The sequence below is a fragment of the Passer montanus genome, unplaced genomic scaffold (genome assembly GCF_014805655.1).
Source record: "Passer montanus isolate IOZ18808 unplaced genomic scaffold, ASM1480565v1 scaffold134, whole genome shotgun sequence".
Classification (NCBI taxonomy): Eukaryota; Metazoa; Chordata; class Aves; order Passeriformes; family Passeridae; genus Passer; species Passer montanus.
This window is the reverse complement of record NW_024360277.1, coordinates 1,013,948-1,152,360: the sequence shown is the minus strand read 5'-3', so window position 1 is coordinate 1,152,360 and position 138,413 is coordinate 1,013,948. Positions and strand designations below refer to the sequence as shown.

Below are 138,413 nucleotides of genomic sequence, written 5' to 3'. Positions count from 1 at the left end.
ACACTAACCCGAGTCCTAATTGTATCAACGTTTTATCAGTAACAACATGTATAGAGGATGGTAAAACACATTGGCTGTTTGAAAATATAGGAAATTTTAAACAGAAATTGTTGGGGGAATGCCCTATAAAAGAGAACTGGGTCTGTTCTGCAAAGAAACCTATTGAAGAGCAAGTAAGAGATGAGAATTATGAACCTGATCTGATAAAAGAAAAACAAAAATAAACGGAGTGATTAAAATGGGACTGAAAATCTCAACTCTGGGAGGGAAACTAGTAAAATAATTTACTAAAAGGTGATTAGTAGAATAAAGTATTGATTGTTTTAAACGATGCTCTAATAATTATCATTTTTCTTCCCTGTATGATCACATGCCTCATCTGGGTCGTTACAAAAACCGTGATCAACTCCCTCGAGCTCACCCTCAAAAGGAGAGAAAAACAAAGATACTTTTACAAAAACAAGGAGTGGAACCCAACCCGATGGCAGAGACGGATGAGTCCGCAGCAGAAACATATAGAATATACCAGAAATTAAGAAAATTATATACCATAGAAGAAGAAACTGTTTTTGCTTTTTTGAAAGAACCCAGCGTGCTCCTCACACGCTGCTTCTGAACTTTTGAGCTGTTGTAGAAGACCTGGGCTTATCCTGGGTCTTCAGTTCTCCCTGGCTTATTTTTTTTAATAAATGAGAGCCTGTTTCAATTTCTGCTCTGGAATCTGGCCTCGTTCGAATTTTTAACAGTGGTGCGCTGCGACAGGCTCCGGGTCAACTGGGAAGGCCTCCGGCAGGCAGATGGTCCAGCACCACACAAGCAGCACTGGCTATTACAGCCTCTGGGCAGCAGGTCTTGCCAAATGCTGGGGCTGAGGGAGAGGCACAGTGTTGTGGTGCGCTTTTATTTGTAATTGGTTTGATCCATTCCCCCCCTTGGTTTAAAATGGTTCAGCCTGGAATTCCCCTTCTTCCCCGGTCTGCCCCTCCCCAGCATAAGAGAGCTGACAATCTTTTGTCTCCTCCCCTGTTACCCCGGTTAGCCCCTATTACCCCCTCCCTGAGCTCCTGCCCATCACTCACTGGCCTCTCCTCTCTTTCCAGAAAATTATTCCTTTGCCAGTGGGTGATTGGATAAGGAACAAGGGTCCCTCCCTTTTATCATCCCTATTCGTTCGATGAGCTGCCTGTTATAAGTTTATCCCCTCCTATGATTTCCCTGATTGGTTGCTTTGTCATCCTCCCCGAGTGTTCCACCCCCTTTATAAACTGTGTTCCCACTTTCCTCCTGGTCTCTTTCCGGAGAATTCTCTGGAGACAATAAAGACTCTGAACTGTGCCTCCGAGAAGAGTCCCTCTTTTCCTTATTTACACTTTGTCTACCTGCTGGTCGCTGCTACCTCCTGCCGAGGCGGTTCCCGGACGCCCCTGGCGCATCTGGGAAGTGCCCCACCGCTGTCAGCTGCTGTGCCACAGCTCAGCCGGCGTGATCTCCTCCCCAACTCGGGGGAGTAGAGAGGGATTTGAGGACAGCAGCGTGACAGCACGGGACATGTGGCGTACAGTAGCCCCCTCTCAGGTTTCAAGTTCCCTACTGATGGGATGCTGGAACCCAGGACGTCTCTCTGACTGTCCTGGATGGCATGAGCCCCTGACAGGGAGCTCTAAAACCCTGGCATACAGCTGAAGGCACCTGTGACTTTGATTTTGGCACATGGAACAGATGACCAACTTTGTATGAAGAATTACAAGTCACAGAAGTTTAAGTAGCATAATAGTAGTTGTCAAAGGCTGAAAAGTAGAATTTTGGGATTTTTAGAATGGAGTCCCAAGATGGAGGAATTTGGGCATTCCCTCTCCTTCTTTCTAGCTTCCATCTTCCAGATGATGGTGGCATTTTTACATTGGTTTAGAATAAAAGTGGACAGTCTAACATAGGTGATAGGTATTGGAAAGTAATTGTTAATAAAGTACATGTAATTCTTAGTTTAAAGAGATAGATTGCCTCAGAGGAGTGCAGTGTGTGCCTTTGGCAGACCTGCAGATCAGACATCTGCGGGTATGAGAGAAAGTATTCTAGATAATAACCTTGTGAACCAGAGCTGAAGAATCTCGACTCTTTCTTTGGCCGCTGGGCTGGGAAAAAGGGACTCTCGGGTCATCTTGACAGCAGGAAACCCCAGAGTCCCTTTTTCTCAGTTGATGATTTGGACCCAAATTGTGATTCAAAAACTTTTCATTGGGCCAAGTCAAAGCAAATCGCTGTATCTCTTTCCTCAGGCTGCAGCAGCCAAAGCTCTAGGTGAACTGGGCCACCTAGACTGCTAGTAGTCAAACAGGCAAACTTGACATCCACAGCCATCAGCTTCCTCCTAGAAGACAAGGAGATTACCAGGCAGGCCACACTGGAAAATCATGCTGCCATAGACTTTCTCCTGCCGCTCCATGGACATGAGTGCCAGCAATTTGAAGTACTTTGCTGCTTGAACTTAACATTGAAAGCACCCAGCATCCACACAGCTCTCCAAGAAGTGAAAAGCCTCATCGGACAAGTCAAGCAAGAATTCGAGGACTGGTTCAGCTGACTGTTCAAGGACTGGGGACACTCAGGGTCGTGGGCCTCCATAATTAAAATAATTCTGGTGTTTTTCTAATCATGTTAGTGTTCGGAATTCTATGTAGTATACTTTTAAAAGCTATCAATGGTTTAATCTTCACAACCTCAGAAGTCAACCACACAGAGTTTGTGGACCTAAAGCAAACTGACAGGCCTACAAATCAGGAGTGGTGAACAAATTATAATCTGGATCAGATTGGGTCCAACACTTTCTTTTGATGTTTTAACAGAAAAGGGGGGAGGTGCTGTTTTACACTGAATAGCTCATTTAGTTGTTGCTTTGCACTAGCTGTTTGGTAATTCGCACTGATCACATGGCTTGTCCCATTCTTACCCCCGCCAAGCCCCGGTGGTAATGGTCTGTCCCAGGTTTACTCATCCCCTCGCCTCTTCCTCACTTTTATCCCATTGGCTGTGGCCCCATTCCTCTTCCCTCCCTTCCCCTGAGCTTAAAATCTCCCAGGAGGAGACCCCCATGCCTGTTTTTTCCCCCTGGGATGTCAAGTAGATCCTAAGGTAACTCCTATCAAGGAATAAAATAGGTCTTTTGTCCTAAGGAGAGGAGCGTCTCCAGTCCTTTGCTTTTGTCCTTGTAAAAGCGGCAAGGGGCCAAGGGTCCAGAGCTAGCCGGATCAGACCTGAACAGCCCAGAGACATCAGCCTTTACATAGTGTAGGAGCAGCAGGGAGCGGGACAGTCAGGACAGACAGAGACGAGAGATCTCTGAAGCCAGGTCTTGGAACTTGCAGTTTATTGCAAAGGGTGTGGGTGCAGGGGCCCTGCTTGGAGCTGCCAGCCGTGGCTTGGAGCAGGCCCGAGAGAGAGCTGAAGAGAGTGGTAGGGAGAGAGAATGAGAGAGCGAGGAAGAGTAAAGAGAATGAATGCAAAAGCATGGTAAACAGAGAATGAACCAATGGTTCACGTTACAATACAATAAATCTTCCTCTGTGTTTAATATTCTAATTCTTACTAACCAATCGAATACAAGATACAAATCCTGTAGCATTTACATACAGGCTGTAAGAATCATTACCATGCTGTTGTTATAAGTTTGGTTTTTGATAAAGTTGGGGGTTACTTGTTGTGGAGGAAGGGAAGTGTCCAGGACTTGGTGGGGGCTGGAGGTGGATGGTGATTGGACCAGGGCACTGCCCATTCGACACCCTGGGGAAATGATTGGTCCAGAATGACCATCGGTAAGGACCAATCAAAGCGCCCAAATTCAACTGATCGGTGCGCGGATCCAAAACCCACCAATCCTGGACCAGGGACTGTTATAAAAAGGGGGGCTTTCAGTTACTCGAGGTTCTTTCGAGTTTGTTTGTGTTGGTGTCAGTTATTTTTGAAAGAACCCAGCGTGTGAGGAGCACGTTGTTTTTGGATCTTTTGAGCTGTTGTACGGGGACCTGGGCTTATCCTGGGTTCTCTATTCCTTTTGGCTTGTTTTAATAAACGAGAGCTTTTTTTCTGACTGCTTTTGAGATCTAGCCTCATTCGATTTTTAACACTGTGTTACATTTTAAACCCTAAAAACTACTCTTTGGACCCCTTCTGCCAAGCTAGTATGGTCTGCTCTGACCCTTGGACCTGTCTGCAAGCAGAGGGCATTGTTTCAGCAAAAGGGGATTACATTCAGCCAGCCATACCATTTTTTTCCCCCCAGTTCTTCAGTAACTATGGTATCTCAAAGCTTGCTTTCATTTCAATCTTGCTTATAGTTTCCATATTCTCAACATCTTTTGACAGGCATTCGTGTTTATGAGACTTTCCTGTTTCATCTTCCCCAGCAATACAGAACAGAGTTTTACTCGTGTGCAGAGTGGCAGCAGCAGAAGCGGCTCTGTGCCATGGAGTGCAATGCAACAGTGCAAGAGGGGCTGCAGTGCAGCAACGCCTGATTCATGGCGTCCATGAACAAGATCTTGGACCAGTATAATCATCCCTTTCAAGACGACCTGCTTGTTTACATAGATTCCCTCACTTATGATACATCAGACCTAGCAAAACAAGGGCAGCAAGTGTCAAGAAAAGATGACAAAAAATGGAAGAAAAAATAATTTAGGCATAATAAAGACTGTGGCATTAGCCAGCTCCACCTTGAAATTTGGTATCATGCTGGCAGCACAAAGGCAGAAGAGAAAGAGAAGTGGGGGGAGAAGGAGCCCAGCTGTGAAGTCCCCAGCTGATGATTTCAACCATCCTAAGGGCAGCAGAGCCCCAGATTTTAACCCTTTCTTAGGCACAGAAAACTTTGCAAAACATTAATCCTTCCTGATCTGAGAGAGAAGAGAGACAGCTGTCTCCGTCTCGTCAGGGGTGCCTCCCAGTGAACCCTGGCCAGCCTCAGATCAGCAGACAATGGGGGGGGCAGCCCTGAAGCAGTTGATAGTAGGGGGACACTCTCTGGTGCCCTGAGGGTACTGACAGTAGCTAGGCTAAGTCACCTTTGCATCAGAGGAGACATCAGTAGAGGATAAAGGCCTGACTCTCTGCAGGGGACCAGTCCAAGGTTTATTCGGAGCTCCTGAGGGAGCCCCACACCTCAGTGGTGTGCCTTGCTCAGAGTAAAACAAAAAGGAGGAGGAGGAAACTGAAGGTAGATACATTTGCTGACCAACGAAGACCCTTCACGGATGAAACCTTAGGGATGGACATTTGGGATAGCGTATAAAATAATACTTAGGGGGCTGACCCCTGGCCTCGGACTAATCACTGGATGACTTGGACCAGAAGTTCTAGACAAAGGGGATGGGATGCTGAGTTTTAACAGAGAGCCAGGGTAGGGATTTGGGGATGATCTCAACACAGGAGAATGATTACACAGGTAGAGGAAGGTGGTACAAAAAGGGGTGTATCATTTGGGGAAAATAAGGGCATATAAAACCAAAACTATTACAAAGTATTACAAAGTATAAAAGCACACTACAACAGACAACCTGGGACCTCAGATGTCAGAAGATGGGAAACAATCCTAGGTGGGAAGAGATGATGGAGTGGCCTTTAGCTGGACTTTTACTTGTAAAGCCATAAGCTGAACCAATTTTCCTGTAACACAGACTGCATTTAGGGGGATGCAGTGGTTTGAGCCTGGAGAGTGACCTGCTGTATTGATTGCTTGTGCAGGAATGAGCGTGACCTGCTGCAGTGATGCCATATGCAGGAGTGAACAAAAAAAGATGAGGAGGGTGTGGTGTACCCTCTGTCTTCAGGGAAGAAGGTCTCAGTTCTCGAGACCCTCAGCCCCAGGGAAAGTAAAAATGGACTGTTGTCCCAAAATGAGAAACTGTTGTTTCTTGGTACTTGGCAAAGCATCCCTAGAAGGAACCCTGTAAGCAGTTTTGGCCCATGGGTGGTGGTGAGAGCATTGTATATTGAAGGAGGATGTCCCAATGGCAGATTTTCTTCGGGCAGTGCCACGTGTCACATGGAAACCTAAGAGGTTTCAACTGTGTTTCCTGTGGAAGACTATGATACAAGAGAGATTCCTCTCTCCCTTGATGAACTGAGAATTGATTTTCTGACAGGTGGATTCTCAGAAAATTTCTTTGGATTCTCATTCTTGAATGAGAATCCAAAATCTTGTTTCACTGTGCTCTGGTGGAAATTAGATGAGGGGAGGACAAATGTTTTGGAAGGTTTACATTCTGAATGTTACGTGTTCCTTGTATTATAGTGTAGATTAATAAAGTTTCTTTTCTTCTAAGCTTGAGTCTGCTCTGCTCTGTTTCTGGTCACATCTCACAGATTTGAGGGAAATATCTCTTCATGGGTGCAGTGGCACTACACCAGCATTAACCCATAACAATGAAATTCACACAACATAGAACGAAGAGTTTTACTTGTGTGCAGAGTGGCAGCAGCGGAAGCGGCTCTGTGCCATGGAGTGCAATGAAATGGTGCAGGAGGGACTACAGCGCAGCAACGCCCAATTCATAGTGTCCAGGAACAACATCTTGGACCAGTATAATCATCCCTTTCAAGACGACATCCTTGTTTCCACAGATACTCACTCTCACTTATGATACACCAGTGCAGCGGCGGCGGCCGGCCTCGAATGTTCGTGTGTCCCGGCTAGCTGCAGCCAGCACCGCCGGCAGCACGAGGGCACTCTCCTGCTCGAAGGCTTAGTGGGGAGAGTGCCTAAGGCTTTCGCCTTGGGACAAGAGGATCCGCAGAGTGCAGATGGGGAAGGCCTGCAACCCGCAGGAGATGAAAGACAAGGACCACGAAGGCGGTTCAAACTAGGGTGTTTATTCTTGGGGAGTCACTTGTCGCAGACCCAGATTGAGTCCCGGCAAAGCTTTTTAACATGTGATGAACAACCAATCAAAAACGAGATGGGTGGGGAGAATGAACAACAGACAGGGACAGGAATCCAATGGGAGGTAACTGGGGGTGGAGCCCCGGCCCCTGATCCAATCACCCGACGCCCAAGGTAGAAGGTTCTGGATGGAAAGGTGTGGGCACCAAGTGACAGACAGGGAACCAGGGAGGGGTCAGGAAGGATACAATATATGAACTCGGAGGAGAACATTATGATGGACGGGGTGATCAAGAGGAGAGCGAGAGGGAGGGAGTCTGGGCAGAACCATTCACAAAATAGGGGTGACAGGAACAAACCAAACCGACATAACATAACACACCCCAACACACCAGACTGACCAAAACAGCGGGAGCAAATGTCAGGGAAGGACATTAAAAAATGGAAGCAGAAAATATTTAAGTATAATAATAATAGACTGTGGTATTAACATTAATTAAGTTCTAGTAAGTAGCCCAGCTTAGCTCCATGAGCCAGCCTCTGGGCTGGCTGACAGAAGCTCACAGCCAATGGGAGCTCCCCTAGAATGCAAGGATCTTATTGGTTCAGTGTACCAGAGACAATAAAATAAGGCTCTTTGTCTGACAAAACACATGTCAGTCTGTCTTATGTCTCAAGCATAGGAACTCCACCCAACAACAAACCAAGTCAAAGGAACACAGAAATATCAAAGCAACGTAGCGGTGATATGTTTTTTCTTTTAAATCAAATTACTTCTGTGTGTTTAAGCAATTGAACATTGGTATGTTCATTGGAACATCTTTATGTGAAATTCACACATATGGAATAAGGAGTCTTATACACTTCTGAAATAGTGGGGGAATGTTTTCCATGATGAGTATCTGTGATTACAGTCTAAAGAAAGTCTCAAACCCAGTGATTTACAGCTCGCTCTTGAAAACTGATCCACCTAGTTTCCCACGAGGAGCAACCATTTTACATAACACGTGTAAGCTCACACACCAACCTTCCTAGCTTCATCACAGAGGGTAACTGCACAGCAGACATGCTAGCTGCTCCATTACAGCTAGCTGGCCAACCCAACATCTTCCAACAGGCCCAACTAAGCCTTCAGCAATTCCATCAGAACAGTCTCAGCCTCAGCCCACACAGAGGAGAAGACTGCTAACACCCAAAAACACCTGGTGCCTTTGCCATGTTGGGGAGCCCCCAAGGCAATCAAGACTGACAATGGCTCGGCCTATGCCTCCAAGGTGTTTGGTAATTTCCTGCTGGAATGGGGGGGCTGAACATCTCAGGAGCATTCCACACTCCCACACCGGCCAGCCAGTAATAGAAAGGACCATCAGACCTTAAAGAGAATCCTCGACCATCAGACAGAAGACTTCTAGGTCAGCTCACTGCAGTTGAGGCTATGCGAAGTGCCGTTTGCCATGCACTTCCTCAACTGCTCCTTTGAAAACCCCAACCCTCCAATCGTGAGACATTTCAACCAACATCAGCAACTAAAAGTGAAGGAACGCCTGCCAGTCTTGATCAAAGATCCAGAGTTATGGGAGACACAAGGACCATTCAATCTAATCACTTGGAGACGTGGATACGCGTGCATGTCCATGCTATCTGGGTTCAAGTGGATTCCACAATAAGTGGGTAAAATCTTATGTTCCATCTAAAGGTAAAAGCAATAAAACAACCACCTCACGAAGGCCTCCTCTGGACAATCCAGCAGACAACCTGCCTTTTAAGGCACGTAGCATGCAGCTGGTTTCTTACTTGAAAAGCAGTCCTGCCTTTTCGTGGGGCAGTTACACTCCAGACTTGTTCTGGGTTAAAAAACTCCAGAGAAATTTTTATTCTGGGCAAGGAAAACCACAGCCTTGCAAACACACAGAGGAGAGAACCCTTCCCAGACCCAAATATCCATCACATGACAGAACTGCTATAGCCCTGGTGTGTCTCACATTCTCTGTGCAAACCTGTCAAAGAGATTCCGTTTTACCTCTACCATGAGATAAAGCAGCAAACTGGGCTAAAGGGGCAGGACAAACTTAGTTTAATTCCAAAGGTAACAAGCACTTTGGATGGTCACAACAGCTGTGACCAGGCAATTCCAAACCGCAATTCCTAAACTCTGCATGCTTTCATCAGGTGTCAGGAGGGAGATAACAGCTTATGAAGCTCCTAAACAAACATCAAAACAGATGTGAATGCAAGAAGGTTTTGTACTGCTATATTAAATGAAATCCATGATAGATAGCTAAGTCACAGGAGGCCAGTTGCAAGCCTTTGCTGCTGAGAAGTGATTAATTTCAGTAAGAACATTGAAGAAAGGAAACAAGGAAAATGGGTAAGATACTTGCTCCTGTGGCAGAGAAAGCAGTGGGGAATTTTCACCACATTAGAACAGCTGCCCTGTGCTCAGAGCTGCCATAAGAAATTGTAGTTGCCATTATACTGGCTCCACATAATCCTAACAAGTAGTAAAACTCACTTTTCTCTGAAAAAGCAGTTAAGAGCAGGAAGTAGAGGCATTTGAGGGATGCTGGATAACAATACTGATCTGCCCTTTCCCACCCCAAAAATGGCAAGATCAACTTTAATAATCATAACATTTAAAAAAGAAAATCCATGTGTTGCAATTTGGAGCCTCTAGTTTCATCAGGTGCAAACTGTGAATTCTTAGCACTTAAGAGTAATTTTAATCCTCAAAAAAACCCTGGAGATCATCCCATGATTTAGCCAAATTCCCATGTCAAAGACTTACATACAAAGGGCATGGCAGTTCATCACACTTCTCTCACTTCTGGGGATTATCCACTGTTGTTAATACTCACAGGAAGAAGTCAGAGAGAGAGAGAGGGGAAAAGGAATGCAGTCCTTGGGTTAGTATTTTCATGGACCAGTGAAACCTTGGGGCAATGGGAAATGACCAGTTTTGCAAATATAAAAACATCTGAACTCTGATTCCAACTTCATATTTAACTCCATATAGAACTTCAAGAAGATCGCAGACCACTGACCGCTAAAGATAAGCGGAATGATAATTTTGAAATGGAGATAAATGGGTGTGTTGACTTTATGGCAAAAGATAAGCGGAATGATAATTTTGAAATGGAGATAAATGGGTGCGTTGACTTTATGGCATTTTTTTTGTTTGTTTGTTTTGTTTGTTTGATTGGTTATCTTTTTTGTTTTGTTTTTTTTTTTTTTTTTTGTTTGGTTGATTGGTTGGGTTTGTGGTGGGAGATGTGGCATTTTTTGCTTTTCTTTCATCTGGGGTATTTTTTGGGGAGGGAGGAGGAAGGGTATAGCATTGCCACCCAGTCAAGGAGGGGACTGTCCTGCTCTGCTCTGTACTGGGGCAGTGTCACCTCAAGTCCTGGGGGCAGGCAGTTCTGGATGTTACAACATGACAAGGATATTAAACCATTAGACAGTGCTAAGGAGGGACACGAGGGTGGTAAAGGTCTGTGAAGGGAGGCCATGTGAGCAAGAGCTAAGGGTGGTGCTGGGTCTGTCCAGCTGGAGCAGTCCAAGGCGGGGGCTTCAGCACAGTCATAGCTTGTTGTGAGAGAGGGGGGGACAGGCACTGATCTCTGCTCTGTGGTGACAGAAGCAGGACCCCAAGGAACAGCCAGAAACTGCATCGGGGAAGGTTTAGGCTGGCTATCAGGAAGAAGTTCTTCATCAACTCAGTGGGCAAAGCGCGTGTGCCGCGAATCACGGAGCGTCTGTGCGGCTGCCGCGGCGGGACGAGCCATTTCCTAACAGCAGCAGCAGGCCGCGCGTCCCCTCCATCGGCGGGGAAAGCGCTGCCGCGGCCGGGGGCGCAGACGCGGAGCAGCTGCAGCTCCATGGGTCAGGGCGCCGCGGCTGCGGGCACGACCGAGTGCAGGCGGCGGCGACGGGCTGGCCGCGACCGCAGGCTGGTGTGGGTGCGAGCGGGCTCGGCCGCGGGCAGGCTGGCGGCGGCGGGGCCCGGGAAGCACGGCTGAGGCGGCTGGCTGCAGCGGCTGGCCGTGGCGGCAGGCTGGAATGGCTGGCTACAGTGACTGGCTGCAGCGGCACCCGCTCTGTGGGGGACGCAGCGGAGCGATCGTCGCCATGTGGGATGGTTCACAGCAATGCTGAAGCAGGAACACAGCGAGGAAAAGGCCGGGGGGGGTAGCAAGGGCCTGAAAGAACTGCCGTGCAGACCCCGCAATGGAACTAGCGCCCTTTGCGAAACACTCACACGAAATGGCCCCGGGGCGTCGCCGTCAGCTGGTTTTATGTGGCGCTGAGGCTCCTCCTACAGCCCGCCTTCCTGGGCATTTTTGGCGGGCATTTTTGGCGGGCATCCGGGCACTTTGCTCCACCAGCAAATGGTGGGGTTCGCTGCCAGTCCCCTCAGGGAGGCTTTGTCTGCCCTGAGGGACTGTGAGGAGAAGTCTTCCCGGGGACAGGGCTGCAAGCACATGTGCAGCTCCTCTAAGAATATAACATATGCTGAGGCATAAATGAAAATGAGATTGGTCCCTTTCATGCTAGAACAGGCTACCCAGGGAATGGTCACAGCACCAAGGCTGATGGAGTTAAGACAATGATCTGAGGCACATAGTGGAATCCTTGGGCTGCCCTGTGCAGGGCCAGGAGTTGGACTTGATGGTCCTTGGGGGTCTCTTCCAAATCAGGACATTGAGTGACTCTGTGATAACTAGTGTTTTAGATAAACTCCACCAGCTCAGCCAGCAGCCAGGTGAAGTTTGAACTGTCATTCCTGAGTGGCATAACACAGAGTACCAGGTAGGAGAGCAGAAACTCACTTCATGAGGTCAAAAAAAAAAAAAAAAAAAAAAAAAAAAAAAAAAAAAACCAAAAAAACCAAACCAAAACAAAATTAGTCCTGAAGTTGGACTTTTTATGGACATACATGCCCACTGCTTTCAGACACATCTCACCTACTATGCATTCTCTGCTGCATTTCCTCAGTCATTGGATTCTCCCAGATGTGAATCCAGGCTGCCTGATACTGAGCGTCTCAAACTCATTTGGATGATGGGGCACAAAACTCTGAATTTGAAAGAGCCTGTGTTCAATTACCATTTCCTTCTCAGAAACAGGATTTAAACTTTCACAGTACTGTAACACAAATTCTAGGGCTTTAGCAACCTGGGATGTAAGATGACACTGCAGTCTGTCACTGTTTGTATTGAGATGTATGTTTTCAAAGGCCAGAGAGCTTCTGAGAGATTAATACAGCTGCAACCAATTTCACATACAGAGGTCTGGGACTTTTCTTCACGTATTCAGTAAAACGCAGAGCAAACCTAAAATACCTACCAGCAGAGATTCATAGATCTGGAAAGAGAATTGATCATAGTCCTCTGCAAGCATGACCTTCTGTTTAACACAGGCCATGGGATTTCACCTGCTGTGGCAGAGGGAATTATTCTTTCTTTCTCTCTAACTGAACACTATCAAGCCCAATAACTTGCTGGTGGCTGAACTGTAGCTTATCATTAAGTAAGACATCCAGACTTGGTGTAAATGTTCCATAGTGAATTTACCACCTTCTTTGCCAAGTTTACAAAGTGCTTAAGCACCTTTACTGAATTAATTATTTTCCATTTGAATTTATTTGACCTAACCTTCCTGCTATCCAGTTTTATTATGCTTTAGTGCAGTAGACTGGATAGTCCTTAATATAATTTCCCCGGTTAAAACTGATAAACAAACTATCACACTCCAGACACCAGGGACCAAAGTGGGCACTTTCAGTGTAAAAATCTGCTGTATCAACAGTCTGAGGTAGTTCAAAGGTTCTGCTCCATGGCAGAATAAATTGAACTGGGACTGCCACAGAGAGATGCCCTGTCCCACTTGCACCACCTCTGGTGTTCCTGAGCTCGCTGAGTAAATCAGTTCAGTGAGTTCAGCCTTAAGAAATCCAATGCTATAAAAGTGATGGATTGTGATTTTGTTGGCTTGGTGCCTGAACTCTGTAGGCACAGGCCTTACCCAGTGCTGGGACAGGGAAAGGCAGCTCTGACAGACTGAATTAGGCTGTGAGGAATTCGCAGTTTTGGGGAACTACGGTAGATTTGCACCATCTGTGCAGAATGGTCTCAAAGCACACAGTAGCCAGTAAGTTAAAGCCGATCTCGGGATCTGAAAATGCGATCCTGAACTTTAACATACACCTTCCAAAAAAGCAAATCAAACTAAACCAACCCAATCCAAACCTCCTTGCTTCCACAAGTGATTCCTGAATTAATCTTCAGTGTTGGTCAGGGCATTCAGCACCATGGGTGGACTTCTGGTAACAAAAGAACATGGGAGGAGTGACAATTTATAAATAGAGTTTGAAAACCAAGATGGATGATCAATCCCAGAATGCATCTCTCAGACACTATATCCTGAATAAACACCAAAAAGAGTTGCTGTGTCTGAAGTGAACAAATGCAAGACAGATTAATGAACTGACCTGAATAAAGGCAATCCATTTTTCATATTCTTTTAAAATATTATCTTTCTCCCCTTTCTAAATAAGCGACTGGAATGTTAAATCAGTTAAGTGCATCAATTTGATAAAAACTATGCAAATCTTTAAATATATAAAGGCACCATCTATAACATTGACAGTTCAGATAAAGAGTTTAGTTTTAGTGGAAAATAAAAGTTCCCAGTATGAAATGTAAATGCAAACATTTGTTTTATTTATTTTTTAAAGTACTTTGTATTTTGTACTCTGACAGTTACAAATTGCATGGGTAATTTATTGAAGTTTTCTCTCGCCACAAACACAATCCTCCCTTCATGAAAAGGCTGGATAATACTGTAGGAGGCTGGATAGAAATGCAGAACTTGAGGGACAGTGGGGAGGAAGATAATAAACACAGAGAAATGACACAGATTAAAATAAAACAAATAGCAGGCAGCAGTTCAAATTACAAAATGCTGGGAGTATTAAAAAGAAATTTATCATATGTGCCAGGAAAATGCATGCACTACACAGCATCCTTCTGCTTCCTTCCTAACTTGGGGGTCACTATGCACCTTTTTTTCACTTTGAAAGGGAGATGGCTATTACTGATGTGCCGAGCTCAAACCTTTGCCTTCAAGAAAGAAAAGATTACAGCAAAAAAGGAGGGAGGTAAAGACACTCCTTCAGTTTCCTTCTCTGAAGAAAACTTCACCTTCCTTTCCTTTTCCCCCCTTCCCCTTTACTTTGCTCTCCCATCTGCTGTACCAGCACAACAGTGATGTTGAACAAGGCAAAAACATAAAAATGCTGCACTGAATAAGGTTTTGATGTTTATTTTAACCCAAATAATTTCACAGATCTGGTTTAAACTGAAGCAGTATCAACAGGGCTGAAGGGATGGCAGGGAACTTTGTGTGCTGAAGAAGAAAAAAAAAAAAGTAGGATATAACTACTCCCAGGGGAACCATTCAGACAAAATGGTTTGCTATGCCCATTCTGCCTGGGGAGAAGAAATTTTAGGACAGATTCAGCTCAATGAGATTGCATGGCAGTTAGGACCTTGCTTAGTGCCAAAGTGTTGTGTGGTGGAGTTTTATTTCCCTGAGTTAATGTACATAAATGGTCTTTTAAAACTAAAGTGTCTAATCTAATTTTGACTTTGCAGGATCTGAATGAGGATAAGAAGAAATTATGCAGGCAATGCGGAAATCTGAAGAGTCACCTAAAGACCCAAGACAAGGTGCTATGAAAATTACTGTGAATTAGATAAATGCTCAATTTATTACTGGAAGCACTTTTGTGTCTCCCCAAACAACAACGTAAAGGCAAGCTAGAAATCCTACCCTCTGAAGTCCACTCCTGTATAAAACAGCACAAACCTCACCTTTACAGGGTCTTCTGTAAACTAAAAATATGGAGCCCAGAGCACTTCACATGTCTGCAATCAAGCCAGTACCACAGGTGCCTATGATAGATGAGAAGCTGAATGTATTTCTTGATATTTAGGTGTTAGAAATCATGTAAAAGGTCCAATTTAAAAAGTGTCATCATGTTCTCTACAGAACATTTTTTTTTCTTTTTTTCAGGAAACCACTGTTTTTTGAAAACTCCTCTCCCTGCCTTTTGGGTATATTTTGTTTTGAGCTTTCTTCTTTAAAGAACATAAAGAGCCATACAAAACCCAGTGCACTGAGGTCTAAACCACTTCATTAGCTTTTTCTAGGGCATTACAGAATAGTTATTACTAAGAAACACAGAATCATTAAGGCTGTAAAGACCTCTAAGACCCTCAGATACAACCATTAACCCACCACTGGCAGGTTCACCATGAAAACACCTCCCCAGGTGCCACATCTAAAAATTCTTGAGCATTTCCTAAGACAGTGATTCTACCACTGCCCCAGGACAGCCTGTTCCAGTGCCTGACCACCTTTTTGGAGAAGATTTTTTTCCCTAATATGTAACTTGAACCTTCCCTGTCTCAGCTTCATTTCTTTGGGGCTGACTTTCTGCTTCTGAGACAAGACTAGGATTCAACACACGTTTTCATCAGTCTGCTAGAAAGCTAAACATCAGAAAGGTGGCTTGATATCAGTCTTTATCTCCTTCAGTTTTGAAAGTCAGTAATGCAGACAGATGGTGGCAAAACAATCCAAATTCCATGGGAAACTCAGAACTGACACTGTTTTCGCATCATTGTTAAGTTACATCAGAAAACAGAAGCAGTAAAACAGCTTAATATGCACAAAGCATTTGCTCAGTCTAAAAACAGCTCAAAGATTATAGCTGGTAACTCCATGGACCAAAAAAAGTCTCCAGGCAGATGTTGCAACATTCTACAGCAACAGGAGCCTGATCCAGCAAAGCTTTCGGGTGGCTAAATTTATTTGATTAGAAAACCTGGGTGGGTTATAGCTCATTTTAATCTGGCATGGGAGGTGTGAAGAGCCCAGCCGTTGTTTTGCCCAGCTCTCCACATCCTCCTGGATGGAGGACAGGTCGGTTCTCCAGCAGCATCTCACAGTAGCCTTTAGACTGCCTCTAAAATGGATGAAATGTTAAAATGCCTCAAAATTGGCATGAAAAGAAGCTGCCTCTGTCGGAAAGGCAGGACCCATATCCTTGTGCTTAAGGAAGGTTTCAGCTCAGTGCTGGGTCAGTGGTTGGACTCAATTATTTTAGAGGTCTTTTCTAACTTCATTGACACAGCAGTGGGGATTGTGGAGCACACACATCCCTGGAGCTCCCCAGTCTGTTCCTCCCCTCCCAGACTGCACACTGGGAAGGAAGCAAATGCTGCAGCTGAGCACCTGCTGAAGCAGCACCATCAGCAGCAGCAGGCGCACCAGGGAGCCTGAGCAAGGATCAGCTGTTCCTATCAGGAACATCACATCATCAGGGGGTTTCCAGCAAATCCTACGGAGTGCCCCCAAAGCCCTGCACTGAGCCACACGCTGTGCATTTAATTTCACCACTACCCCCACTCCTTGCTGCATCAAACTCCTTGATTTAAGTGTTCTTTTTTCTTTTGTCTTTCCTCTCTCCCAAGCCTGCTGCCTCCCCTGTCAAAGCCTCGTCTTTCCTTCGGTCCCTGATCCAATTTGCTCCCGAAGCACAGCTGGGTCCCGCATGCCAGGCTGGCGATTCCTGTGACGCGCCGATATCCCGCTCAATTGCCTCAATTAGCTCCCACTGTACACCTGGGTGTAGCACTAATGTGGCATCTGTGCAGCTCAGGGAATGTCTGCTCCATTATGGAGCTTTTCCATCACTTCCAGGAGGGAAAGATTGCTGTGCCCTTAACTGTATCACTGCCTTAGCTGGAGGGATCGTCCTCTGCCTCCTTCCTCCTTGCCTTTCCTACAGCCACTCAAGCTTCTCTGCAGATGTTGAAACATGGGAAAAATGGTTTCTCTGTGATGGAGGTGAAATTGCTGACCATCAAGGCTGTAGAAAGAGTAATTTTTTTGAAAGCTTGAAGCCCCAATCACAAAGCTGCACAAGGCTGTTATAACTGCTGTGCCTTGATTGAACTTTGTGTAATCCCAGCCAAGTGCAGCTCTTTGCCCTGTTTGAGCTGTCTGTAAAGCTGAGGAGCTCTTCAGACTGCAGAGCTGGACTGTAAAACCTTCATTAGGCTCAGACTGCTCAAGTTGTTTATAATAAAATGTACACAAGGGTTATCTTGCAGCGGATAGGTCCAGACTTTATCATGGATATTTTCCATTTGGACACATGAAAGTGCTGCCCAAATTTTCCCCATGGTCTTCAATGGGTGACTGAAGGACAATGTGCAGGGCATACCCAGAAGACAGAAGTAGAGACAATATGTATTGTTTTAAATATAATACTAGCAATAAAGTGTTTAAAAAAGTAAATTATTCTGTAGAGGTGATGAGAAGTGAGGGCTACTGCTTTCTATCAAAGGTGATGGTCTTGCCCCTGGATATAAGCTGATAAAACTGCATTTTTCAGTAACACACCAAGCTGGGTTCAGATTTTTTTTTCTTATAAAATTCAAGCTCCTAATATCCTGTATTCTGGGGATTGGTAGAGAAGAAATTGGCTAGCATAATTTTATTTGACAGACATCAAAGCTAAGGAGAACATTTTCAGTGCTGGCAGGTACATGTTACCACTTTTCATCCATTTGAGCTTCCTCACAGTATGACTGCTGAAGCTGCTGGCTGGTTTCAGCTATATCTGATGGACTGGGGAGGTCACAAAGAGATTTTATGAATGTATGTTTCATGGAAATGTATCTTTAATCAAGAAAGGAGATCATTAATTTCTTTGCTGATTATAATGGCTACAGTGTGAGAGCAAAAATCATTAAAAAGAGAAGGCGTACCAGAAATTTTTATAATCATCCTAGCTTCAGGAGACAAAAACGCAAAACAAAAACAAGAAATTCTGTCACCATTTGAAAATTCAGCTGAGTGACCACCCTATAGCAGTCTCTTCCATTCTTCAGACTTCCAATGTTCAAAAAAACAGTTATTCCAGTGCAGTATTTTGGCTGTCCAAGAGATGCCCCCTTGGATTTGATCTGTACCTAAAAGGAAGCAAAGCCAACACCGTCTTTTTTTCTTCTTTTGTAACTGATTCTGATTTTGCTTACTTCCTTTCACATGTGCATGTCTCTTACAAGACAGCTTCAGTTCACCTAAGTCAAACTCCACTGCAGTCTCCAATAACTTTGTTGGTCTGCCTGAGGCAAAAAAAAAAAAAACAAAACCAAAAAAGTTTGATGACTTCTAATGGCTATTAAACCCTTTGTTTCCAAGAATTTTAATCCATCTCATTAAATGTTTCTCTGCCATTGGTTTATCCCACTAGATTATTTGGCTGTTAAAAGACTAGACATCAAAATGAATGGGCACCAAACTTCTAAACTACCCTCAGCCCACAATGAAATTTCTCCAAAGCAATTTAACCCTTCACAGGAAGCCCTTAGAAGACAGTGAGATCATGGACACAGAACTGGACTTACTCTGGAAGCTCAACTGTCCTTCCAAAATACAGAGATATTCCCCAGGGGCTGTGAAAGATGGAGCTCTGTGGTCTGTTTCCTTCCATAGTACTGCCCAGCAGGTATGTGATTCCTCAACATGTAGGGAATTTTTCCACTCACAGCACAGTTTTTAGGGGCTCTAAGCAGTGCACAGGAATTGATGTATCTTCATTTAAGTGTTACCAAGGCGTATCTTCCTTTGAACTGAAAGCACTCTAACTACATTCATCACTTCTCTCAATTAAACTTTTTTCACCCAATTTCTTCATTCAGGAGAACCCTGTATTTTTCACTGTGTTTCGTGTTAATTTGTGTGATTTCATCACACACAGTCTCCCAGAGTAACACAGAGGCAAGAATGAGGAGTGGGGCAATAGAAAGAAAAGGATGTCCTAAAGTGGGTCTGATACTAGAGACAATCTCCCGTGGAAACTCACTGTGAGAAAGATCTGAAATAGGTATTCTGAGCCACAGCACAGCTGTCCTCTCCTCATCCTTCAGGAAGAAACAAAATTATAGAAGCCCTTTTTCTAAGGGACCTGTGCTGAGCCAGTAAATCATTCCCCACGGAAGCAGCGCATCGTTTTTCATGTCTCTCAGACCGTGTGATCTGCAGGCAGTAATTCCCTTTTGATTGGGGTCTTTTTTTACATACTGAGAGACCACAGCAGATGATTAAAGTGGAATCCCAAAATGAGCTCTACTGCCTTCAGGGTAAAGCTATTTCTTCCCGAGCAACCTCTCATGTCCTGCTGTGTCACTCTGGGTCTTTTCCTGTGGCACATATAATTTCCATATACCATAGTTAGTTTCAGCTAATCAAACAGCTCCACCAGTTGCAAACATTGTGCTGAAAACAAACCTTAACAAAATATACACATAAAATATGCATCTGTAGTTTTGACTTCTTTTGGGAAAGGGAGAAAATCTCAATACCCTTGGTTCTGTTTGTCAGCATTGCTAGCATTTTCATTCATAGTGGGTCCCTCTGTGGAAAATTGATTAAAGACAACAAAATCATTGTATGCTGAGTTTACAAAAGTCTGTCCAAATCATCTGAGAGGCAGTTGACTCGCTGGATTGTAGGCTTGTCTTGACTACTGTGGACTAAAAGTGGTTTTACAAAGCTCTTTGTGTTCATAAATGCTATCTATAACATCTTTCATGGTGCCTTTTCTGCAAGGTACAATGTGAGCTCACACACAGTGAATAATTAAGAGCCAATGGGTTAAGAATAGTGGATATGGAAGCAGTTTCCAAAAGGGATTTTTTCCTCTTTTTCTCACTTGACTTTTCAGAAGTGTATTTAAATAGTCAGAGGCAGGAGGGATTATATCCTAGAGATAATGAATATCAGTCAGTCATCAAAACTAGCTGCTTTTTTGAGCTCTAATGAATGAGGAGTCCAACAGCCTGGGGGATTGTGCTACACAGAGGAGTTCTGGCCATGCCCTTGCTCTAGTCCCTGGAGTAGGGTGGAACTTTCACTCAGTACAGAAATTTCTGAGGTAAATCACAGCCCATGGGAAGAAGCAGTACTCAAGGAAATTATGTCAGCCTGGAGCCCAGGAAGGACACAGGCTTTGGCTCTCCTTCTGGAAAACTTTCATCAGTAGCTGACAACTGTTGTAATGTGGCTGGTGAAAGTCTGCATGATGTTTTATTCTTGACTTTGTTTCATATTTCTTCAGATCAAACCCATCAGATTGAGGCTGCCACAAACTGAGAGGCTCACCTGCTCTCAGAGCCCTGATTTAAGTGCTGGTGGTGTTTAAGCCCAGCAAAACAGGCATAATATCATGTTCAACCTGAGGCAGAAACTTGAAGGTCAAAGAAAGTGACTGAGAGATTTATCAAAGTGGTCAGGTCTGGCTCAGTGGGTGGAGTCAGCACCACAGACATTCAAATTCTGCTTAAAATCTGTTTTAAGCACTTGGGTACTTCCTTTTTCTTTCCCTACGATCTCAGCATTTAAATAATATCATGTTCAACCTAAGGCAGAAACTTGAAGGTCAAAGAAAGTGACTGAGAGATTTATCAAAGTGGTCAGGTCTGGCTCAGTGGGTGGAGTCAGCACCACAGACATTCAAATTCTGCTTAAAATCTGTTTTAAGCACTTGGGTACTTCCTTTTTCTTTCCCTACTATCTCAGCATTTAAATAAAGTAAATTTTTATCCCACTTCTAGCACAGTTACACGTTTCTTTTGTGCACAATGCTTTAAATGTTCTTTAATTATCATCACACATAATTGAAGAATATTACCAAAGCAATCAAAGTACAGACAGAGAGACTTGGAACAGATACAGCTGTGTTCAGCTCTTCAGATGAAGCTCACAACAGCTTCAGGACACAGCATGTATCAGGCTCAGGTTCTGGCCACAGAAGTCAGTACTCACGCAAGGCAGATATTGGGGGTGGGGGGAAGTAAAGAAAGAAAACAAAACCAAAACACCAAACCTAAAGCTGGAATATTCATAACAAATTTAGAGGAAGGAACAGATAGGGTATCCAATGGGATTCTTCCTACCCAAACAAAACTGTCAGCCTTCCTGAGTTAGTAACCTGAAGTTTCTCCTTTTCTATCACCTCATTCCAAAAACTTGGGAGTGAAGGCAACAGCAGGAAAAAAATGCAGCCTTAATGAATACCAAAGTATAATTGATCTGGTTCATAATCACTGCTCCACAGGGACTGGCAGTGCTTTAAAAACAAGATGTATTTAATCACAGTGTCCCACTGACATCAGTTCAAAGGCAGCTTCAGCTTCTCTCATCTTCAAGAGAAAACTTGCTTGCCCAGACTTCAATTAATCCCCACACTGTCCAATTTCTCAACATTTTCAACCTTGTTCAGAATCTTTGCACAAAGTCCTGTCACATCCACTTATTCCTCTCTGTTTGAGCACACAGGTCTTCAGCCAGAAAGGAAATATGAAAACTCTTTCCCAAACTTTTTCTTCCCTTCACTGCAAGCCAGTGGTGTAGCTGCTCATTAACTTGTTTTTTTGACAAAATTAAAGCTAAGGGTAAACCCTAGGGGGGTTCAGTCTCCTCAACTCTAGTCTATTACAGAGATAGCCAGTCTTTTGGCTTATGCAAATCAAATTCATCCCTATTTTGCCTAAAAATTAATTATGATAAAACATTTCTTCAGCATGTGCTTCAGATTTTCTTAAAACTGTAAGATTTGCTTTTTTTCTTTTAAATAGGAAAATCTTCAGTGTCCTAATATACTCTTATGTTTTGCAAAAATTACAGACTTCCTAATTCCCATCTGACATTAAGTCATTTAAGTAAGTTTATTTAAACTTCTATACTTTAGAAGTAGACCAAGCCTCTGAAAAGCATATTAAGTATTCACTTATGCTTGAGTAGTTTTCAGTATGGAGTTTCCTGTATTATAAATGAAATATCAAATTTTTAAATAGCCTTGGCAGTCATCAAAACAGATATGAGAATGGAGCTGTTGTGCTGAACAAACCTGATCTCTATGCAAATAATTTCTTTCTCTTCTTAAGGCACTTTTTCTTCTTCTAAGGCAAACTCTGGTTTATTATTATTTTTTTTGTTTTTATTTTTTTCCCCAGAGCATTTGCAGTGAAATGGATTACAAAATGCACGTGCATTGTACTTCTAAACATAGGACCAGCTATGCAAGGTCAGCTGTATCATGTCATGCCCTCAACTGTGACAAGTAACAAAAGTCAAAAGAAGAGTGAGACCACATTGGCAAGAATAGATTATTATTTTTCTGTTTAGTCTCCTGTAGATTCAGGAAATCCATGAATTGTGGGTAAAACTGTATTTAACTAACCTTGATGAATGTTTCTTCCATGCATTTATCTAATTGCTATTTAACATCCACAAACACTATGATAAACAGCTCCACAGTTCAATTATGCACTATGTAAAAAGCTTTTTTTTCTAACCTTTGTCTTGTTAGTTTCCTTTTGATACCATCTGTTCACTAAGAAAAGTACAGTAATTTCTTTTTTACTGCTTTTTTCCCCTTAAAACTCAGAATTTTCAGAATAGCTTATGATAGAGGGACCCTGTCGTGACCACCTGGTCTAACTCTTTTTGCTCAAACAGAGCCACTTGGAGTAGATGTCCAGCTGGGTTTTGTGCAAATTCACTGATGGAGATTTCAGCACTTCTCTGGGCAGCCTGACCCCAGATTTGACCACCCCCACACCTCTTGTCATGCTGCTGGTCACTATGGAGGACAGCCTGAGCCTTCTCTTCATGCCTTCCCACTGGCTGTTTATGCACATGGATAAGATACCCCTGTGCCTTCTCTTCTCTGGGCTGAGCAGCCCCAGGTCTCTCAGCCTCTTCTTACAATAAAGTAAGTAAAAAAAGTTTTTATCTTCCTTCCTCAGCAAGTTTTTATCTTTCTTGTACTGGGTAGCACAGAACTGGACACGACACTGCAGATTCTAAAGAATTCTTTTACATCCTTCTTCATTCATCTCCTTACTAGACTGAAGCTTCCTGTCCAGCTGTTGGTCCTGTGTTAGTTAGGAGGCATTTTCTCTTGCTTATGATTTTTATTCATCTTCCTATTCTCTAGGTCCAATCAATTTTGGAATGGGATGCCCTTTTTTCTTTCCTTGCTTTCAGTGTGTGGATGCACATGCACATGTGAGCAGCATGAAGATGTTGTCTGTACATTCTCTAATTCTGACAAATCCTAATGTTCAACTGCCCTGTGACTGTTACTGAGCATGAGAATATTTTTCTTTAAAATATTCTGGGTCTTAGAACTCTGAAATCTCTTACCTAAATAAGCATTTCAACAGTTGGACCTGGATAAAGCCAGCTTTTTGTTGTGGTGATGGTGGTGCTCCACTGAGCAGACTTTCAGAACTTACAGAGTGCTTATAAGAAAGATGGGGACAAGCTTTTTATTACACCTCTACCAATAGGAAAAGGGTAGTGCTTTTAAGCTAAAAGAGGATAAATTTAGACTAGATATTAGGAAGCAATTTTTTACAATGAGAGTCGGGAGGTCCTGGCACAGGTCAACCAGAGAAGCTGTGGCTGCTCCATCTCTGGAAGTGTCCCAGGCCAGGCTGGATGGGGCTCTGAGCAACCTGATGTGGTGGAAGGTGTCCCAGCCCATGGCAGGGGCTGTGGAACTGGATAGTCTGTAAACATCCATTTAAACCCAAATTATTCTATCATTCCATCATTTTATTACAAATAAACCTTGGACAACTGTTTTTGCAATCCAGCATTTACCTTCATGGTGAGGGGTCAGTCACAGGAAGGTATTACTGCCCCCTTTACCATAACATTTTTCAGTCTTAACTTTTGGGTGTCTCTTTCCAGTTCTATATTGTGTAACACTAAGGTATCTGAATACTCTGAATATATTACTTGTTTTGTTCTCCACCAGAAGTCATTTGGCACAGTGTAGAAATATAGCTAAAAAGATTTTACTGTGTGCTTACACAGTTTGGTCTAAAACCAATAGTTGACAACTCTTCTCACTATGAATTAGGAAACAAAACCTTGATTTCTGTTTTCTGGTATTTTCAGGATGATCAAAATGAAAATGTGCAAGTACACATTTTCTTCATAGGCTTTTGTGCACCTGTCCAGTGTTCCTTCTCATTTTACAGGTAATTTAACTATCAAGATCTAGCTGTGTTATTTACAAAGGCCTTGTCATTTGGGCTTGGATTGCTAGTTTCTTCCATAACTGTTTATATTATAGGAACACTCATTGATTCCAGACCTTTGGCAATAATCATTATGCAAATGTAATGATATGATCCTTGCTCAGAAGAGCTTGCAGATTTAAAAGGTCAAGAGAAGACAACACAGATGTCTGCAACAGATGAAATAAGAACCACTTGTATACTTGATACCTGATGCCAGATAATAGGATTTAAAGGAGACTGGCAAAACTCTTCATATATGTGAAATGGAAAACAGCTGGCGTGATAGCCATGGAGCACTGGGATGAAGTCTGTCCTTTCTTGTGCCAACAGGAGTTCACCGTAATTATTTCAAATATAAGTAAACCTAATTTCTTCAATTATTCAAATAAATATTAATATGAAAAAAAATCCTACTTCTCATCTTCAGTCATGCTGGGTTTTATAGAATTAAAGAAAATATTACGGGAATAACCAATAAAATTCTCCAGAGACATTTGAAAACTGCAGTGTATATAGAAATTAATGTTTAATTTGACATAATTCATGCAAATCTGTACCCTAGAAAAGTTAATAATTTATGCCTTGTATGGCATCTTTCCACTACCAAGAACTGAACACATTTGCTATTTTAAACTTCACAAAACACCTGAAAACAGGTAAGTAAGAGAGATCAGAGAAAGCACATCTGAAGCCTTGCTATCATGGCAGCTGGATGCTATGGGAAGATTCAGAGCCCAAGGTGGGAGTAAGAAAACAGCTACTTGATTTTCTGGGGCCATGTAATTGAGATTTAAGCTTGGTTGATGTGCCCAGTTGTGTGAAGCACTCTTGACTCTGCTCCAGCTTCTGAGAAGCTGGCATTCCTAGAACATGGTGCTCTGTGCTGCAACATCATCCAATAATAAATTCAGGGAAAAGCAGTCTGTCTTCTTGGGACACCACCACGTCCTATGGTTCTGGGGGGAGACTGCTCATGATAGCTCTCACAGAATCACAGAATGGTTTGGGTTGGAAGAAATCTTAAAGACCATCTCTTTTCAACTCCCTGCCATGGGCAGGGTCATTTTTCACTAGCCGAGGTTGCTCCAAGCCCCATCCATGGCCATTTGAGTATGGGAAAAGTATCACAGTGCTCAATCACGGGGTTAGTACTCCTTATACTTTATTGTATGTGAAGGTGTCATTTCTGGTGAAGACGGGCCCATGGAAACAAAGATCTTTCAGGTTTATGGAAACAAAGGGAACAAGCTGGATGAAAATGTGATAGGATTAACCCCTTCCCTGAACATTCCTGTACCTATGACTCCTCTTGGAAAGCATGTGACTATAAAGTCAAACAAATTAAAGCCTGGATGCACACCTAATCCACACCTCACAGTGAATCCCACTGCTCAGAGTCTGCGTGCCCATGGCTATGACCTCCTTTAGAGATGGAGATGGCCCAGTGCTGACAACTAGGAAGATCTGACTCTTAAAATTGTTGAAACCTCCCAAGGCTGGACATCCAGTTAGGAATACCCTCTGTTTGGTTCTTGCAAGGAGCATGCCAGTACTGGCAGGAAAGCAGAACTGTCACATGTATTTCGGCTTCATACAAACACCCGCATCAAGTTCCCAGCATGGTCCATGAAAATCTATTCAGCATTGTCAGTGGAATTTAGTAATTTCAGAATCAGCCCGTACTAAAGCAGGCATATGGGCCTTGATCCAGTCTGGCAAAATTGAAGCACACAGTGCCATTTGAAATGGCCTGAGGTAGCCAAGACTGCCATGGCAGGGTGACAAGGACAACATGGAAAATATGGGTATATCTGTGCTCCTGTAGAGCAATACCTAGAGTCCAAGAAGGATAGTGGTTAAATCCAGAACCTACCTTGAACAGATTTCCTTTAGAAATCCTAATCCATGATACAAATAAAAAGCTAAGGATGGTGATCATTACCTTCTAGTCTGGCAAAGCAGATGGGAAGAAGAGATTCTTGAGCAGCTATCCAAAATAATGAAGAATTGAACAGGATCCTGTAGATACTGAAACATACAGGATCACAACCTGCATGCAGCTGGCAGCTTTAATCTAGTATAATTAAAATAGGGGTAATTGCCCCAAATCTGTGTCAATGTGGTAGCAACTGCAATGGCCCCAGACTCCTCCTTAATGCTCCTACATTACAGTATTTTGTGCAACTGAATTCAAGCATTCGCTTGTGTTTCCCCTGAGGTCACGGAGCATTGGAAAGCCGGCCAGCCAAGCTCCCTGGGTGTCCAAAGAGACACGCAAGAGAGACTGGCCTTGAGCCTCTGCTGAGGCCTGTCAGGTGGCAGTTGGAGCAGTAGTGTGGGTGTGATGCTACAGCAGGACACCACGAGGATCCCAAGGCAAAGAGGCGAAGGAGAGGACACTCGTATGCAGTTCAATTAAGTTTTAATCAGAAGATGGGTCAGGGACGAGCGACAGGAGCAGTGGTCTGTCTGGGGTTCTTAAATGGGGGTTCTTAAATGGGGGTGGGAGTATAACATAGCCAATGGGGAAACATGTAGAGAGGAGCAAGGAACTTAACAGGGGATGGGAGAAGCCTCTAGGACAAACCAACTGTTAGGATCAGGGTAATTGACACCAAACTTTCGAGAACAAAAGGGGTGGATCTGAGTTGATGGGCAGGGGAAGGGGACAGTACAACTTGGATTGACAGGACAATACAAGGGAGAAAAAGGAGGAGCAGGAGGACAGCCACACTGAGTGGCAACCAAGTGGCAGGAAAACTTAAGGGTAAACAACTTGGGAGAAACCATCGTGAGGGGATAAAACGGGTACAAGGATCAAACCATTATTCTTAACTGACATTGATTCACTGTCACAATTGAAATAACTCTAAAAACTCAGAAAAACACACTTCCACATCTCCCCCTTTCTTGTTAAGAACAGAAGGGTGGTATTAAAGAAAAATAAAGTTCAGTATTTCAGACTTCCATTTCATTTTGATGGTCGCCTTCAAACCATTCTTGTTCCCTGATGGTGACTGCAGCGATGGTAATTCTGGTGGAGAAGGCTGATGGTTTTGCAAGGACAGTGGAAATGATCCTTTTTAAAATACCAAAAGATAAAGAAACTAAAAATACAACAACAATGAAATAACCTATGTTTTTGATCAAGGAAAGCATCCACCCTGACAGGCCCCAGTTTTTGAACATGTCTTTGAACCAGTCCTTGTTCTCCTGCTTGACTGTGCCAATCAGTTCTCTCATTTCTCGGAGGGATGTGTGGAACTCTGACTCTGGGATGACAAATTGAAACAACACAGCCTTTCGAATTCTTGGCAACCATGCCCATGTACCAGCAGCAGAAAATCTATTGCAGTGCGATTCTGCGATGTCACCTTCCTGGTAATTTCATCATCCTCTAGGAGGTTACTCAAGATCCCCCCTAGAGCTTCTTTGAATCCCAGCTACCAGCTGTCGCCACAGCATTAAACACAGAGCAGCACACGGGTCCCAGGGTAACTTTATTTGATGGTAAAACTTCCCCTCCTCTGCGTCCTGGGACCCCAAACAGGGGGCAGACAGGAGCTTATATGTGGGGGCAGGTCTCAGGGGAGGGTATAATCTTTAACAAATTAGGTGAAATGGGAATAAAAAACCAGGCTGGGAATACAATGTATAAACCAATACAAATTTTCAAGGGAGGACAACATTTTCAGTAAACTAATGGAGTGTGGAGAAATAGAAACAAGCATCTATTAACAGAAAAAGTGATGAAAGTTCTAGGAAAAGGCAGGAACAAAAAGGAAAACAGCATAAGGAAACTACCAAATTACAAATCAAACAATAAACCTATTAATAACACAAAAAAACCACACTACTACAGGCATGAATTCCTTTAAGGACTCTGGGCTGACTCCGATGGGAGTGAAGAAAGCGGACTCTGACTTCTGGTGAAACAGGGTTTATTGGGAATGGCAGGGAGCAGGAAGGTCCAGGGGCTCTAGAAGCCGAAGGCGCTGGAAAAGGGCTTACAGCAACTTATAAAGGAGGGGTGGCAACGGGGGCAAGCCTGCCCTCCAAACAACGGAGGAGCAGAGGGGAGTGGAAAAAGAAAGAATGACACTGCTGTGGGACCAATAGGGAGGAACTAGGGAAGAGCCCCAGCCCCTGAACCAATCACTCAATGCCCAGAAGAGAAGCTTCCAGATGGAAAGGATGGGTCATTGAGTGACGGACAGGGCACCAGGGTGGGACAAAACAAAGGATACAATCATAACTGTGGAAATAGGGAGACTGACAAGGATTGCAGGAGAGGAGACAACCTAGGCGGAACCACTACATAACCAAGGAGGTGAATGGAACAAACCAACTTACAATATACAACTTAGCATAACTAAAAACCTGAAAAACGCAACACAACAAGCAACAAAACCAACAAACTTTGTGAGCAGAAGGCTCAGCACTAAAACTGTTGAGGAACATTAGTAGGTACACGACTGGGGACATAAACATGGACAATGAATAATGAAATAGTGGAAAAGTATATGCTAAGCAAGCCTTTTGTATACACGCATAATAGAGATGTAAAACTGAGCTGTAGGCATCCTGATTTATGCTGATTTTGAAGTTTTAAATGAGTTGTTCTTGCTCATTTATATGTCTGAAACTGTAAACAAGAAAATAATCCTTGGAACTCCTAATTCTCAAGTTGTTCTTGTACAGCCCCGTTTGCATTCCATGTGATGATAAACAAGAAAAAAAATCATACAGCTTTTAACTATCCTTTTGGCTGTATTTCTTCACTGAATGAAATAATTTATCTGTTACAACATATTAAATCAGGATCAGGTACATACTAAGCTGGACAACACGGATGCAGGAAACATGGACACTGGCAAGAAGGCCTGACAATGTGTGTTGTGGCTATTGCTTGCTTAGGCTGAAAACCTGCTGTATTTCAGTTCAGTTTCACTTGTGTATGTACAGAACTGTAGGATTAGTTAAGTAATGAAAGCAAAGAAACATATTAATTTTCTCTATTTTTACTAAACTTCTAAGACAGAAGGGTGGAGAGAACTGCCAGAACACTGACAGGAACACGGGCTCCAGCAAATACATTTCTTCAAGCACCTTTCAGCTTTAAGGTATGGAATAAACAAAAGCCAGTGAACCAAGGCTGAGCACACAGTGCAATCAAAACACACTGCTATTTGGCAAGTTATAATGGCACTCCCCAGATCCACCTCAAATTAAAGCCCCAAGGTGTGGTACTTTTTGTGTGACACAAGTTAAAAATGGGTTCTGCACCACTGAGTTTACAGACCTGGGAGGGAAATGCAAGTTCAAGAAGTGAAAAATCTTCAAGGCCAATGGACAGCATGCCATGATTGTAGCACAGGGCCTCTCAGTTCTTGTTTCAAAAGTAGCATTTGTCAAGTTAGAAGCAGAACAGGAGCTGAGACCTGTCATCTCCTCGTTTGGAGTAGGATGCCACAGAGCACCTTGTTACCGGCACACTGGAACTTGGAAAAGAGAAATGCAATGTGGCCCAATATCCTGGAAATTGTACCACGTACAAGTTTTAGAAAATTTTGTGCATTAACTATGCAATACATCTCTCAACTATATAACCACATTTTTCCCCATATTCAGGATTTCAACAAGCACAGGTCTTACAGCTCTCCACAGCCACATCTCTGCTATGTAGTTTGTTTTTAAAACAACCTTATTCACTGTCCAAAGGTTTGCAGCTGTGCTTTCCCTTGGAAAAGCAGGACCTGACCAGAGACCTCAGCTGAATCATTCCTTTAAAAAAAGAGCTTCCTGTCATGCCAGGGATGTCCTCATCCCTGAGGCTGGTGAATGACTCAGACAACCATCACTGCACCTTCTCCCCTTCACTGCCCTGGTCAGAAAACTCAGCATCTCAGTCTGTCACTGCAGGATCAGGGAGGTTATCTACATAAGAATGGCTCCCAGCAGGGACAGACAAAGAGAGAAAAATTCCAAGTTTAAGCTGAAATGGAAGCTGCCCACTTCAGGGAATAGACACTGCTACTAGACAAGCTGTGCTTTCATCAGAAATCTCTCACTTGTATGTCAGTTAATGAAAATACAGCATTACAAAAATGACAGGACAGCTGAATGCACTCAGTAAGTACAACTGATAAGGGTGGGGGGGGAAAAACTCCAATCCATTATTTACTGGAAAAGAGAAAAAGCTCTGTCCCTGCCCTGAGAACACAGGACAAGATGCTGTACCATCAGGTCGGCAAGATACACAGCTATCTCTATACATGCACCCAGATGTGGAACTTAGGTTACCCCACTGAAGTTCAAAGGGAAGAAGTTTGTGGATGCTTTGTCAAAAGCAAAGATTCCACCTAATTACTTCCTGTCTCCTCAGCTACAAAACTGTTCATACATGTCTCTATGAGAAAATAACCATAATGAACCCCCCCCCCCCTTTTTTTTGATAATGTGAGTTTTTCAGTCTGTAATCAGAGATGTTAAATTAGATGTGTGAGAGAAAACCCTTTGATTACAATTACCTTTATATTCTGATGCCCAGTGAAAAAAGACATACCAAAATAAGGACTGTGGCAAATTATCTTCCCACTTAATAGATGAAGTAGAGACAAAGCAATTTGTTTGTCACTTTGGGATGTGTATCTGTATGATTTACCTGTTACATAATCCAATCAATATCTAAACACAGAGCAAGACAAAGAAAGTGGAATTATCTGACTGTCACTGTGAGGACGACAGGCTGGACCAAAATGAATTGCCTGACCATAGAAGGAAGGATTCCAGAGCTACCCACAGTGGTTCAGCCACACCTTCACATCTTTTCCTACACTGCAGGTTATGAACATTGACCCTTGTGAACTGCCACCTTGTGATCCCTCACCACTGATGAAGAGGGCACTTTTCTATCACGGGAAGGATTTCCAAATGGTTAAGTTTTGCACAGCTTCTAATTGCAGAGGTGTTTTATCTGGAATTTAAAGTACCTCCCTGGGGTATAGCTTAATTCCCTTTGGAAGGGACTGTCCCACACTCAGCTGAAGTGATTAATGCCTGTGTGTAGATGAGCTATGGATTCTTCCCCAAGCAGTGTTCTGTTTCAGGTTTGAACCCAGGCAGGTGAACCACTTTGCTGTTAATACTCAGGAAGCAACAGAGGTTGGGCATTTTATCCTCCAAAATGAAATTTCCTTCACCTTTGAAGGGTCCAATTTAAATGACAGAAGGACAGGAGGGTACTGATATCACACTTTGAGTAGCCTCACTATTACAAAGAATCATCACATCAGCTGAAGAGGTTACAAAAATCTATTTTAACACAATCCACCTGCAATCTGTTTTCAATGACTCCCTTAAGACTCCTTAAATGTAGGCGCTTCAGATACTTCATAATAACCACAGTATTTTACCATCTGCTGATGATACCAACTCTTGTGAGTAAAACCTCTCCTGACTACAAAAGGCAGGCCATTTAGACTACCTCTCTTTCTGCTATCCCCACTCTGCAAAGGGGTTATAATTCCCATTCGCTGTTCTTTCTTCCCTTTTCCAAAGCCATTACTCCTATAAAGCCTTGCAAAAGCACTTTTTATTTTAAATTGCACACAAGAACAACAAAACCAGGCAACTGTCTGTAAGAACAGGGATGTTTCTTGCCAAAAGTAAAGGCCTTTTGTATTAAAAGCACAGAGCACATTCACGTCTTTCTCATTCCCCTACTCTGCCTTCCCCAAAAATCCTACTTTGGCAATTATTGCTTCTGTACCCCCAAAAGAAAAGCCTACCGTGGCACTTTCTGCTCGTGATGCACTGGCAGTTGAAAACAACAAAGGACAGTCTACAGTAGGGAAGGAAAAATGAAATTATTTCATTTGCTTCTCCTACCTGCAATCCCAAAGAACCACTACAGATTCTGTAAGAAAAAAGATCAGTATGAGACCAAGATGAATGCTGAAAGGCAAATAAAGAACCCACAAGGTTAGTTCTATTGTACTTTTTATCTCAAGTTACATAAAATACAACAGCTGGTCAAAATAAGTCCATGGCAAAATTACTGACTGTTTTATTTCTTCTGCTCTGTAATGCTTCCTGGAGAGATTTCAGAGAGTGACTTTTGACAAGTTGCTCTGTGACACACCTGGTGCAGCCTGGTTTCCTACCATGTACCATGCTCCAGTACACATGACGTGACTTTTGACAAGTTACTCTGTGACACACCTGGTGCAGCCTGGTTTCCTACTGCACCATGCTCCAGTACACATGACAGAGCTCAGTCCATGCAGAGCTGTGTGTTGTGTGTGTGTTTACCCCGTTTATGCATTCACACAAACAGAAGTGCAGGGTAAAATTGTAGTCCTCAAGACAGAATTTTATGTAGTTATTCAAGGGATTCAGAATTTATTAGAGACAACAAACACATAATACACTCATGGTATTATACAGTGATACCAAGTGATGATAGATAACCTATTATACACATTAACTCCAGTAAGCCAAAAAGTTTGGTAATATAAAAAAAAAAAATCTTTCATTTAAAACAGTTACTTGTTTCCCCTCAGCAACCCAGCTTGTTTTTTTCTTTCCAACTGTCTGTTTTACTTTAAATAAATTATGCCCCATGAGGTGCTAAGAGCCATCAGATTTTACAAAACAAAGTGAGAACTTTGTATAAGAGTATTAAAAAAATAAGCCTATTAATATTTTTTTCAATTTTCAACAATACTTGGTATTTAGAAGACAAGGCTTTAAGTATAAATCTGCTTGCATCTAGTATGTTGTAGCAGCCTCAGTGCTGTTCTGTTCTTCAATCTGTAAGGGTTCCTAAGAGCTAGGAACAGAATAGGTATATCAGCCTGAAAAAAACACTAGCTGGATGAGACAAATCCACCTGGTTTGTCAGTGCTCACTGTTGTACAATATTCTTTGGAAAATACACTGAAAATATATGCAGAGTCACTCCACATGCAGAAACACAGATGAACGCACTGGTTGGATTATTGTCCACTGATTCAGGCAAGCTTTTCTGCTTCTGAGCCTGATGTTCTCCATTTAAAAAGTGGACAGTGAAGTACAGTGAAGTCTGGCTCTTCCTAAGCCTTACCTACTGAAATCACATTCCAGTTGGGCTCACATGCTAACGTTTATAACTTAAGAGTACAGTTTTAAAAGGCTGTTGCATAGTCCAGCATATGAACAGGCTAATTCTAAAACACAAGGCAGTGAACAACTATGCATTTATAAAGGTGAATATTTAACAGTTTATAAACATCTCTGCAAAGTAAAATGTGTTGTAGGATCGAGTTGATGATGTCTTTTGGGTTTAAATAAGGAGACAATCTTGGCCTGTCTGGTCAGCTGGTCTGACACACTGGGTCATGCCCATATCCTTCATAATTAGACTTGAGCAGGAAGAACAGGAAGTTTTCTTCAAAAGAAATAGATGAAAAATCCTACAGTATGTACAGTTGAAAGGGCTGGGGTCAGAGACAAGAATTCACGTCAAGTAAGTGCGGCTGCTTCATAAAGATAAGAAGTTGTCTGAGCACGTAGGATGCACATTTGAAACATATTAAAAGAAAGAAAAAGACCTTGGTTTTCTTTTTTTGAAAAGTTCTCTCTGAACATCTGAGAAGTCCAGGCTCTCAGAATTATACTTGGAAGGTGCCACAAAGCACTGTACATAGGACAAGTTCAGGAGGCAGCTGAGGAATATGTAAGTCTGACAGCAAAAAACCCAAACAAACCAGAAGAAAGTGATCTTTATTACTTCTCCAAAGAAGAGTGAGCTAAAGAGGGGCTAAAGCTACTGTGGCTCCTCTGTGTCACTGTGTTCCTAGACAACATGAGCACCAAGCAACTACGATAATGCAGTTCTTAAGTCATACATACAGGGGAAAAAAGGGACAAAAGCACAAAGCCAAACTGATTCACGAATACCAGTCAGATTCACATTCAAATCAGTCCCTCTTATCTTTATAATTGGGAAGGATTTCTTCCTGACTTAAAATGTCATTTAAAAATACAGGACTATTGGAGCACCCTTTGAAGAGAGCCACACATTTATGAAGAGCTAATTACATTATTGATCATACAAACCAGATTCATTATGAACTCAACATGTGGCACAAAAGTAATTTCATGAGTGGTGTTATTCGAGCATAAAGTAAACTGAGAAGTGAAAATCCTTGCAAAAAGGCAGTAGTTACAAACATAATCCTCTAGTATGCCATGTCTCAGCAGGTATGATTAAAAAGACAAAACAGAACACCTCAAGATTGCAACAACAAAGGTTTTTATTAGAGTGAAGAATATATAATCACTGTACAGAAAAAAATTAGAGTTAAATCGTGAAATACTGAACTGCTCACTGTGCATTCCCATTGCTGAGCCTGTTAGTGATCATTTAATTGGCTGCCTACAGCTGGGGTAACTTATCAGCACTTAAAAACACTTCTGTAAGCAGGCAAAAAATGACTGTCCGTTCTTAACGATAACATTGCCTAAGGCAGGAAGTAAAGGATCATATGAATTACATCTAAAACTTATTCAAGGAACAAATTGGGAGGGGAGGGATGAGAGAGGATTATCATGTGAGGGGTTTTTCTGCACTGAGAAACTGTAGCTTCCCTGCTTTAGCTTTGTATCTACTTCTATTTTTAAATAAGAAAATATATTAACACGTACAAGAATTCATCATTAAATCCAACCTCTTCCAGTTATCTTTGGCTTGAGAGGAAGTTGCTTACTTCAACCTTTGAGGCTCCCAAGGATAGTACAAACAATCATTTTCCTTTAAAAAATGGTTGGTTTTAAACCTTTAATGAACAGAGATTCAAAAAGCTTCTCTACCTTCTGAGTTCTCAGTTCTTCACACTATTAAATTTGCAGCTTTTGCCTTCCAAAACTGTTTGGTGAAGTCCACAAGGACTTGAGAATGTCTCTGTTTTGAGCATTTGCTTGTTTCCGTTGTGAGCAGGCAAGAAGCTTATTTTCTCCAATACTGAAAGAAAAGAAAAAAACACAATGGCACAGAGATTACTCAATCTGCTTCACTCTTAAAGAACAAATGCTGTGCACAAATTGAACTCCATGTTTAAAAACATGGTGAAATGTGTAAGGGTAGATGATTTTCACAACCTTTTAAGGGAAAAAGCAGAAGCCAACTCTATATACCCCTTGACAAATTATTTTATCCAATATACACTGTCCTGCTGGTAGACATTCCCTATCTTATTTTGATATCCAGTAGAAAGAAAAACAGAAGCCCTGTGCTGAGGTGCCTGCATTCTCTGATGCAGAAGCACTGGGGTTACAGCCTGGAGATATTCTAAATTCATACAATTTCTACAGCTGAAACTGAGTTTGCTCCTAAACAGATATCAGCCAAGCATTAATAAACGCCCAAAACTGCACAGTTACAGTTTGGGTGAGACACCCTGTATCCCACAAGCTTTCACTTTTCTAATCCCTGCTTACCATTTCAGCCCTGAGTACAAGTGACTTGATTTGTAAATTTACAAGGGAAATAAAATGTGAAACCAGACACTTCAAATGTAGATTGTTTCTTTCCCCTGCAGAAATAAATAATGCTGCTAAAATTAAAATTACTCTCCAGGGAGAAATGGCTATCCAGTCTTTATTAGTATCAACTAAAATTAGAATGCACCTTTTCCTTCTCTTGAAAACTACTGTACAACACCATTAGCTCATTCTAAATGCCGAATTTATTTACTTTTGAGACAACTTTTTTTTATAAACATTAAGGATACAGGCAGTGCATGAAAAGGTCTGTAAGATATCTGATAAAATAACAGATTAGAGACACATTAGAAATTAAACTAAAGGCTTCATAACACAGCTGTAAATTGAACACAATTTAGAATATTGTTATAAAAGAACAATACTGAGCTGATTCCAAAACATCCAGAGTACTTTATCCAAGAGCTTTACTTAATGCAGGGTGACATATAGAACACTGAAACACCATGGTTACCATAATAACCAGCCTGTTAAAAAGCTCTTAAGTGCTGCAGTAGGCTGCACAGATTCCTCACAGGCCTATTTTGAAGGCAGTAAAAGAATAAATATCTACTGATAAACAAAAATGTGTTGAACAGCATTTGAAATGAAATACTGTGTGGCATTAGGCCAAATCTGCTGTTTACACTTGTGTCATAACACCTGTGTAGCACTGGGGCTTTTTCCAGACAACTGATAATACTATGAAGAACAAGGCTACTGGCAATTCAAAGCAGAATTATAGATGAACAAACTGGAAGTTTCAATTGGCCCTTGAGTAAGATGACCCCTTGACAGCAAATTCACGACACATTAATTGTTCATTTGTTTAACGATTTGCAGACTCCATGAAGACTACAGGAGCAAATTGTTAAGACTGCCTCAGACAAAAAGGAAAGATAATGATTTTGACTGATGAAGTAATAAATATTGCTAAGAAGCATCCTATTTCACCCATAATACAGAGAATAGACATTAATTACACTTACTTTTCATTGGGTTTTTTTGAAGTATTTAAAAGAAATACATTAATAAACCACAGATTCTTAAGACTTGTTAACTGCTGATTAATCTTTGTCTATTCTTTTTGCATCCTTCTCACACTTGCAATCCAGTGTCTTTGCAGGAGAAAGCCTGCAAGCCTAAATTTTTTAGAGTACAAATAAAGGCAGTAACTGGAACTCCAAAACTGGCATCACATGGAGTCATGGGATGCCTTTAGCACTTACAAATCAAGACATTTGTTTTTCATTCTAGGCACCAGATGCCCAAAGCAGAAAGGAAAGCTAAAAGCACATAGGTTGCACACTCTGCAGCAGTGCACAAAGATTGCACAGAGCCTCAGGAAAATATCTCTGTGATGAAATTCAGCATGGGCCAGCTGGAGAGGTAAAAAACACAAAATAAGATAACTGTATCAGGCTGACATTAGTGGCTGTTACATCTGCTTATTTGTGTCCAAAGTAAAATACACCACTGGGCTTGCATCTTAACTCCCAAAAATATGAATGAAAGATGCAATCAGTGCCTGCTGGAATGTGTATCAGCTTTTTGCTTAGACCTGGGAGCCAGAATCACAGAATGCTTTGGTTGGAAGGGACCTTAAAGATCAAGTAATCCCAGCCCTTCTGCCATAGGCAGTGACACCCTCCACCAGACCAGGCTGCTCAAAGCCCCATTCCACAGAAACCTGGAATAACATTCCAGAGTACTTTTAAATTCTGAACAAATCTGTCCGGTGATTTTAAAAGCAGGGTTAAGAACTGAAGAAAGATCAAGCAAAAACAAGCCTGAATGGAAAAAGAAAAGGTCAACCAAATCAAACTTGCAATACACTTTCACAATGCAGTAACAATTATCTGGGAGAGTGTGGCAGTCACCTAAGGCCAATGAAGTAAAAAGACATGTCTTAAAAAAAAGTGACTGTCAGTATGTAATGAAAAGAAAGGTCTACACACATACTGTACTGGACAAACTTAAAACTTCAATCTTGAATATTTCTAATAGCTTTTTGTTTTTGAACCCTAAGGCAGATGCCAGGCATTTTTCACTTTCTCTTATGAAATTAACATCCTCTATCTAAAGTTCAAAGTAATCCATAGGGAATGACAAAAAATTTTGCATCATTTCCACATAATTAACACTTCCTTTTTTCACATCTCATAAAACATCACCTTTATTAAATATATATGTAGATGGAAATCACATTATTTCTTCTCATTCTGCACTACATTGCAATTCTTCAAAATAAAAACTAAGCTTGAAGAAAAGAACAGATGCATTTTAGCAAAATGGATAGCCATAACAATAGTTCTCTTCAGTTCATATCAGAATTTCACTAGCCTTTTGAAGAAAGAATCAACTAAAAACCAGCATAATGACTGGCTTTTCAGAGCAGTTTCATTTTTCCTCTTAATTCCATTTCTTGTCATGGTCTAAGACTTAAGACAAACAGTGTAATATCTTAAATCCCTGATAAACAAGAACTAAATGTCAGGAAAAAGAAAAAATTGGAAATTCAAAGGAGAATGCTTTTGTAAACAGTTTGTTTAACACGGGAATCAAGTATTTTATTGTCCTAGTATGTATTGTAGTAATACAGTACAGAGTATAAGATGTTGTGTCAAACACTTCATTCTTCATACAGGGTTTATTGTAATAACAAAAATAACAGAGGCAATAATCTATTGTCAACCCAGATCATCAGCAAAAAGGCTGCTGTAAGGTCCTCCTGGAGCCTTCTCTTTTCCATTCTGAACAATCCCAGCTCTCTCAGACTGTCTCCCTAACAGGTGCTCCAGCCTTCTAATATCTTTTGAAGATATTCTGGATGTTCTCCAGCTCTGGATGTTCTCCAGCAGGTCCCTGTCCCTCCTGTGCTGGAGCCCAGCTCTGGATGCAGTGCTCCAGGTACTCAGCAGAGCAGAGCAGAGGGGCAGAATCCCCTCCCTGCCCTGCTGCCCACGGGGCTCTGGATGCAGCCCAGGACACATTTGGCTCTCTGGGCTGGCAGTGCCATGGCCGGGGCATGTGCAGCCTCTCAGCCACAGCACCCCCAAGCCCTTCTGGGCAGGGCTGCTCTGGGGCTGTTCATGCCCAGCCTGGTTGGGCATCTGAAGTTGCCTTGTCCCAGATGCCAGACCTTGCATGGTTGCTAAGGTGCTTCAAAATATTTTGTAGGACATCTGAAAGCTTGTCCTCCAGTTCTAGGACCTCTACAAGCTTGTTCTCCAGTCCTTACAACTAAAACAGTTTCATCTTGTAGTAAAATGAACTAAAACATCACACAGTGATGAACCTACCACTCACAACCTCTCGCCTTACTCAGCTACCACAGAGACCAGCAGCTGAGAAGAAAATACCTCACCTGTGCAAACTTATGTATCTGTTCCACGACAGCTGCAAAGAGGGCATGGACACTCTCATCAATTAGACTCTGCATATAATGGACAGCTTCTTCATCTGACAGGTCCAAACGAAACTTGTCCTGCACCTGGAATGGGAGCAGAAATGGCTAAAATCAGTTCAATGGTTAAAAACATGCATTATTCTATCAATGTAACACTTGGTTACTCTAAACCTATTTTCAGGTGACGTTTGTCTTTCACAAACTATAAGACAGTTAAGTAAAGAAGACAGAATGGGAGGAAAGTGTGAGCAAATCAACTCTGTCAACTGACCTTAATATAGTAAGTGTGAATTTCATTAACTGTCTCCACCAGCCATGAACATTTGGTTGGAGACACTGCTACCCCTTATGTGTTTTTTTTTCTTTTGACAGCAACATTGTACCAGTAATACATTTCGCTTAGTACTTGCAACTTGTACATGAGTTATAATCTGAATGCACAATAATTAAGAATACAGCGATACCTATATTTTTCAATTTCCAACTTGGCAATGCCAAGAACATCTATGAAGGGCAGTAGATGCCTTTCTGTGACTTCCAACTAATTCCAAGACAACAGTTCAGAACTGATCCAAATTCCCCTAACATACTGGAGCCCAGCCCTAACTCCACTGAGCCTGTTTTTATCCTCTTCCTCCTTGAAATCTCTTCTGATGAGCCTACATCCCATCTCTGCCTAAGCAACACCATGGCCATCATTTAAAGTACTAGTTACCTTGCAAAGTAGTGCTGGTAACAGTATGTAAATTGCCCGGCAAATTCACATTAGTTGTAGAAGATTTATTGCTGCCATGTAGTCATGTGCTTTATTCTCATAAAGATAAATCTCAAACAATTCAAGCTCTTGTGGAGACCATCATATTAAAGTATTTCAGCCTCCTGCATAATGAACTAGGTAAAATGGTATCAAACAATCTCTTTTAGCCTATCTCTATGCAAAGTCAGAATGTTTCACATCCTAGGTAAATTGTTCCAATGATTAATTGTCCTGTTTAACAACTGTGACTTATTTGCTATCTGAATTTGTCCAATTTCCATTTCAAACAGTTGAGCTCATTAAAATGTTTTATATTAAAGAGCTGTCAATCAGAAATCTCTCATGTAGGCAAATATCAAATGATTTAAGTTGTTTCTTAACCTTCTAATGGCTGTAAATGTAAGATAGAGTCAAGTCTTTCCCGGACATTTTCCATGAATTCACTATTTCTTAGCCATTGACAAAAATGTGAGCCAAATTATTTCAACAATTTTCATAATAAGGCTGAATTTGTGAGGTGCTACTACCTTCATGTCCTAATTTGTATGCTTTCTATGCACCAAGGATACCACATACTCAACAACCCTCTTTATGACTGCAAAAATGCACCAAGATTTCAGTTGAGTGTTAACTGATTTCGGTTTAGTATCACTCTGTGTCCCTTTCAAAGGCAACATATTCCAAAATAGTGCCCTTCAGCACTGTAATAAAAAGCCTAAGCTAGCCAGCACAGTATGGAAAGATTATAGAATTACAGAATCCTTTAGGTTGGAAAAGAGTTCTATAAACATAGAATTTCTTCATTCAAAATAACGGTTATAACTCTGTTGCTGATATGTTTAAAGTAAGTATAAAGTGAGTTTTTTCTCAACTTCCTCTCAGAAAAATGTTTGATCAATATGAAAGAATGGATTAAGCCAAAAAAGTTCAAACTTTCAATTAAGCATGTTACCAGTGAGAGATTCAGCAGATTATTTCAAGAAGTTCTTGTTATGAAGAACTTTCATCTTTGTAACAAACAAGAGGAGAAGGAAGTTTATTAACTCCCACATCAGAAGTTTTAGACAGTGAATGACGCACAAAGTAGCATCCAACAGAATTTAATGGACTACTCACATGCTTGCAATTATGCAAAAGCTTAAATACATCCCCAAATTACAGCAGAGATTTCTTTCAGGTCTAGTTTAGTGCTTACAGAAAAGGTGATGTTAATGAGAATTCATCAAAATCACTAGCTCCAGTTAAAAAAAAAGGAAAAAAAATCACCATAACACCCTTTTACACAACTTTAGTAAGCTGAAATACTTCAACAATCTTGTAATATGTTCACAGAAGACCTTCTCAGAATTTTTGCAGTTAGTTATATTAAAATGCAGTTTCAATTTATAGAATGACTGACTAATTAAACCCACTTCCCACAAAATACACTGGGCACACTGATATATGTGCAAAGAAATTCACCCATGGTTAGATCTTGCAATCAGTTTGCAATTAACAGAAGGATCAAATGATGCCCAGTATTGAATCTTTGCTTGAAAGTTTTTCAGCCCTGCATTAAAACTGATTGCTGAAACCTAGATGAGAAGAAACAAGGCAAAATTACAATTTACCTCTTGAGCTAAAAAAGCAGCAACAAGATTAATAAACTGTAATCTGACTTACAGATCCTGTAGAAAAGCAACAGTAATTCTTATTTGAAATCTCTCAATTTCTATTGTAAGATTTCTAAAAGCTGACAATTTCTGACAGATGAGGTCAACAGGTAGAAATTTTTGTATGGTGTTAAAAACAGAGGTGATTTTTGCAGGGTGAAATTCTGATGAGATATACAGTTATCTCATTCTACACACTTATGAATGATGACCACCATGAAGGCATCAAATATGTCCACCTGAAGACTTAGAGCTCCTGCTTTGATACTTAAATCAAGTGCATTGTTATAGTTCAGGTTTTTTAAAACAGAGAAAAGAGAAGTTTCATGAACTAGTTGAGCTTTTGTTTCCAGAAAATGAAACATTAAACTCCATTTGGTATACAAATACTCTTTTGAAACATTAAATTTCAAGAGGAGAACTTGAATGTTCCAAGGATAAAGAAGCTGAATAAGTAAGAATAGTCTATCAAGATACTGACTTTCAACTTGAAACTAAAGTTGTCCACATCCTATCCCCCTGAACAGAAGACAGTTTAGTATCAAAGTCTAGAAGGAGAGGATTGAAATTTGCAAGGAAATTCTGTCAGTTACTCTGATACTGCTTCTGTTTTTCAAATGACAAAATTGAAAGGGGAAAAGAATACCAAGGACAGTTCAGAAGAAAATATGGAGGAGTGACGGTAAGGGCACAAGCATTTAAGTTTAATTTACTTGTGGATTAACTGTTGATAATGAAAAAAGAAGGGGATCATCACTTGCAGCAGAATCACACAGAAGATGGGAACTTAACAAGGCAACAAGCCAAGAGAAGGGGAAAAAATATTTTATAGGAACAAAAAGAAAGTGACACTACTTCACACCATGATTATCCCAAAAATCTAACTCATAGGGGAAGAGCACAGCATCTATCAGAGTAACAGGCAATGTTAACTGATTGTAAACTGAGACTCCATTATTTACCTTGAAGTGTCTTCAAGGAGAACTAGAATGAGTATTATTTAGAAAATGGTATCAAAGATGCCCTATGAAGCTGATTTCACACAAAACTTAGAAAACTTACAGTAAGCCCCACAGAGCTGTGTAATGTAGAAAAAAAAAGGATGACAGAAGAGATGAAATATTCAAGAAAACACTCATCATCTTATTAAGAATGGTAGTTAAAGATTTGAGAAAATGGGCAGGACAGGGTCTTCATTCAGTTGAATCTCTAAATTTAATCTTCTGTCTCTGGCTGTTTTGTGTTTGGAAGTGTGATAGGCTTAGGATTGAGAAATCATAGGAAAACACAGTTGGGAGTAGTACTGCTGTGGGTGAGTGCACTTCCCTGCAGAGTTCCAGGACTGTCACTTGTGCTTTCACCTTACGTTCCCAAAGCACAAGACTGCCCTCTCCCTTCTGCCAAAGAGTAGATTTGTCTGGACTTTTTTTGTCCTCAAATCAGACTGACTGTACAATATGAACTATATTAAACTCAGGAATTTTTCACTAGCAAGCATCTTCTCACTCATAAAACATTACCAAAAATGGATTACATACTTAATGCTCCAAGTTAAGACAAACTTTGGACATTCTGTGGAAACTTTTATGATCTCCAGGGCAGCCCCCAAATCCATACTTCATGGATACTCATAGCTCTGTTTTTCAGAATTACTGGTGGTAGCGATGTATTTTAAAGTGACATATAATATGTACATATGAGAACACTTTGTTAATCCTGTTTAGTTTTCAGACAAATTGCAAATCAGACATTCTGAAGACTGGTGGGTGCTTTATTATTTATTCTTCCAGCAACAATAAGCAACACTGCTTATGGTTTATACAATTTTATCACACTAGTATGGAACTGCCCATTGCAACTTCAGCTGCTTTAGCGAGAAACTTCAGTGTCCTTTTCAAGTGCATCACAATATACACTGGACATAAGCACTACTAAAATGAGACAAAAAACAATTAACAGCAAAAAAAGAAAAAGAAAAAAGAGTAATTTTTAAAAATTATTTTTACTGTTTTGCCTTGTAATTATTACAGCAGTCAGCATCCAATATTCATGTGGCAGAAACTGGCACTAAGTGCTTGGCTTAATCCTTATCACATTTCATCTTTTTCAGTAAATACTTTCCTGCTATTCCTGTTCCTTCCAGTCCAAACAACTTGCACCAGTCCAGACAAACTATTCAGATGCTTTATTTTCATGAAAAAGTTAATTTGAGAGACTACTCTGACAATTGTCTTTGTTTCCATGGGTTCAATTTGAACAAAATGTGCTTTCTAAATAAGCCCATGTAGGCTTCTCTATTATGTATTTTTTTAATAGAAAATAACAAAGATGTTAGTGAACATCTCTAAATGGAACTTCTGTGACAACTGGGGACTCAGCCACTATGGTACTCAAAGATGACACTGTTCCAGCTCAGAATTTCATCATACTGGCCAAAAACTTACAATCAACTAGAGACTGATATAAAGCAACAAGAGCACAAGACTATTCTCACACTTGGTTCATGTTTTGGTGTTTACTCCAACTTCTGTTATTTCAATATTTTGAAATTAATTAATATGCATGAAAAATCAACAGCCTAGAAACAAAAAAGCTGGGTGTGCAGCTGCAGTGTCATTACCCAAATGGACAAAGAGATGAACGTCTGCTGAAACAAAATAAGCTCAGTGGCAATGTGACACTTTTACAAAGCATAAACCTCCCTGGAGCAGCAAGAAAATGCTACTGAAACAAATAGACTCTAATCAAGCAAAAGTTACTTTGCTTCTCCTGTAAATTTCCTACTGGCATCAATAAACCTCAGGAAGATTTCCTAGCACGACCTTTTAACAAATACTGCTGGTTTTGGTTCAGGTGAAAAGGGACAGATACCCACTACATAAAAAGCCTCACTAAGCTCCAGCTCAGAAAGTGTTTTCCATTTCACTAACTTAGGAACTAACTCTCAATTATCCTTTGGCTGACTGGGGACCACAGGGGAGGGGGAAAGTAGTGTGAGTTTCACTACCAGCCAGATGAAAAAAAAAACTGGAACAATTAGCTCAGGTTTAGAAACAAGGTGGCTCAGAGGCTTTCTGTACCTCCAGTCACAACTCTGCTTCAGCTTTTATACCTATACAATAAAAAAAAATTACTTTGACATATTTAAAGAAAAAAAAGCATATCTGCTCTCTCTTTTTGCTAGTTTCCAAAAAAATCAGACTGATCATTCTCTTATGAAGAGGGGTGAGCCCCCATCAGTGCTCACACAGCCTTCGAGACACAGAGGGTGCTCTCAGTATTATAGCCCACAAACAGAAAACTTTCCTCTCTTATGATTTTCTACTTTGTGTCTATCCAAAGGCAGTACCAGAATGAATGGGGCTACTTTCACAGCAGTTAAGCTCCTGCTTATGGGAGCTAGGTATTTGTGCTTTCTGTGCTCACAATAACCTCACCTACAGGGGAGCATCTTTGCAGCACCTTCTTTAATCAATGGACATCTGAAACAGAGCTCAGTCAATTAGGACACTGTCCTTTAATGCCTGCTGAGTCCTTTGTCTGCCAATGAATCATTGGTCCCTGATGATTTCTCATTTAAAGGTCAAATCTGCTATGAAGGACAGATAGAAACCATCTGGCTTTTCTGTAGAAAAATAGAAAGCTTTTTTTGTTAGGAGGTGACAATGCTGAATCCATTAGCTACATCTGAAGAGTGATGGTGCACCTCTTCCTTACGCAAAACTGGCTACATAATTGACTCCAGATTTTAGTCATTACTACTTAGAATTTATAGCACTGGCTAATTTTACAATGCCCAACAATTAGCAATTAGCACTGCAGCTGTGCTGGAAATGGAAAAGCAAGGAGCAATGGCAGGAAAAGAAGTGAGTGTAGCGATATCTTCATTGTATTATTAGTTATGCATTGACAAGTCAATATAATGATTTCAGCCCAGTCTTTTTCCTGAAATCTGAGAACTGGAAAAGCGTATCTGAAGAGTGGAAAATTTAAAGGCAATTATCTCAGAGGCCAAAGAAGGGGAGACACAAACTGAGGAGAATCCTCTACTACTTTTCCATTTAATTCCATTTTGTGACATTTTTGAGCCAGGTTTTCAGAAAAGCCTAAATCAGAGAGTGGCAGTAGGAGATGGTGTCATGAACCATGAGATGAAGCACACTATACTGACAGCTTTTATTACAAATAGTATGGAGAGGACAAAAGGAGATAAAGGATCAAAAAGACAAGGAATTTTAAGCTTTGTAGTTACTTTTTCTTGGTCAAAATCTGACAAGCTTTTTACTATGAAACTTAACACCAAGAATCTGAAAAGGATTTCTCCAGGTTTGAGGGTGGAGACAAATTTTGCACAGTTGGTAATCCCCGTTTCCCAAGTTTTCCTATGGGGAAAATAGAGATCAATACCAGAGAGTCTGTAGAACAAGATTTTCTTCCAACTGGGCAGTCCCAGCATATTTTTCTATAAATACTTGGTATACTCACTGAGTGATAGTGTGTATACCCACTGCAAGCAGACAGCTGGTTCCTAAACCAGTTTTCCATACACTCTTCAAGAATAGTTGTGAAACTTCAAACAGAGCTTTGTTTGTTTTCAGATCAATGCTGACTCACTCATTTTCAGTCCAATTTTAGCTGTGAGAATGCACAATTAAGGTCAGCACTGATTTAATTTTGAAAACAAATGCTATGCAAAGCAAGTAAGAATGTACTGCCAAATTTTGATGTGCTCTAGATCTGTTTGTTCAGGTGAAGCCATAAGGAGCTTGCTTCTTTTCATGTTAGCAGGAAAAAATGATCCTCGTTGCCATCTTTCTCTGGTAAGTAAATCAGTTTGTGTAGTTTGCTCTCTTTTGTACAAGAAGATTGTTAAAGTTCCTTCAGGGAAGACAGGAACAGAGCACCCAAATGTGCTTACACCACCCTGTGCCAAAAAACCATGTAAATGAGATGAAGTCTATACTTATTTTACTCAATGTTGTATATGACATAAGCTACTGTTCCAACTTTGCCTTCACTCAATCTGTGTTTCTCCCAAGCCATTACATAACTTTTGGACAGAAACAACACTTGGACAATCTACGTTCTGTTACATTTTAAGCTTGATTATACAGTTGCATTTTGTCAGTGAGCTCCCTGGGATGTCCCACTATTATTAGATTGTAGAGCATAATTTGGAAAAAAACAACCCCAAAACAGTCTGTGTCTGTCTTTGTTCCTCAGGTTAGTAGTTATAGTCTTTAAGAATATTTTCCACACGCAGATTTTTCTAGAAGGTCTCACTCAACATATCAGTATGAAAGTCTTAAAAAAAAGTAATCACAAATCATCCAAGGCCTCATTCACTGAAGTTTCCTTATGACCTTAACTTGGCTTCCTTCTATAACTAAAATTAAGAAACTCCTTCCAACATCTTCTCTTAACTATTCTCACTAATGAGCATCCCATTATCAAACACCTGTACACTACAGGAAATGACAAGAGACAATACAACAAATCAAGACATTGAAAATAAAAATAATGTTCTTCATTTTATTTCAACTTATTTTATTCTAGCCATCACTACCATATGGTAGGTGCAAATTTTAGTTTTATTTAGAATATGTGTATGATTACTAAAATCAAACCTTCATTCCGGCTGTAAGACCACACAGATTATCTGCTCAAAGTTTAGAAAAGGGGAACACAAAAATTATTTCTGAATGCAGTTTTTACACCCTTCTGTAACCAGCAGGCAGACACTTCCTGCAAATCACCTTCCTGCCTACTGATGGGAGAGGATGTCCCTTTGTGAAGATAAGATTAGACTGGGAGGGCAGCTACCATCTGACATTGCAAATGCTTTCCTTTTGAGGAAGCAAAATTGTGGCCATTAAAGAAAAGTCTTTCTCTAGCGATAACCTTTACAATGATTCATGCCTGCTTCATAACAGCAGTATAGCTACACTTATTGAAAAGTTCCAGTATCAAAGATCTTTATGCCAAACAAATTGTTTGACAAAAATAATTGCAGTGCAATATTTCAACAGACATTATAAGATACACAATATGTATACTACTTCAGTAATCATTCCTTTGTTTTACAAAAACGGAAATTACTCTCCTTGCAGACTAGTATTCTGATTAATCCAAACTGAAATACAGGTAACCCATCTTGTTGCCTGTAAGCCAGAGCCTGACTGGCTGCAGCCCCCTAAAGAAAAAGCAGGGCTCTACAGAAAAGTGAGCATGAGTCCTGCCACTTCAGCACCAATGAGGGAAATTCTGGCTATGAACCTCACCTCTGCTCTTCACCAGGACACCTGTTAAACACAGAAACATTTGTAAATCTCCAACTTTGTCCTCTGTGGAAGTGATACCCTGGTTGAAATGGCTATTGACTTGTCTCACACATCAAAGGTAATTTAATTTTGCAGGTCAGTCCAAAATGGATCTTTACCTAATTTGAGTCTGTTGAAATATATATAGATTTTTTGTTAAAGCTTTAAGGAAAAAAACAAAAATCAATTGAGATGCTGAAAGCATTTATTCAATTTTTCTACAACAAGGTACAGTATTACCTTGTTAAATGACTGAATCAACTTGCCACTCACCCCAACAGAGGCAAGGCACATTGTTCCTTTTTTTATTAGTTCTAAAAAGCTTATAACTGATTTCAGAGAGGCTAATGGGTATTTAATACCGCAAACAAGTTTTGTAGCACATTATTAAAAAAAAAACCCCAAACAACAATGACCTATTCACTGTTATACAACAGGTTAAAATTATTCTGATCCTAGCCCATTTAAAGCTATTTTCTGGTTTATCTTTTTAAAGTAAAATGAAAAATTGAGAACTAAAGAAAAAATTACTTTCACAGGAGCTTTGAACATTGTCATAAGCATCCAGCACGTCATAATAACAAACAACTGCTTAATGGAAACCTCCTCTGCTTACCCACTCTTTAGGGATCCCAGGATGCTGTATTATTTTTGCACAAATTTAAGGAGTGTATTTAAAGGACAACTTTGAACCAAAAAGACCAAACTGTCAACTAGGCTCAGAAACAGCTGAGATGTCAGAAAAACCTAAAAGTTTATATAAGATAACAAAACTTGAGAGAGCTGAACAATTTGGCTATTTTCCTGACAATACCTTACTGTGCAGGTTTTTGGGGGGTTTTTTTGTTTGTTTTTTTGTTTGGTTTGTTTTAAGGAACAAGCACACTATAAAATAAGTTAAAAGAACCTGGGGAAGGAGGATCTTTCCCTCTCAAAGTGATTTGCATTCGTTATCAGAAACCTTTGCCTTACTGCTTCAGTTCTATCTGCTTGCACATTTTAAAGCCTCTGTGAATGGACAGCCTGCAATCTCCCATGAGAGTAAAAGTCACAGTTCACTGAGCTGCACCACTGTCAGAGCTCAGGATACCTAATTGCTGCATTTAATCTAAGAGTGATCTGTCACGTAACAACTAAGCTCGTGTTCTTTTCATGCAATGAAAACACTGTTATTTCTACTTTGTAATGGAATTTAGAAATAACCACATGGATCTAATTCAGAGCTCAGATGGTCAGTGTGTGCTGGTAATGCCACAGTTGTGGGTTTAATCCCACATGGATCACTCACTTAAGAGCTGGACTTGATGACCCCTGTGGGTCTTTTCTAAATCAGAATACTCTTTGATTTTCAATTTCCTTTTAGATTTTGCTGCCTTGCATGATCTCCAGATGCATGCAATGCTGTTATGCTTTACATAATCGTGATTTTTAATTATTGTACATAAGTGAACTGTAATATACTTCTCAGCTGTAGAAAAGACTTTCTGGTTTTCAATTCTGCACCTTGATTTGTTAAGTCAATAAGATTATATTGGAAATTTACAGTGAGTAAAAGAGTTTTAGAAGAGTCTGAAATACTCAACTATTGCTATATTAAACCCATCCTTTACAAGTATTTTACAGAACCCAACAGCCTATTGTCATTAATTACTGAAAGCATATACCCTTGGAAAACATTTTTAGAGAGTTTTCCACTAAAAATGCAATGCCAAGATACTACTAAGAAACAAGGATATTGCATGTTGATTAGAAGCAAGTATCAGAAGACTCTTAGTAAAAAATATCAGAGTTCACAAGAACCGATTCAAGGCAAGGATGAACAACACTGTCACACGAGCAACCTGTCCTAATGGAAGTGGCCCATGGCAGGGGGATGGAATGAGATCATCTTTAAAATCTCTTCCAGCCCAAGCCATTCTGGGATTTTGTGATCAAATGACAGGGAACCCTAGACCAGTAATGAGTAGGATTGAAATGTGTCATAAATCTCAAACTTATTGGTGCAAACATTAAAGAAGCAGCACTTCTGAAGTTCAAAGAAACTACTGGTTTGAGCTCCTGATGACCATTTCAGTCAAGCACAAACTTACCCCAAATTAGCCCCATTCTACCTTTTGATGCATACTTCAAATTTTACTAGATTTATTAGTAGACTTTGCAATGTAAAAGATCTTCCCCCTCCTCACTGTATCAGTCATGTTTCCAATGGATACTCAGAGCCAAATGCATCTTATTTATAAAAATGCAATTCTTAGGACAGGGCTTGCAGGTTGGGGAGGTCTCTTCCTTGAAAAGAAGTTGTCTCCACAAAAGTGTAGTTACTTCCAGAACTTGGAAGGTATTGAACCATTTCAGTTGCCTACTTTAGGCTTTTATCACCCATGTTCTATGTAAGTAATCTACTCAATCTGTAGGGCATTTAGGGACAGAGGTGAGATTCAGGTATTGATAAGAAGAAATAATTTGCTGTCATTTTCTCAGGAAAACAGTTGAGTGGAGGGAAGATTGTCATCTTTACCACAAAACACAGCACTTGTGACTAGCTCAGCTTCCTGGATATGAAACTGAACAGCTGCAAGAACTCTTTGTATTGATTTGAAACCAAGAAACTCTAAATAGAAATGCCTGGATCCTTGAAGAGAAAAGGAAAAATCTGTGCAAGTCACAATTTAGTTTTCTTCAAGGAAATTATATTACTACATTAAATATTTATTTGAAGATTCTGAATCTCTGCTATCATAGCTTCTTGAAAACAGTGAATTACAGCCTGAGAGACAATCCACCACTTGAATAAAAATTACAGTGAACTAATTTTCATTGGATACACAGGCTCCACAAAGTCTTTTGGAGAATTAAAACAGATAGTCCTTCACTATAAATCGGGTTAAAAAAACCCCAACATTTGTCTAAAATGTAAGTGTAATGAAATTTAGATGGAGATATATCCTGTATTTTTCATGTCAACTACTGCTCAAACACCAAAAGGAGAATAATGACTTAAGCTGGTCTAAAGGACAAAGTTAGAATTACAGGACACAAGTGTGCCTTCCCAATAAACAAAAATTTCTTGTTCATGAAGATATACCATTCTACTGGTTTTAGATCTTCAGTAGACTGGTTTTATAACTAGAAGAAGACTGGTTTTATAAAGTCATCCATGTCTTAAAGGTTTCTAGACTAGATGTGATAATCTTTCATGATACAGTCAGTGTTGACTGCTTCACTTCTAAGTTTGATAAGGTGGAAACTGGTTTTACCTGAAGTACCCATTGGAATAGAGTGCTAGAGCAGAGTGTGCAGCATTACATGGATGATGAAAAGGCATTCTGTATTCACAGGCACATATGCTAAGTGTTCTCCAAGTACTCTCCTATCTTTAACTTCAGTGAAGAAAGAAATTGCTCAAAGCTTATAAAACAGGAGCAAGTATGAGACACAAATAACTCATCATCACAAGTTATTGAAAATTTTGTAATGAGATGCCCTGGGTCACTGAAAGACAATGAAAGCTTAACAATTACCTTTTTTACAGTCTTGTCAGGTTCAAGAGCAATATCTGGAATGTTGGCATCCACCATGAGGGAAAATAAATTCAAGATCAAGTTGGAATACCTAAGCAGAAGAGCAAATTAGGTAAAACATGTTGTAAACTGTACACAAGACATTTTGTAAACAACTTAGTTTAAGAACTCATCATCATTTCACAAAGAACTGTTAACGCTTCAGAGATCTATTTTTAATACTAATTTAAAGTATTTATGTTAAAGAACACAAGACACTGACATACACTATCAAAGTTTAACCTCCAAAATCTCTCAAACTGCCAAAATGGAATAAAATACTTTTGATTTTGTTACAGTTTTCTAAAATCGTCAGAAAATTTACTCAGAGACACATGAAATATAAACTATGATTTCATACATTTTAAGTTATAATGCCACTTTCTACCTCTGTTTGGATAAACATGTGCTGGAATATTGATGCAAAGGTTATTTTTTATTACAAGGTGATACAGCAGCATGACATATATTCAAAGAGATCAAATCTTCATAAGTACAAAAAATATTTTTCCAATCACTGCAAGGGCTTTTGATATAATGAGTTAAATATTTAACCAGATCCAAGTCTTCAGTTGCTCAGTTAAGCTCCAGTAATAGTGGTAGCACAGTACATTTTGGAAATACAAATGTCATCTATAACCATTAAAAGAGACAAATCAGAGAACAGGTTTTGGCTTTAAAATTATGTTGGAAACACTCATGACTATGTTTTTTTAAAGAACACCATTTTGCCCTTGCAGAAAATTAGCTGTCAGTTTCATTTTCAGATGATAACTTTCAAGCTGTTCAACACAAACTGAAACTTCCTTTCCTCTACAAAAAGATCTAGCTCCCTTTAAGACACAAAGTATGTTACTGACTTCCCCATTTGAAATAGTGCTTTGCTAAGAGAACCATGAACTTCACAGATGAGAGAAAATGAATTCTTAGCAGCAAAACTTGTTTATTAGGAAACTGCTGAATATATATCAGCTGACAATTGCAACAAGTGCAAAATATTTCAACTAAACAAAAGGTCTGCTTCATAGCAGTATTTTACAAAGTAAATACTACTCAAAAAAGACATCTCTCTAGAAAAACTTAATTCCAGCAAAACCTCTTGACACTTTATTATCATCTGGAACTAACACTACCTAACACATTCCAATGTAAGTTTTAAGATGTCATAAGAAAAGTATCAAAATCAACTGTTTGGCTATAAATTCTCAGTGCCTTATTTCTTTCAGCAGTTTTATTTCACTTCCCCAAGGGCAGGGAGCTAGAGTCAGGAAAATTACTTTTATGACAAATTAAAAGAAAAGAAGGAAAGTTAACCCTACCATTTTGTTTCAGTCTGGCTAAGAAATATGGCAGTCAGGTTGCTCTGCTGCTAGAAACAGACACCACAGATTTTAATCAATTTTTCTTCTACTTGCCTGAAACTAGCAGATTTCTTTTTAAACATGCTTAAATTTTATAGGTACATGCTCTGAAGTCTCTTCCTAGATTACTGTACTTTCTGTCAGTAGTTTTCCTTTCAAACTGACACAGAACCCAAAGTCTCTGAGTCCCTTTTGCTCTTCAACCACATAGAGGATAAGAGCTTATAAGCACTACAGGTTACTGGAGCTATTTATGTGATGGAGGCTTGTAAAAAAAAGATTGTAAAGCTCTAGGGATCATTGTTAGATGCCAGTTAAGAGACAGTTCTGCTCCATACAATGAAGTCTTCTGATTATTGAAAAATGAGATCACCTGAAGATAGTCATTAGGGGAAAAAAAAAATCAAGGAAAGGTAATCTGGGGAGGGAGTATGGAGTGGAAAAAACCCTAAAAATTAAGGAAGAATTTTTCACTATACTACCTGCAGATCTGTCCTCTGCCCCTCACCCCAACATTTCTATAACTTAGCAATTGACTGTGATCTTTCTTACAGGCAACATCTTCACCAACATGCCAGTGCCATGAGGTTTACAGGTGGGGAATTGACAGCCCAAACTCCTCTAAGAGGAGAGATTTTGCTGAATCACCTGAGTTAGGAGCCTGACTTGTAAAAAAACAAACACCTTTGTCAAGCAAGGTACATCACTCATCTTTGACATCTACATTACAAAGGCCTCTAGAATGGCTGACATCCATCCACAGCCAGAACAACATCTGAGCCAGGTTTTCCTAGTTTTAAGGAGGTTTAAGGAAGTATTAAACTGAAACCTAAATCCTTCTCACATTATTCTTTGCTTTCTTCAAACTCAGTACAAATTAACTTACAAAATCAATGAGGATTCAACTGCACTGAAGGTTGAGTAACTTCTGCTTTGAACATGAATTACCGTTAAAAAAATTCAACAAGAAAATTCTACTTCTTCATAGAAAAGGTCTCATATATCAAGAAATGAGCTGACATCAGACAAAAGGTCAAATTCTCATTACTATGTTTTCTAAGAACAGCAACTTTTGTTTCAAGTAGTTAATAGCTCAAACATCTGCTTGATCCTAAGCATTCCTTTATTTATTTTTTCAATATTTGCCAGACCCTTTGCATATAGATGTCCTAAACAATCAAATATTTAGGATGTAGACTTTGCAATACTCTACCAAATATGAAGCTACAAACATCCACAATAAAGACATGGACAGGAAGGTATACAGTTACCTGCAGTCCCAAATTAAGATCCTGCTGACTTGGTCTAAGTCAAAATTCCCAAGTTTAAAATACCTTGAGGATACTACCTTTCTTTCAATGGAACACAGGACTCCCCATGACAAAATTATCTTCTCAAGAGCATGAATACTCCCTAATCATTGTCATGTCACAGTTAGCTATAATAAATTATGGCATTTATTGTTCCCAAAGTATTTCCTTGAAGTCCAAACTCAGTGAATATGGAACTGATCCTACCCAGCTTCATTTCTGCTCCTCTCTCTTCATCATCTAATCCCAGCTTTTAGAACACTATCCAGATACTGCACTACAATCTTTCCAAAGGAGCAGCACTTCCCAAGGGCCATCACAGCTTTCCACTTACTGCACAGTGTTTCCATTCAGATCTGGACAGCACCTCAGTCACTAAATTCAGAACAGACACGGAAAAAACTACTCCAGCCAACTGCACATCCACACCCATACAGAGAAAGAAACCTTAGCCCAAACTACAGCTTCAGTTCCTACTCCAACTTACCTTCTACTCCTCTGCCCTTACCTGTGTCCAGCAACTCAAAATGACAGCAAGCTTCTCACAGAACTAATTCAGGGAAAAACCTTACTAGGAAGGAACAAAACAATGTAGCGCAATTTTCACTCTGGAAGAAAAATCTGAAATGCTCTGACAGGATACCTTGCTGTTACAGAATGCCAAAGAGGGTGCAGAGCCTCCCTCTGGAATATCTCAGTGGAGATATTATATTCCAGAACATAACCCTGTGCCATGTCCTCTGGGATGACCCTCCTCGAGCTGGGAGGTGGGACTAATGAACCATTTTGTGATACTATGGAACCTGCTGAAGATGTGTAAGCAGGAAATTTTTGATGGAAAGGAAATGCTGACATGTAGCAGGATTTAAACATCTTTAACAGGCTCCAAATGTATAACGAAAGCGTAAGAGGCTGCTACAGCCCAAGTCCTGCTGACAGCCACAATTTGCCCTGCAACACATTCACAATGCAGCAGCTGCTCCTTCACTACAGCACTGCTGACAAAGACACTTGACTGATTACTATTACTCAAGAAAGTAAAAAGCATCTCCTTATTCCTACTCCCTAAGAAAATCCCCCAAACTAACCAAAGAACAATACAGATACAATAAATAAAGATACAATATCGATTGTATGCAAAACTGCTTACAACCAGAAACAATGGACAAAACTATTCTTCCACTTGTAACTTTAAAATTCCTTGTATTTTTTTTCACTATGCAACATCCATTCCACCAGGAATCCTGATACACCAAGATACAGTACTTGAAATATGCAGAAAATTGGTTATTATTCAGGGAAATAAAGAACTGAAATAAAACACAGTCTGATGGAGATGACAGTTTGCATTTTGTCTTAGCTATCAGAGGTTATGATTTTACACTACTTGGCCAGAAAATCTGTCTGTGATTGGGTTTCTGTCAATGCGCAGAACTGCTAGAACTAAAGTGTTCCACAAACAATTATTCTTTTTTAACAAGTAATCTTAATTATTTTTAGTTTTAGCTGCTTAAAGTAATAGTTACAGTAAGTTTAATATTATCATACAGTATTTTTGTTGAAAGCCTTAAGGGTATTTATCCAGAACCATGTAAAAATATTTTCCAATAAAGTGAGCAAATATTGGTGATACTATAATTACAACTACAATTCCAGACATTAAAAATAAAACCATATTGATTTACATTTTAGTTGTATACCCAAATTACCATTATAATTACACATTTAGTGATGATCTTTGTAGTAAATCATGACATAAATTAATTCAATGAATACTCCTTCATTGACTCAACAGACCTTTCCACTGGAACAGCTACATTTAAACAAGAACAACTCAAGTATATGACAAATAAATACAGCATTACAAAACAGCTTTAAGCAAAGTTCAGAAGTTGGGCTGCTCTCTGAAGCCACAAAAATTGCTTGTTGACGACATGCCACTATTTTTTCAAATTGTTTAATGGCTTTTTAACCCATTAATAACTTCAGTTCCTAGACCAACTCCTTAGTCTTCCTCCTTTTATCAATTGAAGAACTACATGCAGCATTTTATTTTTTAACACTGGGTGCTTTACATATTCCAGGTACTTTTCACATAAGCTTACCATATTATCGATTTCTTACACACACTTGAAAGTTTCCATTAGGTAATCTTTGATATTAAATAGAAAATCTTTCCTCTTCATTGAAGATGTGCTAAATCAAATCCCTGGACAGACCAGGAGTGCTTACCTGTCCTCTATTCAAACAGAACAAAAATGAGCTACTTGGCTCAGAAAATTAATGGGTAAGTAATATAGTCACTGCAAAAGAATGAAGCTGATTCTAAATATAAAAGAAAGATCTGTTGGTTCATAGACACCAGAGTCTAAAGAGTTTTTAGCTGCCACAATTCTGGGTATTTAAAGAAATTTCTAACATGCTTGATTGTCACTACAAGTTGCTAATTTTTTTTTCCCACAGGAGCTGAACTGAACTAAGCATATGTGTGTGTCATCTTCAAGCCAAAGAATTTGATCATCACTAATTTAAACTGGAGGAGAATAAAGTAGCAAATAAGTAATGACTTAAATTAAAATGACAGTTCCTTGATCATCAATAATCAGAGGAAAAGAAGCTTAGGGGCAAAAACATAACCACAAAGAAATATAATTTAATATCCCACTTGAGTTATGAAATGAAGCTATTTATGTTATTAAACAAGCAAAATTGAGGGGTTTAACTTGAACATTTACATTCATCCTCCACATAACACCAACACTGTGATGTTTTCATTCCTTTGTTTCACACAAATTCTTGTGGTCACATTTAAACAAGCTTTCAATTTTCAACAGAAACATTTCAGCAATTCATTTACTGGTCTCCTCTCCTGCACTGGAGTGGCTCTCCTGAGTTCTGGCATAAGCCCAGCGCTGTTACCTGCGGAGGTGGAGAAAGGCTGTGTAGCACTGCTTTCGGAACTCCTGGTACTGCTCACTCTGGGTGCCTCCCATGCCTTCCACCATCTCTTTGTTCAGCTTCATCGGGGGAGGAAGGGGCTTGGGGTCCCGGCCCAAAATATAACCAAAGTCAATGTGAAACAGTTTACCTGTAGAAGAAGGAAAGGCAAACACTGCACATAATAAAAGTTCTCGGTGCAAAACTTAGAAAAATAGAATTATTAAGAAGATAGCAAGCAGCTCCCAGAAAGTTTTCTGTAAGGTTTATAACAGCATATTTTTTATCTTCAGCTGTTAATTGGAAATTATAGTTTTAAAGAAGCAAAGCTGATGTAAAATTCAAGCTTTTTTTATTTTTAAACATGTGGAGTACATTCACAAAGACTGTACCAATACTGAAACTGGTCAGTAGCTATTAAATGCACAGTTTATATAATAGATACTACTAATTCTTAGCATCTTCTTTTAAATTTGTTAGCAAATTTAAACATTAATAAAGCAGTGCAATGTGTGTTTCACATTTGGTTGCTGAGGCATGAAATATGGTAAATTTAACATACAACTAATATAACCAAGAGAAAGTAAAACTCATAATCCTATGAACAACCTTTCAAATCCACTGAACACCAAAGATGAGTTCAATGCTGTTTCCAAAGTCTTTTGAGTTGTTCAAGCAGGGTCAAAAATTATCAATGGTTTTGAAATACACTGAAGAAACATCACTAGAACTCCAAATTTGAAACTGGATTTCATCTCCACCAAAAAGTTTGTCACACCCTTTTTCAGTACTAAAATTGCCTCACTTGATCACTACATTTCCATTCTCAGTTCAACTGACTGCAGCATTAACAAAAACGTGTATATGCCTCCTCTCTTCAAATGCACAATGCAATTGCCCTTCCTATCAACAGTCTGCCATGCTGCTCACCATAATGTTCACACATTAACTGGGGAGAATGCAGAGTGCTCCTTTCCAATATTACCGAACTATGCATGAGATGTTATTGGTGGCAAAATGAACAACTGAATTTCCCTCGGTAAACTTCAGTTTGCCAGCAACTTCAAAAAACATAAAGAATGAATATATTATAAATACACAAAAACTTGTGTTAATAGAAATAAAACAATTCATAATTCTTAGGTATCCTTTTTTTAGGAATAATCTTGACTCAGTTAAATACTGTCCCTGTTAAGCAGAGAAAAGTCTCTTAATGTGTTCTATAAATGTATTTTCAGTTTGGAATGTGGAATTTAAGCAACGACTTGCGCCATACCACAGCTATATTACAAAAAGATGGGGAGAGTGAAGATATGCATGCAGATACAAGATACAAGATCTTTTAAACAAGAAGGTAGAAAATTATTAGCATGATTGTTGTCTAGACAAACACAGCACAGAAGATAAGAGTCTTGCTTCAGAATTATGGAACTGAGCAGCATAACAGACAGGGGTGTATTTGCTTTGGGGTATTTTAACCTGCAGCTTGTGTATTCATTTTAAGATTTCATAAGATTAGGTTCTAAGTGCTTTTGGAAAAAAAAAAATGGAGCAGTCATATTTTTCAGTTAATCACCTGTCTTTGACTGTTTCATTGAATAATAATGTAGTATCACTAGAAAAGGCTTTTTGAGATCTGTCATAAGCATTCTTCAATCCAAGAAACGAATTCCAAGACAGTCGAATTTCAAAGAGAGATCACAAGTATCCTCAACAAGAGGCAAGGTATTTGCTGACTGATAAATGCCACAGCCATTATATTTTGCATAACTAATTGTGCTATTAAAAAAACATTCCTTCAATACATTCTTTCTGGGGTGGTAAAGGAGATTCTTGTGGAGCTCATTTATGTACACCAAATTTCTGCAGCAACCACATACAGAACCCTTTCATCATTAAGCTAGAAAAAATGTTTAAATGAAAAGTTTTGGGGACTTGCTTCTGTTCACTTATTCAGACCTGTCACCTTGAAGAGTCAAGAGACAACATTTTGAATAAAACAGTAACCCTTGTAGAAGAAATATTTTTCTTTTCAGTTTTCTCTGGAGATAAGGAATAAAAGATGATAATTAATAATTTACACTGGTAACAAAGACATCTAAAACATTCAAAAATATTTCAATAATTGAGTGATAGACACTTAGAAAGAGAGACAAGGCCATCCTGCATTAACATTTTAGGTCTCCTAGCTGTACTTCAAAATTCAGCTGTTTTTTAGGCTGGCTTAAATGTGAGCTGTATAAGCTCACATTTAAATAAGTATATATAAAACCTTTAAAACCTGCCTATTAAATACAGACTTGATTAATTTTAATTCAGCTCCTGCAAGATCAGTTAAACCAGCATACCATGCTACAGAACATGGACAAAGGCTCTCCCTGTGCTTGCACAAATCCTCTACACCAGGAGCAGCCTGAGGGAGCACTGAAGGTCTAGAGTCCTACAGTGGAACCTGACTCGTGTTATTCTCCAGGACTTAACTGAACAAGTGACGAACAAGCCTGCTTTGGACAAATTAAAATTTGCTATGTATTTAATACCGAAAACAAATATTTATACTCTTATTTATGTTAATATATAATAAATTTATCAAGTTAATAAACTCAATGATTTCAAATCTTTAAGACCAAGATAAAAAGGTTGCCAGTCTGTCACATGATCATCCCAAGTGCCATTTGTATCAGGACGTTACACTGAATATTCCACTTTCATTATATTAATGAATGTGACAATTTTCACTCAGCATAACTCCAATTGCAAGAATAAAGGGACCTCTGGAGGACACCTGGTCAAATCCCCAGGTTAAGCAGAGACATCCAAAGCCAGGTGCCTTAGCCAGGGACATGTCCAGACAGTTTCTCAGTATCCCCAGGGATGGTCTCTCTACAGCTTGTATCAGTCACTTCCCTGTAACAGTTCATACTCATTTAATGATTTTTATACACAGTAATCACTTATCCTCCCAGTAATGCAGCCTTCATGTGAGCTTTGTGCAACACTACTTTTTCTACAGTATGTTATGCTTTGTTACGTATATTCTAAAGTATGTTATTCTTTGTGCAACACTACTTTCTCTGCAATGTGTAATTGTTTCTAACATGGTTTTACAAACAATTACATGTCCTTCCTTCAATATACAGTGTGTCATAACACATACCCTTCCATCTCTTATACCATCATGTTTTATCATGATCCAACTTCTTCCGATGTGTTATGTCTTCAAGGGCTCCTAATCTTTAGATATGTTTATAAATTACAGACAAAACTGGACCTCTATTTTGGTTTACTACTGTTCCCAAGTGAGTGCTAAATCATAAAGGTGAAGGGGTTTTTTTGTTTGTTTTAGTCATGATTTACATTAAAATCAGGAGTTACTTAAGACAACATGTGAAACAGATCTCATCTTTAAAACTAGCACACCAGAAATCACCCTGCCCTCCCCGTTTATATTACTGTATAAAAAGAAAGACACAAGGCATTTACTAACTGGAAGAAGATGAGAAGCTTCCAGGAGTAAGCAGCATGCATATAGGAAATTATTTAATTCAAAATCTAAGAATGGATACTGTTGGGTACTTTTGAGCTTTTGTTTTTTAAAAAAAAAATATTTTATTCTGTGAGTTTGACTACCTTTTCCCACTCAGCACCTAGTTTTCTAACATATGGAATAAAGAGGAAAGGGCACTGGAGACTCAAGGATATGGCACAAAACACAGAAGTTACCCTGCTTTCCAGTTAGGGTATCAGGGATTTCAAAGTCCATCTGACTTTCTTTCACCAATCTTTGATTAAGTGAAGCATGGACCTGCAGAGAATAAAAACTCATACCTGGTCCTTGCAATAGTCAGTAACACCTGACTGCAGCTGGAGAGGGTGATCTGCCCATTACTTTCACTGTTAATACTTTGATTTTAATTCAGGATAAAGTGCCTATAGAGCAGCACAGAAATTGTTTTGTTAGGAAAAAACAGTGAAAACCAGACAGAACTCTGAAAACCTTATAATGCAGAGGACAGAGCAAATTAGATGCAATTACTGAAATAAAGTAAGTCTGACGGCAATTGTCTCTTAACAGTAAAAAAAGCAAATTATTCAAAATTACTCTGTTTCTGTTGTTAGGAATGAACAAAAAAAACACTAAACCAAAACACAATTTGTAAACCAAAACAAAAATTTCATTACTTCTTTGTAACCCTCAAGCACTACTATTATTTTAACTTGGCCCATATAAAAAATGTACAATTTAGGATTGTTAAAATTTAGTTATTTTAACTAAATTCCTATTTTAAATTTAAAGCAATAGGATGAAAAGTCCTCGATGAAAATGACTGGATGGATGGGGTGTTTTTCTGGCTTTCCTAGCAAATTCTAATGTTACTGTCAAAATTTCTCTTTTGCTAACAGACCTTTGGCATTATGAAAAAATCAGAATGCCTAATTTACTTTCATAAGCAGCATCTTACAAGTCTTCTAAGACTACACAACAATGAAAGTAATGTGAATTTTTAAGAACTTATTCAGGATACAGGTTTTGAAGTCAGTATGCAGCAACAGATGGAGGTGAAGTTTAACATTGTCACCCATGTAACTGGTAAGAGCCCAGCTTGTCTAAAGCATTTTAACTCACCTCCCTCCCCCAAGCTGTCCATTCTCAAAAGACATTCTATTCAGGCATATTTTAAGAAAAAACCAGGTCTGATATTTATAACTAGATGACAAATGCTGTTCAAGATACCTAGAAGAGAAAGTCTTTAAACAGATCAAAATCTAAAAGGTTATGTTCTTTTTAATAATAAGCACCACAGAAAATGGAATTCCAGAGAGAAATCTAAAGGACAAAAATATGCATTAATTTTTATTTTTTTTTTAAATAAGGATGTCCCTCTATCAAGACCAGTAACATTTAAAAATATCTTTTAAAACTGTACTTTACATACTACAGTATTTTGCAACATTAATAAATGTATTTAACAATGTACTTGTCTAAGTACTGATGTAGAGTGAATGTCTGAATCTTGCAGGCTTTCCATTTCTACCATCTCAGACCTTCTCTGGGATAGATTTTTGACTGAAAAACACAGGAAGTACAAACACATGGTGTCATTTCATATACAAATCTGTTCAGGTCCTTGCTGTCTTTGCTGGCAATCCTTTCTAACCGAGACTGAAGAATAAATGTGGTGTTAGTTGGTTACCACAGCTCTACCTCTAAGCATTAAATGAGACGACAGCCTAGTTCTTTCATCTATTTACTCGTGATGCCAAAAGCAAATGTGGTTTTTGAGTCCTGAGCACTGAGTCTTTGACCTGCTCTTAGATATTAATAACATAATTTTATCCACATAGCCAATGTCAAGTGTATGGCTCAGGTCAAAGCCCCTGTACTTTGAGAACTTGCATTTTCATGCAGGTGACCAGAGGTCACTAGGGTGAGAGTAAGTTGTCCAGAAACACACATAAGCAGTGCTATCAAGAAAGCCATCTGAATGTCTAGGATATCCTACAATATCCACACATAGCCTGGATGTTTGTGAAACCTCTCCATGTCTGTAAAGCAAGTTAAAATTAATAAGATACCTCTAACAGGACTTCACTTGCCTATGCAAGCTGAAATACTTTCTAACTCTCCTCATGAATGTACTGACTGCCTTGCAAATATGAAGACATCCATATCTGGATATTTTATTAGTACATAGATCCTGACTCTACAGTCAAATCAGAGAGTGTAAGAACTGCAGAGCAAAATGTTCTCAGGGGAAGGCATGACATAATTGTAATATAATAGCCTAGTGCATATTCCATGGAAGTTAACTGAACATGCTACACCTCGTATATCACAATCCAGCTTCACAACCAGCCAGATCTTCCTTCCAAGGCAACAAAGGGAATGTTAGCTGTTAAATCAGATGCCATCTTCAATATATAAATCAGTCTGTAATCCTAAACAGAGGCACTGATGTTGCCTAAACCTACGCTGACAGCCGAAACCACAGTAATATCTGCTACGGATTTAGAAACAAGATTTTAAAACACAGACCAACTGAAAATGCATTTTGTCTCCATGAGAAGTAAAAAGTTCAAAGTTTTCAGAGAAAATAAATATCCCTATTATGGAGTACTGAGTATATAATGTGGCCTTTGGGTTATCAGCCAAGACACGTTTATGAAACTGATGCAAGTCGTTTTGTAATTTTTAACATTACTGACAGATAAGGATGTTTTGACTAAAGGTTCTCCATCCACACCTCCTTCCCAACACACTTCTACAGTTGTTTTTGAAGTATAATGATAGAGTACTTAAAAACATGAAAATCCAGATGTCTTTTTCAAGACTACTACTACAAAAAAGCCACTCCATTTCCAGAACTACAGGCACAAAAGAGTCATAAAACAACAGAAATTATTTCATTAGATAATTGACATCTCATGCAAAAACCACATTTCTAATGTGTAAAAAACGGTATGTTTTTATGAACTTCTGTATCTAACGCTTAATATATAAATTATACTGTATCTATTACAAGCATGGATATCTGTATGTTACAAGACAATGCACCAATTCTATTGGAAAGAGTCTAACAGATGTGGCTACATTCACCAAACTGAAAGGTTGAGCCAAAATACAAGTAATGATATGTAAGAAATATATACACCCACAGCTGATACCCAGCATTCTTTATCTTTACTCTACTGGAAAACTTCAATTCATTGCATGAATATAACCAAGAAAGGATGCATACAGAGTCATATGATTTTGAAGGACATACTTGGAGCATGCATTCTTCAGGAGAATTAAATTAGCTTCTTCTAACTTAAGGCTAAGGGATTTTCAGCAAGAAACAAGCCTTGGTAGCAAGTCTTTGTTGTACTTGGAACATGCGAAACATAAGGATTTCCCTTAATAGCTTACAAAAGCCCACAGTTTGTGGCAGACCGTGGGTTTGCAGACTTGGAATGTACAATGGATGTGCACTGCCCTCTGCTGTACTCCCCAAATTCTTCCAGTAAAGACACCGTGTGTACTTCTTAACACAGACAGGTAAGATGCACTTTATCACAAATCAAAACACTGAGCTACTACTACTACTATTACTACTACTACTAGTATTATTACTACTACTACTACTACTACTACGACGACTACGACTACTACTAGTACTACTACTACTCCTCCTCTCAGCATGCAAGCAGAGCCTGCTGTGGAAAGATTTACATCTACCATCACAGATAAACGAGAGACCTCTCAAGAGAGATCTTCAAATGACTGTATATCTTCAAACAGATAAGGTAAAATACACTTGTTTTAGTTGTTCCCCCATGAGCTTAGAGCAAGACTTTTTACTCAATTGTCCAAGAAGGGTCCTAAGAGCCTTTAGACCAATTGTTAATTTTCTACTCTTTCAGACAGGCTATCATGGTTAAAAGCAGTATATGCTTCAGCCTTACCTGTAACTAACAAGCCTTCCACGTGGATGGGTCTCTTTTTCCAAACAACATTTTTTATTTAAACGTTTCTCATTCAATAAACGTTTCACTTCATAATAAACACTTAACCACAACTCTTAATTCTCCACCACTATGTAATGAAGGTATTCAAGCAACCAGAACTCCTAGGGAAGCTGTAGTTCAAAAGTAAGCAAGCAAGTAAAAATAAGCCAAACAACAATTCAAAAAGATGTTCCCCTGTAAGAAATGTTATTTGTCAAAACTTTGTGAAGCACATGCAGCTACACTGAAATGCAGCTACATTGAAATGAACTCATTTTCAATGAAATTCCCTCTGTCCCACATCAGTGATGATTACAGTTGAAGGAGTTTTATTTTCAAATCCTTCATTTCCTCTATTTAAGAAATCATCTTCTTATTACACACTGGAGCAAATATTACCTTAAATGAGACAATACAACTTACATTTTAAAATATAATCTAGTCTGCAATACTCAGTGGGTTATTTTCACAAGGAAAATGCAATGAAAAAGTACACACACATTAGAAATTAAGCAACTGCTGCTATAAAAGTATACTGCTAAAAAGAATTACCTGTTTTTGTTAGCAACAGATTATCCAGATGTCTGTCTCCAACTCCAAGGATGTAAGTAATCACACAATAACCAGCTGTAAAAAGTAAATTGTAAACATCAGTATGAGTACCTTTCCTGGAGAGAAACAAGTTCCACACAATTAACAACAGCATATTACATTATTTTAGCTCTAGTTCACTAACAATAAATATACAACAGAGACTTGGGGCAGCAGTGGTGCTGGTGAAGAACAATCAAGATTATCAGCACTATGAAGAACGTTTGAAGTACTGAAACTCTGGAACTTATTCAGTACTGTCAGGATTTTAATTTCTCATGATACAATTACATGCCTAACCCTCAAAGACTAAATTATAGTTCAATATTGGGATAAAGATACTTCAAAATAAGCTGAAATTTTCTGAACTAAGTGAATGTTCATGTTTTGAACTGAAGCTATTTTAAGGCCACAGTAAATAGATTTTAGGCATGGATATGAGCCTGGATATCTATGTCAGCAGCATTCACAAGATCAGCAGTGATAAAAAGCAAACTGTTTCAATTGTTGCTTTCACCCACTAACCAGAACAGTTTCAAGCAGTTCTAAAGACTGCACCATCAGGAAGAGAAGGGCAAAGGAGAAGATACTGTGGACTTGTGGACTTACACCTGAATGCTCTTTTCTTTTTCTTTTGTTAGAATGAAGGCTTTTTTAAATTTTATGCACAACAAATGTGGTATTTTAACACGGTCATCAGTTTACTGAGCATGAAACTGCACTACCACTTCTTCTTTTCATATAAATGTAACCACAGACCTCAAAATGCCTAATATTTTCAAAACAAATTAGAATTTTGAAACAGATGATTTATTATTATATAAATGCTTTACATCCCTGCATTATGAAGACCACAACTCACAAAACAGAGAAGGCAGAGGTAAGATTATTGCTGAAAAGCAAAGAGTATTAAACTCATACTCGCCTTTCAGAAATACCAAGAGCAGTCTTGTGTGTGACAAGCCAGCCTTATTATTATTCTTTCATTGCGTTTCTGACAGCAAGTACATGCACAGTGCCCTGTTTGCAGCCACCTAAACTGAAATAACTTAATACCTCCTCCACCATACCCTTCAGACTTCATCTAAGACATTACCAGCTGTTAGACTACAACTCACCACAGCTCTTAACATATGTGTCCATCACCTCTGCGCTGATTCCATGAGGGCCAGTCTCACTAGGGGCATGTTTTCTGAAGAAATTCTGGAGAGAATACCATGAAGATATTTAGTTATTCCACATAATAGGAAACTGTGTCTTAAGGAAAAAAGAAATTTACATCAAGACAACACACGGCCATTATTACAATCTGTTAAACTAACAACCACCCCCAAACCACCTCGTAAGATCTAGTTTAATATCACTTTATTTATATCCTGTCTCAGTCATTATATTCTTATACTCGACACAGAAACTGAAAAGCAGTTTCCTTTATTAAATATTTCAGAAAATTAACAATGCACTCAAAAGTTACTAATTAGGAACTATGAGTGACAATACTTCCAAGGCAAACTGTTTAAGTCATATCAACAAAAACTAAAACAGGATTAACAGTCCTGCTTTATAACTACATTTGGGGAGCATGCTCTTACAGGGTTTAGCATCCTTATATGTCTCCCAATTCCTCAATAAAACAACTGCTGCTATTGAGTTTAAAAAGAAAATAAACCTAAGTCATCAAATGGAAAATCTGAATTTCCTGTGATATGTGGACAGGCCCAAATAGTCCTCTTAACCTTCTTGAGTAAGAGAAAACTCAGTTATATCCAAGTCTAAGCTTCTTCCAGTAAGCACAATCTAAGGAAGCACTGTATGAAGAGTGTGGTAGTCCCCTGGATAGCATGTAAGTTACTAAAATCATGCATGTAAGTTACTAAAATCATAATGAAAAACTAAGACACTTATGTAAATGAACTTCCAAAACACAAACTGCAATTTTAAGGCTGCTGATAGAAGGTAAGTAACACTGAAACACCAAAACACCTTTTCTCTCCTGGAGATCTGTGTTTTACCAGGCAGCACTGGCTTACTGGCTTTAAATCTTTCCAGTAGTTAATACAGTAGTTATATAGAGTGCTCATCTTTATAAGAAGTGCTGTGAAATCCAAAACGAGTATTTTCAGAAAGAGTAAACCAAACTTCCACAACACCTAGAAGTGTTCAATTACTTTTCACTTTCTTGGCCTATGATGCCCAGCTATTTTATCATGTTTCAGCACAGGAAATCTCATCTTTTGGTGCACTGTCTCTTTAGACTAAAAATTTTCACAGCAATAATTGCTTCTTATGTCTGCATAGCAACTGAAACAATAGGGTACCTATTTCCAGTCACACGATATTGTAAGGAGTTGAAAAATAACAGTTTCACAGGCATTTCTAAACACATTATTTTACAGAAACATGTAATGGAATGAATCATCAATAGTATACTTCCAAGATTACAAAGGATTGTCAAGAAAGCACTTTATAATCTGTAAAATTATTGACTGTGCAGATGTAGCTTATCACAACCTATATGGAATGAAAAGCAAAAAAAAAACCTAACTTATGTAACTTGGTGCTGGTCACTGATTAGTGACAAGCATTTTTTATATGTGATAAGTATTTGGTAAGCTTATTTGTTAAGCAAATGATAATCAAAAATTATAAACAATTTAGATCTTCATATTTTTAACATAGGTAGTTTATAGGAGATGAGAGCTAGTTTGCTTGGCTCACAGTTACTGAGCTACAAAAAAATGCAAACCTCAGTACCATCAACACAAAAGGAAAAAAACACCATGACAAATCAAATCTAAACAAATATGCTCTATTTTTATTTAAAAATCTATTAGCTGCTCACCTCATATAGCAATTTGGTATGTTTTTATGCAGCTATATTTATCTCAACCAGCTTAGCTCTGCTATCTAGATAGCTTGTGTGCTGCACTTGAAACCAGTATGAGTTGTGTGCGCCACTATTCAGCTGTGTCCCCACTCAAATCCATGAAAATTAAGAAAATCTGCTAACAAAACCAAGTTACAGTACCTATACATCCACTATTGAGGGGAAACAGGCTTCAGAAATTATATGAATGAATTTCTTAGTTGTTTCATTGAACAAAGAAAATAACTAATCATATTTTGATGAAGTTGAATGAAAGACAAACACTCTGAAACAAAACATGCAGCAAAAAGTGTCAGCTATCTGCCATTCATCATTACAGCAAAGGTGGGATTTCAATATCATAACTGAACTCCACTGTAATTTATTTAAATAGTGTTACTTTTAAAACACGAGATACTGGAGTGCTCATTTATGTATACGTTTTTAAACAAACCCCAAATGTTTCTAGCTGTAATTTGTCTTCTAACAGATCAAAAAATGAGCTGGGAGAGTAAGAATTTTGCACAAGATCTACGCCTTCAGCTTACAGTGTTTGATCAGAAGGCAATTTACAACTCCCCCATCACATACCTGTATGGTTTCCTCAGTAGCAAGAACTTCTGCAACTGGTACTGATGGAATAAACTGCATGAAGCCTATGACAGAAAACAGCCAGAAGAGAAAATCTCCAATGCACAGAACTTTCAAACTGCTCTGTAATACATGTTTATGAATGGACAGAACTAATACACAGTCATTCAACTGCTTCTCGTAAAAAAAAAAACCAAAACACTTTTTTTGGTCCCATTTTCCAATCTCCTGCCTTCAATACTTTTAAAACGACTTGTCATTAACACCAAATTAACTTCTAAAAGGTGTGTTTTCACAAGTTTTCAAGCTGAGAGAAAGTATGTTGATGGCTTTCCAAATATTTATCCAGAATGTATTTAAAAGTAGTCAAGTTTGATTTTTTGTTTTTCTCCTCCAATTTCATGCAAAGATCTCTAAATAGAAGTGTTAGGTTATTTATTCATGATCACCCTGCAAGCCCAGCAGCAAAGACTGGTAACTGTTGATTGTCATTTACTCCTAAATCCAGACCAGGCTCCTTTTATGAAGATATTTGAGTCACCTATGGAACACAGTGGTGACTCAGATTGTTTACTTCCACGGCTTGAACTCTAATAAGACTTTCTTGTACACTAAGAACACAGGGAGGAGATTCTTCTCCATACTGTATTTTTAGGAATTAAACATATTCATACCATGTTTCGTACTAGTTGCTAGCACTTTATAGGGTGTCAGCTTCAAATCCAGATTTTCTTTTCTTAACAGCTGGAAAAAAACAGCACACAAAAGCAAAGATGAATGCAACAGAAAGGCAGATTCTGCTACTAAAAGGATGTGTACTGGGCATTGATCTCCACTGTTTTTCACTGAAACTGATAATGAGTGAGAGCCTGCTTGGCAATTCTGTATTTTTTTTTTTTCTTAATCTACACAGGGTAACTGCACATCTATACAGAAAAGAAAAAAAGGCCACCTAGAGATCTGAGAATTCTGGAATTATCAGCAATATAAGCTGCATTAACAGTGTTTAACAGTCTTGCTTTTGACAAGGAAAATCAAGAAAACAGAAAGACAAGGATATAGATTAGTAATTTTCACCTTATCCATGAGTGAAATAATCTGAAGAATAAGTTGATCTTGACGTAAATCATCACCATGCTTAAAAATTACAGGATATTTGCCTCCATCTTCTGTCTTGAAAAATAACTGAGCAGGCATTAAGGCACTCTGCAAAAGGAAATGTACTACTAAGCTGGTTCACAGCAGTGCTCATATTAACACATTGCTACAATGGAGCTCAGAAATAAAATCTTTGCATTGTATTTGCATTGCCTCAATAGTTTAGAGTGTACCACTTCCAATTACCAAAAGTGTAACTGTATTTTAATAAGCAAAATACCTTAATGCTTTCCTTCCTTTTTTATCAAGGATACATTCTCCCTCCCTGCACCCCACAGCAGCAGAAGAGGAAAGGACAGAAGCATCCAATTTTTTTCTGTGTGCATGTAATTCCAATCAACAAGGAAGCACTTTGCAAAAGGTCACATCAAAACAAATTTAAAGTGATCAGATCAAAAAGTGACACAATTATAGGATAAGCAAGAAAGAACTCCTGGGGGCAAGTCATCTTAAACAATTAATTGCTTCCTTAATCTATTTAGCAAAAGCGCCTTTTTACATTATTGTTTGAGAAAGCCCATTTAATTGTTTGCAATTTTTCCACGTAAAATGGGTCAAAGGGCATCAATTATGTACATGAATGTTACAATCTATTGCAAGTGACCAAGTCACTTCCCTCCACAGCAAACCAAACAAAAATAATTGAGGTACAGAGTTTAATCTTGAGCAGTTAGATGACATTTTTAAATTAATACCACAAAATTATTAAGTTCCACAAATAAAGGCAAAATTATTCTTTATGCAGTCCTACAAAAGCTCATGTGATGTCCACGGGCACCAAAAATTAGTAATTCTTTCCTTTTTAATTCCATTTGGTTTTTTATCCCATAGCCCAGAATGAGATATTAAATATGGAAAAATGTAAGATGTCAGAATTAGGAGAAGAAGAAAAATCTCTGATTTTGAAACAAGTTACATCTCACATTTTTGGTCCTACATTTTTTGCACAGTTACAGAAGACTAATATGTAAAAGACTGTCTTGAGTTTGTCCTGAAGAACTTCAGCTATTATTATTGATAGGAAACATTTAGGTGCTGTTCCAGCAATCTGTTTCTCCACATTCTTTCAAATGTGGAGAAACATACATCATACTCACACAAAATCATGATATGAGTTTGCAAAAGTTTGCTTTCCTAACAAAATTTTTCAATGTTGCCTCCAACCAAAGGTGCAAGAGCATGCAACTGCAGAAGCACAAAGTATCTCTGATTTTAAGCAAACTCAAATTACAACACAGTCAACAAGGACTCTGATGAAACTACTGTGCATAATAAATCTAGGACCTATTAGAGATGGCAGATGTAACACTGGCTGTCATAGCAGCCTACATGAATTCTTTAACTGGCAAACAAAGGGCTCTGGGACATAGGTCCACCTTGTACAGAAAATTTTGGTTATCCTAAAATTACATTGCAGTCACCTATAGGAATTGAACACAAATTTATAAAATGGTTCAACATCACTGACCACAAGTAATAACTTAAACTGCAAGAATTAACTTACATCTCAAGCAGTAAAATAAAATAACCTCAGCCCTTTCAACAGTACATTGGCTGTTTTATGTTCACAAGCAGCAGCTACAGTTTGGTTTAAGAAATTACCAAACACAGGGATATAGGATTTACCTGTCAGCTGACTGCAACTACATGAAATGGACCACCACAGTGCTTTCCACCGTCTATGAACTTAAGCAATGGAACAGACCCACAGACCTACATAAGACACAACACACCTGCTTTCATTTACACGATTTTGATCTTAAAGTGGTACTCCTGTTGAACACACTAACAAAATTCAGGGAAATTCTGAACTTCATCATCTCTATCACTCTTATAAGAGATGCTTTAAAACTAAAAAATTTAAACTGAAAACTAAAAGAAAACAAGGAGTTGTTTAATCACTTGAAGAGCATGCTACAATTGCATTTTGCCTTGACTATGTCTATCCCTTTAAATCTTTTAACTGATGTTTCTAAGCTTAGGATTCACAAGACTTGTTTATATTTCATCTATTCAGAAGCTCTCACTTACCTTGAAGAGTGTGGCTTTTTCAGGGATTATTCCTTTAATTTTCACCTGAGGTTCCAGAGGAAGTGGAATAAGTTCCATATCTGCTAAATTCATCTTTTCATTATCAGCCAACAATGCCTGAAGCCTCTCATTCTAAAAGAATGAAAATTTGTTTGAGCAAAAACCCCACAAAACATAAAACACATACTAGGTATATATGAAGTCCATAAACAAAGGATGCATTACTAACAAATATTCAATTTATTCAATTCATTATCCATAAAAAGAATCAAGGTTTCACTCACATAATCCAGGAAAATAAAACTCTCTATTTGCAGTAATTTGAACAACAAAGGAGATATTCCATCTAGTGTTAGTATAGTCAAGCAATTTTCTAAGTCTTAAAAAAAATAATTTCGAAATTGCTTGCACAAAGCACAGGATGATTTGTTTTTCATACCAAAATTAAATGTTAGTTATGTTTCAGAAATTGAATAAAATCCAACACAGAAAGTTAAAATTCCACAATTCCACCAAGAAATTTCCTACCACCAAGGAACCAAATGGCCAATAGCTTGCACTGACTCTGATTTCCAGACTTGCCTGACATTGCTACATCTATAGTCATCAGGAACACAAAACTCATCAGTTTTTGAGTATTTTACACTTGGTGTCCTACATAGTCATGGTAGCATACATTATAGTCTCTAGCCTTTTCCCTTGCTGAGTATGACAGACACAAACAGACATCAAGGAGGCCCACAGATGTTAGGAATAGTTATAGTGCTCAACTGCTGATAGCTAGATTGCAATCTAAAAGTAAAAACCATGTATTTCTTAGTTTTACAGAAATTTCTTAAAAGAATATATAACTGAACACTAACAATGCACAAGCAGGAAAGAGAATCTTACAAATTTAAAATTTCTCTTCTTTTAGTCTTTGTTACTGATATACAGATCAGGTTGCCTCCCTTTTTGTTAATAAGTGCTTTATTTTTCTGCATAAATATACCCCATACACTTAAAGAAACTATCACACTGAAAAACCCATGTTTAAAAATACTGATGTATGTCAAAGGAAAAGGTTATACACAAACAGAAATCCCTCTGCCATTTCTACATTCTTTCCCCAGACCTGCCTGTCAGGTGCATTTAAAACACTTTAGCTAAGAAGGACAAAGCTTCTTGAAACATATTATAGAAAGCCTTTTCCTCAAGACTCAACAGAAAGCAGAGTTCTGATAAACACATACCTTATAGAAGAACGGTTTTGTTGCTCTCGGAACAAATGAAACCTTGCTGTTAACTGATTTTTACTATCTATCCTGGCATATCACTCACATGACAATAACCCGATACTCTCCCACATCCCCCACAAAATGTTCAGTTATATCATCAACTATTTAATTATTCTCATATCTTTCTTTGGCCAAAACACCCCATGAGTGTTCATAAGGGCCTCTTCTGTTTTCTATCTACAAACTTTGAACATACTTTGGAACTTTCACCTATCAGAACCTTTCTAAAGTTTGTTCACAGTTAACCAAAATTATTACAGAAGGATGGACATGTGTTACAGATCTCAGTGCTAAGGAATTTTAATGAAAGTTAACATTCCTACCCATTGTCAAATTTAGGCCACAGGCCTTGCAATCCTTTAGTTACCTTTTTCTCACAAAAATTCTTTAGTTACCTTTTTCTTACGATTCCCACTTTCACGCTGCACCGCCTTCATTACATGAACCAAACGATCTACAAATGTCTGCTGGGCTGCCAAAAGCGAGCGCATAACTCTGACAGACTTATCACCCTAAGAGAATGAAAAGTAACAGAATTAATTCCTCATTCAATAATTGTTTTATCTAGAAATCATTCCTTTGTTCTTAGACCTCTGGGCTTTTAAGAGGTTAAGTGAATAATGATCAATTTCCCGTCAATTCTAAAGGTATTTTCTGTAAAACACAATCACAGTCACTGTAGCTGACATCAATTATCTGACCTAACAGTGCACTTCAATTTGCTTCAACAATTTCAGTGGTGAACAGTCATGCAAGACAAACCAATTCACACAGCAAAGTAAGTTAGTATGGATAACTCCAAAATATTTTTATGAAACACAAGAGTCAGATTCAAGTAACTCCCCTGAAACTGGAAATAATATTAAGTGTGAGATACATTTAAATATGTAAAGACTGCATATCTGCTCTACAGTAAAACTTCCAATTCACAGAAGCCTTTCCGGCTGTTTTAGGCGTTTTTTCCCTGCTGCTCCAGCACCCTCTGCTGCCGACATACAGAACAGCAAGTGCTGTTTCTGAGTTCAAGATGAGTCTCTCCGCTCGTGCCTCAAGGACAAGAGTTTACAATAAATAAATAGTAAATAAATAACATTCATTACACAAGGCTTTTAGAATGTTTTAGACCCAGTGTAAAGCAGAACCGGTATGTTACTAATAGGAACAAACAACAAAAGAGAAGACAGAGTTTTCAATATTTATTCTTTTCCTTTTTGCAGATTCTTCAGTTTACTACGAATTCAAAATTCGAGCAGGAGTGGAAGCTTTTATAAAATTTAAATGCATGTGACATACATACACAAAAAAATGCAACTCATCCTCCTAGACACCTGAACCTTTTTAAGGAAGAGCTCTCCCAAACCTTTACAGACTTCCTTACACAGAGGCATTACCTTCAGCAAAGCCTGACTGAATCTTCTCATCACGTTTAAGTACATTTCATGAGTCTTTGGGTCCCTCTGCTGAGTATCTTGGTCTTCACACTCCACAATTACATACCTGCAGCATAAAAACAACCTGAGTTATACCATCCTCTTGAAGCTACACAATTTGAGTGAAACACAGTAGTCCTGTATTACAGACCTGGAACTAAAAATGGAGATGATCTTTGAGATCTTCAGCACAACCAACAGCTGAACTCTTAAAATTGCATAGTCCCCAATTCCATTTGGATCAGAGGAGTCTATCACAGGATCTGTGGTTTTTCACTTACAGTGAAGTGTCTCACAGAGGACACACCTGAAGTCCAAATCATGAACACTCCAGCCAAGAAGTACAACCGAGCATATTTTCCACTGTGATAACACCTGCTACATAATTTAGTTGCTGCAAACTTGTTATTCAAGAGTACCCAAAATACATAGAGAACCTCACCATACCTGCTCCCTATTTTACCATTAGAAATGGTGGAAGTAAAGGTGCTGGTCCTAAAGCAGCTCCGCAGAGTCTACATGCCAGAGTTTCCATTTCTAAACTATGAACTGGATACAAAACTTAACAGTACAATCTGGAACACTTACACTGACAATTTATTTTGATGTTAAACAGTCATTTGGAATGCTTTTGTCTAAATTTCTACTTACAGCAATGACAAGCAAAAAGTAGCTATTTATTTGAAAGCTACGTATGTATCTTCTTTCTGTTGATCAATGTATCTCCTAGTATTACCCAGCAAAAACATGCAATAAAAATATAAAAAAGTAAAAATATATCATAAATAATAAAGAAATTAGCATCTCAATAAAATTTCAACCACTGCTTTTGGATTCAAAAGTGACTAATTAAAGAGTCTCTTGGACATTACACATCCAAGAATTACACCTTCCATATGTACTTGTGCAGAACCTCTTCATGACAGAATAATTGTGAGACAAGACTAGAGGTCTGTCATTTGCAGCTGATCAGATTTGAGCAGTCTTATTTACAATACACAACATATTACATCCACTAGAATAAGGCATATGTAACTTATTCCATTTGTACAACCCCAATGAAATCTACAACTAAAGATTCTTCCTAGGGCCTTGCTAATGCAGTGTTATAGACTGTTCTCTCACAAATGTGTATAAAAGAAGTTCAGAATCTGCACATAAACTTGAAGAAGAAGTAATGAATTGAAATGTGCCATTTTCATCTTAATTTGTTAAAAAGCCCTGGACAGTTTCTCAAAGCTATCTTGAAACAAGGAGTAAGAGTAATGCTTCGTACTTGGGTAGGTGTCTCGTATGTCCAAAGAGGAGGCAGAAAAAGCAGAAGCACTGACTTCTGAGGCCACTGTTAAAGGACTGGATAGCTTTACAATGACAACTGACTGAGCAGAAGGTTCAATTTTCAAGGGTTATTGTACTTTTTCCATTGATTATTTTAGTTGCATGCTGTGTCTGGATAGTTGAAACATACAATTGATCAGCAGCCATGAGGATTTATGGCTACGTCAGCTCATACAGTGGCTGCAACATTTGTATTTTGTCACTGAGAAATTGAGATGTCTGGAAAGAAAACAAAGAACAAATTGACTAGGGTTTTTGGCCTGGTGGGCTTTTCTTATTTATTTTGTTGAATTTTTTCTAAGTCGTAAGTCAAAAACTTCACAGAGTTATGGACGTTTGAACTTTCTGCAGACCGAGTGTCTGAGATGTTGCTGAAATGTAAGAGAACAGTTTCTATCAAGCTGATAGAACTAAGTTAAGCTACCAACATCTTAATGAAGAATATTTGATTAGGTCAAGCACTTGTCTACTCACACCAATTCAGACGGCAATTATTTTAGTAATTTATATTTAATAGTAATTTTTAATGAAGCCGAAGATTATCTTTGGCCACTGCAACAGAAGTAACTACTGCCTGAAAATGTACGTAAGTCAATCAGTTAAGTATCTTAAAATTCAGCCTACTAAAAATAATTACACAATAAAACTTAGAATGGACCTCTCAGCATAGTTTAGTGGTTTCTTGCAAGAATTTTATAAAAACGATTTGTTATGTTTTACATCACATATCACACTTAGTCCCCAATTCACAACTTCTCTGTGGTTAATGCTCTTAGCATACTAAAATATGATCAAATGCATTAGTATTTTTAGTTATCTGATGCAGCTACGAAGGTTACAAATGAAAATCTTATGATTTCGGTTTAGCCACGTTAAAGGCATCTAAGGTCTTCCTTTTAAAATACATGAGTAGATGCAAGTAAATAGCTGTGAGTGTTGTGCATATCCAGATGTTTGTACACTAATACATAGACTCACACTTCCACACAGTACAGCTCTATTAATCTCAGCTTACTTCAAATGAGAAAACGCCTACATGCAAATACTTGTTCAGAAGGCTTGCAGATTACTACTTGAGACATCCAATTTTACTCTTAACACACTGAGCTGAGACAAGATCCTAAACTAAGCAATCCTACCTCTCTATGGTATAGATGGACTAATATTTACAACTGAAGTTCCCCCTTACGATTGCATGTATCTGCAATGACATTTTATTTGTGCTCATAACCACAAATTGAATAAAACTAAAATTAGGTTACAATGAAAAAAAAAATAATGCTTTATGAATCTTCATAACATACACCTTTGATTAATATTTAAGTGCAAAACTTCAGTATTCCAGCCAACACTGTCAAACACTATAAGCACAAAAATTACAACCACACAGACAGCAAAGCAGAGCAAAGGTGAACTTAATCTCCTCCTCAACACCATAAATAACTTGAATGACAACTTTTAACATAGTTAGGCTGCTTTTTGTGATATGGTGTGTAATGTTCTAGACATCACCTTCTTTTGTCTAACAATAATGCATATTTTTACATTTTATAAGCCTCTGTTTATAAATTACTATGTTCAAATGCATAGTGTTTTAAGTCTACTACTTTACCCTGAGAAAAACTGAGATTCTGAAGCTCTCAAGACAGGTCATCTTTCGATGAGCATCCCTCTGGGCATTACAGTTTCGATTTCAATTACAAGTTGATACAGTATAAATAAACCAGTTTCTAACATACCAGTACAAGTAGTTTGCCAACGTGGAATTTTTGCATGCCCGTGATATCAAGAAAGTGCAAAGGTCTTGCTGGAAGGGATTTAAGAAGAGAAAAAAAAAGTCACAAAGAAATCTATGCATCTGAGAAAGAGACAAAGTTAAAGAAAAACACAAAGTAAATATAAAAATTGTGAGAGATCTATTTCCTTCTAAAATCTGAATCCAATTCCACCTAGTATTTAAATCACAATAATTTAAATATTCCTTTAAATCCAGCAACACTACTAAAAGTAGAAGGTCTGCTACTCCAGTAATGTATTTACCAACATATAAAAAGCACATGATGTTCTCCAAAAAGAAACCTCTAATGTAATTTCTACTTATGTTATCCTACTCTCCTATGCAATTGCATCTTGCTGTAAATGCCACAACATTCAACTCCCGAAGAGATTTCCTGCTTAGTTTTGTATCCAGAGCACCTAACAGTCTTGATGATGTTCCATATTTCAAGAAAACAAATCTGTATAGGATACACAGCATTTAGCTGCTTCTTTCAAATTTAATAGTCCAGGTAGCAAGAAATCTGTGTATCTTTACTGATATGCTCAATTTTAGGTTTATTTTCTATGCAGTATTAAGAGTCAAATAGGACAATTTGCAACAGGGAATGGATCACTAGTTCAAAGACCAATTAATCTGCATATCAGATTAAAATCAGATTCCTTTAAAATGCTTTTACCTTCTATCTTTCCCTTCCTACAGTCCCATTCCTATTACTTGTCTACTTCTAGCATAAACTGAATATATTCCTTGGCAGAAGTAAATCAACACAGTGTCTCACTTAGGTTCAAAAAAGATGACATGCCAAAGAATATGGCTATAGAAAGAACAGATTGCAGACACTGAAATATCTGGATAAATGTTTTCTATTAAAAGACTGTTTTAGATCACCTTGAACACATGCAGTTTTCAGTGTCTAATCAGTATGTGATAGCCTTTGCTATCACATAACAATTTTCTCCTTTACAGGAAAATAATTTCAATTTCCAGTCTCCCAGCTTTGGATAATGTGATCATAGATATAAAGAGACCTGACATAAAGAGACCCTGTAACAAAATTCAGTTAAGGTACTGCTATTTTCTTAGCATTTACTTTAAATGTATATTCCTTGGGCACTTTAAATATTCAGTGAGATTTACCCAAAGGATCCAAATATTCACACACAAAAGCAAGAAACAGTACCAGGTCACTGGAAAAGTACAATAAATACAAAGTAAATCATGTGACTTACATCAAGGTTTTCATTTTCTGCAAGCTCTTTTGTCTTAGAAGTAAGAGGTGGAGAGGAAACAGGTGGAATAGGACTCATAATCTGGGAACTACACAAAGGAAAGCACATAATTGGCATGATTCAAAGTTCTTGCTTAGGTGTCAGGGAGCATGCATGAAAATCACAATGAATTTCACTTCCACAGTTTTATACATTCAGAAAACTAGAAGAGTTTCTTTGCTACCTTTCTTTGAAGGTAGCATTCCAACCCTGTTTCAGAACAAACTGCGTGAAAAGCAACTTTACAGCTGCAGTTCCTGAAAAAAGCAAAAATCTGTGCTTAGAGAGCTATACAGTTTATGCCTGTGAAGGACATTCCCTTAAACTTTGCATTTTATTACATCTTCCATTCAAAATAAGCAGACATAGATAGGAATTCAACAAATCTGCATTTTCAGGAGCTTTCTCAAATGCTCTAAGATGAAACTGCTAATACAGAACACCTGCAAGCACTAGTGTTTCGAAAGCAACTACACAGAGTAGACAAATGCTTATTTGCAAGGCAAAGTTTTCAGATGGTAAATTTACCTGAAAAGAAGTAATTAAATAGCTTCCTAAGATCTAAGCATCACTGCAGCCTCAAAATACACCACCCTTCCCACAAGACCCACTTTTATGGCTTTGCAGAAAGATCAGTGAAAAGCTGTAGAACTGTCACACAAAAAATATACCCTCGTGTTACAAGTCATTAGGCGCTTAAGACTGAAAATCCTAAAAATCTGTAGCAAATATTCAAAGAAGACTTTGGTTACCAAGTTCATTTGCACTTTGCTTAATACTTTATTAGCTACCGCAGTCTTTCTTTTGGATTCCTGCAAGTATAAGAAGTATGTTTCCACAAGTCTTCCCCTACACCATCTTTTGCAGAAGCAGGATGAAATTTCTTTTCACTTCAAATTGACTGGACTTTTAGATCCACATTCTGTGATGAAAGCCAGGAGTGGAGCCTCATATAACTTCAGTGAAGATATCTTAACTTTTGCAAATACAGAAGGAAGCAACAGCAGTGTTTTTCCTGCTCTACAGAAGTTTTCTTCCTTTTGTGCAGTAAGTGCAAAGGCCACAACTTTAACACTGTAAACTACGTGTAATCTGGAAACACATTTTGTGAATGCTCAGGATTTGTTAGGTTTGCTTTTATTCTTGTTTTTTTTTTAATGTTCAAATTATAAAACAATATGATGAATATGCAAAGCTCCCCTAAAAAGAAGAAACAATTTGATATCTTAGAATATTAAATGTTTCTGCCTTTCTGCTGGAAGTCTAAGCTTCTTACCTGTCTATTTCTGGAGCATTAGATCCAGATGTTGTCATAGTTTCTGACATGGAACCTTGACTGTCCCTCTTGCTAGGCTCCAGGCCATTCTTTATGTCATCAAAGTTTTCATATTTTAATGCTTGGACTAACTGTAGCAGATACATCAGCAAATCCTTACGGAAGAAAAAAAATCCAAGTGAAATAAGGGTGTCAGTCAAATAAAACTAGAACTCCTTCTGTTTACAATATTTTAATTTACAGATAAACTTAGTTGGGATTTAGTGACCTCTAATAACACATAAAGAGAAGTCTCCCTAAACAAGCAATGTACCATAGCAACACTGGTGCTGGATGCAGTTTGACTCTCAAAAGATAATGAATTATCATTCTACTATTCTTTGTTACTCAAAGACAGTAAGTGCTAATTTAGTGAATATTCAAGTGCAATTACTATGTTAAAATTCTCTTTAGTTAAGCTGCCCTAATTGCTTCCAGCATCCACAGAATAAAGCTTTCAATTTGTGTCTCAAAAGAAGAAAACCGAAAATTCAAGCATAAATTGGACTGTGGCATCAAGAATGAAGATTCTTTCTTCTCTTATGGAGCGGTTTTTTTATCCTTTGTGTAGCTGGGGATCTAAGAGAAAAAACACATATCTAATCTGTTTTAGATTAAAGAAAAGATTTTTAACCACTTGCTGCTTAAAATCAGCTTGTTGCCTTTACTGTTCAACTTCTTCTGTTTACTTACCTTCCAGTACTTTGTAAAAGGTACATTTTTAATGTCAAAGCAGTATGACCTAGGCTATTGAAGTAGGCTTGAAAAAATATATTTATGCTCCCTATTTTAAACTCCATTGATTGCCAAAGATTCAAGAGTTATGGTAATACATTCAAACCTGGGTTTGCTTTTTTTTAAACTGTCAAAATAAAATATATAAATCACTGGTATTTAACATATTAGATACTATTAAGTGGGCTCTATTCATAATCACAGCTCATCACATGCTAATCAGTATACAATTAGAAAGACTTCATTTCCACAAATAATCTTCTACTCATTTTCTTTAGCAAGAGAGTTTGATGATATACTGAATTCACCAGATGGATCTGCTGAAAATCCTTCCACTGACTATTCAAGTTCAGAGCAGTTCTGCAGGTTATCACTCAAAATTTATCACTTGTTTTTGATGAGAGCATACTGCTGTTTTACCTTGTTTAACAAAACCAGCTACTACTGGCAGTACATGCTAAGACAATTATCAATGTGTGACACTTAATAATGTAAAGACTGCTCCCCAAAACCATACAATAAATAGCAACACAGTGAGTCACCTTTTGTTTTCCTTTATCAATATTCACTAAAATGTCGCAAAAAGTAGCAAACATTTCAAGGACTCAATGAGATCAAAAATCCTGACACCAGCTGACTTTTCCATGTACCAACAGACCAGTGAATACCTCATCATCAGCCTGCTGAAGCCTGGCGACAGCATAGCGCCGCACCGTTGGGTTGGTGAAGTGAGATGACAGAAGCTCCAGTGAGTCTTCCACATCCATGGGCTTCCATTTACCCAGCAGCTCCAGTGCTTGCTTTGCCTCTTGTGGTAGATCCCAGTTGACGCACTTCAGGAACTTTGTCAAGGCCTAAAGAGGAGATTGGACAATTCATCAGCATAAAACTAGTCAAAGAAAATTATTTCAAAAACAGATGTCTCACACAAAGGTAGAACTAGATTCAGATCATATTTTATAAGCACAGGCCTGGAAAAGCTTACTGATATAAGTAACAAGGTCCCTTCCAGCCCAAACCATTTAACAGCTCAACTTACCTTCTCCTGATGAGTAAGGTAATATCTGAATTTCCACACCAAATCCTGTTCCTCATACGTTAGTTGCTTTGTCGGTGGATAACTCACTATGATCTATTTGATACACAGTCAGAAAGTGAGTTAAAAAATGTGAACAGGCATAATTAACAAGTTAACAACGTATACTGTGAGAAAGCACAACAATGACAACACAAAAATTGCTAGGGAAAAAAATAAAGCTTTCCAACAACACAAAGCTATGGTATCATGGTGATGCTTCTCAGTTACATTCTTGATTGAATTGACAGTGCAGGCAAACACAGTTGCTTTAAGTGTACCACTCACATCTATATGACATGCACAAAATACACATTCTTAAACCTCCTAAACGGTTTAAAAAAAATGAACAAGCACCTTGTGTTCCTTTCTGAGTTGGGCTTTTCTATCTAAATGCTTTGAAACATTTAATTAATGATTTTCTATAAACGAAAATTAACTGTATTCTCCTTAAACTGTCACCACATATAATTGCCAACCTACCTAATAAAATTGAACTTAGCCATCATATGACTGACTTACATTAAGCTGGTCTCGTGTAGTTGCATTAGGCTTCAGGTCATGATCAGAAGGTCCACTTCTTAAACTTCGAGCAAGTTTATGATGTTTGCTTTCTACTAAGTTCTCCTAAATGCAGAGGGTAAGTCAATATTTATGAATACTAAATTTCAGAGAAAATTGAAACAAAACCATCTAGAGAAGACTCACCAGTCTCTTGAAAATGCATGAAAATGAAAATTCAAATCTGAAAGTACAGCATCTTCTGGCTTTTTTTCTTTGTTTATTTAAAAAAAAAATAAAATTCCTTTACTAATACGTGGAGGGTTCTTGCGAGTTTTAAGGGTCTGTTTCAGTTTCTGACTTAGCATTAGCAAACCTTACCTTGCCTTTTGGTGAATTGCTGTAAAATATAAGCGTTTCAGTCAACACACCCATGACTGACAGCACTCAAACGTGCTAAACACTTCATAAACATTTTCTTTAGGATGATGTTTGCAGCATAAAGCTTTGTATGCAAGAAAAAACATCGCAAAAACTTGTCCCACTGTTAATACCGTGTTAGCAACAGTAGGAGCCACAATAGCAGCCACAGTGCCAACGAGTTTTCAGCAGCCAAGGCAGTTTCCAGCATTGTCAGACTTGCTATTGCAATGTTAGATTACACGGTGCTCAAACAGTGTTGCCAGGACAAGCCCACTTACATTAAGGTTCCCAAAGCTGCCAATACCAGTCCCACTGAATTGGCATCCACAATAATGGAAATCTTTTCTAGAACTGTATTTAGGCACTGTCTACATGAAAGACAACATATAAGAGAGTGTAGGGAGAAAATCATTTTAACAGAGGAAGTCACCAAGAGTATTTGCACCAGTCTCTAAATTCTACATTCCTCTTCTTCAGCTCCCTCTTATCCTCCCACCCTCTGATCTCTTTTGCCAACAATCCCCCTTCTCTGCTTTCTTACACATCAGAAGCAAGAACATTATGCATGGAAAGGAGGAGGTGAACATAAGCATTAAATCAATCCTTGTATTTTAATCTAGCAGCAGCAGAAATAAAAAAAAATAGAAAATTCAAACCCACTGATATTTCTCAACTGGTTGAATATATCTTGCCACTGGAATTTTAAGATATTTAAGATGGCAAGCTTTCATCTACATTTATGAAAAGCTCAACAGTAATTCCATAATACAGATGGCAGCACATGTAGCATGCTTACCATAGACATCTGGGGATCTGGAATCTTAACAATTTCAGGACTTGTTAAAATTGGAGATGACTCATCACCATCCTGAATGACAAAAAGTTGAAGGCATATTAAACATCTCAACTTTAGGGAGAAAATGTATCATATTAATGCATTGTGAACAGTAGAATAATGATTCAACTGCTGACAGTTTAAGGAGGAAAAATAAAGTAATAAACAGATTATTTTTCGTGTCTGTCTTTTTCCCAGATCACAAACGATTTGGCAAGACAGATGGAAGTTCACCAGAGGAAATACAGCTTGACAGCTCACTACTATGATGCCACACAGGTGAGTGGAGAAATTTGCCATCATTGTCACATGTCCTCTGGAAGCATGAAGAGAAACAAAACCAGGCTCTGTATTTCCACCAAACCCACACAGTTTTCTAGAAAAAAACCCACCAGGTTGGAGAAAATACTTCCTAAAAGTTTAACACTTCAAAAGTTCAACAGAAAGATGTATGTAACCTTATGTATCACTGGCTGTACATACTTGGAGTCTAATATGTGCTGCCTAATTAAGGAAGGTAGAAGCTAAAAGATTCCTGTTTGAATCAGACACAAAGAAAAAAAATTAAAAGCCTGCCACCACATTACAAAAGTAGCAACTCTGTCTTCTAGACACACAGCAATGTGGTTTTGTGTTTCATAACACAAGGGTTTCTGAAGGGTAACTAACATTAACAAAAGCTATGAGAAGACACTTCATTTAAAATACAGAATAAAACAGTCAAACTCAGAACAAAACAAGCTCAGCATAACATGTGCTCTGCTATATTTATACTGAGTCTGTATTCATTTATTTTGCTGTAAATTTGAGATCACAATAAAATATTTTGACATACCAACATTTCTCACAGTAACTGAGTTCTGAGGTAACTTGCTCAGGTTTCTTTCTGTCCCCATCGTCTTTTTTCCCCTCTTTTTTCCCCCCTACTTTTCCCATCACATACAGCCTTTGTGATAGCTTTACTTTTGTACTTTTCAGAGGTAACTTTCAAAGGAGAGGTTGTTTCAAGGGGAGAACAATTTGTCACCAACAAGATACATGATTTTAAAACTGCCATTAACCTCCCAGGAGAAACATTTTTTTTCCTACTACATAAATTTTGCGCTGCTGGCTACAGTAAAACATCCCTAATTATTAAATTGCTTCTTTAGAAAGACACTTTTAATTACATTTCCTAATTTTCTATGCCTTTCTGAAGTAGCAATTTTGACAAAAGTCAAAGTGAAAGCATATCCTTCCTACTTGAGGGAAAATAACCACAGTCTGCCTGTGGCTTATGATGGTCCCAGAATATGAGCAAGTTGCTTTTCTCATTAGTCTTTTAAAAAAAACCATGCACGCAAACACTGAAGAAGCAAAGATGACACTTGTTTACAGTATCGCTGCTCTAAAAGCATATTGCCTAAATAATGAACTTAGCTCTGACTTCACTGCACAGAAATAATAGCATCAAGGTACTTCCATAATAACAAAATATGCTGCATCACTAACAGTAGACTGAACTGGGCTGGAATCAGAGTAACAGATCAGCCTGCACATTGTACTAAGCCTCTGCCATCTCACCAGGCAGAATGCTCAGATCATGTCACAGTAGCTTCATAAAGTCAAAGTATATAAAAACCAATAGAATTGTTGCAGGTGGGAGGAATGCTTCTCATAAACACATCTGCTGATAGATCTATTTCTGTCTACCAATACTTTATCTTCCAATTCTAAACTCTAAGGCTGCAATCTGACTTTGCCTTTACAAAAACACAAGATTCCAATCTCCGAGTGACAAGTCTCCACTCTGTTTAGAACCTTCACACAAAAACCCTGTATGAAAAACTTGACACAAGAGGCGATTCGGTAACAAGATACTAACTTGTTACTAACATGCATTCAAACTCTTTAGAGTATCCAGGTCCCATGAGGATTCTCTAGGATAAGCAGCAGTAACATCCATTCCTGTATTTTTCCCTCAGTGAAAAAATAATAAAATCAGATACATTAACTGAAAAAGGAAAGGTTGCAGAGTGGTAAAGTGGAGCACTTGCCCCACAATTAGAAGTTTCTGGCAGACATTATAAATTCAAAACTCCCCAGGATGAGAATGACAAAAGCACTACTGTCTAAATTTTGCTTACTTACAAAACAAAAACAACAAAACAAAACCAAAAAAAAGAGCAAAGCCTTCCAATGTGTCATGTGCAAATGTTTATAAATGAAGTTTAAGGAGATTTTTTTTCTAAAGACTAATGTTAAAAGAATGATTTGTACACGCATTGCTGACAACTCTTTTTGGAATCTTTCAAAAGAATCATGATAATGACTGTTTATTTTAAACTCTTTGAATGCAGTCAGATCATGCTGTAGAGTGAAGCTGACAAGTTCTATCTATTCAGTTCAAGCACCAGAAAAACCATTCTCAGTGTTTCACTGCATGACACAACAAATCCTTAAGCTCAACCAAAACTTGCCATGAAATCAAGTTTTTCCAAGAATTCATGGGACAAGGTACGGTGTCAGGAGCAAGCATTTAAAAGCAGACTCTTTAATGAAATACTCAAGAAGGCACAATTACATTAACTGTCCTGTGAAGGATGTCAGCTGTTTAACTACCCTTCTGTAATTCTCCATTATACCTTGAGAGGAACATGTGCAGCACCACAACCCTGACCATACAAACTTACTAAACCAAACCAATGCCTGAATTAGCACTTGAATTTGGCCAAGTGCATACTTTTGAAGTGTCTCTCCTGATCATGCCCATATAGTCAGCTTTAGTTAACGTCATGGAAATCTCAGAAATCCCTGACATCCTCTGACTGCCAACAACCACGTGGGATGTGATGAAAGACAGACCAGAGCACAAGAACACGGTGCAGACACTGGGCCTTCAGCAGCCTCTTCCCTCAGTGAATCTGCTCCTCTTGGCTGCAACACTTCCTAGCACAGGCAGAACCTGAGATGACCTGCGATTCTGCCACCAGGAAACAAAAGCAACATCAACATTAAACAGCCTCAACTTGCTTTAAACTGCTGTGTTATAGAGTTCTGCAGATATTTCACTACAATAAGGTCAGTGTGAGTGACTTTATACAAATATTAGAGTTCATTTAGGACAGTCCACTAAATTTGCAGAATTTTCCAAACCAGCAACCTTCCTCTGTATTTGCCTGAAAATCAGTTTCAGAGCACAAATAAATAAGGAGATTCTATCTATCTTATTTTTTAACCAAAACACCATTTAAAGTAAAACCAATGCAAACCAACATCTCCCCAACAAAAAAAAAAAAAGGACAGACAACCACTGGTGCAGACAGTACTTCTTCCTTTAAATCCATGAAAGATCTCTGATAATCAAATTTATTTATCTTTTTTAATGAACTGGATGCAGCAGTGCAATCATTTAGCCAAAGACATGTTTCACTTGAAACCTGCAGAAAAAGACATTAGTGATAAATGCTGGTGTTATTTGTACTTGGTAAGTCACACAGAATTTCTGCCCAAATGGAGAATCAAAAGTGATGCTGTCATTACTAGCAGACCCTATCCCTCACATTTTGAACACTGCATTTGAATTAAGTCAACACAGAACATGGAAAGAGACACTGCCACCTCACTTCATTGTAATTGAATGTCAAGTCAAAGAACCCCAAATCCTATCAGTTGCTGTTTAACAGGCTAGCTCTTCCTAAACACTTGAAAACAAATATATCAACAAAACTGTGACAAGTAATCTCCACTGTGACTATCGGTCACAAGCAGGTGACAACAGAACCTTCTTTCATTATGCTTGGTGCACTGGATTGGCGATGGCCGATACACAGACTGCAGACTGTAATTGGAAGCACGACAAAACTGAGAAAACAGGCCCTAATTTATGTACCATTTCCTACTGCTGCCAGAAAAGGGTCAAGAACTTGTTGGAAAGATACTTTGTAACAACAAATCCTTCAAACTGCAGTTAGTTACAGCTCTAACATGTACTATTACACATTCAATTACTTTATTTCTGCAAGAGCAGCCAATTCATAGTTATTCTGCTCCATGCACTTTTAATATGCTTCAGAAACATCTGTTAAAAGAAAGATGCATGCTTGGAGTCTGAACCTTCTTTCCTGTATTGTGCACATCTATAAAACCACAATGATGGAAAACTAAGAAATCATGTGTGTAAATCAGGAATAATTCACCTATAATGGCAGGTTGCTGGAGGCAATGGAGAGAAGTCATTTTTAGGAACACCACGCTCATTCATAAAAAGAAAAGAGCCAAGAGGACACCAACTCACATGATCATATGTTTACACCCATGAAAGGTACAGCATGTTCTCATGGAAAGAGCTAGCTGTTAGTAAAAAGTTTCAGTATTTTCATCATATTCTGTTGTGCTCTCCAGACAAGTATTTCCATAAAAGTAAATAATGCCATTTTGTTCATGGGGAAATCTGACACATTGTAGGTTTCATTTTTAATGAAATTTTCATTTTTATTTTTTCATTTTGTGATTTTTAACACAAGATAGTTTTGCAACAGCACAGTCCTCTGTAATTGCTAGTTCTAGGATAAGTGTACAGATGCACTGCAAAAAAAGCTATTCTATAGGCAAAAATATTTGAAACGTGTGGAGAGGTCTCACTGTCAACTACAGTCCCCAAAAAGAAATGCTGAACAGCTAACCTAGACAGCTGCACAAAACCCACTTTCATCCGTAGTACCAAAATTCACCAAGAAATTAAATTAAAAGAAAAACAAAGTCACAAAAAGAAAATCAAATCAACTGTTCCCTGCCACAAAACCTACCAAAAAGTTCCAACCAAACACTGCTCTCAGAAAACACTCCTGAAAGCCAAAAAACTCCCAAGTCTTGTAATATATCAAATAATTGAAGCAGATTCTGACCTGTTTTCGCTCTCTCTCTCTCTTTTTTTTAATCCTGATTTTTGCTATTTATTACTGTATTTTTCACTGCCTTCTTCAAAAATTTTAAGTTAGATCACAGCTCTTTCAGGACAGGCCGAACAGTAACAGCCATATACACAGAAATACTTGTAATCAATTTCCCATTATATTAACATTTTGTCTAATTAATTAACGTTTTTAAAATTCTCACAATAAATGCTGCTTAAAGTTAGTGCCTCTGGTCTCAAGAGCACTCCAGTTTCTTTTCCTACCTTCTATCTTCTTCCAATAATGCTGCATTATTCAGTCACTTTCTGACTTCTGATGAATCTAAACACGATGAAAAATCTAAGAAACTATTTTTTTTAAACCAGATTACAGATACACTGCTTTTTCCATCTCAGTGGGTTTTTCCACAATACATAGAGTGATAATGCCTTCCAACACCACACTGATGTCTGTTAAGCTCACTGTCAATCCTTCATCCCATTAAATTTTAACTTCAGAAAAATACTGAAGGCATTGCTTTGCAGATCTGTTTCATAAACTGCAAGAAAAGATGCAAGACATTCCAATCTAGAAGTCTTTTACTTAATTACTCCACAGCATTTTCAGTACGAAAGACTAAACTTCCTATTTGTTCATTTCACAGAAAATGTTCATCAGCAGAGCTCCTGTGTGAAGTTTTAATAACTCATCTTCTATAAAGTTACCACTCAATACAGGTACATATCCTCCAGATCCAAGTCATAATTTTACATACAGCTACTCAGAAAGTACTGCTGGATGACTGAAGGAACTATCAATCAGAAAGTTTTTAATCACTCACACTTGTTAAACTCTGTAATCTTGAACACTATTACACAAATGACTGACATCTGCAATCATGTTGCATCTATACTATTTGATTTGTGTGTACATAAACAGTTGCCACTGACAGCTGTCTGCTGCTCTACTGCAGCAGAATATTTCATCTCAGCAGAAAAACCCATTCATTTTAGGTGCATATGCTGCTTTTTAAAGACAACCATAAAGCCTGTAGGGCACATACCTTTTCGTAGTAAACTATTCCATATTCTTTATCATCGCACTTGACGCAACGGAATTCAATCATCAGGTACATAAAATTGGAGCTTCGTTTTTCCCTCTGAGGAAAGAGCCACCACAGATGTGTATCATTTTTTGCAGGGCATCAATCTTCAGCATTCTTAGTACAGCAACTACCCTACCTCCTTTGTGCTGGAACTGATTAATTAGGTTATCAGCTATTGCAGCAATTATTTAGTTAATCATTTCATAGAACTACTTGAGACCATATCACCTCCTTCCTCTTACTACCTCACATTCCCACTTCATGATACATATTCACACTTAACAGATGAAAACCTGTTTTCATCAGCAGCTTCCAGCTGTGGGCTAAAGGTACAAAAAAAAGCAGTGCAGAATAATCAGATGACCAGTGGGTAGTTGGTGTTTGCTTTTTTTGTCTAAATCGTTATCTATAATTATGCACATCGAAGTAAAAAACAGAGGATATAGAAAAAACAAATAATTTTTTTAAACCAACACCATAAAAGAGACAAAATAAACTTGGACTACAAGATTAGATTTACAGCTTATTCATCTTCAGAGGAAGATTTGCTCATGTAGGCATTTTTAAAATGCTCTACTTAGAAAAAGTGCCTAGAATGTTAAAATCTGGGTGAGAAACAAGAAAAAAGTTTAACAATTAGTAATTCCAATTCATTAAACACATTCATAATGTGTTTCCACCATAGACAAAGTGGTTCTCTGTTTAAAGCACAGGTCTAAAAACTTTTATTTCACTGTACTTTTACTGTCAGTGAAAAAGAAAAAACGGAAGGAAAAAATGGGATAAAAAAGATGATAGGCTAATTTTTAAAAACCATCAAAATATTTATAGATATTTATAAAACCACAGATTTTAGTTAAAAAAAAGAATCTGACTTCCAAACCTCCAGTTACCAATAAAACAACAGAAATCTCAGGGCACAGAAAAAAACCAGAGTTTTTTGGTGCAAGACAAGTATAACAAATCAAACAGTTTGAGCTGATTTTGATCAATGAGGTTAGAATCTCATTTAGGAATTAAATGAACAGATTATTCTATTTTTTAAAAATATTTGTTCAAAACTACAAATGTCTTTTCTCTGCACCCGAAGTTAATATAGTTGAACAGGTCTGAAGCCAAGGAAGAGGTCAAATGTCTAAAAAGCTCCCCATCACAACCCAAAATCCTAGAGCTAAGTTAGCCATGCTTAACAGTGCTTGTTCCAAGCTGTTCCAAATTATTAATAAAGTCTGTCTTCCATGATCAAGTTCACTTGAAGCTGAAAACAGCTAAGACAGCTGTGTGCTGTGGTGGATGAAATGCTGGCCCTGTGCTGAGTTGCTCCTCAGCAGGGTGGGCAGCAGGTCACAGGAGGGGACTCTGCCCCTCTGCGCTGTGAGGCCCCGCCTGCAGAGCTGCATCCACCTCTGGGACCTCCACATGAAAAAGATGTGGACCTGATGGAGGGAATCCAGGAGGCCACTAAGATACCCCAAGGGCTGGAATACCTTTGCTTTTGAGACAGGCTGGGAGAACTGGGGTTGTTCAGCCTGGAGGAGGCTCCAGGGCCTTTAGAAGCCCTTCCAGTGCCTAAAGGGGAACTGCAGGAGAGCTGGAGAAGGACTTTAGACAAGAGCATGGAGTGAGAAGACTTGACTGTGGGAGTGCTGAGGCCCTGGCACAGGTTGTCCAGAGAAATGGTAGAAACCACAACCCCACAAACATTCAATATCAGCCTGGAAAGGGCCCAGGGTAATCCTGATCCAACTGAAGATGTCCCTGCTCATTGCAGGGGGGATGGACTAGATGGCGTTTAAAGGTCCCTTCCAAACCAATCTATTCTGTGATTCTCATTATTGCTAAAGTAAAATTAACTTTACATTTCCAAAGAATTACTTTTTCCTTCACCCTTTGCACTGGCAGTTGAAGGTAATAAAACCAAGCAGTTAAGAGTTAAGTCTCCTGAAGAAGTGAAGGTTCATATTAGCATGATAAAACCCCGCAAAATTCCAAACCTGACCCTACAAGAACTTACCTCATTGATCATTTCTATTTCTCTGAAGGTGAGTCTGTCCAGCCAATCCACTTTCACCATGTGACCTTGCCGATGAGACTTGGTGAGCTGTATGAAAAAAACCCACAATGATAACATTTAAATTGCTCAGAGCAAGAAAAAGAACACCCAAGTTGTAACAGAGATAGTAATATGAAATCAGACAAAAAAAAAAAGGAACTGAAAAAACTGTACTCACTTTGTATAGCAGACACATAGTGATGTAGTACAGACCTTGTAAACAGCCAAACCATGCCATAAAAAAAAGTCTACAATCTAAAACACCAATCCCAGCAAAGACCATAATAATTATCCATGCATATCACATTTGCACTTTTAACACAGCAAAAACAGGAACTTGTTTCTTAACTGAAGTAATGTAAAAAAGACATCCCACTTTTGTATTACTATGTTTCATATAGTAAAACTCACTGAACCAAACAAAAATATTTAATAAACTACCCATACTGAATAATTCTGCCCATGTCAGCCTTTCCTAAAAAGGAAAGGCTGTTCCCAGAGTGGGACTATAACTGGGTCAACTGAAGATCTTAGAGCAAGTCATAGACAGCTTGCTCTCTCCTTTAGTCATCTGATAAGTAGTTCAAGTTTTATTCCTATGTTTACAAACTGCTGTACCAATAGCAAGAAAGTTGTTTAAAGGACTCATTAAGAATGGAAGACAAATTGAGAGCATATTACTTGTAGCTTCAGATACACTAACAGAATTTTTAATGAAATTTTTTATGATTTTTTTTATCCAGAAGAAGACCACACAAATATGAAGATCAGCTTTTTGGCTGCTAAGAAATGACAGGTATTCAAAAAAAAAACAGCAGTTATTGCAGAATGCAAGAGATGCAGAGTTCCTTCTCTATGAAGTTCCTTCATATCTCAAAGAAATGATTACCTGTCTAGAAAATGGCTAGCAAAGAGACCGCTCAAAATTATTTTTATTAGGGGAAAGGTTAAAACCATTATTTCATTAACTTTGTTCTGTGGTCACCTGAGCAACTGAATGTGAACAGGCCGTACAGTGATGCTGACTGTCGCTTCTTGCCCAGCTAAGGGACAAGCAATAAAGAGACCCAGGACAGCAGGAATGAAAGTACTGGATGCAGGAGAACACAAGAGCAGCCTGCTGCTTCCACATAGAACTGGAGATGGTATTAGTACAAAAAAAAACAATACAGAAGATTTAAAACTTGGGATACACTGGGAGATGTCCAGGTTGCACAATCTGTCAGATATGTGCACTAGACCTTCCATAGCTCAACACCAGAGGTACAATAAAAGTCACTATGAAGAGAGAGAACTGAAGAGTTGGCACCAATTTTACTGTTTCATTATTCTCTCTCAAACCCTCACTAAACTGATGTCTTAACAGTACAGGCACAAGTATGTTGGGCTAAAGTTTGTGCAATCAAAGTCTTGGAGAAAAAAACTGGGTCACAAATTCTTAGTAGCTCATTTTCTTGTTCACTGCACTAGAAAATAAAATGAAAGTTATTTTGTGTGTTTCAGAAGAAAATGCTTAATATTTTAAACCTTTAAACCTCCCACATAGAGGAAAAAAGTTGTAATACAGCAATTAACTAGGTCTGCATACAAGACCTGGAAGATCTGTGAGCATATGAAGAACATATGAAGAACTGTTTTGAATTAGTATTTACAGTTTAAAGTAAGAGAGAAGCTAGTATCCCCTTCAAGGAAAGAAGCATTTGCTACTAAGTAAGATGCATCTCTTCAGATAGTATCTCAACATTACTATTATCTAATTTCATTCAGCCAGCAGAAGGTGTGACGGAAATGAATGGATCAAAAAGAACTTAAGAACACTTTAAGAAGAATAAATTAACACACCACTCATGGGAGAAACCTCGTAATGTCATTCATGTTTGAGAATGCTAAAATACTCTTCCCATTAGTATTTCTTAGTACACAAAAAATCTGCATTCACAATGCCTCCAGAATGCAAAACCATGGTTTTTCTATCAGCAGCAGTTTTACTAGCAACATTCATGTGTTTTGTGAGAGCACAACCATATGGCACCTCAACATGAAAGGGGAGACTTGCCACAGTATCAATTATTTAAGGTAAAGTAAAACTCCTTGACCACCTAGTCACTGGTTTTATACAAATTCCATGTAACAATAAAAAACACACATAGACATAAACTCAGAAGCACGTCAAGAAAGGAGTTATCTTTCAGATGGAGAAAAGATCCTTCATGAGCTCTTCTCTAAAGTTACCTCTTACCTGAAAGACTCTAGTTTGGGCTCTGGTAACAGATATCAATCAATAGCACAACACTGGACAATCTGTTCAGTAAACAGAAATAAAACCCAAAAAAACAACAAACCAAGAACAACAAAGCCCACACAAACTTGCCATGTTATGTACCTAAGTCCTAGTCCTTTTACCTATATTTAAATATACCTTCACACTATGAGAGTACTATGAGAAGGCATTCAGAAACTAAGAATAAGTCACAGAAGAACTGAAGCTGATTGTGTTTGAACAATGGCTATTTATGAGTGACACATCCTAAGAACCTCTTCTGCTATGTGAAGAGCTGTGCAAATGAAAGCTCCCGTAGACACACTACCCAGAAACCCTGATTTCCCTAGCATTTGATGGTAAAAGTTTTATAAAAACGACCACAACAAAATATCAATGAAAACACTCCTCTTTCAGAAATTAGCATCTCCCAAAACAGCTTTCAGAAGAAAATAATAGGGGCAGTGACGTTATTGCTTTCTGTTAGCCTTAACCGCAACTCTCAAATAGGATGTGAAAGAATTCCCTCCTACTCCTCAGAGGCCTTGGGCCATCATCTTCCAAGTGCAAAAATCACACAGGCTAAAACAGAACGAGCTATTTTAAGACTTAAGTACTGTATTTTATTTGTGCTTTTTGAGCTACAGAGAGTGAATGGTAATGTGTGTCTAACAGAACTAACAGGAAAGGCATGGCCTATACTCTCAAAGCCTTTCTCAGAAACCCACAGCATCCATCATATAACCATGTGATGAACTGGAAATAAGACTTGATATTTAGCATCTCTCTACAGAGATTCCTTAGGCCAGAGGGCATTTATTCTACTATGATGAAGAAATGGGGCACTACTGGCTTTAATGAGCTTTCCATTATCAATTCAGTGCAAACTACACTAATAAAACAGAGACCCTTAAACGAAAGTTAGTTTCTCACTGTCGTAAATCTCTAGATGAGAAAATGGTTCTATCTTTCATTGGGAGTCCCACAAAGGCCTGCATAAAATCTGGGAGATCAAGATTAAGAAGAAGGCTCACTGAGTAAGCAGACTGAGCAGTTTGGAAAACTTGGGATAAGCTTACCTGAATAATCAGAAGTCATCTAGTAAAACAGCCCCGTAACTAACACACTCTGACCAATTTTGATGACAAGAATATACTCTGCCATCAAAAACTTGCAGGCAAAAATACTAATATACATATTTGTGAGCTTAAATTAAAGAAACTTGGGTTAATTTTTGCAGTTCTACTCAAGCTCTTTCTAATGTACAGGTATGACACCACTTCTGAACACTACACCAGACAGCCTCAAAGATAATACATGGCTTCTGAAAGAAACTCAACTGTCCTCACAAGTCACTGTTAGGAGAAGCTTTTATTAAATCTGATGGAATTTTGGCTTTAAGCATCTTTAAGGCATATTCATGTTTTCATTCTTTACAAAGAATTTAGATCTTAAATTGTACCAACAAAATGCTATGCATGTAATAGAAGGGTTTTTTAAAAAAACACTTCAGAAGTAATTAAATATGATCTGCTTTACTACTCTGTATAAATCCTATGAAACACCTAAATAACCAAAGGAAGGGAACTATCACGTGAGAAAACAGCTCTGGAAGCTGCCTTCATTTCTCTCCAGTGAAGTGCATGCCTGTCACAGACATTTTAAAGGTTACTTGCTATTCCATTACCTTTGCCAAGCGGCTCATTTGATCTTCAGAGACTGTACTGCTGGTTCTCCCAGGAGTTTTGGTGGGCTCAGAGCCATCAGCTTCTACATTAGGCCAGACTTTCAAGTCATGCATTCCTTGTCGAAACATACTGCAGAGAAAAATGCAGAATCACTTCAGTAAACTCAAAATAATACAGCTGTCAGGAAACAAAGTTGAGCAGCAGCTGCGAGAAAATGAAGTTGCTTCCCTAGTCAAAACTACAAAATTGTATAATTGAACTCTACTGCGTAAGTGCCTTGCACTTTGTGTCCTCTACAACCTTTATTTTACTGCCACATGGAGTTTAGAAGAAAATTGTGAAGTCAGAGATAATTTATTAGGCAAGAAGAAGAGAAATGGGTAATTCCCAAAGCCAGTGGGCTGGTACAAACACAAACTGAGGAGAAAGCTCAACCTTCATAGTTTTATTATTTGTGATAAAGCAGAAAGTATTCCTCTTGACTTGCAAATTGTAACAGTAACCCTAAGTCTGTCAGTATGAAAAAAATCAACTAAAAAGCTACCTAAGTTGCATTTGAAGGTCAACGGCCATAAAGCAGACCTCTGAGCTGCCAAATAATAATAATAAAAAAACCATACCAAGAAAAAAATGCCAAAATTCTCCACATACCGCTTTCTCCACCAGTGCTTGAAACTGAATTGATAATTGAAAGTGTGCAGTAAATAGAACTTTCCAAGGTAACTGACCACATCTTTCCACTGCAAAAACCCTGCTTACCTTGCACATTTGTGCTGATCCACCCATAAAAGATGCCCCAAGAAATCAAGTGCATTCATTACCTTTGCCAATAAGACCTGATCACTTAACGCTAAAAACTTCAGATAAATACAACCGACAGGAACATTTTAAAAAGCAAATCATTAAAAATGAGAAGTAACAATTTAAAAGATCATCTGACATTTAATTTATACTTCATGGAGTATTACTACAAGGGTTTTCTTTTAAAAACTTCAAACTTCAAAACTTTTTTTGTTTCTTTCCATTTACTTCATCCAAGTTCCACATGATGGAAGTAAGACTTATAAATTTATTTTTATCTTTTTCCAGGTACTGTGCTTTAATGCTTTAACAGCTACCAGCAGTCTTTAGGGCACAGTCCAGTAGAACAGGTTCAATTTTTTGCCTTAAGGCAATGTCATCCTTTTTGGTTAAGCAGTATTCTCAATGAGAGAGATACAACCTCTCCCTATGGTCACTTTCAGCATTCAAGCACCATTAGAGCAGCTTTCCTAATGATAATCTAAACTTATCCTACACTTCAGTTTAACCTTATTATTTCTCATCCCCTGGCAAGGCAAAACAGGCTATTTCTTCCCATTTTCCAGCAGTAGATACACTAGAAAAATGTTCATATGTTCATTTTTTTCAGCCTGACTAGGCACACTTCCTCCATCACACCTACTTGCTAGACATTCAATGATACAGACTCCCAGTAGTCTGAAATTTGACTGAAGTTGGTTAGAAGGAACAGAAAACACCCCAGCTGAGTGGAAAAGGAAAGGATAAGAAAAGAACAGGGTACAGAAGTGTCTCTGATGCATATATTTGTAAACCTTTTATGTAGTCAATGTTGTTCACACATTTTACAAGAGCACCATGACGCTGAAGCACACAAAATTTAAGATTCACTCTGAACTACAAGTCTGTTCCTCTTTTTTCCTGGACAGCTGCTCCCCACTCTGTATGTGATAACAATCAAGTGCAAAAAAGTACATGTGCCTCTTAATCTTCCTTAGACCACAACCTGTTTTCTCAGTCTCCTTTGCAGTTAGGTAAGATTCTTTTGGCATATTGTTCACCTCACAGATTATTATTGTAATCCTTCCCACTTGAGTCTTACCATCCACAAATTTACTCCATTTATGCACCCTCTATTGGATCTCAGCATATTAACTTTGAAAAGTGCTGATTTACTGAGTGACATTTTACTTTCTATAAATAGCAATGCATTCACAGACTAATTGCAAGCCAATTCAACAATTTTTTTTAAAGTAATCAGTACTGCCATTCATGCAGTACAAGGGTGTAGATGTGAGGTGATTTCAGCACTTGCCATCTTAAAATCCAAGCTTGCAGACCATCAAAAAAAACAAAGAAAAAACGGTGTTATACAGAACACTTCTTTTATAGAGCACTGCAGCAAGTGTGAAACTACACTCACGAATAATTAGGAGCAAATCACCTATGCATCCGGTTTTTCAAACATGAAACTGTTAACCTAGTTTGGAAAATATTTAAAAATGTATGTCTCATAACCCATGCTACATTACTATTCACAGGTGAGCTGTGAATGTGTACCAGAGAAGAAAAAGCAGTATACCCATATTTTCCGAAGAGCGAGACCGTTGTCCCTCCCACAGGAACGGCTTTACCAGGTCCATACACATCCCAGATGGTCAGAGCCACCTGAGCATTTCGAGGCAAGTCTGGATACTTCACAGGCAGTTTCAGCCATTCATTCCAGCTGCAGAGAAACACTTTTTATTAGTCATAAAGCTTTACTCAAGTTACTCTCTATTAGTTTACACAATCCAGATACTTCTCAGAATAAAGATTTCTTAGGGCAAACTGACTATTATCCTGTGGGTTTATCCATTCAAACACCTGTCTGGATCATGACTAAAAGGCTACAGACCAAAAGAAAAATATTCTGGCCTGATGACAGAGTAGCAAGGATGAGGCTGTCAGCAAACATCATGAAAATGTATCACTCCAGGCCCCAGAAGTTACTTAAAGTAGCACAACATGCCCAAGCACACAAGTAGCAATTTTATCACTTACCCTTTACACAAAAAGGTTGTTTTTGTGCTGGCGGGATAACACTAACCATACGGACACTTGAAGAAGCAAAAGCCACTTTGTAGGAGACAACAGGAAACAAATCTTTCTGACAGGAACAAACACTTGGTGCCCCACTAACTATGAGGAATATGAAATAAAAAGCAAGCCACTTACTTCCATCTAGTGCTAAAAGCCTTGTACGAAGTTCTAACTGGAAGAGCAAGCGGCTTCCCCTCTGCAAACACCTGACAAGTTACATACAAGTCAGAGCAAGTCTCTTGGTACAGTCCCGAGAACTTCAGCATCGGATCTTCTAAGAGAGCTTTGTAGCTTTTCTGCTCCCTTTTCCCTTCCAGACTTCCTCTATGGGAAGAGGAAAAGAAGAAAACATAAGTAAGCCAGAATTTATTCTATCCATAGTAGAAATCCTATTGCATTTCCATAGCTTATACTTAGATCACCCAGAACTGAGGCTATTGTCACTTTGCACTACTGCTTGTAGTGAAATCCAAACACCAGAGAGGAACTCAGGATGTGAAATGCTGAGCAAACATGGAATGTATTGCTGTACTGATTTAGGCAGGGATGAGGGCAAGAGCAGGGAAGGCAAGAATTACTTGTTTGTCTTTTAAATGTAGGTAACTTCTAGTACAACCTGTGGATTCTCAGACAGACCTTAAGTAGGGCAACAATAAATGAGAAGACATGTGCTGCTATTATTAAAATAGACAAAACAAACATCAGATTACATGTGCTCCAAATACTATTTGGAAAAATAAAACCAAAACAACTATGGTAAGTAAGTTTTTAAGATCTATGAAATGTATGACTGGCTTTGGAAGTCAATAATCTCTCAAATCCACAACAAAATAAAGTTCACTTAAGTAGACTGTTCAAATAAAATTTGGTTAAGGTCATGAAGCACTTTGCACAATGTTACTGTTAAGAGGAATTGATGGAATTTCTCAGGCTTCAGCCATACCACAATGAAAACAGACATGCACATTAGATATCTGTCTGCGGATGCACTAGTTAAAACAAAACAAAACAGAACAAAACAATTGAGGTGATGAAGATGGGAAAACATGTAAGATGAATCCTTCAGCAAACAAAAATTTATTTGTTTCCACAAATCCATTTCAGAGTAAATTAATAGGTTACTTGCATGGAACTGGCACTGTACCTTCTAAGGATGACATACACTTGTATGGGCTAAAACAAAAAAAAGCCAAAAAAACTGCTAATTTTAATTTTGTTTGGTGGAATGAAGTATCAAAGAGGTCACATGAGTCTGACCCTGATGGCACAGAACAGTGTGGGCTCACAAGGACCTTAAAAGATCATCCAGTTTCAACCCTTGTCATGAGTGGAGCCACCTTCCACTACCATCTCCTGTTCAGAAATTAAACAACCCTTAACAGGCTTCTACAAGTTAGTTAGCCAGAGAAGTGCAAGATACTTAATGTACCACCATTGGGTACATGACATTTGAGAGTCAGCCACATCCCTCCTACTTCTCAAACTTCTCATTGTTGTAATGAAGTGAAGTAACTTAAAAAAAACAAAACAAAAATTACATCATTGTAGGGCAACTCCACCTTCAACAAAAGTGCTTCCACATGCTCAGGTAGGAATATATTTACACGCTGCAGCACCTGGATCTTGCTACAGTAAAACACCCCACTAAGACCACCATGCTTTCACAGGAGCATGGAAAGAAGCAGCAGCAGTGGCACCAGTTTATCTCCTTCCCTTAACACTCAGGAGTGAGCTGTGGCACAGTGGTGGCCCTCCAGTTCCTGAAGGAAACTTACAGGAAAGAACAGTCAAGACCATTTACAGAAGCATGTAGTGACAGGGTGGGGGGGATGGCTTCAGACAGAGTAGAGTCATATTCATGAGGAGAAAGTTATTTACTGTGAGGGTAGTAATGCCCTGGCAAAGGCTGCTCAGAGAAGCTGCGGCTGCCCCATCCCTGGGAGCGCTAAAGGCCAGGCTGGACGGGGCTGGGACCAGCCTGGGATAGTGGAACGTGTCCCTGTCCGTGGCAGGGGGTGTAACAGGACAGGCTTTAAAGCTCCCTTGTAACGCAAAGCAAGCTGTGATTCCAGGACAGGTGAGAGGCTACGGGAGCCAGCCCTGACAATCGCTGCCCTGGAGCACCTGAGGACACGGCACACCTGGGCACTCGCTCGCCGCACAGCTCCGGCCCGGCCGCCGCCGCTCCCCGCGGGCCGGGACGGCGGCAGGGACGCGACACCCGGAGCTGAGCCAGCACCGCCTGTGCCCGGGCACCGCCGGGCTGCGGCACCAGCGGCCCGGTACCCCCTGCGGGCGGCAGCCACCGCTTCCCTCTGAGCCCCGACGCCGCTCACTCACATCTTCAGCTGCACGTTGATGTCCAGGTCGCAGCTGTACACATAATAAAGCCTCTCGGTCTCGCCCATGGCCGCCGCCGCTGTTGCTCCCCGCCCGCCCCCTCAGCGCCCGCGGGCAGCTGCGCCGGCCTCCCCGGCCGCGCTCCGAGCATGCGCTGCCGCCGCCATCTTGAGTAAGGGAGGAAGGAGCGGTGCCGGCCCTTGACCAAAATGGCCGCCGGCCTGCGGCCGCCCCCGCTCCCCCTCCCTCAGCGCCCGGGTGCGCGGTGCGCGACATGGCGGCGGCAGCGCACGGCGGCGAGATGGCTGCGGCCCCGACTGGCTGCTGTGCCGCCTGAGGGACGGCTGCTGTGCCGCCTGAGGGTGGGGAGGGATGGAGCCTGGCAACAGCCTCACAGAATCACAGAGTATCCCGAGTTTGAAGGGACCTGCAAGGATCATCGAGTCCAGCTCCTGGCCCTGCTCAGGATGTCCCAACTACATAGTAGGAGCCACGTGTCTGAGAGCGGTGCCCAAATGCCTCTTAAACTCTGTCAAGCTTGGTGTTGTGACCACATCCCTGGGCAGCCTGTTCCAGTGCCCAGCCACCCTCTGGGAGAGAAACCTTTTCCTGAAATCCAGCCTGAACCTCCCCTGACTCAGCCTCAGGCTATTCCTTCAGATCTTATTGCTGTCACAAGAATGAAGAGATCATTACCCGCCCCTCCTCTTACCCTCATGAGGATGTTGGAAACCATAATGATTTGTCCCCTCCAGCTCCTCCAGGCCTAACAAACCAATTGCCCTCTGCTACTGCTCTTAAGGTGCCACTTCCAGACCTTTCACCATCCTCATGGCATCCTTTGGAACTTCATAGAATAGTTTGGCTTGGAAGGGAAGTTAAAGCTCTTTTTTTCCAACCTCCTGCCATGGGCATGAACACCTTCCTCTAGATCAGGGCTCCCCCCAGAGCTCAGAGCTCCATTCAGCTATGTCATTATTTATACATAGAAGTTCAGCGTTAATAACTTTTACAGCAAAGCCCCTCCATTTTGATTAATTAAGTAGTTTTCGTACAAGTTATATAATGTCAGCTCAAGGAAAGGGTCTTCACCAGGGCTGGGGTCAGACAATGATTCTACATCTGGCACAGGCAGCCAGAAACTACCCACAACTAAAATATTGTAAAATAATATATGACTTAAAAAAAATGTAGTGTTTTGAGAATAAATACAAATTGTTAGAACCTTTCAGTGAAAAAAAATACAGATACTACTTGCATATAGTCATTATTATTCTACACTTATACTCTCTATGTAGGCAAAGCAACCAGCACTGACAAACAGAAATTTTGGTGTTTTGTGATACACCACAACTGCTGAACTTCTCAGGACTGCTGAACAAAAGTATGAAAAGTATTCTTTTGCTCCAGCTCATCCTACTTCAAACACTTTTGGTCATGAGGAAGCATCTGGGCAGGTGCTCTCTCACACCACAGCACCACAGGTCAGACTAAAAAAAAATATAAAATTGTCACCTGGAAACAGTGTTTTCCACTTTCACAGCAGGACAGGGTTAACAGATGGATATGGAAGGGCATCTCAGCTAGTCCTCTTCTGCAAGTCAGCAGCTATGAGGGAAGAGGCCAAAGCAGAGGAGCAGTGCTTCTTTTAAGAGGGACATTTTCACCTCAACACTTTTATTCCCCCCTCAGATATTGTGACCAGAAAGTGTTTCCTTCCTTTTTCTCCAAAACAAATAACAAATAGGAAACTAGAGGAGTCCATAACCCAGAACCTGTATCACTAAAATGAAGTATTTTCTTTCCAGCTCTACAATGCTGGCATGTATCATGAATGCAAAATATAATTCAAGTATAATTAAAGTAACAAATTCCTCTGTGCAGTAAAGATTTTTTTATCCATCTTTTCTATCTTAATTCTTCACTTTCTGGTCGTATTTACAGTTTCAGCAGTCCTGGCAGCTGCCATTCATTTGTTGCCTGCCTCAAAATTTTTGATGACTTCTGTTTGTTTGTTACTTTTGTTCCATCCCTGTTTTTTTTTTGTTTGTTTGGGGTTTTTTTGGTTTTTTGTTTTTTTATTTTTTTTACATAAAATCTCTGCTTTCCCTAACAGGAATAAACAAACATATTTTTCTCCTTGGGTGTGAAGAAAAAGTAAAACATAAACCTGCAAAAAATTAAAAGACAAATAAACCTCACTCTTTTAAAGCTAAGCAATGTATGTCTCTGTGCAGGAATAAGGAATAAGTACATTCATATGTGTGTACCTGTTTTGGTATGATTTTTTTGTCAGGAAAAATTAGATTCTTTCTCAATTAATGAAATTAGTGATATCAGTTTAATAATCTCACACTCTATTGCGCCACTATAGACATTTTCACATAATTGTTGAAGATTTGTTTAAAGATAAAAAAGAAAAGGAAAAAGCTAAGAGAAAAAATTACAGAAGGCCTCTGAAAAAGGCATTAAAAAGGGGATTTTTCAGAGTCCAGTATGTCTAACTAGATAACTAAATTAGGTGAGGCAAAAGAAGAGAAGAATGTTTGGGAGAGACATTTTTGACAATAAAATTGAAGAAAGATGCTATTTCAATCAGAAATGTCACTTTATACCACTTTCTGATATTAATAACCTTACATTTCTAGGTTCTCATATACTGCCACAGAGGCAGATAGAAAGAATATTTTTCACCTTGAAGGGTCCTGAAGCACTTGGAAGAGGCAGTGATGAACATCCAGGGCCACTGCTTGTGCTCTGACAGAGTTCTGGCTGGAGGTGATGAGCATCTGTACTGCCACACACCTGAGAGCCAGTAAAGCTGAATGGGGCCTTTCCCTGTGGAGCAGATGCAGAGCTGGATAAGGACATTTTCCTGTTTTGCTCTCTGCTGCCACTTCTGTGTGTCCTCCACTTGCCATTTGCGGCAGCATCTGTACTAAACGATAAAAGCATGCGCCATGGGCTGTTGCCCCTGAGTCAAGTAGTTCCTGTAACTCACAGCTACCCTCTCTTGATCTGGCCCCTGCAAAGTGGTCTATCCATATCCCAACTGGCCGAACTCTTCTGCCTTCTAAGCTTCAGTGACCACTCTTGTAGCCAAAATACATGATTATTTATGTGTGTGTTTTCCAGCCCTAAGTGCTGGATGCAGTAGCATATTGTGCTGGCTCAGGTTTCCCGGAGAAGTCTTGGTTGTCCTATCTCTGGAAATGTTCAAGCCCAGGTTGGATGGAGCTTGAAGCTGGTGTAGTGGAAGGTGTCCCTGCCCATGGCAGAGGAGGAAGTGGGAAGTAGAGAATCCTTAAGATCCCCTTCAATTCAAACTATTCTGTGGTTCTATGATCATACAATATACGAATTGTTTTACTGGCTGTGGGAAGGTTTTGTAGTGTGACATCTAGGGCACATCATGAGAGCACTTTGTGGTGGTTGCATATCTTAGGTTTTGGCTTCTTGAAGTAGGGCAGGATTATTCCAAGTGTTGCATTTCAAACAAGGCACATCTTTTCTCCTGTTGCTGATCTGTGGCATATCCATAAACAAACTCTCCTGGCAACTCTGCTTGGGTTTCTTCCTTAAAGAGACTAATAAATAAATGCCACAGCGGAGCCCAGGAGTGAACTAGTATGTAACTACATATAGGTTGATAGCAGGAACACGTTCTGGAAGCAAACCAGTGCCAAGATTCCTGATGGTCCAAGTGCATTGTGAAGCAAATTCTGACCTTCATTGTGCCAACAGAAAAGGGAGCATCTGTCCCTTCTAGCTTGGGGTGAAGCTGAGAATGACATGAGGGACTGCTAGGAGTTACTGATGGCCAGTCCCTCCGGCTTATGGCTCATGACCCCATTTCAGGGAGTTCTGTGTCCAAGCAATGCCATAGAAATCAGTCTCCTTCTGTACCACAGCTCTGCCTGACCCAGCCATGGACTTCACAGAGCCAATTCCCACTCCTAGACTGATGTCCCATCCCCACAGAGATGCCTGGTGCCTCGGTCTGGACCTGCTCTGGCAGCACTGCAAGTCTTCACTTCTTTCTGGTGGATGTAGTGGGAAAGCTGCTGGCTTTCCTTCCCAAGACAGCCCAGAAACATGTTCTTGCAGTTCTCTAACATTTACCTGAGTGTTTGGTCTTGAAACACCAATTTAACTCAGCATATGTAAGTGTTTAAAATTTCTTTGGAGAAAAGTACACCAAGAGGAATCTATTTTTTTTCTCATGAAAACTATAAGTAACTGGCTAGCTACGCCTTGAGTTAGTTACTTGCTGATATTACACCATTCTTGTCATTGGAAAAAATATAGCAAGCATGCAAATTGACACTCTTCATTGCTCTGCTTATGCATTAGAATCTCCCCTACCCCTGTTCTGTTTTTCAGTCTGATAGTTTGTCAGCTCCCAGAAATCTGATGAGGTGAAGCACTGAGAAACAGTGGGTGCAATAGAGAGGTCTGCTGCTGACAAAATTCTCTTTGGAGGGAATAGAGCTATTTTTCTTGTTTTGAAGCAGAAGTGTCACTTGCAGTTCACATTCGAGTGATAGCCATAGAGAAATACGTAACCTTTCAGTCCCACCAAGAAATATATGCCATCTTCCAGAGGACAAAACTGATTCCTCATACACCATCTATTTTCTGCTGGTGGGACTACCACGTTACAGAAGAGGACTGATGAGATGTCCAGCCATGTCCCACACTGCTTGTACAGATTTTCAGTGAAGTTGTTGAAAGTAGCTATGTTGTCAGACTTGTTTTATCTTTCCTGAATGTGGACATCTGTCCGCTAAAAACTGGACTGAGACAACTAGGAGCTATACATTACCCTTAGTGCATCTGTCAGACGATAATGACTTTCACTCACTAATGAACTGGAACAAAACTGACTTGGCAACTGCCTTTTCCCTCTACTAATATCCTGAGAAAGACTTTACATGCTGAGTGTACAGCAGAGAGAGTTTCTGCTATTCAAATACCACAGCAGTGATCAGGTTTTCAGAACCACAGTGGAGGGATGGTTAGCACATTGTATTTCCTTTAAAAATGCATAAGAATGGAGTTTTAGAAAAGAGTACCCCTTGCCTTCCCTTGATTTGGGAATTTTACCTAATAAGTTTAACTTTTGACTGGATTTTATATTTTTCTATTATTCCATGGCTAAGTAGTACTATTTAGGGAATGCCCAGCCTATTCTCATTAAGTGATCCTATAAGTAAACAAGCTCTCGTTTCCCCAGCCTTCTGTCCAAAATCATTCCTTGTGCTCACATGAACCCAGGACTGGCCAGCATCTCTTGCCTCTTCACCCACTCAGTCCCACCCTGGCCTGTTACCAGAACCAGCTGTTCAGTCTGTCTCAGCAAGCTCCACTTTAAAAGCTCCACTAAGACCATGAGATGGGTGTGCTAACTCCTGGTAAGAAACAACCTTTTTGCTTTTGACACAGCCATAGGGATCTGTTTTCTCTGAGCCCAGTCCAGATTAGTGCATTTTAGGTAATTTTAGGAGCCCAGTTCTCAGTCTTACCTTGCTCCCGGGACATTTGTCATACCAGTAAGTCAGCCCTGTCCTCAGTTACCATTGATGGAACTTAAAAATCACAGGATCATTCAGGTTGGAAAAGACCTTTGAGATATCAAGACCAACCATGAACCCAGCACTGCCAAACTTTCTCCTAACTTATGTCCCCATGTACCCCTCACCATGTCTTTTAAAATCTCTACACAAGTGATGAAATGATGAAGAAGATGGGCACTTGAGTTACACTACAATTTGAGTTCTCCAGAGGATAGGTAGCATAAACTCGAGTATTATTAAATGAATTTTTGATAATAGTGAAATATTTGTTCTAATCCATTAAAAAAAGGTATGCTTTTACCTTTTTGTTCTCAGTATCCTCAAGTTTCATCACATCAGCTGAATATGAAGCACTGGACTTCTTTTAACATTTAATTTCCATTGAAATGACAACAAAGTTCTGGACTTCCCTTTTGTTATAGAACAAGCTTCTGAAATAACTCTCTTTGGAGGAGTGTCTGAACTCATTCATCTCTATATAGCTTAAACTCAATATATTAAGTTGCACTAGGGAAGAGTTTGGCCCATTAACTTTAGTTTTCTAATGCTGTTTAGTCAATAAGCCATTTAATTCCCAAAACAAAGAAGGGGAAGGAATAATAATAATAGGAAACATGAAATGTCAACACCGCCAATTCAGAAGGGGGGAAAAAAAAAAAAAAGCTAAACCCAAACCAGAATACCAGAATACTCTGTCAGGGCATCATTTAGAGAAAATTGGTGTAAGTTAAATTCAGTGGAATCAAGTAAATTGTATTCAGTTACCTCAGATCAAGTCCTACCAGGTAGTTGCGTAACTTTGGGGTTTTCAGTTCTTTCTCCCCTGTCCCCATCATAAAATTTATTAAAATAAAAAATCCCCAGTCTGCTAGATTTTGCAAGTTCAGTAGTCTGTTAACTGAGTAAGTAAAGATATAATGAAAGCAATAAGGGCTGAAACATCACACATGCAGTACATATCTCCAGCCGGTCCAATTTTATACCTAAAAAGACTGGCAGAGTTCCTGCTGCGATTCAAATCTTATGTCAAATTTATAAACTTGTTTTCTCCATTCTCCTCTCCTATCCCAGTGCCCCATCAATCAGAGCTTATACCTGCACAAAAGGCTGATCCATCATTAAGGAGACAGGTTGCAGCCAAATGTAAATTTGCACTTAAAAAAAAAAAAAAAAGGAATAATACTCGTGCTGCAGGGCAGGGACACTCTCTGACCCTAGGCAATCTGCCTCCCAATCAGCAGAACACAGGCTAAAATAATGTGTCCGTCGAACAAGCAGTAAACTTTTCTGCTTGTGCCTTTTTGAAGATTCTTGGAGTTGCTGCATCTGCTGGCTGACACTCTGTCTGACTTTTAAAATATGAAAATCTCCTCCATATGCATTGAGCTCGGTTTTCTGCTTAGCATTTCAAGAGCCCTAAGGACCTTCAGGGAAAAAAAAAAAACCATATTCTGAATTTTCAATTTTGATGACAATTTGCTTTCCCTACAGGATGTGCAGAAACACCTTGAAAAACTTGTCAGCTGCAAAAGGAAATGTTCTTTGCCATGGGAATGAGAACACATCACTTTCAACTAACTTAGGAAAAACAAGTTTGACTCTCAACCCTATGCTTCCCCAAAGTAACTGAACATCTCTTTTAGGTTGTTCCAAATAAGAGCAACAATAATAACAACTTCAAAATAATAACAAACATAGAATCCCACAAATATCGGTTTTGACCATACAGTAAAGAAAAATTAGTCAATCCATCCATCCATCCATCCATCTATCCATCCATCCATCCATCCAGTTGCAGAGGACTCTCATTTTCATAGCATCCAAATCCAAATCCAAATAAGGATTTAGGCCATAAACAAAAGAGTGTTATTTTCTTTAAAATTAAATTGTTGTATTGGGATACACAACTTTCCCTCCTCTGGGCTGATCTCCACTTGGATTAGAGTCAAGGGAAGGAGACAGAAATATTCAAGAGCAGTACAGTCATGTTCACCTTGGGTAATTGTGTGAGGTCAGGATGTTCCACTATTTACAGTCCTGTTTTTCTCAGAGAGCTTGTAAAGAGAACCTAGATGACCTACTTGTATTAAACCCAGTGTTGATAAGCTAATATTAAATGGGCTGAATCCCTTCCTTCAGCTGAGGTATTTTCTCTGTAACTTCCACATCACTAAAAGGCACATTGGAAGTGTTAATACTCCAAGCACAAGACATTGTACAAATTTTTCAGGGTGTGTGTGTTGGATTTTGTATTTTCTGTTCTGCAGAGGAAAGGTGCTCAGGAACTGGGAATGTGAACCTCAATGTTTTCTTCTCCAATCAACATTGGACAAAACCCTAACTGACCCTGGAGTGTTCAAGTACAAGTTGTGGGGGTCCCTGCTCAGAAAACCCAAGGTTAGAGAACTCACTGGATTTCATTAGTCGGGATGCTCAGTATTCAGCCTTCATTAGCAATCTCCTGCCAGATGAACCACAAGCTGAGATAGGAACAGGGGTGATAAATTTTGATGTCAGGGCTTGTGTTCTAGCATTAGACAGAAATGATCTTTAAACTAGCTTTAGATGCTGGAGTGATGACAGTTGGGGTTTTTGTTTCTTGGTTTGTTTGTTTGTTTGACATTACAGTATTTTCATGTTTTACATGGGCTAGACAAAATGTATGAATTCTAACATAATTTAGCATTTCTGCTGCTAATCCCGGTTTAGCCGTGACACAGACAAATCTGGTATTAAGCAAAGAAGTTGTTGCATAAACACAGCAAATGCTGCCTCTCTTCTTTTCAGTGGACTCAGAAATTCACACCAGAGCAGTCAGTTAGAATATTCAATTTATACTGCAGACTATTTAAATGTTTAAAATGGGAGCATTCATTACAAATGCCTTCTCTAACCTTTTATTCAGGGTGAGATGCAAATAAAGCAGTGACTGATAAAGGGAGACATGAAAATGAATATGTATGTTTGCATAAGCTGTATTTCTTTGCTGCTGTGGAACAAATTCTGCACTTAGTCCCATTTAAGCATCCGCTGTTGATTTCAGTGTAGTTATGAGCATGCAGCTGAGGCCAGGATAAATCTTTTTGTCCATCTATTGAATGATCAAACCATGTTTATTATAGATCCCATTTCTATGTGGAAATGAAACAGGCCTTGATCTCAAGGGCAGGCTCTGCAGCATCACCTCTGCAGCCCTGTGACATGATATGGGTATAAGCCTCACTCCAGTGGGTTCTTATGTTGGCTACAAAGAGAAAAAAAAAGTCCCCCATGCCTCTGCAAAATCCTGGGCAACAATCAGACACCAGCAATTAGGAACCTGTTATTTTCTTTTATAAAGTATTTAATGATAAATCTAAGTGCTAAGCTCAAAAAAGCAAGTTGAAAATTCATAATAAATTTTGTCGTTGCCTTTCTTTCTTATTAGTAGGAAAAAATTACTCACTTTTCTCCTACCCTCAGATAAGAGTAGGCTTTTGCACTCTATTAACCCCAGGGAGTAAAAGATAGACTGTTTTCTAACAGGTGAATTAGTGCTAGATAGCATTACCACAAATGCCAAGTCATTAAACATGTAATTGGATTTTTTTTTTTTTTGCTATCTTAACTTTTCTACGTTATAAAGGATCTTTACAAATTAATGACAGAATATGAAGCTGCCCTGAGAGCTATTTGCCCATTAAAAACAGGCATGAAAAACTCCTATCCCCATCACATAGAGAACTATCCCACCAATTTCCAATTACTTCTGCCACTGACAGTTCACTGGACTGTTAAGTTATATTCTGCACCATACTGCTTAATGTGGTTAAGTCAAGCAGGTATTTTCTGCTTTTCTTTTTCCTTTCTTCCTCTTATTTCTAATTTTTTCCCCTGATTGTAAAGCAATTTAGCAATGTCAGTAATGAAAAAGCAGAATTTTAGTACTGTAAAGGCATGGTTAATTTAAAGATGGATTCCTAGAAATCACTGAATAAATGCTTCTAGCACCCTGGCCCAAAAATGTTTCTCTAAGTTTATTCAGGACTTGCCATAAAAGCCTATCCTATGTCATTCACAGACATAAAGAGGCAAGAAGCCTTAGTAAAATGCTAAAGAACTCACTTTTGTATAAGATATTGACAATGATAATATTAGAGTTAATGGTAATAAGGAAAAGGATTCAAAATGTCTTTTTTTCCTTCCATTTTATGAGAACCTTCAATTGTAAATGCAGTAAAATATTGAAAAATGCCACTTTCATGAAAAGTTGGAAACAAAAAAAAGGTAGGTCTTTTGAAGCTCTTTGATGATAAAATCTAAGTGATGGTTGTGTTAGCTTTATTGTTAGGTGATCTAGTCTTTAAACAGAGATGTTAATGGTATCACTGAGAATTTAATATGGCAGTGAAGCACCCTATGTCCATGGATACGTCCTATGAATTAGAGCTACTGGGGCAGCTGTGTTCTGTGTGTTGTGCGTGGTTTCACTTTTCAAAAAACTCACCTTCTTGAGGTGCTTGTGATATCTTCAATAAGGCATCTGCTCTTTGTAGGTGATTAACACACAATTCAGAAGATTGTTGTATGCAATTTCTAGGATTTAAGGGACTATTTGTTAAATAAAAAATAATCCCTCTCAGCATGGCCAAGGATGAGATAGCCAAAATGTAAATGGACTTAATAAAAACGTGTCAGATGTGGACTTTCCTTCAGGCTGCTGGTAGAATTCCTTTTCAACCAGTTGATACCAGTGCTATCGTTTGTGAGATTAGGAGGAATTGTAACTCAACTTTCTGATTTAAAAACAGAGGTAATCAGTTATTAATGCGAAAGGGGGAAAACCTATGCTTCACAGAAGTTGTGTGATTGTGAGTCATTTCAGTGATGCAGCTAGAGGAAAAGCAAGTACAAAAAAAATACAACAGAAACTTACAGGCACTAATGGCTACAAAAAGACAATCCAAGATGAGTGGCTACAGAGAAGGAGTATTAAAATTAACAGGGGAATATAGAACCTCTTTTATGTGGAGACTTTTTAAAGGAGACTGAACTTTAACAGAGGCAAGAGCAAGGCAGGGGAGTAATATTAATACTGTATAATTACCTTTCCTGATGGGAACAAATAGTATTCCAGTTAAAGAAAAACAATGAAAAATGCAGATAGGTGCAGATATGTTGTATATCTGCGTGCAGCTGTCCTCTAGACAGAGAGTGCTGGGAGCACCCACTTGCAACTTTGAAGCATCCTCTTTAAGCATCACTGTGTATTTACAGTGTCTCTTTTATCACATACACTCCATGTATATTTTTCAGTGCATCCTAATAGATGTCTGTTTTATAAGTCTGAACTCCAGCAGGTCTCTCAAGTAGATTAATGCTGAGATATTGTTGGATAATGTGGTGTTTGTACTGGAAACAGCAACACATTCCATACTTGCCAGATTTACAGGATGGTTAATTTGCCAGACTTTTTCTTTTTCCGTCTTCAACTCCCTCATTGAAGTCTGGTTTGATATGATCAAAATTTATCTTGGCTCTCTGATTTGGAGAATTTAGTTTGGCCTACTCAACAGAAGAAAATAATTGATACTTTAAGACGATAAAATGCATTTTCGCCTCTTGCTGTTTTTCCTTTCCCTGTATGTGCTTTTCACTCCTTTGGCTTCAAAGATCTCCAGGCACTTGTGAGAGTTCAGGTATATCCTCATTTTTTAACCTTGTACTTATTTATACTAGTGTGATTACAAGGTGGAATGTATTACCAAACCAATGGAAGATGATTTAACACCCCTTTTCAGGGTGTTAACCAAGGCTAATAATTTCAGAGAATTACTGTTTTAAGTGCCCATGCTTGCTTCAAGCACTCCACTGCTACTCTGCAACACCATATACAAATAATATAATTTAATAATGAGTGGGAAACCTCCTGCTCCAACCTGTAAATTAATAGTTGAAATTTACTCTTGAGCAGACAGCTGATGTCTGGGCTGGTTCACACCTGGTATCACTTCAGGGCTTGTGTGAAATTCAGGCAGGCCACGGGCTTTGTACTGGGTGTTTGAGCAAGGTTATTTTCACTCTGCAGCAAGCAAGTGCAGTCATATGTTTCAATAAGGGACTTATCCTTTAGCATGTGAAAATGTTACTGCTAATTTTACACCTCAAAAACAAATCAGGGTTTCACAGTTCAAAAGCAGAAACCAACCAGCTATAAACTATCAGATTGACTGTGATTTCAGAATTGAATAGGTCTATTTGTTTTAACAAACAGTTAGGCCATTAAATTGCAAAGCCTTTCAGTGTTTGTCCAGGTAAATAAGGACACATCCAAATTGATTATCTGTTGTTCAGAGGTAATGATACGTAATAAACTATTCGCTCTGGATAACGTAACAGAAATGTGCTGTAGCCCACAGATGTGCCATATCTTCCTTCTCCTGTAAAAGCAGGATTTCTCCACTAGCTGCAGTCGAGGTCTCCACATTCCACCCTCCTGCCCTCCCCACCCCTGTGGGCAAAATGCATCTGTCTGATGAAACAGACGTGCACATTCTTCTTGCTCCTATAACCTTATGTGATGCCCCTGCTTCTGATGGGGATTCCTCAGAATTCTGCATGCAGGTACATCTGCAACTCACAGAGAAATACTTCAGGGACATTAAGTTTGATCCTGTTCTTTCCGGTGTCATTATACTCATTTGAAAAAAGAATATCTGTCATCACAGATGTCAGATCTACTGGCTGCCCAGGAATAAATCTTGTGCTCATGTCAAAATGTCTCCAGCAGAACTTCTAGGATGAAAATTCACAGCTCAACATTAGGCAGCAATTTATGATATATGATACAAGCAGCATGAGCAGTATTCTATCAGGAAAGGAGGGGGATCTCTAAATTTTGTCAAATGGAAAGTAGTTAAATGGTGCTTTTCTCAGTTAGGAACTTAACTGACTTTTTTAACTGTCATATAAGAATTGTCCCTGTGCACATATTCTTGGTAGCTCCAGTTATACTATGGCTATATGCAAATATGTCTGGAAATCTACATTGTGGGGGAGAGGGCATAAGCAGCTGGGACTGAGAACTAGGGACAGAAGCATTTTCCATCAGCAGCAGGACCTTCTTTATGGGATCCTGCTCCATCACTTGTGACAAACACCAAATTGAATGTTTGTGGGGACAAACTCAGAGAGGGTAATAACCCGTGCTGAGGCAGTGTGAGAATGATAAATGTTTTATCGTCTTTATTTTTCTCACATCACTTGCCAGTTAGACTTACAAGGTGAAATTAGTAACCTTCTGTGGTGGAGTTTGTCTTGCCAAATTTTAGCTGACTGAAGTATTGAGTGGGATATTGTCTGTAAATAAAACACTTGAATTTAGACACCTATAGATGTTTATGCCCAGGTTGGTGTTTAGGCTGTCCTTACAGCACTGCCTGTGGCTCCTGGGAAGCTGTTGGAGCAGTGCTGGAGCCTGGAACAGCATCATCCCCTCACTCCACGAGCTGCACTGACTGATGGCTCTCACAGCACATCAGCAGAGATGAAGCATGCGTGGACTCAGCTCATCCTTCCTGATTTCAGGCCCTTCGAGCTGCTGTGGCACCCTCCTGCCTTGGACTTCCAGTCAGGCACAGGAGTCTCCTGAAGGCTCTGTTTTGAGGAACCTGACTATCACTAGAGGTCAATGGCAAGGAACCTGACCTGTATCAATAAGCAACCTTTGTAATCAGGAAGAAGACAGGTGTCTTAAACATTTTCATTTAATCTGTCATAAATGTCTATTTTGGAATGAGACAAAACTAATTTCTTCCAAACCATTGTTTAAGGGGGACTGAATGTGATTACTAAACTGACATTTGGAACCTTGTGCTGGAAGATAATCACATAGATTTGGTGAAAAAGAGGAGGTCACCTCTCCCTGTTTACAGTTTAACTTTGCTGATATCAGGTGAGAACACAATGGGTACATTTAACCAATGTCCACTGACATAGAAAGCAAGATAACTAATCAAACAAGCGAACCAGGCTTATCTCTCAGTGATCATGTAACAGATGGCAGGCAATATGGAAAGGAGAACACACAAAGAGAGATATTAATATAAGATAGGCAGATAGATGGAGCAATACTTTCAAAAATAATAAATGGCTCATATTGAAGGCCAATTCTCAAATGCATATTCAGAGACATATGTGTTGAACTCTTAATGGAAAAATCATTAAAAAAAAAAAAGGTAATGCAGGATCATGTGTTGGCGTTTATTTTCTCTGTAAAAGAAAAAAAACCCCACAGTTACATTTTTCTTGAACCCTCTTTTCTCTGAAGTTACTAAATATTGCCGTGGATCTGAGCTGATGAAAGTAAAAATACATTAATATTTTCATTCAAAAAAGGGAAGAATAAATAGAAGAGTGCTTCTTTTTATTTTATTTCAGAAAACAATAAGGCTAGTTAATCCCTTAAAAGACGCAGAAATCTGAATGCACAGACCCTCCAACAACAGAAATGCAAATATGTTTGTAACCACTAGATGGTACTTAAAGCACAGGATTGGAATGAGTTGCTCTGTAGTGAGATGTGTAGTGAGGGTATCTGTGTCAGAGGCTTAGCAAAGTCGAGGTTGGTTTTATTTTTTCCATATCCAGGAGAAAGGGGGGCGAAAAAAGAAAACCCAAAACTAAATCTCTTCTGTGCCTTTTTTTGACTTGAAAAAGAAAAATGGACGTGGCAAAAGTGTTTCTGATTAGATTGGTACAAAAAGATGATGCATTCTTTCTGGATGAATCAAGAGATATGGGGTTCTGTCACTCTTTAGATATAGACCTGAAATACTAAGCTTAAATTTATAGCCTCTTGAATGAGCCACAGGACTCTGTTTACTCATAGAGTAGAATTGGGTGCAGTTCCAGCAGTTCTTCTCTGTGATCAGTTACTTTATCACCTTGATCAGTTCAGAAGATACAATAACTCTCTTTTTTAATACACCCTACTACAGTAGATCCTTTATCAACCTGCTTTGGATTTAATCACACTTCTGGGTCAGGAATCCTCTTCCCATCTGTCTCTTTCACATACATGCAAACACATGCCTGCACAGCCATAAATGTCTGCATGTTACTTTTTGATTTTTTTTTTCAGCTTTACATTTTCTGGAGGAAAGGCTGGAAAGAGATAGGGAGCAGGCCTAAAGAACCGACAGCTCGATTGCAGCAGCTCTCTTCACCATTCTCGTTTCCAGAAACAACAGTCTGTTTCCAAAAGTAATTAGTAGAGGAATTTCCAATTATAAGAATGATATTGCAGGGGCTACCTGGAAATTTAAGGGTGTACTTGGCTGCAGATTTTGGACTTTCAGTCCAATTTTTAGCATGAACTCAAACCTGTTTTTCTGTTTGTTCTGGGTAACCTCTCCCACTCGGACCCAAGCTCAGTAGTTTAATCTGGTGCTTTGGTTTGGCTTCATTCCCCACATAAATTTTTTACAGCAAAGAGTAACACAGGAGAGGTCAGTGAGATTTTCCAGGAAATTGTGAATAACAAATGTCTCTTGGTGGTTCCTCCCGACGAACACCCTGCTGTGCAATGGGGAGCATTTCTTCCTGACCTCTTCTGCCTATAAGCTGTCCCAGGAGGTTTGTGGATCAATACTGTTGCTCAATGTACATGAAAAGGTTAGGCTGATTCTTATTCTCAAAAAAAAAAAAAAAAAAGCCACTAGGTTTCTTCTAGAAGTAACTAAAATTATTTGTTTCTAAGGTGTTATGTGTCATTGAGCTCTAAACTCTCCAAATATTTGTTTGGTGTCTCTGATTATCCAACAACAAAAACAAAAGCCATACCAAACAAACAAAAAAACCCCATCCCAACAACAACAAAATCAAAGCCAAACACTCTGATATCTTTATACAAACAACTGTGAATGACGTTAAGGTTGGAAATGTGCATCTAAAAATGTTATAAAGTGTTAAATGATCCAAAGAATTAGTAGGAAATTACTTTGTTACCTAGGCCTAATTTTTCCTTAGGAAAGGCCAGTCTCTGCTGCTTCATATTTCTTTGCTTTTCCATGCCAAACTTCATCACAGAAAACCAACAGCTTTGGGCCTGATCTAAAACTTCTTGAGCACAGGACAAGTTTTCCTGGAGGACAAAGTCCATTCATTAGTTCCATGGCAGCTGCTGTGAGCAGGAACATTTTTCACAAAAACAAACTTTCAGGAACAACTCTAGAATTGATCTTGTCATTGAGATTTGCTCTTTCATAATAGCTTTGGACCGAGAGGTTTGACTTTGGTAATGAGATCATGTGTAAAACTTTTGAACGTGAGCTTTACTCTACAGTTCCTGATTTTGTCCAGCTATTCTCTGGGAGTTACTTATTTTCTAGGATAAAGGTTGCTCAGAGGTAAACTTCTGGTTAGTTTTTTTTTTGGTCCCATAGTGTTTTATAAAGGTACACCCCAGCATCTTTAGAAGTCACACAGTGGTTGTATCTCCTGGCTAGTTGTGCCCCATAGCATCAAAAGGGTCAAGAAGCTGAACCTGGCACAAGAATGCCTAAGAACAGTTTCCTCTTTCTTTCAGTTGGCAACATCTCCTTTTGTAGTTGCAACTTGCCTCCAAGGCTCTGAAATTCCTTTCAAATATTTGTTCCAAAGCTACACTGCTCTGAGCTCAGCCATGGAAGTATTTGCTGTTTCTTTTTCTGAGAGAAAATACTATCTGTTCCTGTCTGCCTGCTGCTCCATCTGTCTGCCTGATCTGCTGCTTCATAATCTGGAAGAGAATACCTTTTGGGTTGTTTCATATATATTTTGCAACCACTACAGATCTTTGCTTGAAGGGGCCAAACACATCCATGATGGTGAGAATTCACTGACTTCAGGTAGTTGTACAAGGTGAATCAGATCTTCCCTTGGGACCACTCCAGAGAGAAAATGTGTTGATGTGTGTATGAACACGCAGAGGCTGGGAGGGGAATCAGAAGTAAGGTTTTGCAGAGATTGTTCTAGGACAATAGTAAATCATACACTCACTGCTGCACTGCACAGAAGGCACTAAAGGAGAGCAAGAAAAATGAAGGAATATGCAATTCTGCTCACTTCAGCAGTTAAGCTTTGGTTAGAATACTTTTAAGCAATTACAAAGCTGCCAGGACTGTCTTTAATTAAATATGTAAGTATCAGTACAAAAATAAAACCCAAGCAACACTTACATCATGCCTACAAGGTGTTATTGTTCTGCTTATTTTTTACAGAGGGATATTTTTTCAGGAATAAACTTGCCAAGTGTTGTGAGAGAGAGAAGGAACAAGAGAGAGAAGGATGTAGAGGGAAATAGTGAAAAGAAATATGGATGCTACTGGAAAAATAGCAGTGATTATATTTCAGAGAGGCAAACAAAATACAGTGCATCTGTGACAAGGAAGTATGACTTGATTTCCCTACTTAAGTCTTCATTGAAATTGCCCAGTACTTGACAGAAAACAGATGACAGAATAATTGGAGATGGTGCATATAATTTATCAGTCACAGTCTTGAACTTCCTGTAGCAGATTGGAATGACCAGGTGATTTCTTACTAGCAGATCATGTATTTTGGGGGAAAGGGGGAAAAGGAGGAACACAGCTTAGCACAAATAATAACTCTTTATTTGCCTAGACTCACAGAATGGTTTGTGTTGGAAAGGACCTCAGGGAGTATCTACTCTCAATTCCCTGCCATAAGCAAGGATGCTACCCAGTAGATCTGGTTGCTGATTCAATGAAACCTGAATCTTTAACTTGCCAGAAGACTTGCCTGCAGATGTTCAGGTGAGGGGAGATACAGACATCCAGAACCTTTGACTCAAACCTCTGGGAGAGGCTTTGTACAACCAGGAAAGTATGGAGCTCTTTTTGCTCACAGTGGAAGAGGGGTTCAGTTGTCTACAATGTCCTGAGTACACTAAGGCTTTACCTACAAACAAGGCAGGTTCCAGAAGGGCTGTGTCCTCACAGGGTCTTACAGGCCTGACTTTTGCCTGGTGGAAAAGCTGGCACAAGATTTGATCCTGGGCTTCTTTTTCTTGGCATTAGTGAGATTAGTAAAAGATTTGTATATAAACCATATTTTAAATTGCAACTAGTGTGAGGTAGGAGAATTCAGGGACAAAGTAGAACAGTATATAGTTTATATCATCTTAGTTAAATTATGTCAGAAATACAGGTGCAGTCACCCTTTTTCTGAACACCAACATTTCCTGAAATATTGGTGTGTTAGATGAGGCAACCAAGGCATGTTTCCTTCCCAGCTACCAGTAGTGCAAATTGACTCCACTGGGAAAACAATTTATAATTGTACTCAAAAATATCAGGTACTTTCTGGGAATCATAACTGAGCCATTGCTGTGGAGGTTTTCTTTTACCCAAGAAGAGGATCAATTCTGCAGTGTGACTCACTACTCACAGCTTTGAGAGATGTACTTGCAGGTGCCACAATTCTGTTATGACTCCCAGGAACAGGACTTAGGTTAAGTAAGAGAGACACTTTGGTCTAAATGCTGGAGTCCTGGCTTGAGTGTTATTTCAAAGGAAGATGATCACCACAAATGTGATCATATGGTCTGTATGTGAGGTTCTTCCATAATTTTACATGAGCTTCATTTGTCCCCATTGCCTGTAAGAATGTTTACCAACAAAGAAAAAGGGTATTCTTACACCAGAGGAAAATTTCCACATTGTTATTTGGGCATGGAGCCTGTTCAGCCTCCAGGAGGGGGAAATAAAGAGAGGTTAAGATGAAGTAAAAGTTGGATTTGTCTTTCACTCCATGAAAGCTGTGGCTATAGTTTTCAGAGGGGCTAAAAGAATTAAGTATGTATTTATTTTTCAAGTGAAAAGTCTAAATTTCTGATATAAGCCTAGAAAGTAAATGTTTTGCTTGCTATATTTTAGCCTCAGAACTGATCATCTCTGGAGTTTATCCGTGTTCCTTTGTTACATGAACAATCCCATAGCATTTCTTATGCTAGTAGCAAACTCGTATGTTAATTTACAAAGAGAAACAATTGGGGGCATCCATAAGCTCCCACACAGAAACACTGATGAGGGAACAGCTTGGCATTGGGTACACTTTCTGGATTTTCCTCAGACTGAATCAGGTGGAGGCTGCAAAGTGAAAATGCTCCAGTGATAAACACTTGTGAATGGTGGGGAAAGACACTATAATTTCAGGTGCAAATCCGATAACTTACGCTGTGGATCTAGGGAGAGGATTAGTTCCCTTCACCATGCTCTTCTCATGCCTCCACCCACCTCCCATCTTCAGGAACTATACCCGAACCTTCCATCTGAACCAAAAAGCTTTATCTGTCCCTTAGTGCAACATCTTTTATTTGCCAACTTGTTTTTCCCACAGACTCCTGCTCCCTTTTGTGTTTGCGCTAATGTTCGAATGTCTACACCGCGTAGCCGATGATTATTTGTGAGACAGAGTGAGTTAATGCAGATTTGCAAGCTGTTCCCATTTGTTAAATGTCAGAAAAACACATGCAAGTCACTGGCTTTAGCACTTAGCTGCCAGCTGGCTCTTCTGAAAGGAGGGGACAAATGACAGTCTATCAAACAGCATGCTTTCAAAGAAAGAGGAGACCTGTTCCAGAACTGCAGCTTCAGAGGCTCTTTTTAACAACATAAGCAAAACTGGGAGCCAACCTCATTTTTTCCCCCTGGCTGTAATGAACACATAGCTTAGCGACAGCATTCCCCCACCCCCAGTAAAAACGAACTGGAATTACAAAGCATATGAGGAAAAAAGTGTCATTTTCTCCCCTCTCTCTCTTTCACTTCAAATTTTATTTATTTTCATTTATTTCTTTAATTTTGGCTCAAAAGTAAGACCAAAAATGCCAAAAGGGAAAGGAGTGGGGTTCTGAGATCAGTCACAAATCTCAGAAGATTGCAGGAAACTGTGCCAAATGGAAGTGTTTATCCATGGGTAAGTGCCCAGTGTAGATTAACATATTTTAATTATGGTCTCCGGGTTTGCTGCACTCCCTGAAGAATACATGGTTTAGGCCTCACTGGTGAGCCAAAGTTGTCGGGTGGGGGGAGGGATTAATTTTGGTCGTGCACGCTGATGGGGTGCTGCGTCCTCGCCATGCCTGGAATGCCGAGACGTGCCTTTCTCCTGGAGCAGATGCCGCAGGATGGCGGCGGCGCCAGTCTCTTTGTGCCACCCGACATGCTCCAACCCTGACCCAGAGGCCAGCGCTCCTCCGCTGCGGCTGCCAGCGCCGGGGCCGGGGCGCCGCTCTGCTTCCCGGGGTGGTGTCCGCCGGGACCTCCAACATCACCTGCTCATTAGGATGTCTCTGAACAGCTGTCATGTGGTGCTGACTTTTTGTCACGGTTGACAGCGGTGAGATTAAAGCAGGTAGCCGGAGGCTGAAAAACTCTGTGTTTTGTTACAAAGCCCTGAGTCATCTAAACCCCTGTTATAAATATTAGGTGTCAGGTTTGTATTCACAGAGTCACTTGTAGCCTTGGGTAGATCCCATTACACAAATGGTCCAATTTATTACAGCGGGACTATTTGTATACAAGATTGCCATCATTGTCAAGATGTCAAAATCTGGCCTGGTATGTTTAATGCTTCATAATTAACAAGCTGCATCATGCTAGTGAGCATCTTCCAATTATATAGAATAAGATTTTGGAATGAGTGGTCATTTCCCAGAGTTTTCTATGGTTTAAACTCAGCGACAGTTGGAACACAGCTCTGGGAAGAAAGCGTGTGGTGCCAGGAAAGGTCCATCTTTTCTTTCCTGTTCTTATTTTAAGATGAATATCCAATTTCCTTCTTATAGGAGAAAGGGAGAGACAGATCCATGAAGAAGGTAATTCATACAGCATAGCTTGCACAAGAAGGAGTCCCTTCTGCTTACCTATGTTACTGGAAGGACACCAGGTTCAGTACTACCTGATGGAATGGGAAAAACTTGGTGAGATGAAACGTTTTCCAATTGCAAACAGTGCCTGCAGAGCACGTTGCTTTGTTGCTCATAAATTCATTTCAGGAATACTCTTAAACAAGGAATTTGGTGCCAAAGATGCTCTCAAATTGCCATTTAAACCATACCACCTTTCAGCTGTTTAATCCATGGGAATAATAAATCTCTTGGTCTCTATGCTTTTACCCTGGAAACATACCCTGGGCACCCCTACATTTGAACAGTGGGTTGGCTAACTCCTGCATAAATCCCAGTGAGATCCAGGAATTAGGTAAAGTTAAGGCTCTGAATCTGACAGGTATAACTTGAGCCATCCCTGATGTCTTCAAGTTCAGCACGAGGCCTTACTTTACTCAAGGCCGCTTTCATAGATAAAAAGGTCTAGCTATTTAAACGAAAAAGTGAGATATCCCAGGTTCCAGGCTGTCCTCATTCAGATGAATATGAAATAAGAGACTTCAATTGCTCTAAACTTCTCATTATAGTCTCAAACTCTAGGCTTTGAGACTGTCTGGGGAAAAGGGCTATAAAAGTTATTGTTCTGCAGCTGGAGGAATCTAACCCCATTTTGAATTTTGAATGCTCAGGGTCTTCAGAGCTATGTCCATAGAGATATTCAGAGATATTTAGGCACCCAACTGCTCTTTGTCTCAGTGCCTTCATCAAGAGAGATCACAGTCTGCTTGGATGTAAAGCGTAACAGAAAATGAAAGCACCAAGCAATATCAGCCTGTGGAGAGAGTGAGAAGACAGTTGTTAATCTGAAAATTTCCTCCACATTATGTTCTTATTATCTTTCCTTTTGCACCATAAACTGTTCCCTGCAATTGTGCTTGGGATCATTCAACTGAAAAGAAAAGCTCCCCTGTCCGTCTGCCTGGCAGGACTGTCCAAAGGTACCTCCTTTTCTCCTTCCTTTCCTCAGATCTGGCTGGCAAAGCTTATCAGACAGAGCATTACGATATAGTAGCCTCTCCAAGCCTCCAAAGTCTGACTCTGAATACTGAGACTGCTGAATTTGTTGCATAGGGCACACCTGCATTTCTAGTGGCTGGAAAATATTGCTAGGGAAACACCAAATTGAGAAGCCTGGGAGAGCTGAGACTGCTTCAGATTCGCACCAGAGGTCCCATGAGTATGGAGACAGAGTGTGTATTCCCTGCAGGAACACAGGCATGCAAACATGTATGTATTTATATAGAGATGCATCCAGATCCACACTCTTCAAAGACACTCTGCATACACACAGTCAGCACCCAAACCCCGTCATGTCCCCTCTCTGGCTGGTCAGGGTGAAAGTCTGTACAAAATATACACACATGGATAAAATGTAGATCCACCAGCAGCTGGGCTCAGACACCCAGTCTGTCCAGTAGCTACCTGGGAATCCCAATCTCCCTCATGTTTCTGGCACCTGGACATAGAAGGCTGCAGCCCAGGGTGGTACAGACCTTGCACACGCCATCACAAACACACACACGCGCACACACACACACAGAAGATCCAGACAAGAGCACTAGCCAGTCACAGCTGACTGTATTTACACAGAGCTGACTGGTTTATTCCCTTTTCCTTCAGTTTCCCCGTATTTGGCTGTCCCAAACCACTTTGATCCCCTATTTCCCATGTTTTTAGTTTTATTACTTCTCACACATTTTCAATGAGTTCCATCCTATTCCAAAACCCTCTTTTGGTGCACCTCATAATGTGCCCTTGGGTACCAACCTTTCTCTGTCCCTTAGGTGATCCAGAGAGCAGCTTCTGTGGTTCACCAGGGTGGGGTGATGCTCCTTATGGACACCCCTAGGAGAAGGCACGACAGGGGCTCATTTCTTCCCTGAAGTTATTTGGGTGCCCCTCCTTCACCATTATTATGCTCTGGGCCTCTCTGTGTGTGTGGAGATTAGCCTTTTATTTCACAGGCTGACAAATACCTGCTTTCTGACAGAATTTTCTTGTTGCCTGGGTAGATCCTTCTTTTTCTCTGAGGCATATAAGCTCTGTCATACTTGCTACATGAAGAGCATTGGGGTGAGTAAGCCCTTTCCCTTCATTTCCTTGAAGAATGTCAAGCTCAGACTTAAGCAGTAAATGCTGGTAACAGCAGCATGTGGTTGATGTAAGCAAGTGGCAAAACAAGACCAGTTTACTAAGTAGGGTAGGCTATGTCTGTGGAATCTAGTCTCAGCTCATGGATTTCTAACTGTGTGAAAGTCAGCATCCCCATGGGGCAAAAAGGATTGTTATTAGTGCTAGATTTTTCTTGGGGCATCACTGTCTATAAGTAATAGCCCAAGAAGTGACTTCAACAGTTAAGGGTGTCAGATATGCACAGATACTCAATTTTTAAGTGCACACAAGACACAGATTTTCAAGCATGCTTAGATTAAAGATCTTCCTTATGTTTAAGTAAAACTTCCTGGTCATCAGTTTGTGCCCATTTTCCCTTGTCCTGTTGCTGAACACCACTGAGCAAAGCCTGGTCCATCCTCTGACACCTCCCTCCAGACACTGAATGACATTGATGAGGTCCCCTCTCAGGTGTCTCTCATAAACTAGAATTTTAGACCTGGTAAGAGACTCAATAAATACAGCAGAATACTTGAGAGCAGAAAAATTTGAAAACAATGTTCTTATTTACCATTTATCCTGAACCCTGTTTTGTCAGCATGGCAGAAACACTATGAGACAAGATCGTGGTAAAGTACTTAATATGATTGAAAACATTATTTTCTCATTTTACTGCTTCCTGTGCTAGTTGAGGGAGGTTATCCTGGGCATTTGTGTTTGATACAGCCTGGAGTGCTGTACATTGAGCCAGCTCTGAGTGAGGAGGCTGAAGGACCTCAGTTTACCAGCACCAAGGTGGGATGACCAGTCTGCTTGAGCAGCCAGAACTGTTCTCTCCTCAGGTGGTGATGCTGCAGTGCAGACGTTTGACTATTTCAGAGCCAATTTAAATCTCTATCTCACAGTGATGTTCTGTGCAGAGAAGGCTTGTGCTTAGGGCCTGATACATAGTCCACAGAAATGGATATGATGCTTTTGACTGTGCTTCAGCAAACCCCAGCTAAGTCACTAAATTCTTCCTACCTCACTTCCCTTCCTTGAAACAGGGGTAACTGCCTTTTCTTCACACAGTGCTCATCTTGCTCAACACAACAGATCCCCAATCATTCTGGGAGGAAGAGAAGAGAGGGGAAGGAAGGGCAGATGGTATCATCCTAATGCAAATAATAAATAATCAGATTAATCCCTGCATCATGACAAGAGTTTCATTAGGTTCAGAACTAGGGAAAAACACTGCTGTGTTCCCCTGGGAGCAAGTCAGAGGGGAACATGATAAAAAGTGCTCCCAAGCGTGCTTTTTTCATTTTTTTCATTTCTTTCTTTTCTTTTTTTTTCCCCCTCATTTGTTTTATACTGGGAGTAGATCAATGTGGAAGAGCAAAGACAGAAAATTAGTGTTTGAAGTAAGCTTCTGTGTTTAAGAGATTTTTGTCAGCATCTCATAAGCAGGGTGACCAAATGCTCACATTGTAGGGGTCTTGTTTTCGTGATCTGCATCCATATGTCACTTTATCAGAGAGGCATTATCATCGACTAAAGCAGGCAGACCTGAAATGTCAATGCTCAGGTAGGAGGAAAGCCTTCTTTTCCCTGAATTTTTTTGCTGAAATGTTGAGCTTTTTGCACTACTGTTGCTGCTTCTTGGTTGGACTGTTTCTATTTCCGCAGTGTCCTCATGCCTGTCATTGCCTGGAACTGGTTCAATAAACACATTAGCCACATCTGAGAGTACAAATATTTCTTCAGAGGCTTAAATGTCTATTTGAACATGTGATTGCAGTAACTGCACGTGCAGTCAGAGCCAGCCCAGTATACATTATCAGTACTGACATGTCTAAATTTAGGGAGATCCCACACAGGAGGAGCTACACCAGTGTGAGATGACAGGGAACACAGTCTGGCTGCATCGATGGGTCTGCCAGAAGTGGTCCTGTAAGTCACACCAGAGGGGGGATTGGCAGTCACTGGAAACCCTCTGTGTGGAGGATGCACATCATTGTCCAGCACTGGCTGTGCTTCTTCTGAGCATGGCTTTCTATCTGCTTACTCCTAACCACCGTCTGGGAATGTCACCTCTTGCCTTGTTGATGTAGCAGTGGCACTGGAATACCATGCACCAAAAGGCCCATGGTGGTATTTATTCCCATACTGCAATGCAAAAAGTGATCATGGAGACTTCTCATTGTCAGACACAGATGAAAGGAAACTATCTGCACTTTTCCCAAAACCAGCCCCTTTTTTTGCAATTCTAAAGTAGGGGGTTTCTTCTAGTGCAGTGGCAGCTAGTCAATACACACTTTCACAAACAGCATGAACAGAGCAAAGTGAGTGTTTAATATCTGAAGAATGATTTATAAGGTGCTTTACAGAAAAGTTTTCAACAAGTCTGAATTCTCTATTAAAAGCTGCTTGCTTCATTACAGAGTTACCAAAATAGGCAAAGAAAATATTCTCTGCTTATCCCAAGACTCCTTAACTCCTGACAATTTTAATAAATCAAGGAACATTTGTAAGTACTAAATGTTAAATGTGTATTCACAGTTAATTTTTAATCAACTAACAACGGTGATGTGTTAATTGAATGCCATTAAGAAACCATAACTTGATGCATTAGCTATTTTCCTATGCACAGGAACTTTTCCCAAGGCTTTCAGTTGTTGCCCAGGCTGCTTTTGAAAAAAAAAGAAAAAGTTTTAAATGTGTTTAGACCTAGACTGTTCAAACCCTAAAACTGAGCAAAGTTCACAGGGTTAACAGAGGTTTGTAGTTCTATGAACCTGAGCTGAATTTTAAACAAGCCTGGGCTAAGTTTCAAGTTAACTTGTGCCTTAAGGTATGACTTGCAACCTACAGAGTGATCATGTAGGCTCAGCATGTAGACTTTTGACTTCAATATGAATTGCTTAATTTTTGAGATGTCAAACAAAAGATCAAACACAGAGGGGTGTCATACACCCATCTCTGAGACTTGTGAAACTTTCTGGTTTTGCATCCAGCTTATCAGCTGACTTCTCTTTGGTGTGAGCTAAGTAGAGCTATGTAGGCTCTTTCATTCCAAATGAGAATTTGCACTATTGCCTTGATTGCTCATCTACTGGATGTAGTGCAACTCCCTGAGGAAGATGTTGCTTTCTGTCTTGCCCATTTATTCTCTTTGCTCCTGATGGACTATTTGTGTTGCCTGCTTCACTTTTTTTTTTCTTTTTTTTTTTTTTTTTTTTTTTTTTTTTGTGTGTGTATGTGAAAGCAAACTAGGTTTGTTTAACCAGTCTAATTAGGAACTCTTTGCTAACCTGGCTGGATCTAAATGTCAATAGGCATTGTTCATATAAGCAGCTGAATCAAGGGACAGCACTGGGCAGAGGAAATGGGAATAAGGTGAACCTACCCCTCTGGCTAGGCATGGTACAGAAAAAAAAGAAGGTGCTAATGTTCCCAGATTTCTCTCTCAGTACATAGTTGTTGCATGGATGTTTTACATATTTCTGAAATAAGTCTGATCAGAAATGCAAGGAGGAAAGGGGGAGGAGAACTGTGACACAAAAACAGCTAAGTTATAAATATCTCTATTTTTAGATACTCTGATGAAATTTGCTATGGGGTTTTTTAGTGATGGTAATCAGGAGAAGAATGAAGGGCATCAGTAAAGATGATTGAAACCTATCCAACAAAAATAATCTACTGCAGTTGGCTCATTTTCTTTCTGATGTTGTGCTCAATGAAATGAATTTAAACTGTTTATTTTACAATTAACATGCAATGTGCATTTCTGAAGTAATTTATGAGAAACAATTTTCTTTTTATATGGGGCTGCGGCAGACAGAGAGCAGAGCTTCAGTTCACAATGTCAAGGTGAAGCTCCGGGGAGGAAGGTGTTTTCTCATACATGAATTTTGCCAGTTCCCATAAAACTTGTGTGCCCTTTCATGTGTCTTGGCTACAATAACCTCAGGTTGCCAGGAGGGGAAGCTGGAGGAAGAGGATGAGGGTTGTCAGGCTCAGGGGCACCTGCTCCTTGCAGTGTTGCAGAGAGCATTGTCTGGTTCATGAAAGTCAAGAGTACAGTCAAGGCAGACATTTGTTATTAGGTTAGAAACAGGCTGAAGCAGAAATGTGGGAAACACTCTGTCTCATGAGAGGCCAGAGCCATACATTGCTGACTTCCCAAGACCTTCTTGTGTCCTGTATAACCAGGTCTCTTCTGTGGTGTCCCAGCTGCCACATGCAGTGTGTATCACTGGACGAGACAGAGGTAATACTGTCCTTTCTCACAGCCTCACCTGTAAAAACCCTTTCTGCGTGCTGCATTAATAACCATTATCCATCCCCATTCTCCAAAGTGCTGTCAGCAGCATGGATGAGATGATGATCTCGGCATTATCCTGAGATTTGAGAGTGTAAGGTTTGGTTCCTTGTTCTGTTATATATTTCCTCTGTGACCATGTGTAAGTTGCCTCCTAAGGGAAATATGCTGGGTTGTAAAAGGATCTTGAATCTTCAAGATAAAGTCTTAACAAGAGTCAGTGGCTAGAAGCCAGGCAAATTCAAATGGGGAAAAAAGGTGCACATTTATAGTGGAGAGGGGAATTAACTCTCAGAGCAAACTACAGAGATGGGGGAAATTCTCTTGCTTTTGATGTCTTCAGTCCAGCACTGAAAAGTAAATGTAGCCAAGTACAGATTAAGTATAAGCAAAAACATTGACTGGCTTTAATGCAGTTATATTTGTGTGGCAGTGAATGACTGATGACATTCAAATGGTTATACTAGGTGAGCTAATACTCTTTTTCCAGGCTTTACACTTCCTGAGCCATTAGCACAAAAGAAGTTTTGGAGGTCTGTGCCCTGTTCACAACTCAATATTTAAATAAAGAGAATTTACCTCCACAGGAAATAGCTGGTATGGAATCCATCTCACCTAATTTAAGTTTACTAAAAGTAAGCCACCCAGCAACTAGTTATCCAGGTTTTGCTGTAGTTGATGACAAGCACTGGCATGCCATGAGTGTTTTGGCTGCCAGTAGTGAAGATACTAGGTGGCCCTCTGGTCATGCTCTCTCCATCAACTAGAAAAGAGCCCAGATTAACTTGAACCTGACAATGAGCCTGTTGGTGAATGAAGTTGGATGAGATGAATTCCATTATGTACACCCTTAGCTCAGATATTTAGCAGCTGTACTGTTGCCTTCATTCTTGTCGTCTCATAACACCTCTCCTTCTATTTGTCACTGTTGCAGGACATTCCTACATTTCATACCCACCCCACAATAACTTTCACTTTACCAAAATCAAGACTGGCCCTGGGCATTAATTGTCCTCTGAACATGTTTGCCTCTTTCTATTATCTGTGATGGAGCCCAGGTGTGTATCTCAGATTAACTAATTTTCTGTCCTAAATGAGAGGTATAGTCTTGTAAGAGATTGAAAAAAAAACAAAAAACAAAACCCCAAACCACAATGTTTCATCCTTGCTGTGCTTGAATTTTAAGAGATCTGAGATTTGAGATTCATCCTGATGAGAGGAAGCATGCTTATATTTGTAAAAAGAAAAGCAAGAGGAGCACCTCAAGTGACTTCAGCTGTCAAAAGATTGTAACATAACCATGTGAGGTCAGTCATGTTGGGCTGACACCTCTACAATTGATGCCACCAGTTCCAGATGCCTGCTCCAAGATGAAGTAAACCCCTGAACCAACCAGGATTAATTCACTGCCTTGAAACACCCTTCTACTGATCTGCCCCTAACAGGGGAAATGTTTTATTTGGCTGATCAAGGAATTTGGAAGTAGGCACCAAATCCAACTTCAATTTTTTAACTCAGCATGCTAAGTGAGAGGTTATCCTATGTTGGCTGCTTAGGCAGGAATTAAATAGGCACCTCCAGAGGGTGATTCAAGCCAAAAAAGATCAGAGTCACCTTCGCAAAGAACATCTTTGTCTCCTTCTCTCTTTCAACTATGGAGAAATACAAGGGTGATCAAGACCTAAATTACAGCAAATAACTAAATAGATAAAATTAGTGAGGGTAAGTCTGAAGAATCTTAAGAATCTTAAAACCCAAACCAAATGAAATTTTCAGAAGTCCCTATCTTGTTTGTTGACACTACTGGAAAGAAGATGTATTTTTATTTTGGCTCAAATGCCTCCATATAAAGATATTTATATATCCATCTACAAATACTTATATGTTTATTTATCTGAATATTTATATATGTGTACAAGTAATCATATAGATCTCTCACCAAACAATCCTCTAATTAGGTAGTGTCAAAGAAGAGCAGAATTACAAAAATAATTAACTAGGGATTTGGGGTAAGTTTCATTGGGTAGCAGCTTAGGACCCAATCCTGCAAACACCTTTTGTATATTAATAGCATTACAGGGCAATTCATGGTAGCAATGAATCACGGTAGGTCCAATCATGCTAGCTAAGGTACATATATATTATATTAAGTTATAAGTCATAAGAGCAAAATAATAAAAATAAATACTGCTAGACTCCTCTCTTGGTGTGGAAATTTCCTGTAGCATTTTGTTGTGATTGAGCATTTTTGTTGTATTTATTGGCTGGAAATTCTTTTACTATCTGAGGTAGCTCATGATAATACAGAGTATCTGCTGACAGAGACATTTAAATATTGTCTGTTTATGAACTTCTGTGATGTTTTCCATTTCAGAATTTTAATTATGTTCTTTCCTCCAAGGAATTATCTCTGCACAGCTTCCGCCTTAAGTTCACAGACTGCCTTTAGGACTGGACATATTTCTCCACCCATGTGACCTCTGTGAGAAGCAACAGAGCAAATTTCCAAACCAATTCTCTCATCTCATCTACCACATCCCTTTGACTCCTCTATGGTCTATAAGGGTAAAATTCTTTCCTCCAGTGTCTGAGATGCAATTTCTTTCCCCCCAGCATCTGTCTGCTCCTCACCATCATATCCTTTCTCCTTGTCAAGCCTGTCTTCATAGCAGGTACATGTGCTTAGAGCTCATACAGCAACTTGAACAGTGGTCTGCTTTGATTTCCTCGCTCAACAGGAAGAGACATCTGGATCTACAATGTGGAAAAAAAAGCCAAGCAACCACTTTTTGGAACAGCAAAATTTTAACATTTAGCATTTAATTCCCAAGCTAGCTATTTTTTGCCCCAGGTACAATCTTTACTGAGTCTCTCATGCTTGTGTTGCTGTACACCCAAACCACAATGCATTTGGAGAGCGAGATATTTATTTTCCATCCCCAAAATGAACAGTGGAAGTGCAGCTTTCTGGATGCCAGAAGGGAGCTGGGAGTATTTGAGCCCAAGATTCAGGAGTATATCTGTCTCCATGTGGTGGGTAGGATATAATTTGATCTGTACGGTCAATTCACTATAACAGAGCATGGATTGCAATTTTTTCCACCTACAAAAGCAAGATTTAATACTGCTAGGTCCTGGCATGCATGAGCATTTCAAAACACGTGTTAAAGGTCCATAAGAGTTAAGCAGATGCCCACCTAACAGTATGGGTATTTTCCACAAAGCTCAAGGTCTTTCATTTGTGGAATGGTACAGGTATGCTGATGGCAAACTTTGATTATCCCTAATCCTCTTTTGTCTGCAGGGGAATAAATCAGAAGGAACGTGAAGCACACAGTAAAGGAATTTTTTTTTTTTTAAACTGTGGAACATTTTGCTGTATATTCCTTAGCCAGCAAAGTCAGGGATAAGCAGATTTTACCTTGGTTTGCATCTTCACCCAGAAAGCTTGGATAAACTGCCAGGTCTCACTGCCCCTGACGGGAAGAAGGAAAAATATCTCTTCCTAGTATTAGATTTTCTAATACTTCTTGTCTAACAAAAGTTATTTTGTCCTGGCTTTGTGCCAGTGAAATGAAGCTTGGGTTTATTATGGACTCTTTTCCTATGTCCCTTATTCTCTGGCAATGATATTAACAGATACAAAATACTGTTGTTTGGATTTAAAAATAACCTTCTGTTTTCATCCACCTTTCATGCTTGAAAGGAAATTTGTAAATTGTCAAGTTGACTTAACTTTTCCTGTGGACTTGCACCTATTTGCTGTAATAAGAATTTCCCCCTTGGGTTTCACTCATCTCCAGTGTGTGGCAGGAAAAAGGGATTAGGATTGTATTTGTCTTCTTTCTGAAGCCAATACCCTTTCAGCAAGCCTGCTATTAGTTCTGGCTGCCAAAACAGCCTCTTAATGCCTTACCTGAGAGTCAAGTATTTTATATTAAGTTAACTTTTGCCTCTGCTGACTTTCACTATTCTATTTACTTTGGAATCCTCATTCCTTATGGAGCTTACTATTGTTTTATGTGCACTCAAACCTGTATTATGCCCTTTGGTTCCTCCTGCTAACCTGGCACAGAAATGGGGAAGGAGTCTTGGGGTTTCTTCTTTCTCCAGTAATGGCCCATTTTAATGAGTTTATCCTCTGATTTGGAGAGACTCTTAACCCTTTGGCTGCAAGAGATGGGCTTTCTTGACACTAAGTGCTCTGCAAATGCATTTTTCTCAGAGCTGTGGACCACTGGTACCTGGGGGAATTTAGACAGCACTTAGAAGACCCATTTATTTGCAATACAAAATAATGTTTTGTTTACAGCGTCATCTTCACAGGGCATTAATCATGAAGTACCTCATTCCAGCTGCAAATTCTCAACCATACAAGAGGTGTATGTGTCTTGTGTTAAGAAGAGACGTGCCTGTGTGAAGTCCTGTGTGCAGATTTTTCCAAAGTGCCTTGCAGTTTTGGGAGGTTTTTGTAAGTTCAAGCTCATGGACAGCAACATCCAAGACATAAATTGGATGGGCACTGTTACCCAGCTCTGACCATCACAGGCTGTCAATGAAGTGTTTGTCACAGTAATTTAGAACTTGACCGTCAGAAGGGAAGAATTTCTATTTGCAAACTACAGACATCTATTGTTTTCCATTAAAAAGTCAGCTATAACCTAATATCTACTTCAGCAATTACCTATTTTGCTAAAGAACATAAGTCAAAGTTGAGCAGTCATTATTTCTTCCATGGGAAGTCTGAGTTTTACATTCTTCTGGCCACTCAATTGGAATATTTCTCTGATGATAGTATCACTTCATCTACTGATCGAAAATGTATCAATACAATAGATAGATAGGTCCATGTATTTTAATATTTTATGTCTATAATTTTGTCATTGGATTAAATAGAATTTTTGAAGTGTTCACAAGACATATTAATTTCCTTTTTGAAGGTGAATGAACTGACACAGGAAAATTGATGTAATTTAACCTAAGAGGATACACTTTTAGTAGTATAAATGTAGGTATCATATTATACTGTCTATGGCACAGAAATTTCCACTTATGAGTGTTGTGGATGTGTCTGGATGTGACACAACTGGACACAATGGGCCCTTGAACCACTCACTGGGTGAACCAAACCCGTCCATCTTTCTTTTCCTTTAGGACAAAGAAATAGATAAATTTGTTACTGGTTATAGGATTTTTCCAGTAAATCTATTTAAGTAAATTTTGTTTTGTTTTGTTTTAATTTTAATTTGTCTTTCCAAAATAGATTAATATTTGCTTATTTGGGATTTTTTGTTATGAAAATTTGGTTGAAAGTGTTAATCTCTAATTTTATTTTCCTGATTTTATCTGTGCTTTCATTATGGAAAAATGTGCTACTTGGAGGTTGAAAATAGAAAGGAAGGAATATAAAGGAAGAATGGTGAAGGGAGGAATTGTCCTCTTAAAAAAGGGAAAATTTTCAGAAGTTACAAATTATTAGAGGTTAAAAGAATTTTCATAGAATGGAATTTTTTACAAAATGGCTTGGGTTGGAATGAATGTTAAAGCTCATCTTGTTCCAACTCCCTGCCAGAGGGGTTCCACTATCCCAGGTTGCTCCAAGTCCTGTCCAACCTGTCCTTGGATACTTCCAGGCATGGTGGAGCCAGAGCTTCTCTGGGCATCCTGTGCCAAGACCTCACCACCCTCACAGCCAGGAACTTCTTTCAATCTAAACCTACTTTCTCTCACTCCCTAATTTTGAAAAGGAGGCAGTTTTGTTAAAAGTTTCTCTCTCTCTCTTTTTTTTTTTTTTTTTTACTTTCTTTCACTGTTGATTTCAACTATATTTCAAAACATTCCCTTTGTGCTACCTCCTGATGCACTCCTGTTACCCTGTTGAAGCTAGCTGGACTTGGATAGACACTGAGTGGTCTTTCTCATCATATCTTGTTTGCTGTGTTTTTGTGGAGCTGGTCCTTGCACAGCCTGGAGACTTGCAGGCAGCTCTTTGCTGCAGGATTATCTAAATTGCAGAATTCTATACTGAACACTAACAAAAATAGTGATAATTGTTTCCCAATCCAGTAGTGGCTTTAAGAGATAGGCTGAGATCCCTAACTCTGGATAACTTTAGTGCCTGGGTTTAGCGGCTGCTTCTTGTGGGTTTGGAAAGTCCAATAACCCCCAGTTTTGTGGCTTGCTGCTTCATGCACCATCTTCAAGCAGGATCAATCCTTGTGTGTCAGCATTTCTGCAACCTGACAGTAATCAATGTACACTTTAATTGGATCAGACAGTCTCCTTCCCCCCCTCTCCCCATCCCACCCCCCCTATTTATGAGTGACAATTTCTCTTTCTACAGGATTGAGTTTTACATTCACCTGGTCAGGAAGCATGATATCTGCAGCCTGGCATGTCATACAGCATCAGGACCATCTACTGTCTTGCATGAGGCTATTATGACAGGTTCCTGTGTTTTTGTGGCCTGGCTCCATGAAGCATGTCACATTTGATGAATGTCTGACAAACGTGAGTTGCTATTTGTAGACTTGATTTAGATGAGAAGGAAGTTTTGCTTAGAGAGCTGTTCCCCCTGGATGTGATCTGATTCCAAGCCTTCCAGTTCAGGACAGTCAGTCTGCAGCCCTGACTGAATGATGGGTCGATATCCAATAACTCATGATCAAAAGCTGAAGTCTTCTTAATCAGCAGAGCTTGGGTTTCCTTCAGGGGATGAGAACACTGTGCAACCACTCTGACAGAGATGCTATTTCCAATTTCTTTAATCTGAGGACATTACAGGCGAAGTTAACTTGGCATGAAACATTTCTTACATTAATTACTATGGCAAGATAAAAAATAATAGAATATACATTTTAGTGCTCAGTCAGTTAAGACCAAACCTGATTCATTTTAGGTCAAAGCTCTGCAATTAAGGCTGGTTTTCTTTAGGATGTCTTTAGTGTGTGGTTTCCACTTAATTGAGCTATACTGTCTGCAAGTTAACTTTTTTCCTCCAACTATGAGCAAGATTCTTAATAATGACAAATGGATCTAATCCATCGCCTTTCATCATGTTATCGAGGTACAGAGCATGAAAATTTATGACAGTCAAAAGATTTTGCCATAAAAAACCCTGCTGTCTCCTGCCTAGTTGAGCCAGCATTGGAGATTTCTCTGTCTTCCCTGTTGGTATGAGTCAGGTGTCAGACTTGGCTTCAGCTTTTCTTTGGGGACAGCATCTGTCAAAAGCGCATGACACACAGAGTATCTTCACATTTGGCCAAGATCTTCCTGAGCAGTTCAGACCTTATGAATATTAAATTGCAAGTTTGCCTTCTCTTTTCATGGTTTATTTATTTTACAGAAGGCATCTTCTCTTGTTTAATGATCAAGTGATTTTTCAGGCATATCATTTGCAGTATTCAGCATTATTTATAGAAATTTGTCATTTCTCAGATACTGCTTTGTTAAGTTTGTCTTGGAGAATTAGCCCATGTGTCTACCAATTGAGGAGAGGAAAAAAGGATTATGCAGAACTTTTGTCCTTCTGAGTCCTCAGAGCTAAAAGGAGAGACAACAGCATGTAGACATTACATGTGGCAGGCAACAGAGTGACAAGGCTAAAAGCCTTGAGGGTCTGAAAGTGAAAGACAGTCAGCACTGGCCAGAGTTAAACATGATGTGGGGACATACTTAATGACCCTTGTTTCTGCAAAGTCTGAGAGAAGTCCCAAGTCTCATCCTTAGTTAGCCAAATATTGAACCTACAATTTAAATGTCCCTATTGACCGAAGCCATTGCCTCTTTTTAACAGATGGAAAGGGACTCTGCTAATAGTCAAATTTTTGATCACCAGGTTTCCAGGGTACGTTTGGGATAAAGACAGCTCTCCTGTGAGAAGAAGAGCTTATTTTGTTTGTACCTGTAAACAGACCATGATCTGACACTGTTGAACAGCTCATGCCAAAAGCCATCTATCTTTGCACCTTGTCCTTTACATTTCTTCTTGTTTTTAACTGTTACTCATTTTTACAGCACCTCAGGTGTGTAAGGTTTTCTGAGCTATCATGAAAACCAAGCGGTCCCAGTCCATTAGTGACGCGTAAAAGCTGTTTGCAGTTTTATGTCTGCTAGTTTAATCGACTTTTCTGCAGACTACCACATGGTGTTCCTTCCATTATATCACACTGAGGTATAGCAAGAGAGCATTCAGCGTCAGTAGAATCAAAACACAATGAGCAAGAATCATTTGAAAACTGAAGAGCTGCTGTTTGAAAAGCATTTCCCTTTTAAGCTGGTTTTAAGGGGCTTAAGACCCTTTCCTGCCTCTTGTTGTTAAAGGTGGGTCCAAGTGGGCAGTCTCATAAAAATCAGAAAAACTCTCATAGAACAACCTGTATCATTTTACAAAGAAACCTTTGGATTGCTTGATAGCAAAAAGACTGTACTGGGTTACTAAAAGAGATGTGTTATATCTAAAGCCCATAGTAGAAAATTGGGTCACTGATGTCATTGTCTTGAATCAGAGTACCACTCTGACTGAGACGAGACACCAAGCAGCTTTTAAGTGGGGAGAGGAGGATGACACAGCGTAACGACTGCAGCACAAGGCTGTAGGTCCTTCAGGTGATTTTGCTTAGAGAAAGCTGAAGTAAATATTTTCAATAACAAGCATTAATTTCTCAAACTTGGAGACCCTGATGTATCTGAGAAGTCCCAGAGTTCATATATGGATTTCTAGTGGTATATCATCCCTTTACAGTTAGAGAGCTCTAAATCTACCTGCTAAATAAGGGAAAGACCACCCTATTCCATAAAGAAGTTTAGGAAATATTTAACAGTATCAGGAAGACAGTCTTCAAATAATTTTAGATACTTGTCTGCAAACATCAGCTCAATTCTTAGCAGTGGCTGAAATGGTTAATAGCATGTTAGCAATGAATAGGAAAGGAAGTGGTCACTGAATGGAAAAATCCTGTGCTTGCAGGATGATAGATCTCCCTGATATGGGCAGGAGGGAAAATTGTGGGCTACAAGTCTAAAATGCTGCATGCTGTTATGCTGTTTTGCTTAATGCACTTAATGGAGAGTACACTCCACCGTTCTAGTTCAGCAGCACGGTCTTGGGAGTAAAGATTTGCCTGATCAAACTCAGTTCACTGACAGCCTTGGACATAAAGACTGCCAGCCAATATCAGCAAAGTAATAAAAAAACAAACAAACAAGAGGGATCATTTGGGTCAAGCCTTGCATAACTGACTTAACAGAACGGAAGTCAGCTGTAGAAAATGTAAGATGAATATTTTGCATTTTAGCACTGCTATAACAGCAGAGTAGGGGTTCAAAAGAGGAATATCAAGAAATTTGCCATGATATAGAGATGATAAAGATTTTCCCTATCATGTAGGTAGATGGTAGGAACTCTGAGTCTGTTTCTCAATCTGTTATGGCAGTTTGCATCACTGTTGCTCCATTTACTCCAGATTTATGCTTCACTTAGCCTAGACAAGCATGAGGATTCCCAAAATCCTATCTGTGTTACTAAATGTTCTCAGCATTTCAGCATTCACCCATGTGTGTCTGGTGCATATCCTGTGGCTCTGTAGGCTGAGATGCTTTAGTGTTGTTTCCCATTCGGTCTTTTCATTATTTATGTTTCCCTGGAGGAGGATTTGTGGAAATGGCATTGGAGAACTGTCAGCACTTATATGTTCTTGTTTGCATCCTCTTGGCAAAGTGAGTTCCAGATCAAGCAAAGCACATGCTCTAACTTGAATTCATATTCCAGGTAGGCATATTTACAAAGAGCAAAGACTACACACTTCTGAGTTTTATATGCACTGGTGTAGGAAGGAGAGAAAGATTTTTGTTTAAGAGTACAATGCAAAACTCTGATTTAGCCTTCCCCAGAAAATCACCAGATGACATGTGTTTGCTGTGAACATCATTGCAGAAAGAGTAAAGCAATTGGGTTTTCCTTCTCATGACTCATTTTGTATTACAACTCATTCTGACTTCTGAGAGTCCAGATGAAACATCAAGAATTTTAAAACTGTTTAATTAGTCTGGAAAACATGTAGGACAGTCTCATGTGGTGATAGGTACTGAAATAGAAAGGCTAAATTAACAAGTCCTTTTCACCTTGTGGGAAGAGCACTTGGTAGAAGACAAGAGCCTCGTGATCCATGTTTCATTCTCCCCTTGACCTCTCCTGTAACTTTGGCCAGGTGCCTCTGTGGACATTTCCTTACTCATCTTCTGTCTCACTTGACTGTTCCACGCTTCAGGGGTGCTCTGACTCATGGCATGTTCAGCTCTTACCACAATGGCTGTGCTGGAGTTTGGGGAACTGATGTCAGCCTCAGACTCCCTAAATATCCTCACTAAAAGCTGGTGAAAAAACCTGGTGAACTGAAAGATGGTGAAAAAAGTAAAGTAAAAGACATTTTGTGCAGTTTTGGCATTTGTCATGAAATATACTCAGTAACAAGGGTGAACAAAGACTGACCTTCATAGTGGTCAAGAAGCAAAGCAAAAATTGGAAATTTCCTCCTGAGTACTGTCTGAAATTTCTTAATTGTTCAGGTATCTAAGAAATGTCTTGTTATTTTATGTATTTCTGTGTGAATATATAACATCTGTAATCTCCTAAGAATCTAGATGTAATATTAAAAAGAGAGAAGGCAGCAAAGTTGGAAGATAAACAATGCAGCAATATGGCAGGACCTCCGTGTGCCAGTGGCTGTGT

The 138,413-nt window shown here is 39.2% G+C and overlaps 1 protein-coding gene across 4 annotated transcripts; it reads right to left on the bottom strand.

Moving 5' to 3' along the window:
• Nucleotides 1–34,325: 34,325 nt before the first annotated feature.
• PIK3C3 (phosphatidylinositol 3-kinase catalytic subunit type 3) lies at nucleotides 34,326–100,916 on the bottom strand. 4 transcript variants are annotated; one of them, XM_039699477.1, is made up of 26 exons: nucleotides 100,759–100,916; nucleotides 98,554–98,742; nucleotides 97,919–98,062; nucleotides 95,556–95,685; nucleotides 91,570–91,656; nucleotides 89,514–89,609; nucleotides 83,538–83,609; nucleotides 83,020–83,109; nucleotides 82,340–82,444; nucleotides 81,782–81,874; nucleotides 81,411–81,596; nucleotides 79,969–80,123; nucleotides 78,654–78,741; nucleotides 77,384–77,451; nucleotides 74,268–74,373; nucleotides 73,272–73,388; nucleotides 71,600–71,731; nucleotides 69,488–69,616; nucleotides 69,085–69,154; nucleotides 68,411–68,475; nucleotides 66,072–66,156; nucleotides 64,915–64,989; nucleotides 56,857–57,025; nucleotides 51,228–51,318; nucleotides 38,936–39,061; nucleotides 34,326–35,050 (listed from the first exon to the last, which is right to left on the bottom strand). In XM_039699477.1, exons 1-26 carry the CDS (start codon nucleotides 100,824–100,826, stop codon nucleotides 35,036–35,038), a joined length of 2,751 nt encoding a protein of 916 aa, XP_039555411.1. In that variant the 5' UTR covers nucleotides 100,827–100,916; the 3' UTR covers nucleotides 34,326–35,035. The 4 variants fall into 4 exon arrangements, 3 of the variants coding, with proteins under 3 accessions (XP_039555411.1, XP_039555413.1, XP_039555412.1); XM_039699479.1 differs by lacking the exon at nucleotides 69,488–69,616; XM_039699478.1 differs by lacking the exon at nucleotides 83,020–83,109.
• Between the last annotated feature and the right edge of the window lie 37,497 nt (nucleotides 100,917–138,413).

Bases quoted from the DNA above. Each gene is read 5' to 3' on its own strand.
- PIK3C3 (XM_039699477.1), bottom strand. From the start codon at position 100,826: ATGGGCGAGACCGAGAGGCTTTATTATGTGTACAGCTGCGACCTGGAC. The intron at 81,597-81,781 runs GTAAGTTGAGCT...TCTCCTCTTTAG, and splicing joins ACCTTACTCATCAGGAGAAG to GCCTTGACAAAGTTCCTGAA. The intron at 78,742-79,968 runs GTAAGAAGCTTA...TCCTTTGTGTAG, and splicing joins AATGCTCCAGAAATAGACAG to TTCCCAGATTATGAGTCCTA.